The sequence below is a fragment of the Odocoileus virginianus genome, chromosome 5, assembly GCF_023699985.2.
Source record: "Odocoileus virginianus isolate 20LAN1187 ecotype Illinois chromosome 5, Ovbor_1.2, whole genome shotgun sequence".
Taxonomy (NCBI): domain Eukaryota; kingdom Metazoa; phylum Chordata; class Mammalia; order Artiodactyla; family Cervidae; genus Odocoileus; species Odocoileus virginianus.
The window spans coordinates 14,199,483-14,327,221 of record NC_069678.1 but is presented as its reverse complement, the minus strand read 5'-3'; the positions used below and the strand labels follow the sequence as shown (position 1 = coordinate 14,327,221).

Below are 127,739 nucleotides of genomic sequence, written 5' to 3'. Positions count from 1 at the left end.
AGTGACTGCAGCAGATGGTGACTGGACAGGAAAGGAGGGCCCTGGCGATGCACTCCTTACAGAGGTGCTCAGTAAACATTTGCTGACTTGAAATAGGTCATGGGTGCAGCTTAGCTGAAAGCTGTCTGTCTTGTTTAAGAAATGGGTGATATCCCAGCATTCATTCTCCCAGGAGAGATGGGACCAGGGTGAGTCAACAGGACACCTACTGGGGTAGGACGGGGCAGGGTCTCAGGGGACCATGTGAGGTGGGACATGTGGATTGACCCCTAAAATAGGGAGGTTTTTCCTAGTTACCTGCTCCTGCTGGGGCTGTCCCTCCCCTCGTGTGAACATATTTTCAGGGCTGTGAGTAGGGATCTGCCTCTTCCCTGTGGGGCAGTTGTCCTGAGCCCTTGGTGTGGGTAGAACCTTGTGCTGGATGTTGTGCTTGGTCCAAATCCTGCTGGGTGGAAGACAGATGCTGAGAACTTGTCCAGCCAAGAACAAGAAGGGAAACCTTGTGATATACGAAGCCCAGAAGAAAGAGGCCTAACTGATGTGGTTCAAGTTGAGAGTCACCTAAAAACTGAGATTGGGCTGGAGCCCTCCCAGGAGATGGGCATAAGATTGGGGTGGGAGCAGTCCCTCTACTGGGGGGATTCTCCAGGTTTAAAAGGTAATGTAGTTGTATGACTGATAGGATGGATGTTAAGACTAAGCTGGAAAGATCCTGAGAAAACTGGGCCATGAGACTCTCTAGGAGGACAGTTCACTGCCCCAGGGAGTGGGCAGGTCCACCAGCCTGCAGTTTACAGACAGTAAGTTTCCCTGGGCCCTGCTGGGAGACCAACAAGCTGAGGCTTCTCAGGCCAGCAGGCTTTGCACGTCTGGGTTGTGGTGGGAGATAAGGCCTATTTGTGACTCACTAAATGCAGGGGGAAGTGGTTGTGGTTGACCAAAGGTCATCTTGATCTCAGAGATGGTTGAGATGCAACCATGGACCTTACTCTATCTGCAGTGTGTGAGGACGGTGAGAGGCTGCTCTGGGACAGTCCTGGCTTCCCTCCCTCTCGTGTGGCTTCTCAAGGTTTGAAACCATCTTGAATGGGAGATTCACTGCACTAAGAGGAACTTGGATCTGGAAAGACCAGTGATCTGAAAGAGCAGGGACCTGGTTTTAGGCCAGACTCTGCCATGGACTGACTTTCCACACCTTAGGTTCACCAGTTAACCTCTCTGGAGCTTCGGTTTCCTCATCTGAAAAATGGGAAGGTAATCACAACAGTACTTATCTGCTTCTCACAGGTGAAAGTATTTTTGGACTGGAAAGTAACTAGACAGGTGGGAGGCATTGATGATGATTTAGCTCCCGGGTGCCCCTGATGGGCTGGACACCAGGGTAAATGTCTGTCATGTAGATTCAGCAGGAAGAGGTGAAGCAGTGTATCCAGGGGTCGGATTTCTCCCATCCTCAGTCCTTTAGAATTCAGTCCAGGGCTGGGCTCCCACCTCATGGTCATGGGCACAGGGGCCTGTCTCAATTACTTAAGCAGAGGACCTCCCATTGTCCACCTTTGGGGGCCCCTCACCCACCAGAGAGGTTTTCCTCTTATGTTTGAAATGGAGCTAGGCAGCTCTGTGGGCAACCAGGCTCCACCTTAGGGTGGGGGGCAGGGGACTGGTGTTTATGCTGGGAAAACCCTAAATGTCAGAATGAGAAGGATTTCCTGAGGTCCAGGACCCACGCAAGCTGCTGAATTCTCTCCAGGCTGTGCATTCAGGATTTTGAAGTTTTGTTTTTTGTTTTAGAAGAGCTTTCCTTTGTTTCTATAGGGAAAGAAATGCCTGGGGTCATGGTCATTGGATGGTCACTCCCGGGCTAGGGGAGGGTTCAAGTGTTGACTGTTTCATGCCCAGACCTCCCAGTAGGTTGGTTCCCTGTTTCAGCCCCATTCTCACCCCCACTCTGCTTCCTACCGGCCCTCTGAGCTTGAGTCCTCTTGGTTTCTCTGGGCAGACGACACCATCCTCTGATGTGTCCCTGCATGTGTGTTCTAGGTCAGTGGTTTTCAAACATGGCTGCACGCTGGGCTCATCTGAGTCATTAACAAAATCCCGCCCCCCCCTGGGCACAACCCCAGAGATTCTGATGTAATTGGCCCCAGGTGTGACTCTGCTTTACTAGGCAACCACTCTCCTTGTCTCTGAGATTCCAGGCATCTCTGGTCTGCTGAATGGTTTCCTCCCTATTTCTCTTTGATGTGACTGATACACTTAAGCAAAATACTTTTACCATAGTTTTATAGTTCCAGGGAAGAAGAGAACACACATGCATTTACCTGGTTCATGAACATCTTAAATAAGAAGTCCAAAACCTAACCAGTCTACATGTCCAACACCATCTTCAACCACAACTTTACAGTCTGTAATTTAGCAAATGTAAACTCCAAAACTATTTCCTTTCACCCATCTTCACACAGCTCTTTCCCCACATCTGTGGCATCACTCTTGCCACTCCCTTAAGAAGAGCTTGCCAAAGCCCAGAGAAGAGCTATGGCTCAGCCTCTGCATCTCCTGACCTTCCTTCTGCTCTGAAATGGCTCCAACAGTTTCAAGCTCTCCACTGTCACACAGCCACAGTCAGAGGCAAAGATCAGTGGGCAGCCTGGGGTAGGAGTTTCTCCTCTCCCCCCTTCCTCTAGTCAGGATGGTAGTCATTTTCAGAAGCTTCCAGAAAACTTTTCTTACCTATCACTGGCCACATAGGGTCACCTACCCACCATGAGGCTTCCCTGGTAGCTCAGGTGGTAAAGAATTTGCCTGCAAGGTAGGAGACCTGGGTTCAACCCCTGGGTCAGAAAGATCCCCTGGAGAAGGGAAAGGCTACTCACTCCAGTATCCTTGGACTGCATAGTCCATGGGGTTGCAAAGAGTCAGACATGACTGAGTGAATTTCACTTTCACCTGCCACAAGACCATGGGAATATCCCCACCTACACCCCATATATCAGATATCTCATCTTGCAGTAGGATCAGTCAGGGCTCTGTTAGTAAGAAAAGGGGAGACTCTGGGGGAGGAAATGGAAGTATTTTATTTCTCCATTCCTTCTGTGTCTTTGTTGGGGAACTAGTTATCTACATGTTTGATTCCCATGGTCAGTCCATTTTGCTCTAATTGCTCCCTTCTTGTTTTCTATATTATTTTCTCATTCTGTCTTTCACATCACTGATGGGATTTTCTGTAATGTTGATGCTATTCTTTGTATTTTTAAATTCTTCAAAAGAATTTTCTCCTCAATTGTTTTCTTAGCTGCCTCGCCTCAACTCCCATCATATTCTATTAGTTCATCTTTTACCTGTAGTTTCATCAATCTTTTTTGCAAACTCTTGCTTCTTTATTTTGGAGGACCAAATATTTGTGTAGGTCTCTTGTTAGGTTTTTTTTTTTTTTTGTTTCCTGCTTTTCATCTTTGATTGAAGTCTTTCTGTTTATTCTGCTGCTTGCCTTGGCAAACCTGTGCATCTGAATTCCTTTGACCCTGCCTTCTGTCAGGGCCCTGAAGTCTGAGCACATGAGTTAGAGATCTGTATGTGAGGGCTGGTGTTCTCTGTTTGGTCTACAGCTTCCTGGTGAACGTGGGAGGAGACCACGGGCTCTGGGCCATGGAGGGTGGAGGACCCTGCCTGCTCCCCTTGCTTCAGTTCTTTAAAACCACAGAGAAACAGTCTCCTCTAGGTGGGGTCTTCCTGTTTCAGGAGGAGTGCCTGTGTGATTCTGTTCCCTTTCCCCTCCCCACCATCAGACTGGGCCGGCTGGGTGATGTGGCATCCTTGTGGTTCACGGGCTTTCTGTCTCCTCACCCCTCCACCCCTGTGTCTGCTGCCTTTCCCATCTGGGTCTCTTCTCCTGGAATGGTGTTTCTCAAACTGGTGTGTTTTATAGTCTTGGGATCCTGCAAGTGCCCTCTTCAGTTCAGTTCAGTTCAATTGCTCAGTCAAGTCTGACTCCTTGCGACCCCATGAACCGCAGCACACCAGGCCTCCCTGTCCATCACCAACTCCCAGAATCCACCCAAACTCATGTCCATAGAGTCGGTGATGCCATCCAGCCGTCTCATCCTCTGTTGTCCCCTTCTTCCCCGGCCCCCAATCCCTCCCAGCATCAGGGTCTTTTCCAATGAGTCAACTGTTTGCATGAGGTGGCCAAAGTATTAGAGTTTCAGCTTCAACATCAGTCCTTCCAATGAACACCCAGGACTGATCTCCTTTAGGATAGACTGGTTGGATCTTCTTGTTAGAGTGTTTATATTTCTTGCTTTCATTTCAATAATAATCTGAGAGTTTAATAATCTGATAATTAGTATGTATATATTTGGATCTTGCAGGTGCCCACCTTATAACAAAGGCATTTTCAGGGCTGCATTTGCTTTTGTGTTAAAGAATCTTCATGGGTGTGGGAGAACCAGATAATGGCACAGACCCTCTGGTGCAGGGTTCACATGGAGGAAACAGGTGGGGGAACTGGCCCTGAGGTGGGGCAGAGTGACAATAACATCCTGTACTATTGATGCTGGCACCACTCCGAGTGATGTGAGTCTGTTAACTCAGTGACTGCCGACAGCTCTATGAGGGAAGGCTTGACAACTCCCCTCTCACAGCTGAGGGGATGGAGGCACTGGGGGGGTCAAAGTCTTGCTCAAGAATATGTCTGCAGCTGGTAAGCGGTGTGAGGATGTGACCCAGGCACCTGGGCCCCGAAGCCTAAGTTCTTATCCATTACGTTGTGAGGCTCATGTACATTTGCCCAAAGGTTAATTCAGCTAAAACCAGTTTGCTGAAAGATAGTTTATAGAAAAATCCATTTTCTAAGTGGGTAAATCACAGGATGAACAAGTTGATGAATTTTATAACTCTATAAAATATTTCCTTCTATTAATTGTTAATAAAAATTTGTTATTTGAATCCGATGGATTACCAGAGCCCGTGAAGACTTTGGGGAGAAAAGATCCCAGGGATCTGGCTTCAGATTGCCTCCCTGGCCTCAGTCCCCCAGTCCCTCTGCCTGTCAGTCTCATCTCTCTGCCCCCCAGTCTCTCCTCTCAGGCTGTCTTGTGAACTGATTTCTCTTTCTGTCTCCAGCAGGGAGCTTGTTAGAGAGACATGGAACATTGCTTTAAGTGCCCTTAGGAAGAAATAAGCTAAAATAACAGAAATCCTCAAAAGCTGTTAAACCATTTTTTATCCAATATGAATTGCTTTAAGTTTTACACATAGCTAAAAAAATAAGTTTCTGGTAAATGGATAGATTTGATCACTTTGTTGATCCCTTGTTGATGACTTGATCATTTACTAAATTGACATTTGACAAATTGGCTCCCTTCTTCCCCTCAGCACCTCTCCAACAGGCAGATCACATTCAAAAGTTCCTGGTAGGTAGCTGTCAGGGACATGTCTGACTTGTGAGAAGAGTTGTGGGGTTCATCTTTGTGGTACAAATTCATAGAAGTTCATTAGCAGTAATGTTGTAAATACCCATTATGGGGTACCCAATAAAGAACATTCTTATCCTGTGATTCCAGTGGCAAGTAAATAGATATGTGTTGAATGAAGACTTCAATAATGTCATGCTAATAATTTTTTTGCAGGTGAATAAAGCAATTTTGCATATCTATCATTTGTTACCAGGCAGAGTTTTGGTTAAGATGAGGTTCTGGTAAACAAAGGCTTTAATCAAGTGTTGGTATAACAAAGGTATGTGAACTAGCATTTTTTTGCATTAAAGTTAAAAAAATATTAAATATAGAACCTGATGTGAGCCTGCAGTTGTTTTTCCTCTTAATACCAACACCAATGGTTCAATTTCAGCAAAACCAAAACACCCATCATTTTACATTAAAGTTGCATGTTTCAGTCTGAATATGTTTGAATAATCATTGCCCTACTGTTTTGCTGCTTGGTTCTTATTTATTTTATATACATTGTTTTGGTTTATAATATAAAAAATATAAGCACAAGACATTAATATAAAGTTTCATATTTATACATCTTCATATAACATAATAAAAATTAAATTAACACTGAGTAAAGAGAACAATTCTCTTAAAAAAATCTTTTTTTAACTATAAAGCAAATTTTAAATTATTACACAAAATGAGGATAAAGGGATCTTTAATAAGCATGACACAAATAATAAACTGACCAAGTAAAGCATTAAAGTACAAGAGAAGTTCATTTATAAATAAGGATGCAAATCCTAAAGATATTGTCAAACACTATCACATTAAAAAATAATACACATTAACTGAGATTTATCCTAATAATGAAATAGTTCAATCCTAAGATATCTATTAATTTATTATTAATGGATAAAAAAGAAAACCATATGCTATCTTCACAAGTGATAAATGGGGAACAATAAAATTTAATACTTTATTTTTGGTAAAATTCTTGATAAAATATGTGAGATAAAATAAGAATAAATACATAATTCCTTAACATGATACAGCAGATAAGCCTTACCCAAAACACAACATCATGCTTAATGGAGAAACACTAGAAGGTATTATATTAGAGTTAGGAACAATATAAGGATATTCTTTATCATCATGATTATTTAACATGGTTTTGGAAGTATTAGCCAATTCAATTAGATAAGAAAAGGAAATGAAGCATAAACATTGGAAAGAAGGAAGCAAACATTATAATCACTTGTTAACATTTTTATTTATTCCTAAATTCAAAGGGATCAAATGAAAACCTGTTACAAACAGTAGAGAAATTGAGTAACATGGCTTAATATATGACTCATATGTATTATCTTAATAAAATTAGAATACACAGGGGGAACAAGACACTATTTTTAATAACAACAAAATGATGGAGAATTATTATTTCAATAAGATATGCCTTTTGACTTTTGTGCAAGTATGTATAATTTAATGAAAGTATAAAAGTGTGTGAATTACTTGAACTTTGAGAAACCAGATAGTACATTTCCTGTGTCTATAATTAATTCTAGTATATGACAGAGCCAAAAAAAAAAAAAAAGAAAAACAGTTTACTTCTCTTTCCACCACTCCCCTCTACTATACAGCTGACCTTGAATCTGGTATCTACAGGCCTCTTTTTTATAATAGTCAAAGGCCATTCTTTTCACTATTCATAGTGGTGACCTGTGAAACCTGAAGGTCCTCCCCTCAAGGCTCATCCTTCTTAGGGGCCCCAGGTTCCTCCCTGTTCAGAGAAATAATCTCTTTCCCCCCACTACCCCTGTGCAGGTCCTGCCTGACCATGAGTATACCCTAGTAGGGTTAAGAGGTTCACAGGTCCAAAGTGTGGCTGAAGGCTGAAGGCTTTCCCTCTCATATTTGGTTATTTAACTGGCAGAGTCATCACCTACCAACTGTGATGGAAGAAAATTTTGGTGGGAACTTTGGGGAGCAGCTCAGTGAGATTGGTCAGGAAGACCTAGGCTCTAGTCCCAGCTCCACCTTAATCCCACCTTAAGAAGGGATCTTTGGGGGCCTAAGGGTAAAGGGGTAAAGGGATGGGGCATATCTTGCCAAGGTCCCCTTCATGCTCTGGTTTTATCGTGGTCTAAGCATCACCCTGATTATTTAACTTATATGCAGAGTACATCATGAGAAACGCTGGGCTGGAAGAAGTACAAGCTGGAATCAAGATTGCCGGGAGAAATATCAATAACCTCAGATATGCAGATGACACCACCACCCTTATGGCAGAAAGTGAAGAGGAACTAAAAAGCCTCTTGATGAAAGTGAAAGAGGAGTGAAAAAGTTGGCTTAAAGCTCAACATTCAGAAAACTAAGATCATGGCATCTGGTCCCATCACTTCATGGGAAATAGATGAGGAAACAGTGGAAACAGTGTCAGACTTTATTCTTTGGGGCTCTAAAATCACTGCAGATGGTGATTGCAGCCATGAAATTAAAAGACGCTTACTACTTGGAAGGAAAGTTATGACCAACCTAGACAGCATGTTAAAAAGCAGAGACATTACTTTGCCAACAAAGGTCCATCTGGTCAAGGCTATGTTTTTTTCCAGAGTTGTGAGAGTTGGACTACAAAGAAAGCTGAGCACTGAAGAATTGATGCTTTTGAATTATGGTGTTGGAGAAGACTCTTGAGAGTCTTTTGGACTGCAAGGAGATCCAACCAGTCCATCCTAAAGGAGATCAGTCCTGGGTGTTCATTGGAAGGACTGATGCTGAAGCTGAAACTCCTATACTTTGGCCACCTCATGTGAAGAGTTGACTCATTGGAAAAGACCCTGATGCTGGGAGGGATTGGGTGCAGGAGGAGAAGGGGACGACAGAGGATGAGATGGCTGGATGGCATCACCGACTCGATGGACATGAGTTTGAGTAAACTCTGGGAGTTTGTGATGGACAGGGAGGCCTGGCGTGATGCAGTTCATGGGGTTGCAAAGAGTCGGACATGACTGAGCGACTGAACTGAACTGAAGCATCACCCTGGGGTTCTGGACTTGTTCGGATCTTCTCGTAGATAGTGTGGACAGCCAAAGTATTCCCAGGGTTGTGTGAGCGGCAGTTGCCCTTCTCCAAGTCTTCCTACAATTCAAGCAGAGTTTAGGAGTGGTCTTGATCAATTTCTAAGCATCAAGTATAAGGATCAGTCAAGCTACATCTCTTTATGAGCTTCTTGTCTTCACCCAGGTAGTTCCGGCTCTCAAGCCTGATAACTCCCCCAAATACAGCTTCAGCACAGACTCTCTATTGAACACTGTAGAATCTTTGCACTTGCTCTGTCTTCTACCCAAGATGCTATGTCTCTCTCCCTAATCCAAGACCTCCATTTTTCTCACCCCCTCATGTCTTTCAGGGTCTCTCTTTTTGGTGAGTTTTCCCCTGACAGGGTTAGTTAAAATTGCACACTACCTATCCCACCTATCTTTTCTGCTCTATTTTCTCCTAACACTTATCATCACCCAGAACTTGATGGTTTGCTTATTGATTTTTCACTCTCCATTCCCTCAACCTAGAATATTCTATGAGGCCAAGGACTTTTCTTGCTTTGTAGACTTTCATAGCTCAGATAAAAGCAACTCAGGGAACACAGTAGGTGCTCAACAGATATTTGATGAACTTTAATTTGCAAATCACTTTGCTCTCATTGCAAAAGTTGCTGTGAAAAGCTGAAAAGTGTCAGGTAAATGCAAGCTATTATACTGTAATCCTCATTTTATAGAAGAATAAACTGAGGCAGAGGGAGGGAAGTGATTTTCTGGAGTTGATCAAGAAGTCTGTGTCACAAACTCATTTTATGAAACAAAAACAGACTCACAGACATAGAAAATGAATGTATGGTTACTAAGGGGAGAGGGGGATGGTAAGAAGGGATAAATTAGTTTTGGATTAGTAGACAAAAAATACTATATATAGAAATGATAAACAACAAAGTTCTACTATACAATATAGGGAACTATATTCAGTACCCTGTAACAAACCATAATGGAAAAGAATATGAAAAAGTATATGTCTATCTATCTAAAACTGAATCACTTTGCTGTACACCAGAAACTAACCCAACAGTGTAAGTCAACTATACTTCATTAAAAAAAAAAAGAAAGAAAAGAAATCTGTATCAGAGCCTCATATCCATTTCCCCAGACTCTTCTTTATGCCACCGTCATCTTTTTTGCACTTAGCTTCCTGGCTCCTTGAAGGGAGTTTATTTTCTCCACTAGACTGGGAGCTCCCCAAGGGCAGAAACTGAGGTGTCAGAGGCTTCAGCATGGGGCTGCATGTCAGGGTCAGATGTTGCCTCATCAGTTTCTCTATCCCAAAATCACTCATTGTTCCCCTCCTGTGCTTCTCTGTAGGGGTATTAGGGTTTGGGTCACAATGAACAATTTCCTAAGTTCCCCGAGGCCCAGGCTAGGTAAGGACATAACCCAGAGGGGCTGCCATGCGAAGTCACAATGTGGAGGGCACTGAGGCAGTTGGGGACAGTGTATGGAAGACTAGGCTGGGAATGAAGATACCCCTATTCTGTCTCATTTGCATGGTTCTCTGATAAGTCAAAGTATTCCCTCTATGTCTCACTTTCCCCTACTATAACCTGCTGGGACTGGACCAGATCCTGATGCTTTGTGACACAATCATCTCGCATTGTCCCCTCTTTGGGGAAGTCAAAGGATGAGAGAGGAGAGGACTTGGCCATTGGCTACTCCTGGGCATCCCTGCTTCTCTTCTGCTCACCCTTTTCATACAGTGGTTCTCAACATGTGGGACCAGGGTCACTTGGGATCAGTATCACTTGGGAATTTGTTAGAAATACAAGTTCTCGGGGTTGCCTTAGACCTACTGAATCAAAAACTCTTGGAGTGGGCCCAGAAAACTTCATTTTTACCAAGCCCTTCAGGTGTTCCTGATGCAAGCTCTATTTGAGAATCATTGCTCTGAGAAGTCCTTTAGATGTCTTCTTTTCCTCCTGTAATCTCTGTCTTCAGTTCTTTGCCACTGGTGAAATCATTCCATCTATGACCATAGCACCAATTTCCAACCAAGGGTCAGTAGCCAAAATGAGATGCCCTCCTAGGAACACCTCATCAATGGGAGGGCATCAAAACATTTACCTAAAGATGTGGTATTAGTGGTAGGATCTCAGGTAGATAGGACAGAGAAAGACTTTGAGCTTTTCCTGATGCTCCTCAGCTTCTTAGGTCTGCTTTCAATCCTGGACCTGCTAGGGTGTCCTCCTTTTACTTCCTTGAGTCTTATATAGGTGATGGGGTCTACCAGACACCTGGTCATTTACACTTCTCTGCTCTGCCAACCCTCCTCCTTGGGTACTGGTGAGGATGTGATGAGGCTGTGGACATATGAATAGAGTATGTTCCCCATCGGTGGTTTCCTAACTTGGCACCTCAGCTCCCAGCATGCTGTGGGTAGCCAAGCACAGCACCCATATTGTCCAAAGCCAGGACTGGGCCCAGAATGTGATAGGGAATAGAATACTCTGGGTTTCCCCAGACTTATTACCTCTGAGCACATAGCAGAACTGGTATGATTTGATTCCCTTGGACCCACCTTATGGTGTCTCAGGTCGTTGATCTCTTCATAGGGAGGGTCTAGGCTGTTGGTCACAGCAGTCTGAAGGTTCATAGATTCCTCTGTCAGAAGGGCTTGGGGAGCCATTGGCAGGAGAGTGGACCCACCTATGTACAGCAGCAGATGCTCAGTGAGAATGAATGGAGTTGGAGGTGACCCCTCGTAAGCCCTTGAGTGAGAGCAGTCGTTGCTCTGCCAGTCATGGATCAGGTCCCAGACTCCTGTCTTGTCCCTGCCTTCCTCTGCTTTTCCTTTCTGGGCATGCACGTAGCTCCCGCCCCCAGCATTGCTCTACCCCAGGCTTCTATCAGGAATGATTCACAGAAGAGGTCAATGAGCCTCTACCTGCCCACTGCCCTGCCGCCCTCCCTGGGGTCTTGATCTACTCCCTTCCCCCAGAACCCCCTCATCCAAGCCCTCCCCTCAGGGTCTACCCAGCACCTGCCTCTCCTGGTCTGCATCTTCTTTCTCATCCAGATCCACACTCCAGCCCCTAGGCTCACCATCAGAACCATGAGTAGGATGCAAAGCCAAAGCCATTTGCTCTGAAGAGAACCTGGAGTCAAAGGCTGGTGTCAGATCTGCTTCAGTCAGGCCTGTTGGGTAGGCAATGGGGAGAAGGTGGGACCCCCCTGGCTCAGAGCCTGTGTCCTGAGTGTACATCCTTGATGCAGCTCTGACAAGTTTCTTCCTTTCCAGTATCTCTCCACACTAACCACTATTACTATAATGTTTCATCACCAGACTTTCTGTCCGATCTCTGAACAGGACCCTCAGGGGCTTCCATTAGTTGTGTGTGACATTGTTCATCCCCTCCACCTGCCTCTTTCCTCAGACTCCCAGAAGAAAAATACATTCTAAGAGGAAGAAGGGATAAAGGACTCTAGGGTAGACCTTAGGCTTGTTCTTTTCTCTGTTTGGGATGTCTTTTCTATAACCCCACAAGAAAACTCCTATTCACCCTTCAAAGCCCATCTCGTGTGTTCCCGTATCTGTGATGCCTTTCCCAAATCAGGAAGCAGTTGCTCAGCTTTTTCTTCCTTCCTGCTTCCCTCTTTCCATTTCTCCATCCCTCTTTCTTTTCCTTCCTTCTTTCTTTCCTCCCTCCTTCCCTCCCTCCCTCTCTTCCTTCCTTTCTTTCATACCCAAACCATATACTTTGTATTTTCTCCCACTTTATTGTTTAACATCTGTTTTTTTAATTAATTAATTTTTTAATTGAAGGATACTTGCTTTATAGAGTTTTGTTGTTTTCTGTTTTTATATTTAGAAATTTGCTCTTCCCCTTCTTTGAACTATCTTCTGATAATTACTGACATGCTGTGTGCCACACACATAGCAGATATCTGATATCTCTGCAGATTACTGCATACCTCTGATATGATATTACTGATATTTGATACTGCGCTAATATCTCTTGGCAGATTACTTCTTTTCATTCTCACAAGAACCTTGTGAAGTAGATACAATTATTATCCATATTATGGAAAAGCTATAAAAATTAAGTAACCTGTTCAAGTCTCACAGCCAGCATGTGGTGAAGCCCCCACTGCACTGTAAGTTCCTTGAGGACAAGGATTTATCTTATTTTTCACTGAGCCTTTCCCCCCTCACCAGTACCCAGTAGGCACTCAGTGTGAGGTTTGAAATCTAAGTGAGTGAGGAAACGAGATGAAAGAGACTTCAGACAAGAACCCCACATGAACAAGTAGGGGTCAGGAGGGCATTGGTGGGATGGGGCAGCTGAACTAGTAATTACACCTTCTTTTTAACATCAGTTGTTCCTGCTTTATATTCCTAGGGGAAGTAGGGGACTTCTTTCCCTAGGCATTTTACAATGCCACAGTCTGAGGCTCCTTTGTAAGGGTTCACACCCCATGACCCACCCCACTTAGTCCCATTATGTAACCAAGGTGTTGCTCTAGGCTGATGGGGAAAGTATAGTAATCGGTTGTAGTGACCACAGGTTCTCACACTGCTCAGAGGAGGGTTGAACTGTGGTTTATGTACTCAGAGGTGGTAACCATCCTTTGGAAGGGCAAGTCTGGAATGCAACAAAAAACTGGGCATCTATCAGCCTGAATGTGCCATGCGAGTCCTGCCCACCCAGGGTAAGGGCCAGAGTCTGGTGACAGGAGCATTCCACGGTTGGGGCAGGGTGCCCTGAGTTCCTCAGCCTTTACTCCTCAGATCTTTCTCTTCCTCTGCTCAGATCTGATGTTTAATTCAGCCTCCCAGGCTCATTGATGTTGGGAGAGGGGGTGCACACACTCCAGTCTCACATTTATGTTCTGGGTGAAGCATTAGTCTCCATAATTGGTTCAGTTTCTGGATTTGCAGGTTTCAAGACTGTAATGAGGCTGTGGCCATTCACTGAGGTGGGGAAGTTTTGGTTGCATCACATAAACTGCCTTAAAATGTTCCCCAGTCCGCCCCCCCCCCCCCCGATCTCCATTTTCTTTGAGACTTACCAGCTTTGCCCTCCTCTAGTCTCTGCTGGCTCATTTTGATCACCTTCCTAGCTGATCACACTCACCCCTCCAGGGACAGATGTCCTCCAGGTGTAGGGTTGCATTCTTCTCTTCTGCAGGGTTGCTGACCACACAGGTGAGGTGGCTCTTGATGTGGCTGATAGGCAGGCTCAGGCTTAGGTTCCTGGAGTTGGGGGGTATCCCTCTCTGCTCCAGGTGCCTGGGGAGGCCTTGGCTTAGCCAGATGACTGTCAGGTTCCCTGTGTTTCCTGGGATCTCACACTCTAGACTGATGTTGCACCAGCCTGATGTGTTAGATGATGAACGAATCTGGATCTGGGGGTGTGGGATGGGATCTAGGGTGAGAGGGGACAAGAGAGAAGCTGACCTTCAGGATTGGAGGCCAATCTGAATGTATCACCTCTCTCAGCATGTGATACATCTGTGTGAGATTTCTAACTGTAGGCCTGGGGAAGGAACCTACTCTCCCTGGCCTAAGAGGTTCTGATTCCCAGCCCACTGACAGCTTAATCTTCCATGCTCAGTTAAGTCTAGACACCTAAATTATCATGGAAGCCTGGAGTGCTGCAGTACATGGGGTCACAGAGTTGGCTATGACTTAGTGACTGAACAACAACAATAATCTGATAATTATGTAATTATAAGTAAATACATGATATATCAATATGTGGTAACCGTATATATTATTGTGTATACAATAAAGGAAAAATGGGAGACACTGAGAATACACTGTAAAGACATGTTTATATTCTTGTTTTGTTTAGAGAATTAAAAAAATATTGATTATCTTCAAATGTTAAAGTAAAAATGTAAGTTTAGTAACCAGTGAAATAAAAGTACAATGTTGTATAATTTCCAAACTGATAGAGAAGTTTAGATAGAAGAAAACTGTATTAATAAAACAAAAGGCAAGAAAAAACTGATAAGAAACATTAAATAAGATGTCTGGTGTAGGTCCATACATGTAAAAAATTAAAATACATTATAGCCCCCTATTAAAGAACCAAGACCCAAATTAGGTAAAACCAGCTGTATGTTATTTATATTGTTTAATGATACAGAAAGATCAAAAAGAGAGATGAAAAATAATAGATGAGGAAAATGTCAACCAAATGATTGTTGGTGTGGCAACAGTCACTATAGACTGCTTTCATCTGAGATGAAAAACATAAAGCAGGCCAGAGATATTTTAGATTACTATGTACCTAGCAACATGATTTGGAAATGCATAAATCAAATCCACTAATACTACAATAGATGGTTTTACTATGGCAGTTATAAACGGATTAGAGGACAGGATGTAACATAGGTAAACAAAAATGTTAATGGCCAGGTGGCCAATCTGGTAGGTAACTCACTGTATGCTCAGTCCCTCTTTCCTCACTGTCCTTGACTTTGTCTATTGAAGAATCTAGAAAGCAAAATTCTCCATTTCAGTCTTTCTTATACTTGCACTTGTTCTGAGCAGTGAAGTAGGGGAAATTTGCTGTGTGAAAGGAAAATTCTTCACTCTTGAAAAGAGAAAGCTTCAATACAAGAAAGACTATTCCCCCTGTTTTTCTTTTTTTGCTTTTTTTTTTTTTTCTAGAATGATACCTAGAGAAACAGCCATCCTGTTTCAAAGCCACAAGCTTGAGAACAAAACCCATGTGCCAATGATGGCAGAGCAGGAAGATAGAGTGAGCCTCCACCTCAGGGGTCAATGTTGAACAGACACATAGATGCCAAAGAAAGTTACCTCTTGACTTCTGGTTATTTGAGGAAAGTAAGCGCCCATTTCTTAAGCCTTTACAAGTCAAGCTTAATGTTAATTGAAGTCAAACATATTCCTAACTTACATGAATAGATAACAGTAACAAAGGTGATTTAAAAAAGAGATCAATCAAAAAATATTGCTAACTAAAAACTTAAACTTATAAGTAAATGTCACTTAGAATGAGAATTGGACATAACTACAGATAAGAGAGGAGAAGGAAATGGCAACCCACTCCAGTATTCTTGCCTGGAGAATCCCAGGGATGGAGGAGCCTGGTGGGTTGTCGTCTATGGAGTCACACAGAGTCGGACACGACTGAAGTGACTTAGCAGCAGCAGCACAGATAAGAGAAGGTCTTCCCTGGTGGCTCAAATGGTAAAGAATCTGGTTTCAGGAGTGAGTGTGACCAAATGACCAAAGAAAGAAAACTCTTGTGTTATATACTCTGTCTCAGAGCTTAAAAGGCAAAATATCTCCGAGTCATTCTGAAAGTACAGTTTACTTTAATATTCACATCAGACAAGAATACCAAAACCAAAACAAGACAAAACACACAAATCCATGGGTTAATGTCAGTTTCAAACAGAGAATTTAAAATTCCTAAATTAAATATTAGCAAATATAACCACACAATACACTATGATCAAGTTGGATTCATTATAGGAATGCAAAGAGAGTTAGGAAATTTACTAAAGCAGTTTATGCCATTAGCAGATGAAAAGAAAACACAACACCTAGCATTTATTGAGCAGGTATGTATTTCCAGACTTAATTACAAAGGCTTTACATGAGCTCATCTAATCCTCATAATAACCTTATAAAGTTACATGGATTAGCTGTATCAGTAGAGTCATCTAGGGCAGGGGTAAGCAAAGGGCAAAAGACTGGATAGTAAATATTTTAGGTTTCTTAGGCTGTATGGCCTTTTGAAACAACTACTCAACTTTGCCATTATAGGGAGAAACCAACCAAATACAACATTGAAACAAATGGGTGTGTGGCTGTGTTCCAATAAAACTTTATTTATGAAGTCAGACATTGGGCTAGATTTACCAATGGCTATAGTTTGACAACCCTTGATCTGGGGCAATTATTAAAAATACATATTTATGGGCTCTTCCCAAGACTCAGTGAACATGCATCTAGGGAAAATGATATTTTTATATCACTTTAAAAGACCTGATTTAATGAACAGATAATTTAAATGTAAAATCAAACGGAATGTCTATTAGAAAGTGTTTTGAAGCATAGATAGATGTTAAGGCAGAGTATGCTTTTAGGCATTTAAAGTGTTCACTCAGCATGTGGTTTTTTGAACTTTTATTAAGCTCTTTTCAATAGGTAAAGGAATATTAATCAAGATTGAATACTATAAAAATCCTAGAAAACTTAGGTGCATCTCTATCATTTTCTTTAAAAAATGCTTAAATCTATTCGTTTAAAGGAATACTTCTTGAATGCCTCCTGGGATCTGTATAAAACATCAGACAGAGGCAAGAAGAGTAGGGCATGGCCCCTGTTCCCAAGTGGACAGCGGGCCACAAACAAATAACTGTAGTGCAAGGCAGAGAGAAATATCATCCATAAAAGAATTAGGAAAAAGAACTTTCAGACTTTAACATGGACATACTCATTTAACAGGGGTGAGAAACGCCTTTATAGGACATGACAATTCTGAAAGCACATGAGGTGAGAGAGAGAGAGAGACAGACAGACAGACAGACAGAGAGACAGAGAGACAGAGGCTGTACTTGAAGAACAGTGTGTTTGGCTGGAAACAAGGCTAGAACACTGGCATTAACTAATGGCGGATCTCTCATGCTGTGATGAGTACTTACTTCCACAGCAATGGTAAGTAAGCAAGTATTATTATAAGGTTTAATAAAGGAACTGGTGAATTATCAGATAAGTTGGAAGTAAGACAAAGGGATTGGGGGCAAGAGGAAAAGGGGACGAGAGTGAACGAGATGGCTGGATGGCATCACCGACTCGATGGACATGAGTTTGGGTAAACTCCGGGAGTTGGTGATGGACAGGGAGGCCTGGCGTGCTGTGAGTCATGGGGTCGCAAAGAGTCGGACACGACTGAGTGACTGAACTGAACTGAACTGAAGACAAAAGGAAACCAGCTAGTAGCACTTCTTCTTTTTCAAGCAACTCTTCCTTTGCTCAACCATTGTGGTTTGCATACGACTTGTTAGTCAAAACACTCTTGACCCTGGTTACACGCGACAACACAAGTACCAGGTCTTGACAATCAGAATATGTTATTTCCCTGGTCAGTGACCCATCTAGGGATAATCTTGAGAACCTAGCCCAACTAGTAAGAGCTTCTTCCTAGAATTTCCCATGTGAAGTGAGTCAGGAAGCTCCCTTTGCTCTCTGGTTGAGTGTGATGCATAGCTGCACAAAGCCACACTCCCAACCACTTGGAGAGGCCCAGGAGAAGAAAGCTGATAGGAAAGGAGGAGAGAGAGAGAGACACTGAAAAAGAAGATGAGAGAGTACGTGGTCCCTAAATACAGAAGTGAGGCCCTGTCAGTTTTTCAGTTTCCGGGAGCATGAGGGCCAGAGGAACTCCTTTACTGATCTTGCTCCTAGAGATCTAAGCATTTTTATCACGAAAACACTCTTTATTGACTAATTTAAGTAGGCTTCCATTTCTTGATGCCAAAAGAGATAGGATGAAACTCTATTGGTATGATATCACTGAGAAAGCTATGCCAGGAATTTATCAGCCAAGGAGAAGAGAAAGACAAGTTCAGGAATCAAAAGTTGGAGGCCAGGGAGCAGCTAATATGCTGTCTGTCTCTTATCAACAGAAAAACCCAGCTTGGATAGTCAACCCAGACAACCTAGCCTCTTCTCATAAGATTTCCAATTCCCACACTCCTCCCTGGCTCCCACTAGGTGAGGTGTGCAGGGAATGTCTTTGAGATGGATAACCCCGGGAGAGCCACCAGTGTATGTCAAGAAGGAAAGGGCCAGGTGGCAAGGAGAAGGGTAGAAAATTTGGAGCATGGCACATGGAGGAAAGTTTTGGGAAGCAAGACTGAAGAGGCAGCCAGGGACCAGATCCTGTGCAGAGTTGGACTTCTTTTTCTGAGTACCATTTATTCTGTGCAGAACGGAAATGGGGACTGTTTGGTGTTAAACAGGTAAACAACAGGAAGAGCACTATATTTTAAAGAAAATCAAAATATCAGCTGCATGGAGGGTGATTTGGAAGGCAGAAGAGAAGCCAGTTAGGAGGATGATGTGATAATCCAAGAAGAGGTGGAGGAGGACTGAGGCAAAGACGGCCGGTGGGAGAGAGCACTGGCAGATTAGATACTCCTTCTCTGCACCTTCTTCTCACTTTTTCCTGTGTTTCTCCATTGTACTGTTTGCCCAGGAGGGCAGGTGTTGGACTCCTTACTGGCCTGGGAGCTCCAGGGAGCAGGCCTGGGGTCTTCTCCTGTATCTCTGACTTGCATCTAGGACAAAGCTTTGTCCCCAAATCTCTCTAACTGGACTTCAGATCAACTAGTTTAAAAGCATTTTATGTAATAACTCATTCGATCATTCAAAACTCCTACTTGGTGTTTTTTTCCACCCAGTTTTGTTGTTTCAGTTTTGCCAACATCTTTTTGTCACTCAAGAACTTTTAAATCAACTTTCCCCAAAGCATGGAATAATATTTTGTTTTCAGGAACAGGTTTTTTTTGTTTTTTGTTTTTTCTTTTTTTTTTGGCAGCTTGCAGGATATTTTTCCCCAACCAGGGATTGAACCTGTGTCCTTAGCACCTTTAACAATGAAAGCACAGAGTCCCAACCACTGAGAATTCCCAGGAACAGACAGAAGAAATCCAGCTCCACCCACCAGAACACTGACACAAGCTTCCCTAACTAGGAACCCTTGACGAGCCACTTATCCAACCCCACCCACAGGGAGGAACCTCCACAATAAAGAGGAACTACCAACTGCCAGAATACAGAAAGGTCACCCCAAACATAGCAATATAAACATGATGAAAAGGCAGAGAAATATCCAACAGGTAAAAGAACAGATAAAGCCCACCAAACCAAAAAAAAGAGGACGAGATAGGGAATCTACCTGATAAAGAATTCCAAATAATGATAGTTAAAATGATCCAAAATCTTGAAAACAAATTGGAGTTACAGATAAATAGCCTGGAGACAAGGATTGAGAAGATGCAAGAAAGATTTAACAAGAACCTAGAAGAAATAAAAAAGAGTCAATATATAATGAAAAATGCAATAAATGAAATAAAAAACACTCTGGAGGGAACCAACAGTAGAAAAACAGAGGCAGAAGATAGGATAAATGATGTAGAAGATAGGATGGTAGGAATAAATGAAGCAGAGAGGAAAAGAGAAAAGAGAATTAAAAGAAATGAGGACAACCTCAGAAACCTCTGGGACAAAGTTAAACACTCCAACATTTGAATCATAGGAGTCCCAGAAGAAGTAAAAAATAAAGACCATGAGAAAATACTTGAGGAGATAATAGTTGAAAACTTCCCTAAAATGGGGAAGGAAATAGTCACCCAAGTCCAAGAAACACAGAGAGTTCCAAACAGGATAAACCCAAGGCGAAACACTCCAAGACACATATTAATCAAATTGACAAAGATCAAACACAAAGAACAAATATTAAAAGAAGCAAGGAAAAAACAAAAAATGACACACAATGGGATTCCCATAAGGATAACAGCTGATCTTTCAATAGAAACTCTTTAGGCCAGAAGGGAATGGCAGGACATACTTAAAGTGATGAAAGAGAAAAACCTACAGCCCAGATTGCTGTACCCAGCAAGGATCTCATTCAAATATGAAGGAGAAAAAAAAAAAAACTTTACAGACAAGCAAAAGCTGAGAGAATTCAGCACCACCAAACCGGCTCTTCAACAAATGCTAAAGGATCTTCTCCAGAAGGAAACACAGGAAGGGTATATAAGCTCAAACCCCAAAGAAGAAAGTAAATGGCAATGGGATAATATGTATCAATAATTACTTTAAATGTAATTGAGTTGAATGTCCCAACCAAAAGACAAAGACTGGCTGAATGGATACAAAAACAAGACTCCTATATATGTTGTCTACAAGAGACCAACCTCAAAACAAGGGACACATACAGACTGAAAGTGAACGACTGGAAAAAGATATTCCACACAAATAGAGACCAAAAGAAAGCAGGAGTATTAATACTCATATCAGATAAAATAGACTTTAAAACAAAGGCTGTGAAAAGAGAAAAAGATGGGAACTACATAATGATCAAAGGGTCAATCCAAGAAGATATAACAATCAAAACTATATATGAACCCAACATAGGAGCACAACAATATGTAAGACAAATGCTAACGAGTATGAAAGGGGAAATTAACAACAACACAATAATAGTGGGAGACTTTAATACTCCACTCACACCTATGGATAGATCAACTAAATAGAAAATTAACAAGGAAACACAAACTTTAAATGATATAATAGACCAGTTAGACCTAATTTGTATCTATAGGACATTTCACCCCAAAACAATGAATTTCACCTTTTTCTCAAGTGCACATGGAACCTTCTCCAGGATAGATCACATTCTGGGCCATAAATCTAGCCTTGGTAAATTTAAAAAAAAAAATTGAAATCATTCCAAGCATCTTTTCTGACCACAATGCAGTAAGATTAGATGTCAATTACAGGAGAAAAACTATTAAAAATCCAACATATGTAGGCTGAACAACACGCTGCTGAATAATCAATAAATCACAGAAGAAATAAAAAAAGAAATCAAAATATGCATAGAAATGAATGAAAATGAAAACTCAATAATTCAAAAACTATGGGACACTGTAAAAGCAGTGCTAAGGGGAAGGTTCATAGCAATAAAGGCTTACCTCAAGAAACAAGAAAAAGGTCAAATAAATAACCTAATTCTACACCTAAAGCAACTAGAAAAGAAAGAAATTAAGAACCCCAGGGTTAGTAGAAGGAAAGAAATCTTAAAAATTAGGGCAGAAATAAATGCAAGAGAAACAAAAGAGACCATAGCAAAAATCAACAAAGCCAAAAGCACGTTCTTTGAGAAGATAAATAAAATTGGCAAACCATTAGCAAGACTCATCAAGAAACAAATGGAGAAGAATCAAATCAGCAAAATAAGAAACGAAAATGGAGAGATCACAACAGACAACACAGAAATACAAAGGATCATAAGAGACTACTATCAGCAACTATAGGCCAATAAACTGGACAACTGGAAAAAATTCTTAGAAAAATACAACTTTCCAACACTGAACCAGGAAGAAATATAAAATCTTAACAGACCCATTACAAGCATGGAAATTGAAACTGTAATCAGAAATCTTCCAGCAAATAAAAGCCCAGAACCAGACGGCTTCACAGCTGAATTCTACCAAAAATTTAGAGAAGTGTTGCCCATTCTCACCACTACTATTCAACATAGTTTTGGAAGTGTTGGCCACAGCAATCAGGGCAGAAGAAGAAGTAAAAGGAATTCAGATAGGAAAAGAAGAAGTGAAACTCTCGCTGTTTGCAGATGACATGATCCTCTACATAGAAAACCCTAAAGACTCTACCAGAAAATTACTAGAGCTAATCAACGAATACAGTAAAGTTGCAGGATATAAAATTAACACACATAAATCTCTTGCATTCCTATACACTAACAATGAGAAAACAGAAAGACACATTAAGGAAACAATACCATTCACCATTGCAACAAAAAGAATAAAATACTTAGGAGTATATCTACCTAAAGAAACAAAAGACCTATACATAGAAAACTATAAAACACTGATGAAAGAAATCAAAGAGGACACAAACAGATGGAGAAATATACCGTGTTCATGGATTGGAAGAATCAATAATGTCAAAATGGCTATACTGCCCAAAGCAATCTATAGATTCAATGCAATCCCTATCAAACTACCAACGGTATTTTTCACAGAACTAGAACAAATAATTTCAAAATTTGTTTGGAAATACAAAAAACCTCGAATAGCCAAAGTAATTCTGAGAAAGAAGAATGGAACTGGAGGAATCAATCTGCATGACTTCAGACTATACTACAAAGCCACAGTCATCAAGACAGTATGGTACTGGCACAAAGACAGAAATATAGATCAATGGAACAGAATAGAAAGCCCAGAGATAAATCCACGAACATATGGTCACCTTATCTTCAACAAAGGAGGCAAGGATATACAATGGAAAAAAGACAACCTCTTTAACAAGTGGTGCTGGGAAAACTGGTCAACCACCTGTAAAAGAATGAAACTAGAACACTTTCTAACACCATACACAAAAATAAACTCAAAATGGATTAAAGATCTAAATGTAAGACCAGAAACTATCAAACTCCTAGAGGAGAACATAGGCAAAACACTCTCTGACATAAATCACAGCAGGATCCTCTATGATCCACATCCCAAAATTTTAGAAATAAAAGCAAAAATAAACAAATGGGACCTAATGAAACTTAAAAGCTTTTGCACAACAAAGGAAACTATAAGCAAGGTGAAAAGACAGCCCTCAGATTGGGAGAAAATAATAGCAAACGAAACAACAGACAAAAGATTAATCTCAAAAATATACAAGCAACTCCTGCAGCTCAATCCCAGAAAAATAAATGACCCAATCCAAAAATGGGCCAAAGAACTAAACAGACATTTCTCCAAAGAAGACATACAGATGGCTAACAAACACATGAAAAGATGCTCAACATCACTCATTATCAGAGAAATGAAAATCAAAACCACAATGAGGTACAATTACACGCCTGTCAGGATGGCTGCTATCCAAAAGTCTACAAGCAATAAATGCTGGAGAGGGTGTGGAGAAAAGGGAACCCTCTAACACTGTTGGTGGGAATGCAAATTAGTACAGCCACTATGGAAAACAGTGTGGAGATTTCTTCAGAAGTTGGAAATAGAACTGCCATATGACCCAGCAATACCACTTCTGGGCATACACACCGAGAAAACCAGACCTGAAAGAGACGTGCACCCCAATGTTCATCACAGCACTGTTTATAATAGCCAGGACATGGAAGCAACCTAGATGCCCATCAGCAGACGAATGGATGAGGAAGTTGTGGTACATATACACCATGGAATATTACTCAGCCATTAAAAAGAATACATTTGAATCAGTTCTAATGAGATGGATGAAACTGCAGCCCATTATACAGAGCGAAGTAAGCCAGAAAGATAAAGACCATTACAGTATACTAACACATATATATGGAATTTAGAAAGATGGTAACGATAACCCTATATGCAAAACAGAAAAAGAGACTTAGATGTATAGAACCGATTTGTGGACTCTGGGAGAAGGTGAGGGTGGGATGTTTCAAGAGAACAGCATTGAAACATGTATATTATCTAGGGTGAAACAGATCACCAGCCCAGGTTGGGTGCATGAGACAAGTGCTCGGGCCTGGTGCACTGGGAAGACCCAGAAGGATCGGGTGGAGAGGGAGGTGGGAGGGGGGACCGGGATGGGGAATAGATGTAAATCTATGGCTAATTCATTTCAATGTATGACAAAAACCACTGCAATGATGTAAAGTAATTAACCTCCAACTAATAAAAATAAATGGAAAAATTTAAAAAAAGTAAAAAAAAAAAAAAAAAAACACTATCCTACTCAAACTCTTTCAGAAAATTGCAGAGGAAGGTAAACTTCCAAACTCATTCTATGAGGCTACCATCACCCTAATACCAAAACCTGACAAAGATGCCACAAAAAAAGAAAACTACAGGCAATATCACTAAAGAACATAGATACAAAAATCCTTAACAAAATTCTAGCAAACAGAATCCAACAGCATATTAAAAAGATCATACATCATGACCAAGTGGGCTTTATCCCAAGGATTCAAGGATTCTTCAGTATCCACAAATCAATCAACATAATACACCACATACAAAAATTGAAAGACAAAAACCATACGATTATCTCAATAGATGCAGAGAAAGCCTTTGACAAAATTCACCATTCATTTATGATAAAAACCCACCAGAAAGCAGGAATAGAAGTAACATACTCAACATAATAAAAACTACATATGACAAACTCACAGCAAACATTTTCCTCAATGGTGAAAAATTGAAAGCATTTCTCCAAAAATCAGGAACAAGACAAGGGTGCCCACACTCACCACTACTATTCACCATAGTGTTGGAAGTTTTGGCCACAGAAATCAGAGCCGATAAAGAAATAAAAGGAATCCAGATTGGAAATGAAGAAATAAAACTCTCACTGTTTGCAGATGACATGATCGTCTACAAAGAAAACCCTAAAGACTCCACCAGAATATTACTACAGCTAATCAATGAATATAGTAAAGTTGCAGGATATAAAGTTAACACACAGAAATCCCTTGCATTCCTATACACTAACAATGAGAAAACAGAGAGAAATTAAGGAAACAATACCATTCACCATTGCAACAAAAAGAATAAAACACTTAGGAATATATCTACCTAAAGAAATAAAAGACCTATATATAGAAAACTATAAAACACTAATGAAAGAAATCAAAGAAGACACAAATGGATGGAGAAATATACTATGTTCAAGAAATGGAAGAATTAATACAGTGAAAATCAGTATACTATCCAAAGCAATCTATAGATTCAATGCAATCCCTATCAAGTTACCAATGGTATTTTTCACAGAACTAGAACAAATAATGTCACAATTTGTATGGAAATACAAAAACCTCAAATAGCCAAAGCAATCTTGAGAAAGAAGAATGGAACTGGAGGAATCAACCTGTCTGACTTCAGGCTCTACTACAAAGCTACAGTCATCAAGAGAGTGTGGTACTGGCACAAAGATAGAAATATAGATCAATGGAACAGAATAGAAAGCCCAGCGATAAATACACACACCTATGGACACCTTATCTTTGACAAAGGAGGCAAGAATATACAATGGAGAAAAGACAATCTCTTTAACAAGTGGTGCTCGGAATACTGGTCAACCACTTGTAAAAGAATGAAACTAGAACACTTTCTAACACCATACACAAAAATAAACTCAAAATGCATTAAAGATCTAAACATAAGACCAGAAACTATAAAACTCCTAGAGGAAAACATAGGCAAAACACTCTCCAACATAAATCACAACAGGATCCTCTATGACCCTCCTCTCAGAGTATCAGAAATAAAAACAAAAATAAGCAAATAGGACCTAATTAAACTTAAAAGCTTTTGCACAACAAAGGAAACTATAAGCAAGGTGAAAAGACAGCCTTCAGGATGGGAGAAAATAATAGAAAATAAAGCAACTGACAAAGAATTAATCTCAAAAATACACAAGCAACTCCTACAGCTCAATTCCAGAAAAATAAATGACCCAAATCAAAAAGTGGGCCAAAAAACTAAACTGACATTTCTCCAGAGAAGACATACAGATGGCTAATAAACACATGAAAAGGTGCTCAACATCACTCATTATCAGAGAAATGCAAATCAAAACCACAGTGAGGTACCATTACACACCAGTCAGGATGGCTGCTATCCAAAAGTCTACAAGCAATAAATGCTGGAGAGGGTGTGGAGAAAAGGGAACCCTCTAACACTGTTGGTGGGAATGCAAACTAGTACAGCCACTATGGAGCACACTGTGGAGATTCCTTAAAATACTGGAATAGAACTGCCATGTGACCCAGCAATCCCACTGCTGGGCATACACACTGAGGAAACCAGAAATGAAAGAGACACATGTACCTCAATGTTCACCAGAGCACTGTTTATAATAGTCAGGACATGGAAGCAGCCTAGATGTCCATCATCAGATGAATGGATAAGAAAGCTGTGGTACATATACACAATGGAATATTACCCAGCCATTAAAAAGAATACATTTGAATCAGTTCTAATGAGGTGGATGAAACTGGAGCCTATTATACAGAGTGAAGTAAGCCATAAAAAAATAACAGTACAGTGTACTAATGCATGTTTATTGAATTTAGAAAGATGGTAATGATAACCCTATATGCAAGACAGCAAAAGAGACAAAGATGTATAGGGATGGGGAGGGAGGTGGGAGGGGGTTTCAGGATGGGGAACAGATGTACACCTGTGGTGTATTCATGTCAGTGTATGGCAAAGCCACTGCAATATTGTAAAGTAATTATCTTCCAATTAAAAAAGAAAGAAAGAAAAAGAACTTTTAAATCAGTTTTTGAACCAACCAATAAGGACATTTCTGATACAACTGTATATTTCTAATAATCAATTTTTGCAGTATTTTACAAATGAAAGTTTTTGTTTGTTTGTTTTTTGTACACTTTTGATTGAGCTTCTATGGCAAACCACTCTACTATTCCTGCCTGGTGAACTCCATGGAGAGAGCGGCCTGGAGGGCTACAGCCTATGGGGTCCCAAAGAATCACAACTGAGTGATTAACAGTTTTATTTTCACACTTTCACAATCCTGGGGAGCCTCTCAAGTGATCACTCTGCTTTAAAACTTTCATTGGTTGTTTCTCATGAGATATGTAGCATTGGAGTCCATCCTGTATCCTGTACCTTCCCTCCACCAGTTGTGTGTGGGTCCCTGGAGTGGGGAGTGGAGTTCGGATGAGGGTCAAGCTGGGGAGGGGAGGTCAGGTGGTCAAGTGGTCTTGGTTCTGATAGAGGTGGATTAATTGGAAGGTGACAAAGCTTAAGCCCTTCTTTGTTCTTGTTCTAAATAAATATTTTTAAACAAACACAAAGATATTTTAACTAGTTTTTCCTAAGATGTAATTTTTAAAATTTAGTTTTACCTTTAGGGCATTAGAAGAGTTGTAAAAAATTCTTAAAAAAAAAAAAAGACTTTAAAAAATGCCCTGAGTTTAGGCTAACTTACTTTAAATAAAGTGGTTGTTGGAATGCATGCTTGGGGCATGGTCCCACACCTTACCATATAAACAGAGTCTAAATTTTTCCTCCTTCGATTTTCCTGTGTTGAATTTGATTTTTGCTGTATATAGTCCACTCATTTCCATGGTGAGATTCCTGATGCTTAAGAAAGCCTTCTCTGTTAAGTTGAGTCTGTGCTTGTATATTTCTTCAAGATCATACCAGTCAGGAGTAGGGGTCTGAGGCTTCCAGGTCACTAGCTGTGTTTTCTCATCATTCTCAGGTTGCCAATTCCACTCAATCTCTCGGATGCTAGAATTCAAAGGGGAGGTCAGTGGCAGCTGTACAGATGCCCCCACAGTCCTTTTCAATGTGCAGGAAGAGCTGGGGTATTTGAGAGCTTGAGAATCTGGTGAAGCACTAGTTAAGCCTGGAGGAAGAGAGAAGCAGAGCAAGCATTATACTGTATCTGCTGTCATCACATCACACTGATTTTACACCTAAAAAAAGATTATCTCCATTTTTACAGACAAGGAAACAAAACTGCAGAGGTAAACTTGCTTAGGCATTGGTCTTGCCTAGAAGTTGATAGTTTTGATTCAAGCATATGTCTGTCACCCTTCCAGACTTATGCTCTTCCCTTTTCTTACAGCTTGCACCCAATATGGCCTTTGCTTTATTCTAGGAACTAGAAACTGAAAATATTGAACTTGATGAGTAATAATACAATTTCCCCATTGTTTCTATAGACTAGAGGAAAATCATTTCAGCTTTCTCCTATGCTATCGTTCCCCCCCCCACCAACCCATTGCTTTTTGGTTTCTGGCCACCACTCCTCTGAAATTGCTCTTGATTGAGATACTGATTACTACTTAAAATTAACAAATCCACATGTCATTAGTCAATCTGTCAATCCTAGCCTTATGGGACCATCTTGTGATATTTGACATATGACTACTTTTTCTTGAAACTCTACTTATTTGAAACAAATTTTTACTCATTGGGCCCTCAGTCCACTTTCTTTCAATAAATGTTTAATGAGCTAGGTATAACTGAGGTTGCCAGAGATACAGTGGTGAACAAGTGGGCCAGATTCCTGCTTTTATGGAACTACCATTGTAGTCAAGGAGACGGCTGAAAAAAGCAGGAGAAAGTACAAGATTTCAGATACTTGTAAGTGCTGTTAAAACAGGATGTGGCACAAATTTCAGTAACAGTTGCCTGGCATCTGAACTCCCTTCTCATATTTATGGAATTTTCTGTCTTATGAAATACAGCCCAACGTGAAAATGCCTGATACTTTCCCAGCCACCTTTATAGCAGAGACAGCACATAACCTGGGCTCCTCCAGTCAGATGCACCTATTCAGACTCCCAAGCAGAAGCTACTGCATGGTGAGAGGAGGACCACAGTATATGCGCTATTGACAATGACAGTCGTGGAAGCAGCCGCCTGATTGCCTGAAGCAATATTGACAGCAGTTCTGAGGCAAGTCAAGTATCCAGTCAGTGAGATGTAAGCTGTGGTGTCTGTGTCAGAAGTAACAGAACAGTTTCTACTGGACCAGTTCTGTTGTGGCTCCTGGATGAGTCATCTCAGAGCCTGGTCACCCAGATTCCTCAAAGGCCTGTGGACCACCTGCTCTCCTTTAATATGAATATTTAACTATCTATTGATTTTTTGGACTTATATAGTCAAGAAATACAAGAGAAGAAGAAGATCTACAAAAATCAACCCCAAACAATTAAGAAAATGGCAATAGGAACATACATATCAATAATTACTTTAAATGTAACTGGATTAAATACTTTAAAAATTTATTTTTAATTGGAGGATAATGCTTTACAATGTTGTGCTGATTTCTGTCGTACAACAGCATGAATCAGCCATAGGTATACACATATTCCCTTCCTCTTGAGCCTCCCTCCCACCCCACCCCCCACCCCAGCCCTCTAGGTCATCAGAAAGCACTGAGCTGAGTTCCCTGTGCTATACAGCTGCTTCCCACTTGCTATTTTACATAGGGTAGTGTATATATGTCATTGCTACTCTCTCAATTTGTCCCACCCTCTTACTCCCTGACTGTGTCCATAAGTCTGTTCTCTACGTCTGTATCTCTACCTACCCTGCAAATAAGTTCATCAGCACCAATTTTCTTAGATTCCATATATATGCATATATATTTCCATATATCAACATTTGCTTTGCTCTTTCTGGTTTACTTCGCCGTTTAACAGGCTCTATGTTCATCCACAATCAGTTGATATCTGTTGTTTGTGACCAGGAATGCTGAGTAACAATTAGAGATAATGTGATAAGATACTGGTGGTTTAGTGGACGTGTGAGGTGTGGATGGTTTATTAAGAAAGTCTCTGAGGAGCCAAGATGGCGGAGGAATAGGACGGAGAGACCACTTTCTCTCCTACAAATTCATCGAAAGAACATTTGAACGATGAGCAAATTTCACAAAACAACTTCTGATCGCTAGCAGAGGACATCAGGCACCAAGAAAAGCAGCCCATTGTCTTCGAAGGGAGGTAGGACAATATATAAAAGATAAAAAGGGAGTCAAAAGAGCTACGGACGGAGACCCGTCCTGGGAAGGGAGTCTTAATAGAGGAAGATTCCAATCACCAGGAAACCCTCTCACTGGTGGGACTGGGGGAAGTTTTCGGCATTCTAACTGGGAGGAAAAATTAAACAAGGCCCACAGATTACATGCCTAAAAGCAACTCCCAGCAGAAAGGTACCCCAGACGCCCGCCCCTGCCAGCAACAAGCGGGGCGGAACGGAGAGGAGCGGGCAGCATTGCTTAGGGTAAGGACCGGCCCGAAGACCCTGAGAGCAATCGGTGGCAGCTTTTTTAAACTGTGGGATAGCAAGGGTCAAAATTAACCGGCCCAAACACACTGCCGGCGGTTCGCAAAACAAAGGGACTGAGAATCTCCAAGAAGAGCCGGCCCATCCCCGCTGGAGGTAGGAGGCAGGGGGGAGGGGAAAAGGGCAAACTTAGCCCCTGAGAAGCCACCCCCTCCCACACTGCAAACAGACCTCCGGGTTCTAGCTAAAGACTTCCTGAGACCCGACTGGCGGTGCGTGCTGGGGCCGCAGAAGGAAAAAGCGCGCCGTACCGGGGGAGATTGCACCCAAGCCTCTGGCTGCCTGGGCCGCTCGACGCAGAGGGAAAAGGCGTGCTGCACCCGGGAGAGTACGCCCAAGCCTCTGGCTGCCTGAACCGCTCAGGCCGGGGAAGGCACAAAACGCAGGAGCAACCGAATCTGCGCTTTTGTGGAGCACCCGAAAACTGGAACCGCACTCAACGGAGGGCCCGCTCCATATAGAGCAGCCGGGAGCCTGAGCAGTGTAGACGGGGAAAGCACTGACACCCGTGAGCGGGGCAAACCCAGTGTGGCCGGAACACGGTGAGTGCTATCCACACAGAGCGGTATCTGTCTGCAGCGTCCCGCCCTCCCCGTAGCAGGACTGAACTGAACTAGAGAACCTAAATAAGAGATCACCTCCGCCCGCCTGTGTCAGGGCGGAAATTAGACACCAAAGAGACGGCAAACAGAAGCCAAATAAACAAAGGGAACTGCTTCAGAAAGGACCGGTGCAACAGATTAAAATCCCTGAAGGTAACACCGACTACACGGGAAGGGGCCTACAGATATCGAGAAGTATAAGCTGGAAAGAGGAGCTATCTGAAATTGAACTGAATCTACGCTGACCGCAACAACTCCAGAGAAATTCCTAGATATATATATGTACATATATATTTTTTTAATTTAAAAAAAATTTTTTTTTCTTTCCTTTTTTTAAATTTTTTCTCTTTTATTTTCTTTTAAAATTCCCTATTACTCCCCCATTACTCCTCAACTTTTATTTTCATATATTTTTACGATTTTTTTAATTAGGGAAAAAGTTTTTTTTTTCTTTTTCTTGTTTTTCTCTCCTATTTCCTTTTAAAATCCTCTAATACTCCTCTATTATTCCTTAATTTTCATTTTCATTTCACTATAACCTTGCCAAAAAAAAAAGAGAGAGAGAGAGAAACCCTATTTTTAAACCAAACTTCATATACAGCTCTAAATTTTTTTGTGTGTTTTTGTTTTTGTTTTTAAATATTGTATTTCAAAGAGTCTAACCTCTACACTAGATTTTCAATCTTTGTTTTTCAGTAGTATGTGATATAAATTTTGATCATTTAAGAATCCAATATTCAGTTCCCATTTCCATTCAGGAGTGTGGTGATACTCTCCCACTTTTGACTCTCTGTTTCCTACCTCAGAACACCTCTATTTCCTCCATTCCCCTTCTCTTCCCAATCCAATTCTGTGAATCTTTGTGGGTGTCTGGGCTACGGAGAACACTTTGGGAACAGATAACTGCGTAGATCTGTCTCTCTCCTCTTGAGTCCCCCTTTTCTCCTCCTGCTCACCTCTATCTCCTTCCTCCCTCTCCTATTCTTCATGTAACTCTGGGAACCTCTCTGGTTGTCTCTCACTGTGGAGAATCTTTTTACCATTAACCTAGAAGTTTTATTATCAGTGCTGTATAGTTGGAGAAGTCTTGAGACTATTGCAAGAATAAAACTGAAATCCAGAGGCAGGAGACTTAAGCCCAAATCCTGAGAAAACCAGAAAACTCCTGACTACACGGAACATTAAGGAATAAGAGACCATCCAAAAGCTTCCATACCTACACCAAAATCAACCACCACCCAAGAGCCAATAAGCTCCAGTACAAGACATACCATGCAAATACTTTAGCAATGCAGGAACATAGACCTGAGTGTCAACATACAGGCTCTCCAAAGTCACACCTAACACAGAGACCCATCGCAAAACTCATTACTGGACACTCCATTGCACTCCAGAGAGAAGAAATCCAATTCCACACACCAGAACGCTGACACAAGCTTCCCTAACCAGGAAACCTTGACAAACCAATCGTCCAACCCCACCCACTGGGTGAAACCTCCACAATAAAAAGGAACCTCAGACCACAAGAATACAGAAAGTCCACTCCAGACACAGCAATCTAAACAAGATGAAAAGGCAGAGAAATACCCAACAGCTAAAGGAACATGGAAAAAGCCCACCAAGTCAAACAAAAGAGGAGGAAATAGGGAATCTACCTGAAAAAGAATTTAGAATAATGATAATAAAAATGATCTAAAATCTTCAAAACAAAATGGAGTTACAAATAAATAGCCTGGAGACAAAGATTGAGAAGATGCAAGAAATGTTCAACAAGGACCTAGAAGAAATTTTAAAAAGTCAATTAAAAATTAATAATGAAATAAATGAGATCAAAAACACTCTGGAGGGAACCATGAGTAGAATAACAGAGACAGAAGATAGGATAAGTGAGTTAGAAGATAAAATGGTGGAAATAAATGAAGCAGAGAGGAAAAAAGAAAAAGGAATCAAAAGAAATGAGGACAACCTCAGGGACCTCTGGGACAATGTGAAATGCCCCAACATTCGAATCATAGGAGTCCCAGAAGAAGAAGACAAAAAGAAAGGCCATGAGAAGATACTTGAGGAGATAATAGCTGAAAACTTCCGTAAAATGGGGAAGGAAATAGCCAACCAAGTCCAAGAAACCCAGAGAGTCCCAAACAGGATAAACCCAAGGTGAAACACCCCAAGACACATATTAATCAAATTAACAAAGATCAAACACAAAGAACAAATATTAAAAGCAGCAAGGGAGAAACAACAAATAACACACAAAGGGATTCCCATAAGGATAACAGCTGATCTATCAATAGAAACCCTTCAGGACAGAAGGGAATGGCAGGACATACTTAAAGTAATGAAAGAGAATAACCTACAACCTAGATTACTCTACCCAGCAAGGATCTCATTCAGATATGAAGGAGAACTCAAAAGCTTTACAGACAAGCAAAAGCTGAGAGAATTCAGCACCACCAAACCAGCTCTCCAACAAATACTAAAGGATCTTCTCTAGACAGGAAACACAGAAAGGTGGTATAAACGTGAACCCCAAATAACAAAATAAATGGCAACGGGACCATACCTATCAATAATTACCTTAAATGTAAATGGGTTGAATGCCCCAACCAAAAGACAAAGGCTGGCTGAATGGATAGAAAAGCAAGACCCCTATATATACTGTCTACAAGAGACCCACCTCAAAACAAGGGACACATACAGACTAAAAGTGAAGGGCTGGAAAAAAATATTCCACGCAAATGGAGATCAAAAGAAAGCAGGAGTCGCAATACTCATGTCAGATAAAATAGACTTTCAAATTAAGTCTGTGAAAAGAGACAAAGGTGGACACTACATAATGATCAAAGGATCAATCCAAGAAGAAAATATAACAATTATAAATATATATGCACCCAACATAGGAGCACGGCAATATGTAAGGCAAACGCTAACGAGTATGAAAGAGGAAATTAATAGTAACACAATAATAGTAGGAGACTTTAATACCCCACTCACAACTATGGATAGATCAACTAAACAGAAAATGAACAAGGAAACACAAACTTTAAAGGACACAATGGACCAGCCAGACCTAATTGACATCTATAGGACGTTTCACCCCAAAACAATCAACTTCACCTTTTTCTCAAGTGCACACGGAACCTTCTCCAGAATAGATCACATCCTGGGCCATAAATCTAGTCTTGGTAAATTCAAAAAGATTGAAATCATTCCAGTCATCTTTTCTGACCACAGTGCAGTAAGATTAGATCTCAATTACAGGAAAAAAATTATTAAAAATTCAAACATATGGAGGCTAAACAACACGCTTCTGAATAACCAACAAATCATAGAAGAAATCAAAAAAGAAATCAAAATATGCATAGAAATGAATGAAAATGAAAACACAATAACCCAAAACCTATGGGACACTGTAAAAGCAGTGCTAAGGGGAAGATTCATAGCATTACAGGCCTACCTCAAGAAACAAGAAAAAAGTCAAATAAATAACCTAACTCTACACCTAAAGCAACTAGAGGAGGAAGAAATGAAGAACCCCAGGGTTAGTAGAAGGAAAGAAATCTTAAAAATTAGGGCAGAAATAAATGCAAAAGAAACTAAAGAGATCATAGCAAAAATTAACAAAGCTAAAAGCTGGTTTTTTGAAAAAATAAATAAAATTGACAAACCATTAGCAAGACTCATTAAGAAACAAAGGGAGAAGAACCAAATTAACAAAATTAGAAATGAAAATGGAGAGATCACAACAGACAACACTGAAATACAAAGGATCATAAGAGACTCCTACCAGCAGCTCTATGCCAATAAAATGGACAACTTGGAAGAAATGGACAAGTTCTTAGAGAAGTATAACTTTCCAAAACTGAACCAGGAAGAAATAGAAGATCTTAACAAAACGATCACAAGCAAGGAAATCGAAACTGTAATCAGAAATCTTCCAGCAAACAAAAGCCCAGGACCAGATGGCTTCACAGCTGAATTCTACCAAAAATTTAGAGAAGAGCTAACACCTATCTTATTCAAACTCTTCCAGAAAATTGCAGAAGAAGGGAAAATTCCAAACTCATTCTATGAGGCCACCATCACCCTAATTCCAAAACCAGACAAAGATGCCACAAAAAAAGAAAACTACAGGCCAATATCACTGATGAACATAGATTCAAAAATCCTTAACAAAATTCTAGCAAACAGAATCCAACAACATATTAAAAAAATCATTCATCATGACCAAGTGGGCTTTATCTCAGGAATGCAAGGATTCTTTAATATCCACAAGTTAATCAATGTAATATACCACATTAACAAATTGAAAGATAAAAACCATATGATTATCTCAATAGATGCAGAAAAAGCCTTTGACAAAATTCAACATCCACTTATGATTCAAACTCTCCAGAAAGCAGGAATAGAAGGAACATACCTCAACATAATAAAAGCTATATATGACAAACCCACAGCAAGCATTTCCCTCAATGGTGAAAAATTGAAAGCATTTCCCCTGAAATCAGGAACAAGACAAGGCTGCCCACTCTCACCACTACTATTCAACATAGATTTGGAAGTGTTGGCCACAGCAATCAGGGCAGAAAAAGAAGTAAAAGGAATCCAGATAGGAAAAGAAAAGTGAAACTCTCTCTGTTTGCAGATGACATGATCCTCTACATAGAAAACCCTAAAGACTCTACCAGAAAATTACTAGAGCTAATCAATGAATACAGTAAAGTTGCAGGATATAAAATTAACACACATAAATCTCTTGCATTCCTATACACTAACAATGAGAAAACAGAAAGAGAAATTAAGGAAACAATACCATTCACCATTGCAACAAAAAGAATAAAATACTTAGGAGTATATCTACCTAGAGAAACAAAAGACCTATACATCGAAAACTATAAAACACTGATGAAAGAAATCAAAGAGGACACAAACAGATGGAGAAATATACCGTGTTCATGGATTGGAAGAATTAATATAGTCAAAATGGCTATACTACCCAAAGCAATCTATAGATTCAATGCAATCCTTATCAAACTACCAACGGTGTTTTTCACAGAACTAGAACAAATAATTTCACAATTTGTTTGGAAATACAAAAAACCTCGAATAGCCAAAGTAATCCTGAGAAAGAAGAATGGAACTGGAGGAATCAATCTGCCTGACTTCAGACTCTACTACAAAGCCACAGTCATCAAGACAGTATGGTACTGGCACAAAGACAGAAATAATCAATGGAACAGAATAGAAAGCCCAGAGATAAATCCACGAACCTATGGTCACCTTATCTTCGACAAAGGAGGCAAGGATATACAATGGAAAAAAGATAACCTCTTTAGCAAGTGGTGCTGGGAAAACTGATCAACCACCTGTAAAAGAATGAAACTAGAACACTTTCTAACACTATACACAAAAATAAACCCAAAATGGATTAAAGATCTAAATGTAAGACCAGAAACTATCAAACTCCTAGAGGAGAACATAGGCAAAACACTCTCTGACATAAATCACAGCAGGATCCTCTATGACCCACCTCCCAGAATTTTAGAAACAAAAGCAAAAATAAACAAATGGGACCTAATGAAACTTAAAAGCTTTTGCACAACAAATGAAACTATAAGCAAGGTGAAAAGACAGCCCTCAGATTGGGAGAAAATAATAGCAAACGAAGCAACAGACAAGGGATTAATCTCTAAAATATACAAGCAACTCCTCCAGCTCAACTCCAGAAAAACAAATGACCCAATCAAAAAATGGGCCAAAGAACTCAACAGACATTTCTCCAAGGAAGACATACAGATGGCTAACAAACACATGAAAAGATGCTCAACATCACTCATTATCAGAGAAATGCAAATCAAAACCACAATGAGGTACCATTACACGCCAGTCACGATGGCTGCTATCCAAAAGTCTACAAGCAATAAATGCTGGAGAGGGTGTGGAGAAAAGGGAACCCTCTTACACTGTTGGTGGGAATGCAAATTAGTACAGCCACTATGGAAAACAGTGTGGAGATTTCTTAAAAAGCTGGAAATAGAACTGCCATATGACCCAGCAATCCCACTTCTGGGCATACACACTGAGGAAACCAGATCTGAAAGAGACACGTGCACCCCAATGTTCATTGCAGCACTGTTTATAATAGCCAGGACATGGAAGCAACCTAGATGCCCATCAGCAGACGAATGGATGAGGAAGCTGTGGTACATATACACCATGGAATATTACTCAGCCATTAAAAAGAATTCATTTGAATCAGTTCTAATGAGATGGATGAAACTGGAGCCCATTATACAGAGCAAAGTAAGCCAGAAAGATAAAGACCATTACAGTATACTAACACATATATATGGAATTTAGAAAGATGGTAATGATAACCCTATATGCAAAACAGAAAAAGAGACTCAGATGTATAGAACTGACTTGTGGACTCTGGGAGAAGGCGAGGGTGGGATGTTTCAAGAGAATAGCATTGAAACATGTATATTATCTAGGGTGAAACAGATCACCAGCCCAGGTTGGGTGCATGACACAAGTGCTCGGGCCTGGTGCACTGGGAAGACCCAGAGGGATGGAGTGGAGAGGGAGGTGGGAGGGGGGACCGGGATGGGGAGTACATGTAAATCCATGGCTAATTCATTTCAATGTACGACAAAAACTACTGTAATGATGTAAAGTAATTAGCCTCCAACTAATAAAAATAAATGGAAAAAAAAAGTCTCGTAAAAAGGTGTGACAGCTAAAGTGAGTTCTGAATGATTACAGGACAGAATGAATTCTTCCAGGCACAGAAAGTGCATGTACAAAGTTTCCAGTGTACAAAAGATTGTGGTCTCCATGTGGGATGAATGGAGGACTGTGCCTTGAGTGGACTGAGTGAAGAAGAGATCTGAAGATAGACTGAGGCAGGAAAGGCGTTGTAGGGTTTGTAGGTCGTTTGGATGAATTCTAATTGCCACGGGAAGCTGCCAAAGGGTTTTTAGCAGGGTAATATGTGGTTTACATTTTTATGGATCACTTTAGAATACATACTGTGTGCATAATGGTTTATAGAAAGACAAGAAGAGGAAAAGGGATTCCACTTCAGAGATTTTTGCAATAGGTTAAGTGAGAGAAGGATGGTGGTAGGGGATGAGGAGAAATGGGGAGATTCAGGAAATTTTGGAGGTAGAGTTATAGAGAGTGCTGATGGACTGGCTATCAGAGAGAAGGAAAAGAAGAATCAAAGATGATTTCTAGGTTTTTGGCTTAAACAACTGAGTAGATGGAATGTCATTTATTGAGATGTAAATATCATTAAATTCTGGGGAGGAGCAGGTTTGGGGTAAAGGTAAGCATAACATAAGAATTCAGCTTTAGACTGTTAACTTTGGCTTCCAAGAACAGATGTTAAATGGGCCACATAGATGGGTTAAGCCTGGGAGATGTCCAGGCTGAAAATGTGGCCCTCAGTGCAGTCATGCTACTTACAACTTTCGGATTAGCTAAAATCACCTAGGGATTAGGTGACTATAGCTAGGGAAGGAGGGGCATAGCACTGACCACCAGAGGATTCAGGTTCATTGGGAGAGGTGGAGAAGGAACAGCCAGTGCGGAAGACCAGGTAAGTGCAGGGTCAGAAAAGCCAAAGAAGGAAAATGTTTCAAGAAGGAGGGGTGTAAAACTAGGGCAGCACTACTGAGAGCTGAGGTCAGATTTCCTTTTATTCTTTTGTCTATTCCTTAGTACTTCCAAAATGCCTTTGTACTTCTCATTGCATTAGTACTTATCCCCTTAATATGTATACTTCTTCACTATTATATCAAAATAGTCAAATAATACCCATCCTGCTCTTTATTTACCATTGCTCACCACCATCAAAACTAGAATGAAAATGCAGAACATTCACTAGCCCACATTCCCAGCTCAGCCTTGTACTATTCTTACACCTCCCCTTGCAACATTCTTCCAATTTGAAGATTTCACTGACTTAGTCAAGTGTTCTGTTTCTAGACATTTATTAGATTTTCTCTGAAAATATGACATCTTTATTTCCAGAATCTTTGCTGTTGTTGTTGTTCAGTAGTCAAGTCGTTTCTGACTTTTTGAGACCCCATGGTCTGCAGCGTACCAAGATTCCCTGTCCCTCACCGTCTCCCAGAGTTTGCCCAAGTTCATGTCCATTGAATCAGTGATGCCGCTCAACAATCTCATCCTCTGTCGTCCCCCTCTTCTCCTGCCTTCAATCTTTCCCAGCATCAAAGTCTTTTCCAATGAGTCGGCTCTTCACATCAGGTGGCCAAAGTATTAGAGCTTCAGCATCAGTCCTTCCAGTGAGTATTCAGTGTTGATTGTCTTTAAGATTGACTGCTTTGATCTCCTTGCTGTCCAAGGGACTCTCAAAAGTCTTCTTCAGCACCACAGTTTGAAAGCATCAATTCTTTGGTGCTCTGCCTTCTTTACAGTTCAACTCTCTCATCCGTACATGACTATTGGAAAGACCATAGCCTTGACTGTATGGACATTTGTTGGCAAAGTGATGTCTTTACTTTTTAACACACTGCCTAGAGTTTTCATAGCTTTTCTGCCAATAAGCAATTGTCTTCTAATTACATGGCTGTAGTCACCATCTGCAGTGATTTTAGAGCCCAAGAATAGGAAATCTGTCACTGCTTCCTCCTTTTCTCCTTCTATTTGCCATGAAGTGATGGGACCGGATGCCATGATCTTAGTTTTTTTAATACTGAATTTTAAGTTGGCTTTTTCACTCTTCTCCTTCACCCTCATCAAGAGGCTCTTTAGTTCCTCTTCACTTTCTGCCATTAGAGTGATATCTGCATACCTGAGATTGTTGTTTTTTCCCGGCAATATTGATTCCAGCTTGTAACTCATCCAGCCTGGCATTTCGGATAACATGCTATGCATATAAGTTCAATAAACAAGGTGACAATAAACAGCCTTGTCATAGTCCTTTCTCAATCCTGAACCAGTCAGTTGTTCCATACAAGGTTCTAACTGTTGCTTCTTGAAATGCATACAGGTTTCACAGGAGACAGATAAGGTCTGGTATTCCCATCTCTTTAAGAGTTTTCCACAATTTCTTATGATCCACATAGTCAAAGACTTTAGCGTAGTCAATGAAACAGAGGTAGATGCTTTTCTGAAATTCTCTTGCTTTCTTTATGAAAGCAAGAAAGTGAATGTTGGCAATTTGATCTCTGATTCCTCTGCCTTTTCTAAACCCAGCTTGAACATCTGAAATTTGTTGGTTGGCATAGTGCTGAAGCCTAGCTTGGAGGATTTTGGGCATAACCTTACTAGCGTGGAAGATGAGTGCAATTGTTCAGTGCTTTGAACATTCTTTAGTATTGCCCTTCTTGGGAACTGGGATGAGGATTGGTCTTTTCCAGTCCTGTGGCCACTGCTGGGTTTTCCAAATTTGTTGACATATTGAGTGAAGTACTTTGATAGCATCAACTTCTAGGATTTTAAATAGCTCTGCTGGAATTCCATCAACTCCACTAGCTTTATTAAGAGCAGTGCTTCCCAATGCCCACTTGATTTCACACACCAGAATGTCTGGCTCTGGGTAAGTGACCACACCATCATGGGTATTTGGGTTATTAAGATCTTTAATGTACATTTCTTCTTTGTATTCTTTCTATCTCTTCTTGATCTTCCATTATCATCATCCATGCAGTTTAATTACAATTGTTGTGTGTTTTTTTTTTGCTTACCACTGTTTATTCTTTATCTTTCACTACTGTTCCATCTGGGTTCTGAGTCGCTTCAGTTGTGTCCGACTCTTTGAGACCCTATGGACTGTAGCCCGCTGGACTCCTCTGTCCATGGGTTTGTCCAGGCAAGAATATTTGGAGTGGGTTGCCATTATTCTTCTTCCTCCAAGGAATCTTCCCAACCCAGGGATTGAACTCATGTCTTTTATGTCTCCTGCATTGGCAGGTGGGTTCTTTACCACTAGCACTACCTGAGAAGTCCACCTACTATTAAGATTAGCTTCTTATTTGATAGACAACTTTTTTGAGAATTTTACTCAAATAGGCTCTGTGAGTGATATACTCTCTGAATCCTTACTTAAGTGCTAATGTCTTCTCTTGTTTAGTCACTAAGTCATATCCAACTCTTTTGTGGCACTATAGACTGTAGCCCAACAGCCTCCTCTCTCCATGGGATTTCTCAAGCAAGAATTCTTGAGTGGGTTGTCATTTCCTTCTCCAAGGGAATCGTCTCAACCCAGGGATTGAATCTGAATCTCCTGCATTGCAGGCAAATTCTTTACTGCTGGGCCAGCCAGGATGGCATTCAGGCTGAATGGCAAAAATTGCTCTCCCATCCTCTGAGTAGCACACAGATGCCTTTTCACTGTCATCAAGCTTCCAGTTTGCAGATGAAAAGTCTGAATTTTTTTTTCTCTGTAAAATATTTTCCCTTTGGAAACTTTTTGCTCTTTGTGTTATATTTCAAGAATTGTACCAGCATACACTTAGGTTCAGGTTTCCCAGGTGGTGCTGGCAGTAAAGAACCTGCCTGCAAATGCAGGAAATGCAGGAGACATGGATTCGGTCCCTGGGTCTGGAAGATCCCCTGGAGGAGAGCATGGCAACCACTCCAGTATGCCTGGTGTGCTATGGTCCATAGGGTGACAAAGAGTCAGACATTACTGAAGCAACTTAGTACACATGCACTCACTCTTAGGTACTTGTCTTTTTTTGAGGTGAAATTCTCATGCAATTAACACTATAAAGTGTATGATTCAGTGGCATTTTTTGTATTACCAATGTTGTGCAACTATTACCTCTCAATTTTGTTGATCTTTTCAAAAAACTAACTTGTGGTTTCATTGATTTCACTAATTTGATTACTTTTCTACATTCTATTTCATTTATTTCTGCGCTAATCTTTATTATTATTTCCTTTTATTTTGCTGGTTTCGGGTTTAGTTTGCTCTTCTTTTGATAGTTCCATAAGATATATATTTACATTGTTGATTTGCAATCTTTTTAAAATTTTTTAATATAGGGATTTACAACCATAATGTAATGTAATGAGCAGTACTTTTAATACATTTATAAATTTTTGTATGTTTTGCTTCATTTTCATTCATCACAAAGTATTTTTTCATTTCTCCTTTAGCCTATTATTTGAAAAAGAGTATGTTGTTAAATTTTCATGTAATTATAAATTGTCCAGCCTTCTTTTGGTTATCAATTTCTACCTTTGGTTATCGATATCTACCTTGGACACATTATGGTCCAAGAAGATAGTTTCTATAATTTTGACCTTTTAAAATTTGTGAATTTTTATTTCATGGTCTAACATGATTTACCTTAGAGAATGTTCATGTGCAATTAAGAAAAATGTGCATTCTTATGTTGTTGGGTAGAGTGTTCTATACATGTATTTTATAAATTTAGTTGGTTTACAATATTGCCCAAGCTCTCCGTGATTTACTGATCATTTTCTAGATGTTTTGCCTGTAAATAAGGCATCGAAGTTTCCAATTATTTTTGTAAAATTATCTTTCCTTTTAGTTCTGTCAATATTTGTTTCATAATTTGCAGACTTGTTGGAAGAGGGTGTTTGCTATGACCAGTGCATTCTCCTGGCAAAACTCTATTAGCCTTTCTCTGCTTCATTCAGTACTCCAAGGCCAAATTTGCCTGTTACTCCAGGTGTTTCTTGACTTCCTACTTTTGCATTCCAGTCCCCTATAATGAAAAGGACATCTTTTTGGGGTGTTAGTCCTAAAAGGTCTTGTATGTCTTCATAAAAGTCAGGTGGGCCTTAGAAAGCATCACCACGAACAAAGCTAGTGGAGGTGATGGAATTCCAGTTGAGCTATTTCAAATCCTGAAAGATGATGCTGTGAAAGTGCTACACTCAATATGCCAGCATATTTGGAAAACTCAGCAGTGGCCACAGGACTGGAAAAGGTCAATTTTCATTCCAATCCCTAAGAAAGGCAATCCCAAAGAATGCTCAAACTAGCGCACAATTGCACTCATCTCACACGCTAGTAAAGTAATGCTCAAAATTCTCCAAGCCAGGCTTCAGCAATACGTGAACAGAGAACTTCCAGATATTCAAGCTGGTTTTACTAAAGGCAGAGGAGCAAGAGATCAAATTGCCAATATCCGCTGGATCATCGAAAAAGCAAGAGAGTTCCAGAAAAACATCATTTCTGCTTTATTGACTACGCCAAAACCTTTCACTGTGTGGATCACAATAAACTGTGGAAAATTCTGAAAGAAATGGGAATACCAGACCCCCTGACCTGCCTCTTGAGAAACCTGTATGCAGGTCAGGAAGCAACAGTTAGAACTGTACATGGAACCACAGACTGTTTCCAAATAGGAAAAGGAGTACATCAAGGCTGTATATTGTCACCCCGCTTATTTAACTTCTATGCAGTGTACATCATGAGAAGCACTGGGCTGGAAGAAGCACAAGCTGGAATCAAGATTGCTGGGAGAAATATCAATAACCTCAGATATGCAGATGACACCATCCTTATGACAGAAAGTGAAGAGGAACTAAAAGGCCTCTTGATGAAAGTGAAAAAGAAGAGTGAAAAAGTTGGCTTAAAACTTAACATTCAAAAAACTAAGATCATGGCATCTGGTCCCATCACCTCATGGGAAATAGATGGGGAGACAGTGGAAACAGTGTCAGACTTTATTTTGGGGGGGCTCTAAAATCACTGCAGATGTGACTGCAGCCAAGAAATTAAAAGACACTTACTCCTTGGAAGGAAAGTTATGACCAACCTAGATAGAATATTAAAAAACAGAGACATTACTTTCAGAACAAAGGTCTGTCTAGTCAAGGCTATGGTTTTTCCAGTGGTCATGTATGGATGTGAGAGTTGGACTATAAAGAAAGCTGAGCGCCAAAAAATTGATGCTTTTGAACTGTGGTGTTGGAGAAGACTCTTGAGAGTCCCTTGGACTGTAAGGAGATCCAACCAGTCCATCCTGAAGGAGATAAGTCCTGGGTGTTCATTGGAAGGACTGATGCTGAATCTGAAATTCCAATACTTTGGTCACCTCCCGCAAAGAGTTGACTCATTGGAAAAGACCCTGATGCTGGGAGGGACTGAGGGCAGGAGGAGAAGGGGACGACAGAGGATGAGATGGCTGGATGGCATCACCGAGTCGATGGGTATGAGTTTGAGTAAACTCCGGGAGTTGGTGATGGACAGGGAGGCCTGGCGTGCTGAGATTCACGGGGTTGCAAAGATTCGGACATGACTGAGTGACTGAACTAAACTGAAGTGAATTTGCAGATTGTTTTTTGGCATGCATATTGCATACTTGTTATATTTTCTTGATGAAGTGACCCAATATAGGTATAAAATGTCCCTTTTTGTTTTATAACTTTTTTTTAACTTAAAATTTATTTTTCTGATATCAGAATAGTTACCCTAGCTCTCTTTTCACTAAGACTTACATAGATTATCCCCCCATTCTTTCCCTTTAATCCTATTTATGTCTTTACATCTATAGTGAGTCAGGGCAGTTTAATGTTTTCAACTTTATTAAGCTTTTGAATAGCCAATAAAGTCACATGGCTAAAAACTTAAAAGGTATAGAATGATAAATCATGAAAAGACTCTCATGCCTTTCTCCTTTTCCCTAGAACTTTTCAAAGATAGTCTATCTCTATGTATAGAAAACACATACATAATTCCCCTTCTTTTTTACACGAATAACAAATTATGTAATCTGCCCTGAATAGTGCTTTTTTTCCCCTTGATGATGTAGGTTAGTAATTATTTTATAACAGCACATAAATAACTGAGTTAATCTTTTGCATAGTCATATAGCATTCTCCTGAATTGTTATTGATCCCCTTTTTTTCCAAAGGAAGAACATTTAAATATTTCCCCCCCTTTTTTACTTTTAATATATGAGTTATACTATTTTCTCTAATTTGTGACACTTTTTCTAACCATGTGGGCTTCCCAGGTGGCTCAGTGGATAAAGAATCTGCCTGCAATTCAGGAGAAGCAACAGACACAGTTTCGATCCCTGGGTTGGGAAGATTCCCTGGAGGAGGGCATGGCAACCCACTTCATTATTCTTGCCTGGAGAATCCCATGGGCAGAGAAGCCTGGAGGGCTACAGTTTATAGGGTCACAAAAAGTCAGACATGACTGAAGCAACTGAGCATGGAGTCAAATCTATCAACCTTTTCTGTTTTTCAGAAGTTTTTGATTGTGCCCTTGTCTTTGTCATACTCAAGCCTTACTCTTGACCATTAAATAAATCATCCCATGATTGTTTCATTTTTCTTGGAATGGTAAAAATTTAGTTTTGAACAAAAATATCCTTAAAGTATTCTCTATTAACATTACTGAGGTAGTGGTGGGACAACTAAACATATTTTTTCCTTGCCTCATAAATAGAGATTTTAGCTTTAGAGAGAGAGGATTTTTAATAAACATTAGTCCTACACAAGAATCTGTTTCTATTTCCAGCCAATTACCAATAATAATAGCAATTGATTTTAATGGGTTATTATTAATTCTGCTAATTGTCTATCATTAGAAAGTATTTTGTAAATACTTAGAAAAAATGGAGAGACACAAAACTTCCATGTCTTTGGGAAATTTTTCTAACACACTGAGTCAATCATCTAGATCTAGATATAGCTTCTCAGAAGAAAGAATTTGACTGGTGTAAATGGAGAAATTATTTAAATGAAGAGTGGAAGTTAATTAGGCTATCACTGGCTAGGTGAGAGTTCAGAATGAGAAGGAGGACAGAATATTTACAATAAGGAAATAAATAGCATAAGTGGAGGCCTTGAGTGCAGAATCAAGCAAGATAACTGTAATTAGTCTCACTCAAATGATGGCTCAGGTGGTAAAGAATCATCCTGCAATGCAGGAGATCTGTGTTTAGTCCCTGGGTTGGGAAGATCCTCTGGAGAAGGGAATGGTTACCCACTCCAGTATTCTGGCCTGGAGAATTCCATGGACTGTGTATTTCATGGGGTCGCAAATAGTCGGCCATGACTCAGTGACTTTCACTTTCAAAGTGTAAGTAAATGTCATGTACTAGCATATTGTGGGAAATTAATTTGGCTTTATTGAAAAGTATTAAGTACAAACACTGTCAAAAATCAAAGGAGTTTTGGAAAAAATAAGTAATGGAAGCAATTGAGATTTCTCAAGAAGGTAACCTCTAAAATTTGTCTAATCCTAGTGCTGAGCATCAATTTGACTGGAGAGAATTCTGGAGGCAGACAAGTGAAGAAACTCTTTAGGTCTGAGTACAATTATACAGATTTAAGGTATTATGTTGCTATTCTATATCTTCCTATTAGCAATTATAATAATGACTTCAATGAGATTATTTTTTCCTACATATCATATTCATGTTCCAAAGAATGCAAGACAAGGTTACTTCACCTAAATGTGACCTTTATTTCTAGGAAGATTTATCCCCTAAGTTATTGCATCCTTTTTAAACTTGTCAACCCTGATGAGCAACATAGGAAAAAATACTAAAAATTCTTAAAAATCTTTCTATTAAAACAATAGAAATTCTCAGTCTGCCTAATGTATGCTCAGTCACTCTGTTGTGTCCAACTCTCTGTGGCCCCATGGACCATATGTAGCCTGCCAAGCTCCTCTGTCTATGGAATTTTCCAGGCAAGAATACTGGACTAGGTTGCCATTTCCTACTCTACTGAATCTTCCCAACTCAGAGAATGAATCATCACCTCTTGCATGTCCTGAGCTGGCAGGCAGATTCTTTTTTAAAATTCATTTGTGTTTTCTCTCTCTCTCTAAGCATAGTGGACTTATAACATTTCAGGTGCACAGCAAGATGATTCAGTTATATATATACACATATATGTTAGCTTCCCTGGTGGCTCAGTTGGTAAAGGGTCTGCGTGCAATGCAGGAGATCTGAGTTTGAACCCTGGGTTGGGAAGATCCCCTGGAGAAGTGGAATGGCAACCCATTCCAATATTCCAGTATTCTTGTCTGGAATCCCATGGAGGAGCGTGACAGGCTACAGTCCATGGGGTCACAAGGAGTCAGTCAGTCAGACTGAGTGACTTTCACTATACACACATATTATTTATCAGATTACTTTCCATTATAGATTATTACAAGATATTGACTAGAGTTCCCTGTGCTATACAGTAAACCTTTGTTGCTTTTTGCATATCTAGTTTTCTAGTAGTCTATTCATACTAAGTCAAACAAGTGGAATCAAAATGTCAAATTTTATAGTTATGAAAATTCATAAATTTTCTAAAATATATATTATATATACTATTTATATACATGCATACAAAAGCTTTTCTACTATGCTTGATAAAGACTTGAGACAGAACATAAAAAAAAGAAGAGCCGGAAAAATTGGAAAACATAACCTAAATGAAATGGGGACACTGAATATGAAATAGAAAAATTGAAACAAACTAGATAAAAGTAAAAGATCCTCATATAGTCCAGTTGTTTTAAAAATGGCTGCTCATTAGAAATATATCTGGAGCTTTGGAGAAAAAAAGAAATACTTTGGAATTTGTATTTTTCAAAAACTTCAAAGATAATTCTGATATGCATCTGGATTTTAAAAAGTGATTACAGGTTTTTCTATTAAATGGTAGTTTTGGTGATATGGAATTCTCTTATTTTTCTGTTGACTAATCATGATACAATGGTATTAAGTGAATAATAGTTACATTTTTAAGTTTAAATCTCTGATGTGTTTTCTATTGTGATAAAAATATACTTAACATAGAGAACAAGATGGCAGAGAGTATGTGGACGTGGAGTACATCTCTCTCCACAGATACAGTAGGAATACACCTTCAGGCACAGAAGTGCTTGCAGAATACCAGCTGAGAGCAGATAGGAGTACCTGACCAGTGGAAAACAATATATAGAACCACACAAAGCTAGGCAGGATGAAGGAACTAGGGGATAAAGCAGGAGTGTTAGTAGGACTGGACCTGCCCTTGGCGGGCGGGGGAACTGAGACAGGGATCCAATTCTCACATCGGAGAAACTGTCTGAGTCAGAGGAGAAAAATTTAAGGCTGAGAGGGAAACAGCTAATCTGTGGCAGCCTAAATGGAATGAGAATCAGACAGTTCTTGCTGCAGCCATACATATCCCGGACAGGGATGCAGGTGCCCTGGAAGGTGCAGCGGCTGGAAGCTGAAGTTTGGGGAATGTGGATCAATTCCAGGGCGGGGGCTGCTGATGAGTGAGGAGAGACAGATGGAGGGGTTGTGAGGGAGGAGAATGTGGTGGGAAATGCCTGTGGAGGAAAGCTGGGTAGCCATGGAAGCAAGGCGATACTGCTGAGTCATGTGTAGGGGGTGAAGCCACTACCATAGCCTCTCACCCCACACACCGGCTTCCGCAGCTGAACAATAGAGAGGCTGGACCATCAAATGTTTGACGCACTGAAGTAGAGTAGGACCCACCCAAGGTGCTCCTATAAGAGACTGATGCACTGAACTGCAGAGTAGGACCCAAGCCAGGGGGCCCCCGCTCTATGTGTCTGACACTCAAAACAACAGAGAAGGGCCCCAGGCAAGGGAGCCCTCGAAGTGCTTGAACGGGCAGAGCTATGGAGAAAGACTGGCCAAAGAGCTCTTCTGATTGCCAGCTACAGGAGTTTCGAAAAAAGACTCCAATAAGGCCATAACTCCTGCGGTGGAGGCAGTCAGTGTCCCTGCACACTTGGCGCCGCCAGAGTCTCTACAAGCCAAGTAGATGCACCACCTTCATGCTCAACTCTCATGGGGCAGAGCTGCCACAGGCAAAAAAGTTTTGTGTCTACCCATGCAGGGTCACTTCGGTCGTGTCCAACTCTTTGCGACCCTGTAGACTGTGACCTGCCAGGCTTCTCTGCTGGGGGGCTCTCCAAGCAAGAATACTGGAGCATATTGGCCAATACTGGTTGCCCTACCCTTCTAGAGCACTATATTTCCTGCTGCCATAGCCACAAACTCCCCTGAATACCTGGTGCTGCCAAAACCCCTGAGACCCAAACAGCTGCACCACCTCCACAGCTGGCCCTTACTGGGGCAGAGCCAAGTCCTCCAGGGCAGCTCAGGAGCAAACCCCAGTGGATGACCCATATGCAGAGGTGGAAATAAAACCACAACTGAAACCCAGGGGCAGTGTGAATAAGAAAGAAGACCCCAAACCATCCCACCACCTGTATAAGCTGCAGATTAAATCCATATGATCAGCTAGGCAGACTCTATGTCTATGGAATACATAAAAGGACATTGAGAGCTCCCACAAAAGAAAATGCACTAGTTCTGATAGCTGTGGATGTTGGAGGCAAGAACCCACAGGACAAAGACCAGATTAGAATCTGAGCTGTGCCCACAACAGATTCAGAGGTCAACACAGGTGAGGTGGACTGTGACTCCCAGCGAGGGAAAAGACTCTGACACCAGTGACTCAGAAAAACATTTATTATTCTTATATTTTGACTTGTTCTGTAGACTCTTTTGGATTTTTTTCCCCCTTTTCCCCCTCTGTTGTAGTTGTCGATTTTGTTGGCACTATGAAATCTAATTAAGCTTTTGAGCTTTTTTTTTTCCCTCAGTAACATTTTTTTATTGTTGTTATAAACCTCTGCCTCTACATTTGGGGTTTTGCAGTTCTGTGGAGTTTTTCTTTTCTTTTTTCTCCTTTTTGAATTTCTATTTTTAATTTTTTAAAACTGCTATTATTTTTCTACATTTATTCATTTGTTTGCTTTTCCTACTGTCCTTTCCCCCTTGCAGTTAAACTTTAATGTATATAAATCTTCTTTATCTATGCCCATTTAACTTGGCAAATCTATTCTTTCCTTCTTTTCTTTCTTTCCTTTACTCTCAATGTATTTGTTAGCTTTAGTTTCATTGCTTTATTCCCCAATTGACACTTTGCTTTAGTTTGTTTTCCAGTTTGTGCTTTAGTTAGTTTTGTTCTTAAATGGTAGATATAATTTTTGGTTTCCTTTGTTCACCAGATCAGTCTATTGTACATTATTTTTGTTGGACTGTTTTGATTTTGCTTGTGGGTGTATATGTATATGTGTACATTCAGTCACACTTTTTATTGTTGTTATAAATCTCTGCTTCTATGTTGGACTTTTGCAGTTCTATGGAATTTTCCTCTTTTTTTCTCTTTTTTCTTTTTTTAATTTTAATGTTTAATTTTTAAACCTATTATTATTATTTCTACATTTGTACTTTGTTTGCCTTCCCTACTGTTCTAATTTCCTTGCAGTTAACCTCTAATGTATATAAATCTTCTTTATCTACCTCTATTTAACTTTGCATATATATTCTTTCTTTCTTTCCTTTCTTTCTTTTCCTCTCTTTCCTCTTTCCTTTGGTTTCCTCACAGAAACCAAGAGGAAGAAAGAATTCAACACTGAAGCCTGGGAAAAGGAGACCTCAAACTCAATAAGTTAAAAAAGAAAATGAAAAGGCAGAAAAATACTACACAAATGAAGGAATAAATTAGAAACACAAAAGTCCAAATAAATGAAGAGGAATTAGGCAAACTACCTAAAAAAATAACTCAGAATAATGATAGTAAAGGTGATAAAAAATCTTGAAAACAAAATGGAGAAAATGCAAGAATCAAGTAACAAAGACCTAGAAGAATTGAAGAATAAGCGTACAGAAACAAACAACACAATTACTAAAATTAAAAATACTCTGGAAGGAATCAATAGGAGAATATCTGAAATAGAAGAATGAATCAGTGAGCTGTAAGATGGAAATAACTTCTGAAGAGCAGAATAGTAAAAAGAGTGAAAAGAACTGAGGATAGTCTCAGAGACCTCTGGGACAATATCAAACACACCAATATTCAAATTATAGGGGTCCCAGAAGAAAAAGAGAAAAAGAAAGGGTATGAGAATATTTTTGAAGAGATTATATTTGAAAATTCCCCCAACATGGAAAAGGAAATAATCAAGTCCAAGAGGCACAAAAAGTCCCATACAGAGTAAACTCAAGGAGAAACATGACAAGATATATACTAATCAAACTAACAAAGACTAAACACAAAGAAAGAATATTAAAAGCAGCAAGGAAAAAGAAACAAGTAACATACAAGGGAAACCCCATATGCTTAACAGCTGATCTTTCAGGAGAAACGCTGCAGGCCAAACGGGAATGGCAGGGTATATTTAAAGTACTGAAGGGGAAAAATCTACAACCAAGATTACTGTACCTGGAAAGGATCTCACTCAAAATTGATGGAGAAATAAAAAGCTTTTCATAGAAGCAAAAGTGAAGAGAATTCAGTACCACCAAACCAACTTTAGGACAAATGTTAAAGGGACTTATATAGTCAAGAAATACAACAGAAGAAAAAAGACCTACAAAATCAACCCCAAGCAATTAAGAAAATGACAATAGGAATATATATATATATATATATATATATATATATATATATATATATATATAAATTACTTTAAATGTAAATGGATTAAATGTTCCAACCAAAAGACACAGACTGTCTGAATAGATACAAAAACAAGACCCATATATATTCTGTCTACAAGAAACCCACTTCAGACCTCAAGACACATATAGACTGAAAGTGAGAGGATGGGAAAATATATTCCATGCAGATGGGAAACAAAAGAAAGCTGGAGTAGCAACCCTCATATCAGACAAGAGACCTTAAGATAAAGAAGATTACAAGAGATAAGGAAGGACACTACATAATGATCAAGGAATCAATCCAAGAGGAAGACATAACAATTGTACATATCTATGCACCAAATATAGGAGAACCTCAATACATAAGACAAACACTGACAGACACAAAAGGAGAAACTGACAGTAACACAATAGTAGGAGTCTTTAACACACCACTCACACCAATGGACAGATCATCAAAGCAGAACATTAATAAGGAAACACAAGTCTTAAATGATACATTAGATGAGATGGGTCTCATTGATATCTTCAGGACATTCGATGCAGATACAGAAAAATACACCTTCGTCTCAAGTGCACATGGAACATTCTCCAGGATAGACCACACCTTGGGTCATAAGTCAAACCTCAGTAAATTTAAGAAAATTGAAATCATGTCAAGCATCTTCTCCAACCACAATGCCCTGAGACTAGATATCAATTAGAAGAAAAAACTGTGAGAAACACAAACATATGGAGATTAAACAACACATTTTAAAAATAACCAACAGGTTACTGAAGAAATCAAAAGGGGAATCAAAAAATTTCTAGAAAAAAATTACAATGAAAACAGAGCAACTCAAAACCTCTGGGATGCAGCAAAAGCAGTTCTAAGATGGAAATTTGTAGCAATACAATCCTACCTCAATAAACAAGAAAAAAACATCGAACAAAGAACCTAACTTTACACCTAAAACAACTGAAAAAAATCCAAAAAACAAAAAGACCCCAAAATTCGTAGAAGTAATCATAAAGATTAGAGCAGAAATAAATGAAAAAGAAATGAAAGAAACAATAGTAAAGATTAATAAAACTAAAAGCTGCTTCTTTGAGAAGATAAACAAAATTGACAAATCTTTAGCCAGACTCATCAAGAAAAAAGAGAGAAAAATCAAATCAACAAAATTAAAAATGAAAAAGGAAAGGTTATAACAGACAATGCAGACATGCAAAGGATTATAAGAGACTATTATGAAAAAAAACTATATGGCAATAAAATGGATAACCTGGAAGAAATGGATGGATTCTTAGAAAAGTTCAATCTGCCAAGACTGAAGAAGGAAAAAATAGAAATTATGAACAATTCAATTACAAGCACTAAAATTGAAGATGTGATAAAAAAAATTTCCCAAACGAAAGCCCAGGACAAGATGGCTTCACAGGAGAATTCTATCAAACATTTAGAGAAGAGCTAATGCCTATCCTTCTAAAACTCTTTCAAAAAATTGTGGAGGTAGGAACACTTCCATACTTATTCTACAAAGCCACCATCACCCTGATACCAAAACCAGACAAAACAACACACAAAAAAGAAAACTACAGGCCAATATCACTGATGAATATAGATGGAAAAATCCTCAACAGAATTTTAGCAAACAGAATGCTGCAACACATCAAAAAGCTCATACACCATGATCAAGTTGGGTTTATTCCAGGGGTGCAAGGATTCTTCAATATATGGAAATCAATCAATGTGATACATCATATTAACAAATTGAAAGATTAAAATCCATATGATAATCTCAATAAATGCAGAAAAAGCCTTTGACAAGATTTACCATCTATTTATGATTAAAACTCTTCAAAAAATGGGTATAGAAGAAACCTACCTCAGTAAAGGCCATATATGATAAGCCTACAGCAAACATTATTCTCAATGGTGAAAAACCAAAAGTATTCCCCCTAGGATCAGGAGCAAGACAAGGGTGTTCACTTTCACCACTATTATTCAATAGTGAAATAATATTATTCCACTTAATTATATAATTAATATCATTCTACTTAATTATATTAATTATGTAATTAATAATAATATCTGGAAGTCCTAGCTAGAGCAGTCAGAGAAGAAAAAGAAACAAAAGGAATCCAGATCAGAAAAGAAAAAGTAAAGCTCTCACTGTTTGCAGATGACATGATATTGTACATAGAAAAACCCAAAAGATAGTATCAGAAAATTACCAGAGCTAAAGAGTGAACTTAGCAGGATACAAAATCAATACATAGAAATCACTTGCATTTCTATATACTAACAATGAAAAATCAAAAACAGAAAGTAAGGAATCAATCCCATTCACCATTGGAACAAAAAGAATTAAATATCTAGGAGTAAACTTACCTAAGGAGACAAAACAACTGTACACAGAAAGTTATAGGACACTAAAAAAAGAAATCAAAGATTATGTGAACATATGGAGAGATATTCCATGTTCCTGGGTAGGAAGAATCAATATTATGAAAATGACTATACTACCAAACACAATCTACAGATTCAATGTGTTCTCTATCAAATTACCAAAGGCATTTTCCACAGACTAAAACTAGAACAAAAAATTTCACAATTCATATAGAAACACAAATACCCCAAATATCCAAAGCAGTCTTGAGAAAGAAGAATGGAGCTAGAGGAATCAATCTTCCTGACTTCAGATTGTACTACAAAGCTACTGTTCAAGACAGTATGGTACTGGCACAAAAACAGAAATATAGACCAATGGAACAATATAGAAAGCCCAGAAATAAACCCATGCATCTTATGGGTACCTTATTTTTAACAAAGGAGGCAAGAATATGCAATGGGACAAAGACAGCCTCTTCAATAAATGGTGCCGGGAAAATTGGACAGCTACATGTAAATGAATGAAATTAGAACACTTCCTAACACCATTGACAAAGATAAACTCAAAATGGATTAAAGACCTAAATGTAAAGCCAGAAACTATAAAACTCTTAGAGGAAAACATAGGCAGAACACTTGACATAAATCAAAGCAATATCCTCTATGACCCACCTCTTAGACTAATGGAAATAAAAGCAAAAGTAAACAAGTGGGACCTGATTAAACTTAAAAGTTTTGCACAGCAAAGGAAACTGCAGGCAAGGTGAAAAGATAACCCTCAGAGTGGGAGAAAATAATAGCAATTGAAACAGCTGACAAAGGACTAATTTCCAAAATATATAAGCAGCTCCTTCAACTCAATACCAGAAAACAACCAACCCAATCAAAAAGTGGGAAAAAGACCCAAATAGACATTTCTTCAAAGAAGACATACAGATGGCTAATAAACACATGAAAAGATGTTTAACATCGCTCATTATTAGAGAAATGCAAATCAAAACTACAATGAGACATCACCACACACCCATCAGAATGACCGTCATCCAAAAGTCTTCAAACAATAAATGCTGGAGAGGGTGTGGAGAAAACGGAATGCTCTTGCACTGTTGGTGGGAATGTAAATTGATGCAGCCACTATGGAAGATGGTATGGAGATTCCTTAAAAAACTTGGAATAAACACACCATATGACCCAGCAATCCCACTCTTATGCATATACCCTGAGGAAACCAAAATTGAAAGACACATGTATCCCATTGTTCATTGCAGCACTATTTACAATAGCTAGAACATGGAAGCAACCTAGGTGTCCATTGACAGATGAATTGTTGTGGTGCGTATACACAAAAAATATTATTCAGCCATAAAAAGGAACACCTTTGAGTCGGTTCTAATGAGGACTAGAACCTATTATACGGAGTGAAGTAAGTCAGAAAGATAAAGATAAAGATATTCTAACACATATATATAGAATCTAGAAAAATAGCTGAAGAATTTATTTACAGGGCTGCAATGGAGAGAGAAACAGACATAGAGAATAGACTTATGGTCATGGGGAGAAGGGAGGAGAGGGTGAGATGTATGGAAAGAGTAGTATGAAAACTTATATTACCATATGTAAAATAGATAGCCAAGGGGAATTTGCTGTATGGCTCCGGAAACTCAAACAGGGGCTCTGCACCAACCTAGCGGAGTAGGATGGGGAGGGAAGTGGGAGGGAGGTTCAAGAGGAAGGGGATATATGTATACCTATGGCTGATTCATTTTGAAGTTTGACAGAAAACAACAAGATTCTGTAAAGCAATTATTCTTCAATTTAAAATTTTTAAAACTACACATAATATAAAATTTGCCATTTTAAACATTTGAAGTGTACACATCAGTGTCTTAAGTATATTTACAATATTGTGCAACTATCGCTATTATCCATTTCCAGAGGAAATTTCCAGATATATTTAAATGTTTGGTCCTTGTAGAATTTATTTTGATACGAGATATGTGGTATGAGTATAATGTTTGTTCCCTTATGGCTAGCCAATTGTCTCAAAATAATGTATTGTGTCTTTTCTGAACTTACCATGTCTATTCATGTGCTGACATTCTGCTGCTTTAACCTCTATAGTTTTATGATATGTTATAATGTCTGGTAGACCTATTCCCTCTATTATGCTTATTTTTCAGAATGTTTCTGAGTGCTCTTGCCTCATAATTTCCCATATAAACAATCTGGATTTAAAAAGAAAAACTTCATTGGTAATTTTTTCACTAGGATCACATTTAATCTATAGATTAATGTCAGGATAACCAATTTCTTTACAATTTAATCTTCCTATTGGGTAATATGATATGTTTTTCTATTTATTCAGGCTTCCCTGGTGGCTCAGAGGGTAAAGAATCTGCCTGCCTGGGTTTGATCCCTGGGTTGGGAAGATCCCCTGCAAAAGGGAATGGCTACCTGCTCCAGTATTCTTGCCTGGAGAATTCCATAGACAGAGGAGCCTGGCAAGCTACACAGTCCACAGGGTCACAAAAAAGTGGGAGATGACTGAGTGACTAACACTTACACTTTCATTTTTTTCTATTTGTTCAGTAATTATTCTGTGTGCTTCTATAGCGTTTTATATTTTTGTCATGTATTTTTGACAAATTTCTTGTTATGTTTACACATTAGGCATTTTGTTTTCCTGATGTCATGCCTTTCTGGTTGTTAGTATCGTGTAATGTGTTCATTGATTTCTTTTTTTAAAATTTTGTATACAACTCTTTTCCTGAATTCTATTATTTGTAGTAATTTTTATGGATTCTTTTGGATTTTTCAAGTAAAAAATTAAATCATCTTTATATTATGATAGAAGAATGCTCTTCTTTGAAATTTCATATCTCATTTCTTTCTCTGGCCTGTTGAAATAAATTTCTAGGCCCACAATTGAGCCACTCCTATCTGGGATGTCATGTCAGCAAACCCAAACTTAAGTAACTTTCATATTCTTATAAATGTTCCTCTTGACAAGAAAATGAAATATCCGGTCAGCCAATCCCTAAACACCAGACCAACTGTGGGCTCTGCACTTATTATCTTGTTCCTTGTTTATTTTCTATTTTTCTCTTCCATATTCATTATTCTTTATGCTATAAAATCTTTCTGCCACTCATTCTATTTTCAGTTTTCTGGACCCTTGGAAATGGAGAATGGCCATTTCATGATGTATTAAATAAAGTTGATCACCTAACTTGCCTTTGTTAATCATATTTAACACAGATCTAACTGTATTAACTAGTATGTTATAATACTATTAAATTATAGTGGTGAAGGTAGAATGTTCTGTAAACTTGGGTTATAATTAATCTATGAAACTACTGTGCCTGTTACCTTTTAAAGAGTAGGTCTTAGACAATTTAGTCTATTTTTAAAATAAGTTAATGCATTTTTATGATTTATATGGAAAACATATGTATTTGGCTCTTTGTCTATTACTCCTGGGACATAGCTCCTAAAGTCTGTGCAGCTTCCTACATAAGCATTCCAGGGGTAAGTTATGACCAACCTAGATAGCATATTAAAAAGCAGAGACATTATTTTGCCAACATATGTCCGTCTAGTCAAAGCTATGGTTTTTCCAGTAGTCATGTATGGATGTGAGAGTTGGACTATAAAGAAAGCTGAGCGCCAAAGAATTGATGCTTTCGAACTGTGGTGTTGGAGAAGACTCTTGAGAGTCCCTTGGACTGCAAAGAGATCCAACCAGTTCATCCTAAAGAAAATCAGTCCTGAATATTCATTGGAAGGACTGATGCTGAAGCTGAAGCTCCAATACTTTGGACACCTGATGTGAAGAACTGACTCATTTGAAAAGACCCTGATGCTGGGAAAGATTGAAGGCAGGAGGAGAAGGGGATGACAGAGGCTGAGGTGGTTAGATGGCATCACCAATTCGGAGGACATGAGTTTGTGTAAGCTCTGGGAGTTGGTGATGGACAGGGAAGTCTGATGTGCTGCTGTCCATGGGGTTGCAAAGAGTCAAATGAGACTGAGTGACTGAACTGAGTATTGTTCCCAGTTCCTGAATTAGCTCCAGAGCAACAAAGGTGAAATGGGTATCTTTCATTGTCCCTAACAAACCCCTTTTATACCACAACTGAAATTTATGTTCATTAGGTGACTTTGGAAAGCTCCTTGGGATGGGAGCTGGTTGTCAGGGGAACCAAACCTGTTAGCAAGTTGAAACTTTCAGTCCCATGCTCTGTTATCCTGACAGGGAAAGCTCCTTGGGATGGGAGCTGGTTGTCAGGGGGACCAAACCTGTTAGCAAGTTGAAACTTTCAGTCCCATGCTCTGTTATCCTGACAGAGAAAGCTCCTTGGGATGGGAGCTGGTTGTCAGGGGGACCAAACCTGTTAGCTAGTTGAAACTTTCAGTTCCACACTCTGTTATCCTGACAGGGGAGAAGGGCTAGCAACTGAGTTTAATCATCAGTGGCCAGTGATTCAATCAATTCTGCCTGTGTAATGAAGTCCCCATAAAAACCCAAAAGGATGGGGCTAGGAGAGCTTCTGGGTGGGTGGACACAAGTAGGTGGTGGGAGGGTGGCATACCAGGAGAGGGCATGCAAGCTCAGCACCTCTTCCCACATACTTGACCTGATCCATCTTGCTCATCTGGCTGTTCAGAAGTTACGGTTTTAGATAATAAACCAGTGATCTAGTAAGTAAACTGATCTCCTATTGTTCGGTGAACTGCTCTAGCAAATTAACCAAACCTAACAAGAAGATCATGGGAACCTCTAATTTATAGCCTGTCTGTCAGAAGCACAGCTAACCTGGACTTGTTACAAGTGTCTGAAGTTGGGAGAGAATAAGGGATTGAACCTTTAATCTGTGGGATCTGACAAGCTGATCTGACAGGCAGATAGTGTTATAACTGAGTCAAATTGTAGGAAGCCCAGGTGGTAACTGGTAAATGACAAAATTGCTTGGTGTGAGGAAAATAATTCTTACATCCGGCATCAGAAGTAGTGGGCTAGCAGCATGAGAATAGAGGAGAAACACAGGAGTGTGTTTCCAAAGCAGCTCACTTAACTGCTTAGATTTTTTCTCTCTTCTGGATTCAGTATTGGTAAATTATATTTTTCTAGAGCCACTGCATCTCAGTTTTCAATATATTTGCATAAAGTTAAGCAGAATAGAGTTTTGTTTAACTTTCTTTGTATACATGGTTATTTCCTGCTTTTAATTTCTTCTTTTGGGTATTTAGGTTTTCAAGGAAGGGTTTTGAAAGACTGGAAACACAAGATCATGCTGGTGGGCTGGTAGCAGTGATTCATTGGTTTCTTTTTCTTTCAGACAAAACACTGCAAAGTAATGTTTGGTGTTTTTGAAGAGGGAACTAAATCACTAAAGAGAAAGCAAATAGTCAGGGTTTAGGAAAAGATAGGAATGAGGGAATTTCCAGAGACTAGCAATCTGATGAAGAGAGTTTGCAAGAGCTCCATAAAGCTGTAAAGCTTAGATCTGTATATTTGTGTGGTTGCAAGCTGCCTGACTCTTGGGTTTTGGGTTTTGGGTTTTTGTTTTTTTTGTTTTTGTTTTTGTTTTTTTTTTTTTTTTTTTTGCTTTTGGCTTTTGGTTTGTTCTCTCTCTTATATTTAAAGAAATTTATTAAATTATTTCTCTCAGGCTACAGAAAATATTCTTTACATGATAATGGGAGATAAAGTTACAATTTACAAGAAAACTCAGAAAAATGACTAGAGAAAAGTTGATGCCACTATCCTTAGATCCCAATTCCTGATTTCCAACTCTTTTTCTAGTGCAGCTTCTGGAATCCATTAGAACATGCAGAAAAAGACCAAATCCAACAATGACTGAAAGGCTGGTAAGAACAGTGTAAATAAGGTCATTTCCATCTCTCATGTATACCAAAACATCCTGTGTGCCCTGCCTTAAGAACACATGAAAAAATACACCCATAAAACTTTCTTTTGCAAATTTTTAAGGAACTGAAATTAAATATGATGATATGATGCCATATCCTTTAAATGCCTTGAAATTATAATTTTAAATAAAGGGCAAGCACTTACTAGCTCAATCAACATCAATTCTTCAAAGTATGAAACCAGTACTGCCTGAATCATCTTTAATCTAGGATGCATTCACAGGAAAGAGTTCTTGTTTTGTCACTGTTTAAGGAATGTGAAGGACACTGTGGCTAGAGCCACTGGGACCCACCCAGCTACCTGCCCTCCCTTCTCAAGTGGAATTTACATACTCACAGCCTTGTTATTGTTGCTCTCAATATGCTTATAATTCGGCTGATGCCTGTTTGCATGAGGCAGAAACAGCTGCACTTTCATTGGGGGAACTTCCAGACCTCAGTGGTTGTTTGGAAACTAAAAGTACACAGACAGAGCAGATGGGCAGATAGCTTCCTATGTAGCCCTTGCGCTCCCATCTACACAGCTCTCTGAGAACGTTGAGAGGTGCTATAATGGCGGAACAGTGAAAGAGCACAGAGGGGCCAGCCTAGATGTAACTACATCTCAAAAAAAAAAAAAAAAATCAGGACAACCTAAATGGCTCACTGGTCGCACAAACTCCATGACCCCAATGAGGAAATTTAGCATTTGTTGACTAGAAAAAGGAAAAAGAATTCGGATGGTGGAAGCCACTAAGGGACCAGCTGTTTCCTTGCTGAGAAATGTAAATGGGATCATTTTCCTAGAGGTTGGGGAGAGAAAAAAGGGTCAGAAACAGGGAGAGAAGAGTAATTTCTTTCAAAAAGCAGAGGTTCCCCTATCCTTGAATTAAGAGGTCAGAGTTCTCTGTGGGGAGTGGGGGGTGGGGAGGGTTAGGACAGTGAGGGCCATGGATTATGATAAAACTATCAATTATGAAACTGTAAAACAATACTTTTAATCTTTTAAATGTCTCTTTGCAAATCTTTCATCAAGATAGAAAAGTATAACACGATGTACATGAGTATTCTGTGTCCCTACATCAGACACTGGTCAGAATGTGCTCTGTTTCATTTAATTTCCCAAATGACACATGAAGTTCGGTGTTATTCTATCCATTTTACAAGTGAGGAAGCTGAAGCTCAGACAGGTAAAGCCCACTTGTCCCAAGGTATATACGTTGGCTGAAGATTTTATGGCCAATATGGGGCAGGACCAGAATTTGTGACCCAATGGGTCTGACTGCAGAGTTTAGCCTTACTTTGCACCATAAACAGGTTGGCATACAAAGTCAGGGGGCCAATTCACAATCCACACACAAGACAGCATCTGCACCCTTATCCCAGCCTCCGCAGAGTTGAAAACAGCTGTAACCGCACATAAAGGTCATCAGCTGTAACCACACATAAAGGTCATTATATGAGAGGTCAGAAGCCCACTTCCCTCACCTCCCCCCAACCCCACTATTCCCCACCTCTGCAGATGTCCCCACAGCTCAGATGCACCTGAATATGGGGCAATGGGAGCTAGTCCTGATCCCCCACTCACCCCATATGTCCCCCTCAGGCTGTAAAGAGAAGAAGGAAGAAGTCTGGGGGGATGGGGGTGGGTAGGGGATGGAGAGAAGGGCCTGAGATTGTGGAGACAGTTTTGCAAACCAGAATCTGAAAAATGAGACACTGCTCTAATCATTTCAGCAACAGCAGCCCCACAAAGCAGGGCTAATAACCACTTTTGAAGTAAGGGTTTGATGGTGATTTTCCCATCCTGAGGAACTTGCAGACATTCCAGAAAGACCCTCATCCCTCTTTCCTCCCGTTCAACCCTCAAAGAAACTTGAGAAACAGGATGTTGATACCAGGCAAGCCCCAGCTGCCCACCAGTCTTCCTCACACTTGACTCAGCCTCTCACCACCCTGTCCCAGGAGCAGCCCCACCTGTCCTGTCACTCACCAAAAATGAGGCTGATTTGGAGAATCAGTGCCTGGGTGGGGAGCCAGCTGCTGCATAGGGAGTCCATGACTGCCTGTGGACTGTGTTAGACCTTTGGCTCCTCCTCTGGTCTCTCCCCGCCCCTCTCTTCTCTGATCCTCTCGGCACTAGAGTCTCTCCTTGCCTGATGAGTCAAAGCAGAAAGTAAAAAATTAGAGGGTTTTTTCCTGATAAAAATTATCCATGTTGATTATTTAAAATTTGGAAAATATAGAAAACTGTACAGAAGAATAAAGAATCACTTGTTATCACACCTCATAAATCTAAACATTATAAATATTCTATTTTTCCAGGCTATCATGACATTATTGACATACAGTACGTATAAGTTTAAAAGTACACAACATGATCATGAGATACATGTATGACTGCAAAATAATTACCACAATGAGGGTAGTTAACATCTCTCACCCCTCACATAATGACTGTGTGTGTGTGATGATAACACTTAGGATTGATTTATTCTTTTGACAAGTTTCAAGTATATAATGCAGTATTGTTAATTACAGTCACCTTGCCATGCAGTAGATCCCCAGAGTTTATTCATATTAGTTATCTAAAGTTTGTACTTTTTGACCAACGTCTCCCCATCTGTCAGCCCAGACAATGACCGTTCTGCTCTTTATTTCTATGAGTTCAGCTTTTTTAGATCCTACATATAAGTGAGATCATACAGTACCTTTCTCTGTCTGATTTATTTCCCCTATCACATGGCCCTCAAGGTCCACCAAGTTCTCACAAAAGGCAAAACTTCCTTCTTTTTATGGCAGAATATTTTCTTTATCTGTTCATCCACCAATGGGCATTTAGGTGTTTCCATGTCTTGACTGAAATGAACATGGAGTTGGGGGATGGGGCAAATATGTCTTTGAGATCCTGATTTCATTTCCTTCAGATATATACACAGAAGTGGAATTGCTGGATCATATAGCAGTTCTATTTTAAATTTTTTGAGGAAGTTTGATACTGTTTTACATAAAGGCTATGCCAATTTACATCCCCACTAACAGTGACCATGAGTTTGAGCAAACTCCAGGAGTTTGTGATGGACAGGGAGGCCTGGCGTGCTGCAATTCATGGGGTCGCAGAGTCAGACACGACTGAGCGACTGAACTGAACTGAACTGAACAGTGACTAGAACTTCCCTGGTGGCTCAGTGGTAAAAAAAAAAATCCACCTGCAATGCAGAAGACTCAGATTTAATCCTTGGGTCAGAAAGACCCCCTAGAGAAGGAGATGGCAACCCACTCCAGTATTCTTGCCTGAGGAATCCCATCGACAGAGGAGCCTGGCAGTCTACGTATGGGGTTGCAAAAGAGTCAGACACAATTTAGCAACTAAATAACAACAACAGTGGACAAGGATTTCCTTTTCTCCAGAGCCTCACCATATTTATTGTCTCTTGTCTTTTTGACAATAGGCATTCTAACAGATGTGAGATGGTTTCTTATTGTATTTTTGATGGCATTACCCTGATGATTAGGGATGTTGAGTGTCTTTCATGAACCTGTTGGCCATTTGTATGTCTTCCATTTTTTGTTTTTCATTTATTTTTATTAGTTGGAGGCTAATTACTTTACAATGTTGTAGTGGTTTTTGCCATACATTGACATGAATCAGCCATGGATTTACATGTATTCCCCATCCCGATCCCCCCTCCCACCTCCCTCTCCACCCGATCCCTCTGGGTCTTCCTAGTGCTCCAGCCCTGAGCACTTGTCTCATGCATCCAACCTGGGCTGGTGATCTGTTTCACCCTTGATAATATACATGTTTCGATGCTGTTCTCTCAAAACAACCCACCCTCGCCTTCTCCCACAGAGTCCAAAAGTCTGTTCTGTACACCTGTGTTTCTTTTTCTGTTTTGCATATAGGGTTATCATTACCATCTTTCTAAATTCCATATATATGAGTTAGTATACTGTAATGGTCTTTATCTTTCTGGCTTACTTCACTCTGCATAATGGGCTCCAGTTTCATACATCTCATTAGAACTGATTCAAATGAATTCTTTTTAATGGCTGAGTAATATTCTATGGTGTATATGTACCACAGCTTCTTTATTCATTCGTCTGCTGATGGGCATCTAGGTTGTTTCCATGTCCTGGCTATTATAAACAGTGCTGCGATGAACATTGGGGTGCATGTGTCTCTTTCAGATCTGGTTTCCTCGGTGTGTATGCCCAGAAGTGGGATTGCTGGGTCATATGGCAGCTCTATTTCCAGTTTTTAAAGGAATCTCCACACTGTTCTCCATAGCAGCTGTACTAGTTTGCATTCTCACCAACAGTGTTAGTGGGTTCCCTTTTCTCCACACCCTCTCCAGCATTTATTGCTTGTAGACTTTTGGATAGCAGCCATCACTGGAGTGTAATGGTACCTCATTGTGGTTTTGATTTGCATTTCTCTGATAATGAGTGATGCTGAACATCTTTTTATATGTTTCTTAGCCATCTGTATGTCTTCTCTGGAGAAATGTCTGTTTATTTCTTTGGTCCATTTTCTGATTGGGTCATTTATTTTTCTGGAATTGAGCTGCAGGAGTTGCTTGTATATTTTTGAGATTAATCCTTTGCCCGTTTCTTCATTTGCTATTATTTTTTCCCATTCTGAGGGCTGTCTTTTCACCTTGCTTATAGTTTCTTCTATTGTGCAAAAGTTTTTAAGTTTCATTAGGTCCCATTTGTTTATTTTTGCTTTTATTTCCAATATTCTGGGAGGTGGGTCATAGAGGATCCTGGTGTGATTTATGTCAGAGAGTGTTTTGCCTATGTTCTCCTCTAGGAGTTTTATAGTTTCTGTCTTACGTTTAGATCTTTAATCCATTTTGAGTTTATTTTTGTGTATGGTGTTAGAAAGTGTTCTAGTTTCATTCTTTACAAATGGTTGACCAGTTTTCTCAGCACCACTTGTTAAAGAGGTTGTCTTTTTTTCCACTGTATATTCTTGCTTCCTTTGTCGAAGATAAGGGGTCCATAGGTGTGTGGATTTATCTCTGGGCTTTCTATTCTGTTCCATTGATCTATATTTCTGTCTTTGTGCCAGTACCATACTGTCTTGATGACTGTGGCTTTGTAGTATAGTCTGAAGTCAGGTTGATTCCTCCAGTTTCATTCTTCTTTCTCAGGATTGCTTTGGCTATTCGAGGTTTTTTGTATTTCCATACAAATTGTGAAATTATTTGTTCTAGTTCTGTGAAAAATACGGTTGGTAGCTTGATAGGGATTGCATTGAATCTATAGATTGCTTTGGGTAGTATAGTCATTTTGACAATATTGATTCTTCCAATCCATGAACACGGTATATTTCTCCATCTGTTTGTGTCCTCTTTGATTTCTTTCATCAGTGTTTTATAGTTTTCTGTGCATAGTCTTTCGTTTCTTTAGGTAGATATACTCCTAAGTATTTTATTCTTTTTGTTGCAACGGTGAATGGTATTGTTTCCTTAATTTCTCTTTCTGTTTTCTCATTGTTAGTGCATAGGAATGCAAGGGATTTCTCTGTGTTAATTTTATACCCTGCAACTTGACTATATTCGTTGATTAGCTCTAGTAATTTTCTGGTAGAGTCTTTAGGGTTTTCTATGTAGAGCATCATGTCATCTGCAAACAGTGAGAGTTTCACTTCTTCTTTTCCTATCTGGATTTCTTTTACTTCTTTTTCTGTCCTGATTGCTGTGGCCAAAACTTCCAAAACTATGTTGAATAGTAGTGATGAGAGTGGGCACCCTTGTCTTGTTTCTGAGTTTAGGGGAAATGCTTTCAATTTTTCACCATTGAGGGTCATGCTTGCTGTGGGCTTGTCATATATAGCTTTTATTATGTTGAGGTATGTTCCTTCTATGCCTGCTTTCAGGGGAGAGTTTTCATCATAAATGGATGTTGAATTTTGTCAAAGGCTTTTTCTGCATCTATTGAGATAATCATATGGTTTTTATCTTTCAATTTGTTAATGTGGTGTATTACATTGATTGATTTGTGGATATTAAAAAGTCCTTGCATTCCTGGGATAAAGCCCACTTGGTCATGATGTATGATTTTTTTAATATGTTGTTGGATTCTGTTTGCTATAATTTTGTTAAGGATTTTTGCACCTATGTTCATCAGTGATATTGGCCTGTAGTTTTCTTTTCTTGTGGCTTCTTTGTCTTGTTTTGGAATTAGGGTGATGGTGGCCTCATAGAATGAGTTTGGAAGTTTACCTTCTTCTGCAATTTTCTCGAAGAGTTTGAGTAAGATGGGTGCTAACTCTTCTGTAAATTTTTGGTAGAATTCAGCTGTGAAGCCATCTGGTCCTGGCTTTTGTTTGCTGGAAGATTTCTGATTACAGTTTCGATTTCCTGATTACAGTTTCGATTTCCTTGCTTGTGATGAGTCTGTTAAGGTCTTCTATTTCTTTCTGGTTCAGTTTTGGAAAGTCATACTTTTCTAAGAATTTGTCGATTTCTTCCAAGTTGTCCATTTTATCGGCATAGAACTGTTGATAGTAGTCTCTTATGATCCTTTGTATTTCAGTGTTGTCTGTTGTGATCTCTCCATTTTCATTTCTAATTTTGTTAATTTGGTTCTTCTCTCTTTGTTTCTTAATGAGTCTTGCTAACAGTTTGTCAATTTTGTTTATTTTTTCAGAAAACCAGCTTTTAGCTCTGTTGATTTTTGCTATGGTCTCTTTAGTTCTTTTGCATTATTTCTGCCCTAATTTTTAAGATTTCTTTCCTACTACTAACCCTGGGGTTCTTCATTTCTTCCTTCTCTAGTTGCTTTAGGTGTAGAGTTAGGTTATTTATTTGACTTTTTTCTTGTTTCTTGAGGTAAGCCTGTAATGCCATGAACCTTCCCATTAGCACTGCTTTTACAGTGTCCCATAGTTTTGGGGTTGTTGTGTTTTCATTTTCATTCGTTTCTGTGCATGTTTTGATTTCTTTGATTTCTTCTGTGATTTGTTGGTTATTCAGAAGTGTGTTATTTAGCCTCCACATGTTGGAATTTTTAATAATTTTTTTCCTGTAATTGAGATCTAATCTTACTGCACTGTGGTCAGAAAAGATGACTGGAATGATTCCAATTTTTTTGAATTTCTCAAGGCTAGATTTATGGTCGAGGATGTGATCTATTCTGGAGAAGGTTCCGTGTGCACTTGAGAAAAAGGTGAAATTGATTGTTTTGGGGTGAAATGTCCTATAGATATCAACTAGGTCTAGCTGGTCCATTGTGTCATTTAAAGTTTGTGTTTCCTTGTTAATTTTCTGTTTAGTTGATCCATCCATAGTTGTGAGTGGGGTATTAAAGTCTCCCACTATTATTGTGTTACTATTAATTTCCTCTTTCGTACTCATTAGAATTCGCCTTACATATTGAGGTGCTCCTATGTTGGGTGCATATATATTTATAATTGTTATATCTTCTTGGATTGACCCTTTGATCACAATGTAGTGTCCTTCTTTGTCTCTTTTCACTGCCTTTATTTAAAAATCTATTTTATCTGATATGAGTATTGCAACTTCTGCTTTCTTTTGGTCTCCATTTGTGTGAAATATTTTTTTCCAGCCCTTCACTTTTAGTCTGTATGTGTCCCTTGTTTTGAGATGGGTCTTTTGTAGATAGCATATATAGGGGTCTTGTTTTTGTATCCATTCAGCCAGTCTTTGTCTTTTGGTTGGGGCATTCAACCCAATTACATTTAAGGTAATTATTGATAAATATGGTCCCATTGTCATTTACTTTGTTGTTTGGGGTTCACGTTTACACAACCTTTCTGTGTTTCCTTTCTAGAGAAGATCCTTTAGCATTTGTTGAAGAGCTGGTTTGGTGGTGCTGAATTCTCTCAGCTTTTCTTGTCTGTAAAGCTTTTGAATTCTCCTTCATATCTTAATGAGATCTTTGCTGGGTACAGTAATCTAGGTTGTCAATTATTCTCTTTCATTACTTGAAGTATGTCCTGCCATTCCCTTCTGGCCTGGAGGGTTTCTATTGAAAGATCAGCTGTTATCCTTATGGGAATCCCTTTGTGTGTTATTTGTTTTTTCTCCCTTTACTGCTTTTAATATTTGTTCTTTGTGTTTGATCTCTGTTAATTTGATTAATATGTATCTTGGGGTGTTTTGCCTTGGGTTTATCCTGTTTGTGACTCTCTGGGTTTCTTGGACCTGTGTGGCTATTTCCTTCCCCATTTTAGGGAACTTTTCAGTTATTATTTCCTCAAGTATTTTCTCATAGCCTTTCTTTTTGTCTTCTTCCTCTGGGACACCTATGATTCGAATGTTGGGGTGTTTCACATTGTCCCAGAGGTCCCTGAGGTTGTCCTCATTTCTTTTGATTCTTTTTTATTTTTTCCTCTCTGCTTCATTTATTTCCACCATTTTATCTTCTACCTCACTTATCCTATCTTCTGTCTCCATTATTCTAATGTTGGTTCCCCCCAGAGTGTTTTTGATCTCATTTATTGCATTTTTCATTTTTAATTGACTCTTTTTTATTTCTTCTAGGTTCTTATTAAACATTTCTTGCATCTTCTCAATCTTTGTCTCCAGGCTATTTATCTGTAACTCCATTTTTTTTCAAGATTTTGGATCATTTTTATTATCATTATTCTAAATTCTTTATCAGGTAGATTCCCTATCTCGTCCTCTTTTGTTTGACTTGGTGGGCATTTTTCATGTTCCTTACCTCTTGGGTATTTCTCTGCCTTTTCATCTTGTTTAGATTGCTGGGTCTGGAGTGGGCTTTCTGTATTCTGGTGGTCTGTGGTTCCTTTTTATTGTGGAGGTTTTACCCAGTGGGTGGGGTTGGGTGATTGGCTTCTCAAGGTTTCCTGGTTAGGGAAGCTTGCATTGGTGTTCTGGTGCATGGAACTGGATTTCTTCTCTCTGGAGTGCAATGGCGTGCCCAGTAATGAGTTTTGAGATGGGTCTATGTGTTAGGTGTGACTTTGGGCAGCCTGTATGTTGACGCTCAGGGCTATGTTCCTGCGTTGCTGGAGAATTTGCGTGGTATGTCTTGCTCTGGAACTTATTGGCTCTTGGGTTGTGGTTGGTTTCAGTGTAGGTATGGAGGCTTTTGGATGGTCTCTTATTACTTAATGTTCTGTGTAGTCAGGAGTTTTCTGGTGTTCTCAGGTTTGGGGCTTAAGTCTCCTGCCTCTGGATTTCAGTCTTATACTTCCAGTAGACTCAAGACTTCTCCAACTATACAGCACTGATAATAAAACTTCTAGGTTAATGGTGAAAAGATTCTCTACCATGAGGGACACCCAGAGAGGTTCACAGAGTTACATGAAGAAGAGGAGAGGGAGGAGGGAGATAGAGATGAGCAGGAGGAGAAAAAGAGGGACTCAAGAGGAGAGAGACAGATCTACACAGTTCTCTGTTCCCAAAGTGTTCTCAATAGCCCAGACACCCACAGAGATTCACATAATTGGATTGGGAAGAGAAGGGGGAGGGAGGAAATAGAGATGATCTGAGGGGGGAAATGGAGAGTCAAAAGTGGGAGAGAGTAATCAACACACTCCTGAGTAAAAGTGGTACTGAATATTGGATTCTTAAATGTCCAAAATTGATATCAAATACTGAAAAAAAAGATTAAAAATCTAGAGTAGAGGTTAGACTCTTAAAAATACAACATTAAAAGCAAAAACAAAAACACAAAAAATTTTAGAAATATATATGAAGTTTGGTTTAAAAATAGGGGTCTTTTTTTTTTGCAAGGTTATAGTGAAATGAAAATGAAAATTAAGGAGTTGAAGAGGAGTAATAGAGGACTTTAAAATAAAATAAGAGAAAAAATAAAAAAGAAAAAAATTTATAATTAAAAAGTAGTAAAAATATATGAAAATGAAAGTTAAGGAGTAATGGAGGAGTAATAGGGAATTTAAAAGAAAATAAGTGAAAAAATTTTAAAAAAGAAAAGAAAAAAAGTTTTTTTAATTAAAAAAAAAGTAAAATATATCTAGGAATTTCTCTGGAGCTGTTGCGGTCAGTATGGGTTTGGTTAAGTTTCAGAGAGCTCCTCGTTCCAGCTTACACTTCTCGATAGCTATAGGCCCCTTCCAGTGTAGTTGGTGTTACCTACAGGGTTTTAATCTGTTGCACCGGTCACTTCTGAAGCAGTTCCCTTTGTTTATTTGACTTCTGTTTGCCAGTCTCTTCAGTGTCTAATTTCCACCCTGATACAGGTGGGCACAGGTGGTCTCTTGTTCAGGTTCGCTTGTTCAGTCGTGCTGTGGGGAGGGAGGGGCGCTGCAGGCAGATATCGCTGTGTGTGGGGAGCACTCGCAGTGTTCTGGCCACACTGGGTTTGCTCCCACTTACGGGTGTATGCTTTCCCTGTCTACACTGCTCAGGCTCCCGGCTGCTCTATATGGAGTGGGCCCTGCATTGCGAGCGGTTCCAGTTTTCGGGTATTCCACAAAAGCACAGACTCATTTGGGCCTGCGTTTTGTGCCTTCCCCGGCTGGAGCAGCTCAGGCAGCCAGGAGCTTGACGGGCACACTCTCCCCGGGTGCGTTGCACCCCATCCCCTCCGCGGTCCCAGCCTCAGTTTCCGCGCTCACGCCTTGTGTCTTCTCGGGAGCTGGCCTCTAGCTGCGGCCCACTGGTAGATGTCAACCATCCAGAATCTCAGGAAGTCTTTGGTTAGAAACTGGAAGCCTGTTTGAAGTTTGGTAGGGGATGCCGTCTCTGGGGCCGAGATTGCCCCTTTCCCCTCCCCCTTTCCTCCAGCGGTGGATGGGCCGGTCTGCCGCTGGCTAGCTCTTCTTTGGAATTGCTCAGTCCCTTTGTTCTGTGAATGGCCGGCAGTGTGTTCGGCCGGTTAATTTTCTCTCTCTCTCTCTTGCTATCCCACAGTTTATGTTACTATCTCATGTTAGCTCCCTCCGATTGCCCTCATGGCATTCGGGCCCGGTCCTTACCGTAAGCAATGCTGCCCGCTCCCCTCCATTCCGCCCCCACTTGCTGGTGGCAGATGCAGGCGTCTGGGGTACTTTTCTTCTGGGAGTTGCTTTTAGGCATGTAATCTGTGGGTTTTATTTATTTTTCCTCCCAGTTAGGTTGCCCTCCGAGATTTGAAAACTTCCCCCAGACCCGCCAGTGCGAGGGTTTCCTGGTGTTTGGAAACTTCCTCTATTAAGATTCCCTTCCTGGAATGGGTCTCCATCCCTATCTCTTTGTCTCTCTTTTTATCTTTTATATTTTGCGCTACCTCCTTTCGAAGACGATGGGCTGCTTTTCTGGGCGCCTGATGTCTTCTAGCAGTCAGAAGTTGTTTTGTGAAGTTTGCTCAGCGTTCAAATGTTCCTTCAATGAATTTGTGGGGGAGAAAGTGGTCTCCCTGTCCTATTCCTCTGCCATCTTAGCTCCTCCCCTATACGTCTTCTTTGTAAAATGTCTATTCAGTTCCTCTGTCCGTTTTTTCAATTGATCATAATCACTCTCCTATAGTTTCCCTTGGGTATGTTTGTGCATTTTAAAATATAATGAAAAAAAAAAGATTAACTTTTTAGATAGATAAATAGTAGTCTCCAAAGTGTGTTACCTGAGATGATCCACTGAAAAAGAAGAATAAAATAGAAAAATTTTCTATCCCTATTTTTATTTACAATAGGAAAGAAGAACCCACCCATAGCACATAATAGAATTTCCCTGACACCCCAACTTGGTCTATTTGTCAGTTACAGGCGAGTGAACTACCTCAGAAGAAATGCCAAGGTTGAGAGTGGCACTCTCATTTGCTGGGTCAGTTTCAGATGATAGCTCTTGAAGGCATGAACATCATTGAATTAACTAGAATAGAGTGGTTAAAGCAAGAAGCTCTCCTGACAAATGTGAACTAGAGAAAACACATGTAAGGGAAAGAATAAGAAGAAGACAGCTGACCCTCTCCTACACCTGATTAAGTTGTCAGCACATTATGAGGCAAAATTGGTGACTGAATTAAGCTGGACAAGAAACTTACCAAAAACTTAAATACAAATAACATGTTTGGAAATTTCCAAGTATAAGTCTAGAAAGGAATCTTGGAGGAGGAAATTTACATCTTAGCATCAAATTAGAAATAATGTATATATTGGTAAAATTTGACATTTGGAGATGGATGGAAAATATTGGGGAAAAAAATTCAAAGTTTTTGGTTCATGATGAGATCTCTCTTACTAGTTGCCAAGTATATTTCTAACAGACACAGATGCTTTCGTAGTGTTGCTTTAAAAATAGAAGAATAATGTAAATAGTCTAAATGTCCTTGCTTTAATTTTTGAAGTAAAAAATTCAAACTCACAAAAATTCAAGAATTTCCTATGAAATATGGATTTGTCTCCACTACCATTAATAATAAACCTTACTGTAAATGCATATTGAGTCTTGAAGTATAAGCTAAGGTTGTATGAGCCATCATGAACTGCAACTATTAAAATACTGTTTATTTCATGGATATGGATATCTCATGTTTTTCGAGATTTTTAAATATATTTTAACTTCTAGTGTATGATTTTTAAAATGTGATTCACAATTAATAAGTATACATATGGTGGGATTGCCTGCTTAAAATCTTTTGTCTTTCACAACCCTGCTATAAAAAGTTTGTAGACTACTCATATAGACTCTATTTCTTTACCTTCTCTACCTTTTAATGGTTTTGACGATAACCATCCTATTTTCAATTTTGTTGTAGCTTTCTATAAATAAATAAAAATGAGTTTGAACATGTTTTTCCTCTTGTCATCAACACTATACATAGAATGCTATTTCCTTTCCCATGTTCAATGAGAACTGAGTATGTTTCCTCTCTTTCTCCCAATTCTCAGTTTTAGTTGATATAATTTGAGGTTTTATATACAGTTTATATGGGTTTCCCACATGGTGCTAGTAGTAAAGAACCTGCCTACCAATGCAGGAGACATAAGAGACATGGATTTGATCCCTGGGTTGGGAAGATTCCCTGGAGGAGGGTGTGGCAACCCACTCCAGTATTCTTGCCTGGAGAATCCCATGGACAGAGAAGCCTGGCAGGCTACAGTCCATTGGGTTTCAAAGAGTCAGACATGATTAAAATGACTTAGTAAGTACAGCACACATACAGTTTATATAGTTACTGAACCTTGTTTACTTTATGTCTTCTTTTTTTCCAAAAATTTAAAAATATTTACACTACAAGTTTGCTTCTCTCGCAGTTTGGGAGTAATGTGCTGAAGTGGGGCCAAGATCAAGTTATTTTAAGAAAAAAAGGGGGTTCAATGTCAAGATTTTCATGAACTAACACTGGAATTCAATCTAGAAAATCTCAGGAAAGTGGGAGCCAGAGGCATTTCTACTGCTTACATTATTCCCTCTATTTTATTTTTTTTTTCCATTTATTTTTATTAGTTGGAGGCTAATTACTTTACATCATTACAGTAGTTTTTGTCATAAATTGAAATGAATTAGCCATGGATTTACATGTATTCCCCATCCCGGTCCCCCCTCCCACCTCCCTCTCCACCCGATCCCTATTCCCTCTATTTTAAAGCAGTGTTAGAGCAAACTTCTGTCTGTCAGAAATACATTCAGCTGCTAGTGAGAGAGATCTAATCATGATGGCCTAAATAAATTGCAATCTTGTTTTCAGATAAACTCTGTAAGAATCAATGCAGAGCAGCCATGGTAAGACTCCTTATATATTTTTCTGTCCCTTGATGTGTGGTTTCCATTCTTGAGGTCACAGGATGGCTGCTGGGGCCCTAACAATCATATACAAGTTCTGGACATTGCAAGAAGAGAAGAAGGGAAAGGTAAGAGGCTTTTTCTCAAGTTCCACCCAGTGACTTCTGCTTGTATCTCATTGCCTTGCCCTGTATTATTAAGGGGTCTGAGAAATGTTAATTTTTAGTTAAGCTCGTCACTACCACCAAATATATAGTTAGAAACAGAAAGGATAGAGAGTAGGTAGGCAACTAGCAGTTTCAGCCATAACACCCTTAAACTTGGTTCTTTGAGCATTTATATGGCTTTGCTCCTGTTAAGATAGTTCCCTAGGAGTGGAATTTCAAAATCAAAATGCAATGTGTATTTACCACACTGATATATTCTCAAATTGCTTCCCCAAAATGCTGTGCATGTTTACATTCCCACAAACTGTGTGAGAGTTCCTATTTTTCCATAGCCTTGTCAATACTGGCCATTATTAGCTTGATTATCAACTTGATATATGAAAATTGCTATCTTTTTCACTTTTTATTTCCCTGATAACTGGTGAATTTAAGCATCTTTTTATAAGTTAACTTATTGACTTTTACAAATTGGGGTTTGTCTAGGTAAAATACTCTTCCAACTAAGTCACCCTTCACCGCCTCATCCAAACTACCCAAATCAAGACTAGGTTTGTGAAGAGTATTCAGAGCTACAGATGTGTAGAAAGTTGATTGAGCCAATAAAGATAAGTTCTATGACATAGCATCTGAAAGGGAAATTGAGTTTTATTCTGGACCGAGTGAAATTCTAATGAGGAAGAAAAGGTCAAGGGAGATGCTTGTTAATCAGAGTCATAAGGTTTGGGTGAAGAGAGAGACATAGGAATGATTGTTTAGGATGTTCTGGGAAGTTGTTGATTCAGTTCCCATACTTGACTCACAATGAGGGTCTCTATCTGGGGTTAGTCCTGATAGCAGTAGAAATGTCTAAGAGGAAGAAATTAGTTCACTTCCTGCCAAAGGCTTGGTTGACTTATGGTGTTACAAACTCATCCAGCCTGAATAGGGAAATACTTTTTTTTTTTGGATTTTCTATCCAACATAATAACCCCACATGCACTACCAGTTAATGACACCCTGTCACTTGTCACTGAAATAACCCAAAGATACAAAGTTTGTCTGTTCTGGTGCCTCTTGGAATGCACGCTTGCATAACTCAGTTGTCAACTTATTAAACATGCTCTGAAACTCACTTTTATATCCTAGAATGGTCAAAAGCCCTCCTTGGTCTTCAGTAATATTTGACCTCTACATCCTCATAGTATCTTCCTGGGGCTTTATCCATTGCTAAATCCCTCCAGATATTTCAGATCTTCCCTATTTGCATTCCAATGAAATGATCCAGTTGAACTAACCATCTTATTGGCCTAATAACTTCACTGAACTTCTGGAGGTTGTCATACAAGGAATTACACTGCATAGCCTCTACCATCTTGTTCGCTCTCCCTTCACTGTCTATCTCCTTTCAAAGCCAAGTTCTCCTGACAAGTGACTCTACCCTTAAAGTGAGGTGACCAGCCTTTTCACTCCAATTGCCTGTCTCATGTCCTCAAGATGCCTTTCTCAATCCTTGGAATTTTGGTGAATAAGATTTTCTCCATCTCATTACAACTTCTTAGAAAAACATTTGTAGCCCCTTGCAAATTTTCTCCTATAAGTTGAGAAAGAGAAAACAAATCACGGTATTTACTTGTGGAACTGGGCTCCTCTGTCCTGTGTAATATCACACTCCCTGCTTTTTATAATGGTTAGAGAAGAACTCTTCTGTGGGAACACTTTCAATAATTCTGTAACTTTTTGGTCTTTTATGTCTCTGGCCCTTTTCTTGGGTGCATGGATTAATCAAATATGTCTTTCTCTATTCAACCCAAGTACAAGTCCCATGGCATCGGTAGAATGTTTGATTCAAACTGGGAAATATGCAACTGTTGTTTGATGGAATCTGGAAGCATTCAGGTTTAGAGAATATCTTATTCCGCTTGTCTTACCTGTTCAGAGTCAGGAACCAGCCTGATATCATGTTCCTGCTCACTGGAAGAGAGTGGTTCTTTGGTGGGTGTGCTTTCTCTTAAAAGAAGAGCAGGGTAGTTTGTCTACAAGGTGTTTTAACTGTAGATCTAAAACTACTCATCACTCTGACTCCCCTCATTTCTTGATCTTAATCTCTGGACTTCCAAGGTGGGGTTTGCTTCTGGTGCAGTCTGAAACACAATACCCTCTCCTGATTTAGGTGAAACAAGTCGGTAGGATTTTTTTGCCTCCCAGGATCCAGGCAGTACTTTGATTACACAAATCTACACCATATATACTAGGGCTTCTAGGCACTAAGGACAGGTGCCATTCCTATGATAACTTTAACTTCTTGCCTTCATCCCACAAACACAGAAATTAATTAGTGGATACTGTATATGTCAATGCTTCTTACAAATTTGGTCTGAGGCCTCTTCTGTGGTTAGAGGTGGGAGCTCTTTTTTCCCCTACATGGAGTTGCTTTGTAAAAATCTAGCTGTAGAGGTTCAACATACTTCCATTGGTCTCCAGCTGAATTGATGTTGTCCGCCTCCCATCCAACCCAATATTTTATAATATTGCTACCATCTCTTCTTCCTTCTCAAATTGCTCCATCAAGAACAATAATCTGGAGGTCCATCTGGTGAAATCCAGGCCTTGTCTGGATTATTATTTCATTATAATGAAAGATTTCATTATAAATTCTCCTGCAATGCCATGGTCTAGCGAGCAATGCCCTCATCACTTTCATCATCTTACTAAGTATATCTCTCTAATCTCAACACATGTGTAGAGCCCTCTTCTTCCTCTTGAGTGATATGTGGTCAGAAACCTAATATGCAAGCCTTTCTGACTGTAAACATTACCCCAAATCTGTGAAAATCCTTTCAGACATTGACTTCACAGAGAAAGAGGCATTTGCGGCTTTAAACCCAGGTATGATCTATAATGGTAGGTACTATAGACTTCCTTTGATCTCTGTCAATTCTATGTCTCCAAGCCATACTGTGGAATGCCTTCAGTCACAGGCACTACATTTCTTGCTAATGTTTCTTATTTCTGTTAACAGCCTACCTGATAGTTGTTCCCTTAGTTGCAAGAATCAGGTTCAGGAAACTTTTTCACTAGATGAAACAGGTAGGAAGCCCATGTCAGCCCAGTGTTGGTCACAGGTCTCCTTTCCCTTCCAGGAAAGTTTCCAGTTTCTTAGAAATTGTGGTTCTATTGGATGAACACTAACTTCCAGATTACAGATTCAGGAGTAATTTGTTAGAATTTATTCACTCAATTATGCTCACAGGATAATATTTCAATGTGGGAGAATCAAATGTATCTTATTTAACATTTAATCATGCAGGGATATATGCTGTATGCATCTTCATTTGTCCTCTTGTCCTAAGTTCAACAAATTTTAGAACATATTATACCCAGTTATGAAGCATTTACCTACAAATACAAAAAGACTTAGAAATTGTGGTGTTTCTTTCCTCATGTCAGGGCATTAAGGTAAGACAAAATTGCTTTTAACTTTGAGGGGATATGTGGATATTCCCTGAATGATTAGACTCCTGGAAACTTTGTCAGAATCATCAATTTTTATGAGATTTATAATCTATTTTGCTTTTGCTTTCTGTTGTATGAGGGCATCTATGGTAACTTCTACTTCCTGCTCATTACATCAGCAGGATGAAATCCCTATGGTAGGTGAGCATATGGCAGATAAAATGAGATATGATCAGCAGAACGGCTTAGGTGCAAAATAGGTTAATTCCTGTGGCTGGATGCAAACTGAGCAGGTCCATTCATAGGACACCCAGGAAGCTTCTCTTCAACAGAACTCAGCAGGCAGTTCTGAGTAGATTATATGCAGGGACAATAACATTCAACTTTAAGTGATCTGTGTGCTTGGGCAGGCTCCAAAAGCAGCCCAGAGATCAGGGAAGGAGCAAATTATTTTGAGCAAATGTTTTATATCTTCCAACAGTAATTAATGAAGAGCTACGAGGAAACAACTCTTGACCAAGTTGTACAGGTGATGGAGCAGAGAGCAAACACCTCTGTCCTCAAATTGCCTATAGTCTAGTGAGGGAGAAATAATGCTAAAATTAAGGATGCTGGTAGGCACAACTAGCATTTATGGACAGGATCAAGGATCAAGTATGAAAGGGAAGTTAAAAGGAGAGAGAAGGTCCTTCATACAAGCTTCATCTGTTCTCTTTTTGGAAAAGAAATAAGGAAAGCAGGTGTTTTACAGTCTCTGGTCTATAACACAAAAGACAGTGAGTGTGGAAGCTGGAAGGGAACATTGTGATAGGCAGAGGGAGTTGAGGTGTCAGAGGCACCTGGGTCTCCCCATGTCACCCTGGATGGGTATGTGGTAGATGAAAATGCCATCAATAGAGAGATTTATGGAACTCACCAGGTCTCATCCACCCAGATCAGATCTTCTCTTCTCTATCATAGAGCCTTCAGTTTCCCTTTCAGACCACATGTTCAATGCCTTTTCAGAGAGTGTGCACCTCTAGTGCTTGTAAGCCTTCCCCATCTGCTTTTGGCTGTGTGGCAAATGAACAGTCTTTCTATTTATGGACCATGACTTTTGGGTAGATACTTGTCCATATTTGTCGATCTTTTTCTGCTTTCACCACTACCCCTACTCATCTTACTTTTTAAAATAGCATTTTAAAAACATTATAAAAGGAAAGTCCGCCCTGATGAGCAGCATTAATATTTCTGTTACCATCATGGTTGTCCCAAGAACCTCAGTAGGGGCTGGAGGGATAAGGCAATCTGTCCAATCATCTCTCCATGGTTCCTTCCCCACATCTCTCCACCCTGTTGGGTCTAGTTCTGGAACTTTTATTTTCATACACTGGCCAGAGTTCCACTGGAGCAGAATAACTAAAGTGGGTGGATCCCTGTGACAGCAAGAAAAACATAATATTCACTGAGAGAGTGAGAATGAGAGAAAAGCTAGAAAGAAAAGATAGTTGTAAGAGAGGATCTCAGGAAAACTGTCAGTCAGGAAAACTGAAGCCCTGATAAGGAAAATAGGGTGATTAAAAATTGCATGAAGCTTTTCAACACAGACACAGGGTAGAGGAGGAACAGGAAGAGGGAAGAGCATGGTCAAAGGACATCTCAGCTAAAGGAACAGGCAACTGGACGCAGGACTGAAGTGCTCTGGTCACTCTGTAATCACAGTTCTCTGCCTGGCTTGATGTAGATAAGGGAAAAGTAGAAAGACAGAAAAAGATGCCATGTATATTAGTCAGGATTCTCCAGAGAAATAGAATCAAAAGACTGTATATAGAGAGATTTATTTTAAGGAATTGGCTCACATTATTATAAAGACTGGCTAGTCTAAACTTCAGGGTAAATGATCCAGGCTGGAGAACCAGAGAAGATCTGTTGCTGTGGTTCGAATTCAAAGGCCATCAGCGGGAGAGACACAAGGAGGATCCAATGCTACATTACCCTGTAGGGAAAGGAGCTTGGCTCAGATCAGTAACTGCACAGTTCAGAGAGACAACCCTGCTCTTCTACTCATCTGGAAGAAAATATTCTCAGATCCTTAGAATCCTCCTTTAAATTACAATCTGCATGTTTTTGGAGTAGACTTAGTTATGATTCACACAATGGCATGGCTGTACACGTGTGTGTGTGTGTGTGTATGTGTGTGTGTGTGTGTGTGCATACATGTGTGTATGTTTCCTTTCAGAGGCTAGGGTTTTAGTAAAGTTAGTTTCCTCTAATCTCTGGAAGTCTAACTGCTACAGGTTGAATCTTCTGGCCAAGCTGGGGAAATTTAAAGTGAGTGAGATCTGAGATACACTTTTGTCCTGTTTGAATTAGTAATTTAGGCAAATAGGAGGCTGCTTTGTTTATATGGGGATAATGATGGTAATAGAAAAAAGGAGAGAGAAAATATCGTACAATAAAAGATAACCTTACAATATTTTCCATGGGCCCAGATAAACTAGATAAAATTACTCCACCCTTTCCCATGAAACAAACCACATTTATTGCCACATTACAGAGTAAGTAATAGCTTTTGCTTTCATTTCCTATGGGAAAAAATAATTCATCCCTTTCCCATCAAGCTCTATGTTGTAAAAAAGAAACTCGATGTGTTGCAATTTATTAATGCAGAGGCAAGAGAGCTCTAGAGGACATAAAAAGAGTATGTCTTCTGTTCTGCACCCAGAGAGAGGTATGAGGATGGGGGCACTGTTCCAGACATTCAAATTAAGGAGGGTGGGGTAAGAAGCTGAGAAAAAGTATGATGACTTGGAGAACTCTTCCGTTTCCTTAACAATAAGGATTAGAAACAGAGAATATTTAATTATTGTTTTCTTACCTCTGAAGGTTATGACAATAAAATAAAATTACTGCATGTGAGGTGCTTAGCATAGGAATTGACATCTTAAAAATACTTAGTCAACTACCCTAGGGAGTAGGAGAGGAAAAAGTCAAGGCAAGGGCCCAGGTTTCTGGAATAGGTCATTGACTGAGAGTAGGAACCTAACAATAGTTTGGAGATTGAAGACAATGAACAGGGCATTGGCCATGTTGTACATGACCCCTAGTGGAGATGCCTAGTAGAGAGTTGGATGCAGGGTCTGATGCTAAGCAGAGGGTGTGGGGTGGAGTTGTAGACTTGGACAGTAGCAGCATGTGAATGATATTTGGAGCCCACAGAGTAGCTATCCTAGAGAGATAATGAAAATGCATTAAAGGGAGTCTGTGACAAAAACACTGGGAGCATTGATACTGTAGAAAGCATTGAGATAGAGGAAGAGCAGCCAATAAAGGATCCTGAGGGAGATGGCAGAGGGGAATGCGGAGGCCTAGGGTGTATGACATCAAGGAAACCAAAGGAAAAGAGACTTTAGGAAAGAGGAGTCAACAGTGTCAAATGTTGGAGCAGCTGTTGGTCACCTCGTGATGCCCAAAGGGGTCAGGGTGAAGGGATGCTGAGGAGTGAGTCCCTTGGAGCAACTGTAGACGTGGCTGTGATGTGGGAGAGGGAGAAATAGGACAACAGTTGGAGGTGCAAATTTAAGGGAGTGTTCAGAAGTGGACTGAGAATGTTTAAGGACTACTGGAAAGGAGTTAGAAGCATCAGTGAAACTTGCCGTAGAAAAAGGAAGTACTCTAGACAGTAAAGTTCCTGGAAAGGGGCAAGAAGGAGGGGCTTAAAGCATTGGTGAAAGTGTTAACTTTAGATTCTAGGAGCTCAGTGTCCTTTGTGGGGGCAGCAGAGAAAGCTGGAACAGATGTAAATAAATGCGGGTCAGTTAAAATTTAAGTGGTGTTAATTTGAAAGCATCACTTTTTCTTTTTCCCAAAGAAAGTATTTTACTGTGTTTAAAATTTTTGAGGAAAGTTATTTACAAGAGTATAAAATGTGGTAACCGAAACTTCTGAGTTGAAGTTTTGAGAAGTAGCACCTCATCTGGTCCTTCTATCGCTCACCAGAGAGAACAAGCATATCTCTTTCACATCCTAAGCCAACAAAACAAAGTGTCATCCTTTGTTGTTTCAAACATATGGTTGCAGAAGGCATCACTTTTTAAAAATGCATTTGTTCATTTTTTTTTCTTCACTGTCTTTATTGCTCCAAACGGGCTTTCTCTAGTTGGGGTGAGCAGGGGCTACTCTTTAATTGCTGTGAGGGGGCTTCTCATTGTGGTAGTGCCTCTTATTGCAGAGCATGGGCTCTGGGGCACATGGGCTTCAGTAGCTGCAGCTTGTGGGCTTTAGAGTGTGGGCTCAGTAGTCGTGGCACGTAGGATTAGTTACCCCAAGGCATATGGGATCTTCCCTGACCAGAAGTTGAACCCATGTCCCCTGCATTGGTAGGTGGATTCTTAACCACTGGACAACCTCAGAAGTCCAAGGCATCACTTTCTGACTTCTATTTGTGTTTCCTGATAAATAGGAGGCTCTTTCATTACCCAAGAGTGGCAAGGTAGAATGGAGGATTGCAAGGATATGAAAAAAAGTTAGTAGTATGATTAAAAAAAAAAAAAAAAAAAAAGATGGGCTGTGGAATTCAGTTACCTGGATTTGAATCTTGGTTCTGATACTTCCCAGCTGTGTGGACTTGATCATATGATTTAGTCTTTCCATGTCTCCTTTTACTAATCTGTGAAATGAGGATAATGATAGCTATCTCACAGTGTGTTTTTGAGGATTCAATGAATTTAAAGCATGTAGACTAATTAGGGCAATACATGGCACATGGCAACCACTCAATAAATGTTAGTTGTTACTAATTCATATTATCTTTAAATAGCTACTAAGCTCATAGCTGATTTCTGAGTGGTGTTAAAGATTGGTTGAGGCTAGGAGAATCCCAGGGACAGAGGAGTCCAGTGGGCTGCCGTCTATGGGGTCTCACAGAGTTGGACATGACTGAACTGATTTAGCAGCAGCAGCAGCAGATAGTGTTAATTCATAATGACTTTGTCAAGGAAGGTTGATGATTCTTCCAGGCAACTTGAGTGTGGTACAGATGTGGAGGTCAGTTGGATCAATCTAGGATTGCCAACAAGGAAAGAACACATTTTTATTCCAATATATTTACTCATTGCCCCCTTGATCCACCACTATGTCCTATGATAAATTTGTGCAGAATGTTTTAGCATGGAAACTAGCTGATAGTTAGACAAATACAATTCTTCCTCATGACTTTCCATCTGAATTATCTTGAGAAAGCTTTAACTCAAATTGTCAATATATTTCACCATCAATATCAATATTATAATCGTACAATGCCAGTTGTTCTGAACTGAACTGTCTTCCCAAAATTCATATGTTGAAGCCACCCCAGTGTGATGATATTTGGAGACACAGCCTTTAGGAGGTAATTTAAGGTTAAATGAGGTGATAAAGCTGGGACCCTAATCCATTATGATTGGCATCCTTATAAGATCAAGCAGGGATACTAATGATGTATGCATGTTCAGGAGAAAGACCATGTGAGGACACAGAAAGAAGGTGGCCTTCTGAAAACTAAGAATAGAGGTCTCAGGAAAAACCAAACCTGCCAACACTTTGACCTTGGACTTTCAGCTTCCAATACTGTGACAAAATTCCTATTGTTTAAATGACATTCTGTGGTATCTTGTTATGGTAGACTTAGCAGACTAATACACCAGTGTTACAGCATATCTCTATATAGTGGTAGGCATAAACTGAAAAACAAGAGCCTACTCCCTAAGGAATATCCTTCTTATTTGTAGATGGAAAAGTTCTTGTTGGCATTTTGTACCTTGGCAGGTATGAGAGAATATGCCTAGTTTCAGGTCATTTCTGCTTGCTTCAGTATCCCCATATTCACTAATTTCATGGATCCAGGTGGCTACCTCAAGTGAGTAAACCAAGATATATACTTGTCAGTTTCAGTTACCTTTACTGGAAAGGGGTTCTTTTGATGTACATCCAAATTTTTTCCTTGTATTCCCATAGTTATTTCTGTGGGGCCACATTCCATATAGATATCATATTAGATCAGTTTTCCATTATACTTCTACTTGATTAATGGCTAGACCACTAGCCACTTCCCTTGAATCAATAAAAAGTCAAACTTGAGCCATTTTAGTTTTATTTCCTTCATTTATACTGTTGTCTTTCCAACCAAGATATCATCTATTCATCATGGAACTGCCATTCATAAAGCCAGCAGATTTTTATTGGTCAGTAGTTGCTCATAAGTCACTCGTCAAGTGGGTCAAGTTGCCTAGTAGGCCATAGGATTTAGCAATTCCCAGGTGTTTCCAAAGTTAGGCCATGGGGGAAAGACTACACCTACTTATGAATTCTCCATTCTCTCCCCTAGTAGCATATTCATCTATAAATCGTTTCCATTTTATTTTAGAACTTTTCTTGGCATTGTCCTCTCCATTAGAACATTTCTCTGATATTGCTCAAGACATTTTGAGTATTTCAGTATAATTTTACAATTTTTAGTCATAAGAGCAATTTTAACTAGCATCCAGTAGCAAGCTTGTTGTCTCCCAAATAGTTGCCTCTCAAATTTCTGGTCCAAAATCCTACCAGCCAGCAGTCACTTCTATGTATTATTCACTGACTTTTTTCTTAAGCCTCTAGTCTTTCCTCAATATAGGACTACTTTACAGAAAATCTGTCTGTGTTGTCACTACAGTGTCAGCTACAAATTGGCACTTGCCATCTACCGCTACAAGAATTAAATCATGTGCTGCTGTAGCTGAGGACTTTCAACAACTACTGAAGGTATTTCAGAGTGGAGAGCAGAAATGAAGCACTCTGTGCTCTGAGAAAAACTGGCAGAACAAATCTTCAGATAGTTAGATATTTTCAGGAGCTGATTTTATGAGCCCAATTCTTGTATTTCCGCATATCTAGTAAAGCACTAAATTCCTTCATGGTGATGATTGCTCCTAATGATAGCAGAAACCTTTTGCAAAAAATATGTGCTTGATTGCATGTACTCCCCCTTCACCAAAATCACATATATACTGATTTCTCCCTTCCCCACCCATCCCCCCACCCCGATCTTTGGAGCAGTTTCTCAGACCTATGTGAGATACTATCTCCCTGGCTATAGTCCTCATTTGGCCCCAAATAAAACCTAACTCACAACTTTCACTTTCACATTGTGCATTTTTTTTAAGGTGTCACCAGCTAGATACCAGTTGAGTATTAAAGTGCTAATCTCTTTTAGCCCACCAGATAGTCTATGCCATTTCAAATGAATGATTTGTGGACCCAGGCAATCTTATTGTTTCTCACTTAGCATGTTCTCTCAATATTGACTGGATGGTATATGTACATATCTCTTCTATTTTACAGTATTCATAGGGGAATCATTTCCAACTCAGACATGATATTCATTCCCATAATATATCCAAGAAAGGAGTCAAAACATTTTTTTATTGTATCTATTCAAGCATTCTAATTTTCATCCAAACTGTCGCCATAATCTCATTACCTGTTACATTACTGTATTCCCCAATTGAACTGTAGCCCCTACTAGGATTTTGTCAATTGGCTTTGGAACGACAGTTCATGCAAATCCCAGTCAGAGTTTCAGAAATAGCATTTCTCTACTCCCTGACCATGTTACCAGCACATGTACATATGCCTTTGGTCTCCTTTCGTCAGTTCTTCTCTTGAATAGACAGTAGGATGATTGACCCAGGTGCTTTGGAATCAGATTTCTCATTCTCAACTTTGCTCTCTAGATTTTTTGATTTCTCCAAACTAGAGTGAATAAAGCAGATTTTTGCAGGTCCTTAACTGTTGTGGGACCTGCAGGGGTTCCCATGGGTCCATCTAACTTCCAAGAGAGCTGCATTGACATTTTTTACACTATTAAAATCTACTTTACTCATCTCACTTCTTAAAAACAATTTAAAGATTCCCACCCTCCTAGAATGACTCTCTTGACTCTTCTCATTCACTTTCTCATTCTCTTGTAAATTACTCAAATTCTGTTCATTATCTGTTGTTTCAGCATAACTTCTCTTTTGGATCGCAATCCGAAAGAGGATAGCAGTTGTGGCTTGAAGTGTTTGGAATTCAACGTTGGCCCAGCACCAGGATCCACCCTAGCATTCTCTATAATTTTTATTTTAGCTATTAGCACAGATAACAATTACCAATGGATTGAGTATATAGCTTTTTTTCTTGCTACTTTGAATTTTCTCATGCATTCATTAAGCCAGCTCTTCAGAAATTGGATCCATCATTTCTAAATTTAATTGACAACTTTGACCTCTAATAACTGGATTGCAGCATAGCTGTAATTCCATACTACTGGTGACATTGAGGTCATATAGGAATCAAAGATTTCTCATCCTTGGCCTCTCATTCTTAGTTTTCTCAAACCAAATGTTTCAGTGAGCAAAGGCTGTTGCATGGAGTCCCTCTTCTGGCACCAACTGTGAGAGCCAGGCTCACTGCAAAGTGAGGAGGTGCTGTCCACACAAGAACCTCACACATCTGACACTAACTGCAAGTCCAGCCACCCTCAAGTGTTGATAGCCTTGTTAGAATGACTCAGGAACTCCTTTATTTCCTTTTTAAAAAGCTTTTTTTTTTTAGTTGTGGTGGTCACAGAACTCCTTTGTTACAAGGACTGTGAAAATTTCATATTTTATGGCAAGACAAAAAATTTAAACATAAAAAATGTTCTCTACACTTTGGCCTTCTCTCCTCTTCTGTGCATTGTGTACCTGCATTGTGCATTGACCAAAGCTTCCCATGGGCAGAAATACATTTTCAATCATAAAGAACAACATTCTCTTACTGCCAACAAAAAGATTCCTTAAAAGAAACATTACTTCTTGATCTTATAAATGGTCACAATGACCCATCACTTTGTACTTAAAGATCTGGATTTTGCAAACTATTGAGATCATTTAATGCACAGCCCTCTGTCTCAGAAGCCCATGTAACTGTGTTTTGATGTCTAATGGGCAGTACAGTTCTTGGAGCTTTATGAGAAGCTATTCCCAGGTTATAACTCTCAATTTGGCTTGAATAAAATTTTATACACAGGAATCGGTATTCAATATCCTGTGATAAACCATAATGGAAAGAATATGAAAAAGAATATATACATTTCTGTACAGGAGAAATTGGCATAACATTGTGAATCAACTATACTTCTATGAAATAAAACAAATTCTATTTCTTTCTTAGATTGATTTTTTTTTTTCATCAGCAGGACTCACAGACTCACTGAAGTCTTCTATATTCAAGTGTTGTGTTAGTTGCTCAGTTGTGTTCTGCTCTTTGCAATCCCATAGACTATAGGCCACCAGCCTCCTCTGTCCATGGAATTCTCTAGGGAAGAATACTGAAGTGAGTAGCCATTCCCTTCTCCAGGGGATCTTCTCAACCCAGGGATTGAACCCAGGTCTCCTGCATTGCAGGCAGATTCTTTATCACCTGAGCCACCAGCGAAGCCCCAAGATTATAGTTTATTACAAGAAAAAATACAGATTAAAATTAAGGGAAAATACAGAGGGCAAAGTTCAGAAAAATTAGCATCTCACCATGGAGTCAGGATAGCATTACTGTTTCCAGCATCAATGTGCAACAATACACACAGCATGTCAACCAGGAAAGTGTGTTTGTGCAGATTCTCAACATCAGAAAGAAATGAGAGTTTAGGCCTATACATGCAAGGGCCTTCTTTTAATGGATTCCAGGGAGTATGTCAGAGCTCTCAAAAGTCCTGTGGACATCTAATTCTCCATTTTTTCCCTTTTAAACATTTTGGTGAGCTTATTGTTTGCATCGACTATTACCCACCACTGCACATTGCCACAAAGTTAGAACACTTGCCTGTAGTTGTTTATGATGCCTAAAACTCAGCCTTTCTGTACACTGGTGCTGAATCAAATCTCAGAGAGAGTTTTGGGTGAAGTAGAAGAGGATAGCTTTATTTCTCTGCCAAGAAATGGGGTATATAGCATCCTCCTGCCTGTAAAAACTATGTGTCCCAACTTGGAGAGGACAGTGAGAAATTTTATAGTAATGGTTCAAAGAGCATGTGCTCAGCTCTTGGACTTTCTTCAGATGAATCGGTGAGGTAAGTAGGAGTCTCCATTATCAACCTTCAGGTTCCAACTGGGGTCTACGTGCTTGTGGGCAGCATAACATCATGAATCATTAAATTCTCCCATCCATAGGGGGTTTCAGTATCTGCAAAATGGCTGAAAAATATTATGTAAAGTAGATAGTGGGAATTTGCTGTATAACACAGGGAGCTCAGTTGGGTGCTCTGTGACCACCTAGAGGAGTAGGATGCAGTAGAAGTGGGAGGGAGGTCTAGGAGGGTGGGGACATATGTATACTTATGACTGATTCACATTGTTGTATGGCAAAAACCAATACAACAATGTAAAGCAATTATCCTGCAACTAAAAATATATTTGTAAAATGTCAAACAATATTTTTGTGTGTGTCTGTAGATGGGGAACTAGGACCTTGTCCCAAGGTTACACTATTGTTTCTCTTACTGTTTTGTTTCCTCCTTTTCTTTCCCTAATTAACAACTGCTGGAATCTCAGGGAAGGTCATGGAAGCTGCATGAAGGCCGTTTCCTGTAATCAAAGAAAAGGAAACACAGAAGGGTTTTGTGCCCAGAAGCTGCATGGGGCCCTGCTCGGTATCACTTTCAACAAATACCCTTCTCCAAGTAAAAGGAAAGCACTGAATTAGGTAAAATATGGACATCATTGGAAATAGGGTCTTCCAGGAAGTCACCAAAGAGGCGAATAATGACAGTTCTTTGCATAAGAACCTTTAAAAAGAGCCCCAACCCTGTTCTGCTCTTTCAAGTGGCTGCTAGACTGCTAGTTTCACCATGAATTCAGGCTGTTATTTTTCAAAACTACAGTGGAGGTACAGAGTAAAGGGTGGGACTTAGGCAAGTTAAAACACCGCAAAGCTCTCTGTTCTTACTGAGACTAAGCTGTTTTTCTTGAGTATATTTCCCCTTGGGTTGCTGCAAGCCATTGGTTAATTTTCAGAGTTCTGAAAAAGTCCTCTAATGCTAACAGGTTTTCCTTAGTTGAAACCAAGATTTTTTTCCAAGTTAGATTTTTTTCCAATTAAACTTACAAAATGTATTGCTAATTTTTCTTCCCTAGTGATATTTCCATAGATTCAAAAACCACTTTTGTCTTTTCAAAATTCATCCTCATGGTAAACTGAAAGGAAGCTATTAACTGTCTTCCCTATCTCCACCCCTAGAACTGCAATTTGTGTTTTTAATACAATAATTTGGCTGTATCAAGAGGCTACATTTCTTATCAGCTATAATTATATCTCTTTGATGAGATGCTTTGTTTTTTTCTTATCTGATTGTAACCCCAGAGGTTCCTTACCCTTACATACTAAAAAATATAAATACCAACAAATAAAAATAACAGGTTTTCTCAGTGCTTTTATGGAAAAGAGAATTTTTAAGGCTTTTGCCCCACCATTTTCTATACTTTACACTTTAACATGTGTGTTGAATTATATTCTTTTCTCTTCTTAAAGCTAAAGTTTTTCAGTGTTTATATATTCTCCCTTTAATGACCCACTGAAACCACCCATTATCCTGTTATTATTTTATGAAATTTTGTTCTTTTTAATTAAACACATTTTTAACAGTAAATAGGTCTAGAGGATGAGGGAAAGAGAAACAGATATTCAGAGATCAGCCTCCTGTGAGCCTGCTCATATATCTGCTTGTTCCTCCCTATAACCTAGCCCAGTGCGGTTATCTTGGGCGCAGTGGTCATGAAAAAGACAGTAGCTCAAAGCATCTACTCCAAGTCTTCCCCTTATCCTATCCCTTATCCTTCGGGGTTGCAGTATCCTCCCCACATCAGGAAACAGCCATCCTCTTTCTCCTCAAGCTTCTCACAGTTCTGACTTGAGTTTCTCAGAATCAACACTCTCCTCCCCCTCCTGGGTATGTCCATGTTTAGGCTGGTGCTGACAGCTTGTGAACACCTTGCCAGGGCTTCCAGGGAACACTAATGGTAAAGGACCCACCTGCCAATGCAGGAGATGAAAGATATGCAAGTCCAGCCCCTGGGTTGGGAAGATCCCCCTAGAGACGGGCATGGCAACCCCTCCAGTATTCCTGCCTGGAGAATCCCATGGACAGAGGAGCCTGGTGGGCTACAGTCCATGGGGTTGCAAAGAGTTGGACAGGACTGAAGTGACTTAGCAGCATGCACACATAAGGTAGACAAGTTATTTAATCCTCTGGACATCCAGGCTGCTTATTAATAAACTATGTGTAACTCTTAGATAATATGGTTATTCTGAGGGTTCAATCCAATGTATTGTGGATTAATTGAAATGATACATGTAAAGCCACATAATATTAATAAATATTGCCAAACCTGGAGGCTATAGGGTCATAATACTGATTCCCAGCAAAAGTTAAATGCCAAATTATTTGCACTGGGGATGTGGAGAGTTCACACTTTGAATAGGAAATTGCTTTGTTCATACCATCTTATGTAGGCAATCAACAAGTTGAAGTGTATGGAAGGTCAGAAAGGAAATTGGCTCATTAATTGTGGCTGGGACAGAATCCAAGCCTAGTTCAGCCTTTCTGTAAAGCCTGACTTCTGTGCCTGAACACAGTTTGGCACTGGTGGTCAGGTCTGCCTAAGGCAGAGCTGTTAACACAAGGAAACAGCTAACCATGGTGAGTAGGTGGATCTGAGGGTAGGATGTGTGAAAACACCAAGGTAGTCATAACTGCAGGGAATAAGGCCTGCCTAATATAATACCAGACAAATCATAGACCATGGTTATTTCCACATTTATTCTTTAATTATTTACTGAGTTCACACTGTAGGTACTGGAGATGAGATGAAAGGCTTTTCTCTTTAGTGGTGAGGCTGTCTCCTTGGAATAAACTTGTTGACCAGAGGACAAATAAGAACTGGTTTGCTAGCTCCACCCTGGAAGAATCATGTAAAAGGCCCCTAGAGCTCGAGCTTTTACTTTTCTCTTGCCTCTGTCCGTTCTGATGATTTCTCTGTAGCTATACAGGTGGCAGGCAGCCTGCAGTGAGGCCCTGCTCAGACGACCCCCACCTCTACTGGGCCTCCTTGACCCTGGGATATACAGCCTCCTCCTTAGTGAGTGGCCTGGGCTCCTGGGAAGGGAGGGAATTGTGTGGAGCCAGGGAGGGGAGTGGCTGACTTCTAAGAGGGCTCCTTGGATTCTGATGTCCTTTGTGTACAAAAGGAGAAAAACACTGTCTTGTAATTTGTGAATGTGCATTTTGTTTAGAGCTCTGGGATGAACAGAAAAAGCAAAATGGCCTTATGGTGGTGACAAGGCTGCAATGAGGATACCATTTACCAGGTAGCTGAAGCTATTTTGTTGTGTTAGCAGAGAGGTTACTAGAATCTGGAGCGTCTCTGTGTCTGTTGGCAAGGAGGGAGGTAAGAAAGCTGTTTGCCGTCATGGGCTCCACACACAAAGAAATGGAGGCTGGATTTGATGCATGAGTTCAGAGGTTCCTGTGGGTTGCACAATGTGGTATTAGGGTAAGAACAGTCAATAAAATTTTGTGTTAACAGGTATGAACTTTTCCAATTTTATGTTATTTAAATACATGTTAAACTCAATCTTGTTTACTACCACGCCTTCCTCTGGTACTTTTTTTTTTTTTTTCCCTCTTTAAAGATTAGCATCTTTGTAGATCTGAGCGCTTTTCCTTCCTTCTCTAAGTCTCCTTTAAACTTCACCACAGCTGGTGCTCACTGTCAGCACCTGGGTGGGTCTCCCTGAAACCTGAGGCCCGAGCCTCCTCTCTCCCCGGTTCCCTCCTTTTCAGCTAGTGGGGAGTCTGGCTGGACTGCTGTTTAACCCTCAGCTGGCCAGAAGCCCCTGTTCTGCTAAACCCCTCTAAGTTCTTGCTTCCCCTTTCCCAGGATAGGCAAGTTGGAGGACGAGCCTTCAGGAGCTGCTCAGATCCTGGTGATGAGACAGCGGTGCTGGGAGGGGAGCCCGTGGGGAGGTCAGGGACAGGGTGGGGAGCTGGTGGGAGCTCCTGCAGGGGAGAAGCACTGGGCTGGGAGCGGGGAGCTCTGATGCCAGGAGCGGCTCTGCCCTGTGTGACCCAGGACAGCTTCACCCCCTGGGGGGGGGCTTCCTCTGTGACAGGAGGGTCCTGGGAATGTCCCCTCTAAGACCCCTCAGAGTTGTCATATTCTGGATTTGGCGCCTCTCCCCAACTGGCCTCTCCTGTGGGGACTTCAAGGCCTCTGCTCTGTCCCTTCACCCTGTCCTGTTCTATTCTTGTGTCCTGACAGGGACTGACCACTGGTGAACCTGCTTAGGGCACCCTCAAAGAGAAGATTCCTGACCATCCTATGGTCACTTCTCAGCTTTCAAGGAGAGAGGGGTGCTCCTCTTTAAGCATCCTCTTGGGAATCCAGCCTGGCCCTCTGTTTTCTCTGCCTCTGCTCCTGAGAGGAGTCTCGGGACCCAGTGTCCTCAGACCACCTGCTGCAGGCCATCACCTCCACCCCACAGTGTGTAAAAACTTGGTCTACAAACCACCCTCAGGAAAATATGCTACAGGCTGGGCCACTTAGAAGCAGCTAATTAATAATTCTCCCCAAGGTTTCTCAGTTCCTGTTTGTTTAGCAGAAAATTTAGCTACTTACTTGCAGATCACAAGTGGTGAGCTCTCTTGCTAATGCTTGTAGGGAGTGACACAAACATTGCTTTGGCCAGAATTACCTGTGAAAATCTCTTAGGAAGGTAACACATCGGAGACTGAAATATTGTTCCTCAGTCAGACCAACTGCTCCGTCTCCCCTTTTGGAAAAAAGGGTGTTTCTGGAGCCCAGATTAAATGGGGGCACTTATGGCTACTGCCCGCTGTTATACTAAGAATTTTTTATTTAAACATTAGAATAATTTTAACATTTGATTTTCTTCAGTTATTTATAACCTTTTAAATAAGTTATTAGGTTCAGTTTGCTGATATTTTACTGATCATTTTTATGTCTCCATTCGTAAGACATATTGGTCTATAATTTTCTTGTGGTTTCCTTATCTGGTTTTGGTATCAGTGTAATATTATGCTCATAGAACAAGTTAGGAAGTATTCTCTTATCTGCTTTTAATTCTAATTTTAGAAGAATTCGTGCTAATTCTTCTTTAACTGTTTGAGTAAAAATCATCAGTGAAATGACCCAGTCCTGGACTTCTCTTTGTTGCAATATTCTTTTGGCTACTACCTCAATCCTTTTATTTGCTATAGGTTTGTTGTGATTTTCTATTTCTTCTTGAGTCAGTTTTGCTTATTTGTATTTCTAAAAATTTGTCCATTTCATCTACATTATACAGCTTGCTGGTGTTTGAATGTTCAGTTTCATTTCTATGATTAGTGATTTTTGTCTTCTATTTAATTTTCCTTTGTCAGTCTCACTAATAGTCTGCCAATTTTGTTGAGTTTTTTTTAAAAAAAACAATTTTGGCTATGTTGATCCTTTTCATTGTTTTTCTATTATCTATTGAATATTTCATTTATCTCAGCTCTAATCTGTATTGTTTCCTTCTATCTGTTAATTTTGGGTTTTGTTACACTTCTTTTCAGTTTTTCTTTTTATTATTTATATTTGTCTGTGCTGGGTTTTTGATGCAGCACGTGGGCTCTTTGTTGCTGTTCTCGGGCTTTCTCTAGCTATGGTGAATGGGGGCTACTCTCTAGTTGCAGCATGCAGGCTTCTCCTTGCAGTGGCTTCTCCAGTTGTGGAGCACAGGCTTTCGGGTACACAGGTTTCAGTATTTGTTGCACATGGACTCACTGATTGCAGCTTATGGGCTCAGTTGCCAGGGATCAAACTTGTATCCCCTACATTGGCAGGTGTGTTCTCAACTCCTGGACAACCAAGAAAGTCCCTTCATTTACATCTTTAAGGTGTAAAGTTAGATCATTAACCTGAGATCTTTCTTCCTTTTAAATATATGCATTTACTGTCATAAATTACCCTCTGGCTACTGCCTCGCTGCATCCCATGTTTTAGCAGTTTTTCTTCCATTTTCTTACATGTCAGTGTTTTCTTTTCTCTTTTTAATTTAAGTATAATTGACTTACAATATCATATTTGTTGCAGGTGTACAACATAGTGATTCAATACATTACATTATAGTAAATTTTACATGTTTGATCACCACAATAACTCTAGGTACCATCTGTCACCATACAATGTTATTGCAATATTATTCACTATATTCCCTATGGTGTATACTTACATCCCCATGACTTAATTAATTATAACTACTACTTTGTATCTTTTAATTCCCTTTGCCTCTTTCATCCATTGCCTCACCAGTCCTGCCTCTGGCAACCACCAGCTTGTTCTATCTATGAGTCTGTATCTGTTTTGTTATGTATTTTCATTTGTTTTGTTTTTTAGATGTTACATATAAGGGAAATCAGGACATATTTGTCTTTATTTGTTTGATTTATTTAGCTTGAAATAATATCTTCTAGGCCCATTCACCTCATTGCAAATGCCAAGATTTTATTTATTTTTCTATGCCAAGTAATATTCCATTGTATACATAAGCTACATTTTATTTATCCATTTATCTATCAGTGGACATTTAGGTTGCTTTGTTATCTTGGCTGTTGTAAATAATGCTGCAAAATAGTGCATGTATCTTTTCAAATTAATGTTTTCATATTCTTCAGATAAATGCAGAGAAACGGAATTGCTGGATCCTATGGTAGTTCTACTGTTAAGTTTTTGATGAAACTCCATTCTGTTCTGCATAGTGGCTGTGCCAATTTACATTTCCACCAACAGTACCAAAGTGTTCTCTTTTTCCTCATACTTGCCAACACTTGCTATTTCTTGTCTTCTGATAATTGTCTTTCTGACAGGTGTGGGGCAAAATCTCATTTTGGTTTTGATTTGGACTTCCCTAATGATTAGTGGGAGCTTCCCTGGTTGCTCAGTGGTAAAGAATCTGCCTGTCAACGCCTGCCAATGCAGGAGACAAAGGTTCCATCCCTGGGTCAGAAAGATCCCCTGGAGAAGCAAATGGCAACCCACTTCAGTATTCTTGCCTGGAGAATCCCATGGACAGAGGAGCCTTGAGAGCTGCAGTCCATGGGGTCTCAAAGAGTCAGACATGACTTAGCAACTAAATGATAGCAAAGATTAGTGATTTGAACATTTGCCATGTGTCTATTGGCCATCTATGTGTCTTCTTCAGAAAAATTTCAAGTCCTGCCCATTTTTAAATTGCATTTTCATTTGATATTGACATATATGAGTTCTTTCAAAAATTTTGAAAGATATTAATCTCTATCAAATGCATCATTTGCAAATATCTTTTCTCATTCAGGAGGTTGCCTTTTCATTTTGTTGGCAGTTTTCTTCACTGTGCAGAAGCTGTTTAGTTTAACATATTAATAGATCCATTTGTTTTTGCTGTTACTGTTACCATCACCTGAGGAGACAGATACAAAAAAATATTGCTAAGAATGATGATAAAGAGCATATTACCTATGTTTTCTTCTAGGACTTTTATGGTTTCAGGTCTTAGATTTAGTGTTTAGTTCATATTGAGTTTATTTTTGTATATAGTAAAAGTAAATGGTCTAGTTTCATTCTTTGCATGCAGCTGTCAAGTTATTTTCGGAATCGTTTATTGAAGAGACTGTCCTTCCCCATTGTATTTTCTTGCCTCTTATTTTGTAGACTAGTTGATCTTATGACTATGAGTTTATTTCTGGGCTCTTTATTATGTTCTATTGATCTATATGTCTATTTTTATGCCAGTACCATATTGTTTTCATTATTTTAGCATTTTAGTATAGTTTGAAATCAGGGTGTGTGAGTGTTCTAATTTTGTTCTTCTTTCTCAAAACTGCTTTGCATATTTTTTTTTTCTTTTTTGAGTCCATACAAATTTTAAGTTATTTCTTTGAAAATTACCATTGGAATTTCAGTTGAATTGCAATAGATCTATAGATTGTTTTGAGTAGTATGGACATGTAAACAATATTGTTTCTTCAAATCCATGAAAACAAAATTTTCTTTCCACTTATTTGCTCATCATCAATTTATTTCATCAGTATCCTATAGTTTTCAGTGTATAGTTCTTTTCCTTCCTTGGTTAAATTTATTCTCAGGTTATTTTATTCTTTTTGATGCATTTTTAAATAAAATTGCTTTCTATTTTCTCTCTGATAGTTTGTTAGTAGTGTGTAGAAATGCAATAGATGTGTTGTATATAAATTTTTTTATCCTGGAACTTTACTGAACTCATTTATTAGTTTTAATATTTTTTGGTGGAGTCTTTAAGGTTTCCTATATACAGTATCATGTCATCTACAAGTAATGACATTTTATTTATTTCCTTCCAGCTTCAATTTTTTTTTAATTTCCTTGTCCAATGGCTGTGGCTAGTACTCCAAATACTATGTTGAATGAAAGTGGCCAGATGAAGTATCCTTGTCTTGCTTCTAATCTCAGAGAAATGTTCTCCTTTGTCTTTTATTATGTTCTTTTTTAAAAAGTCTATTTTGTCTGCTACAAAATACAAAATTGCTAACCCAGCTTTCTTTTCATTTTCATTTGTCTCTTGTAGGTAGCATATAGATGGATCTTTTTTTTTTAATTCATTCAACCACCCTATGTCTTTTGATTGGTATATTTAGTCTATTTACATTCAAAATGATTATTGATAAATATGTAATTATTGCCATTTTGTTGTCTTCTGGTTTTTATTTGGTTTTCTCTGTTCCTTTCTTCTTCTCTTGGCTTTTCCCTTCTAGTTTGATGATTTGTGTGTGTGTGTGTGTGTGTGTGTGTGTGTGTGTTATGTTTGGATTCCTTTCTCTTATTTTTTTTATATCTACTGTACACATTGTTTGTTGTTACAATAATATACATAATTGTTTATTTTAAGCTGATAGTCACTTACAGTTCAGGCACATTCTAAAAGTACTACGTATTTTCTTCTTCCAAATTTAATGTCTTTGATGGCATACTTTACATCTTTTAATTTTGAGTGTATTTATTAAATATTTATTGAAGTTACAGTTGATTTTACTACTTTTGTCTTTTAACTTTCATACTAGCTTTCAAGTGGCTGATCCATTGCCTTTACTACATATTTGCCTTTACTGGTGAGATTCTTTTTTCTCATTTCTAGTTATGGCCTTTTCTTTTCTGCTTAAAGAAGACCCTTTAGCATTTCTTTAAAGCCAATTTATTGAGCCAAGCTTGTTTAGTTTTGCTTGTCTAAAAAACTCCTTATCTCTCCTTCAATCCTTTTTAAAATAATTTTTATTTATTTATGTATTGTTTGGCTGTTCTGGGTCTTCGCTGCAGTGCACAGGCTTTGTCTAGGTGTGGTGAGTGGGGGCCCCTCTTGGTTGCAGTGTGTGGGCTTCTCATTGTGGAGGCATCTCTGACAGTGGAGCACAGGCTCTAGGTGCGTGGGCTTCAGTAGCCGCAGCATGTGGACTCAGCAGTTGTGGCTTGCAGGCTCTAGAAAGTGGGCTCAATAGTTGTGGTACATGGGCTTTGTTGTTCTGTGGTATGTGGAAATGCCCCAGTCCAGGGATCGAACCCATGTCCCCTGCATTCGCAGGTGGATTCTTATCCACTGAGCCACCAGGGAAGTTCTCTCCTTCAATCCTGGTTGATAACCTTGTCAAGTAAAGTATTCTAGTTGTAAGTCATCTTTTTTTTTTTTTAATCGAGCACTTTAAATACATCATTCCACTCCCCTCTGGCCTACCAAATGTTTGCTGAAAATCATCTGAAAGTCTTATGGGTGTCCTCTTGTATGTAACTAGTCATTTTTCTCTAGCAGCCTTTAAAATTCTCCCTTTATCTTTCATATTTGTCACTTTAATTATGATCATGTCTTGTTATGAACCTCTTTCAGTTCATCTTGTTTGAAACTCTGTCATTCCTAGACCTGGATATATGTCTCCTTCCCCATGTTAGAGAAGTTTTTAGTCATTATTTCTTTAAATAATTTTCTTTTACCCCTTTCTCTCTCTTTTCTCCTTCTGAAACACCCTGTAACACAAATGTTGGTACACTTGATATTTTCCCAGATGCCAAACTATCTTCATTTTTCAATTTTTTTTTTTGTTTTTGCTGCTTGATTATCTTCTAGGTCACTCATCCATTTCTGTATCATTTAATCTACAGTTGATTCCCTCTAGTGTATTTTTAATTTCAGTTGTTGCATTCTTTAGCTCTGATGAGTTCTTTCTTACTTTTCCTAAATCTTTGTGAAATTCTTACTGTGTTCCTACATTCTTCTACCAAGTTCAGTTAGTCTCCTTATGACCATTATTTTGAAGTCTTCATCAGGTAAATCACTTATCTCCATTTTATTAGGGATTTTATAGCTGGAATTTTATCTTGTTCTTTTATTTGAAACATATATTTCTGTCTCTTCATTTAGTTTGACTTTCTGTGTTTATGTCTATGAATTAGGCCAAACCACTACCTCTCCTGGTCTTGGAGGTATGTCCCATTCGTAGACTGTGCTAAGGGGCTTTGGCAGGTTATCTGGAGCTGAAGTAGATGCCAGCATGGAATATCCTGGGTTGCGCCATACTGGGGCTGTCTTCCCAAGATGGCTGGAGCTGGAGGGGGCACAGGATAGGTGGTTCCTGTAGAGTTCCATGACGGTATTACTCTCCAGGATGGCTGGAGTTCAAGCAGACATTCACTGGGGGTGGGGTCCCAGAGTATACCAGAGCAGGAGGGCTGTAACAGGAGTGAGCATAGGCCAGGGTTCCCAGCGTGCACTGACCTGGGGCCATTCCAGTGGAGCTGCTACATGCATGCATGCTGAGTTGCCTCATTCATGTCCAACTCTTTGAGACCCCATGAACTGTAGCCTACCAGGCCCCTCTGTCTATAGGATGCTCCAAGCAAGAATACTGGAGTGGGTTGCCATTCCCTTTTCCAGGAGATCTTCCCGACCCAGGGTTCAAACCTGCATCTCTTACATCACCTGCTTTGGCAACTGAGTTCTTACCACTAGCACCACCAGAGCTGGAGTAAGTGCAGGGCTGAGGGGAAGGGTGGTCCTGGGACATACCTCTTTGGGGCCACTTTGGAAAAATGGCTGATGCTGGGGCAGGCACAGGTTGGGAAAACCAAGGTGTGTGGTTCTGGGCCAACTCAGAGAAAGCTGTAGTTGGTTGGGGTCAAGTGCCTGGGATGTGTGGGGTGACCTTGGCAGGTCAGCTAGAGTGTCTGGACATATTCTCCCCATGCTATCAAGGGGAAGGAGAGCAAAAAGAGTAGTCTTTCATGCCTCTAACCCTAGAGAAAATTCCATCTTCCCATTTGGCAGATGTTCAACAGTTAGTAAATGGATTTCCTTTATGTATAGCCCAGGTGATTTTTTAAACCACTGTTTTATTATTGTGCCCCCCAGGATGGGCTAATCTGTGCATGGGCCCCTCAGTGCTAGTTCTTCCTACTGCATTTTTCCACATCAGAAATGGGTTTCCTGTTCATACCACGTCTTCATTTTTCCTACCCACCTTCTAGGTGGTCACTCTATCATTTGTTGTGCAGAAGCTGTTCAGTCAGTCTTTAGTTCTTCTTTAGGAGGAATTGCTCTATACATATGTGTAGATTCAGTATCCGTATGAGAGGAGGTGACTCCAGGGTCTTCCTGCAGAAAGTCTTAGACTGAAAGCTTCCCACTGTTTCTTTTTTTTTTTTTTTAATTTCCCTTGTGTGTTTGCCTTTGATCCACAGGTTGTTTTATTGTGTGTTATTTAAATTCCATGTATTGGTGATGTTTCTAGTCTTCCTTCTCTGACTGAGTTCTAGCTTCATTCAAGGGTGGTCAGAGAAGATACTTTGTATGATTTGATTCTACTTAAATTTACTGAGATTTATTCTGTGGCCTTATATAAGGTTCTGAAGAATGGTTCATGCACATCTGAGAACAAATACATTCTATTGTTGTTGGGTGAAGTAGTCTATGTGTTTCTGTTAGAGTGAGTTTGTTTTAGAGTATATTGCTCACATCTTCTATTTCCACACTCATATGTATATGCGTGCTCAGTCATGTCCAACTCCTTGCGACCTCATGGACTGTAGCCTGCCAGGCTCCTCTGTCCATGAGATTTCCCAGGCAAGAATATTAGAGTGGGTTGCCATTTTTTTATATGTCAAATTGGCTGGGCCATGGCACCCACTTATTTGGTCAAAAATTATTCTTGATATCTTCATGAAGATGTTTTTAGGATGAGATTAACATTTAAATCTATAAAGTTTGAGTAAAGCTTATTACCCTTCATGGGCTTCCTTTTAGTGTGGGTGGGCCTCTTCTAATCAGTTGAAAGCCTTAATACAACAAGGACTGATCTCCTCTGAGCACAAAGAAATTCTTCCAGCAGACTGCTTTTGGACTTAAGCTGCAAATCTTTTCTGAGGCTTCAGCCTTCTGGCCTACCCCATGAGCTTTTGGAAGCACCAAACTTCCACAGTCACTTGAGCCAATTCCTTAAAGTAATATATATTTCTTATATATATTCTTAAATATATATATATATACATATATATATATTCTTATATATATTTCTTATATATATTCCTTAAAGTATATATATATTTCTTTAAGTCAGTAAATAAATATACAAACTTATAATTGGAGTGTATGTTTGGAATAGATATACTCAGTAACTGGCAGAATCCTCACACTGGTTCCCTGACTTGTGAAGTGAGAGCTATTCTGGTATGAAAGGTAAAGTGAAAGCCACTAGAACCAACTCTACCTAAAAAAAGTAAACCATGGGTAACTCTGTGTTTGCAGAGGAACCTCACAGATTAGTGCCAAGAGATTAAAAGATTCAGGGGTATTGATTCCCATTCCCAACCAACTTGCCTATTTTAACTGTGCAGAAGACAGATGGGTCTTGGAGAATGACAGTGGATTCTAAGAGTTAGGCTTGCTTACAGAGGACTGAGGTGGTGACTTGAACTATAGCTGCTGTACCAGATGTGGTTTCATTGCTTGACCAGATTAACTCATCCCCTGGTACCTGGTATATAGCTAATGGTCTGACAAATCCTTGTTTCTCCATCCCTGTTCAAAAAAATCACTGGAAGCAGTTTTCTTTCTGCTGGCAAGAGCAATAATTAAGCTTTCATTGTTCTATTTGAAGGTTATATCAACTCTCACCTGTATTGTTGCTGTTCAGTCGCTAAGTCATGCCCAGTGCTTTGTGACTCCATGAACTGCAGCATGCCATGCTTCTAGGTCCATTGTTAGCTCCCAGAGCTTGCTCAAACTCGTGACCATTGAGTCAATGATGCCATCCAACCATTTCATCCTCTGTCATCCCCTTCTTCTCCTGCTCTCAATCTTTCCCAGCATCAGGGTCTTTTCCAATGCAACATAACTTGCAGGGATCTTGGCCACCTCTCCTTTCCACAATATATCACATTGGCTCATTACATTGATGTTTTGCTGATTGGACCTAATGAGTGAGTAGTTGCAACTACTCTAGACTTATTGGTTAAAACATATGTATATTGCTCCTAAGTCACTTCAGTCATGTCTGACTCTGTGCGACCCCCTAGACGGCAGCCCACCAGGCTCTGCTGTCCCTGGGATTGCCCAGGCAAGAACACTGGAGTGGGTTGTAATTTCCTTCTCCTATGCACGAAAGTGAAAAATGAAAGTGAAGTCGTTCAGTCGTGTCTGACTCTTCGCGACCCCATGGACTGCAGCCTACCAGGCTCCTCCACCCATGGGATTTTCCAAGCAAGAGTACTGGAGTGGGTTGCCATATATGTATATTAGAGGGTGGGAAATAAACTTAATAAAAACTCAGGGACTTTCTACTTTAGTGAAACCTCTAGGGGTTTGATGGTACAGAGCAAGTTGAAATATCCTTTCTAAGGTAGAAGATACATTCTTGTACATCTGGTCCCTCCTACAACCAAAAAAACCAAACCAAAACAAAAAACAACCTAGGTACAATGCCTGGAAGTCTCTCTGGATTTTGGAAATAACTTGCTCCTCATGTGTATGTGCTACTCCAGCCCATTACCAGATGACCTGAAAAGCTGAGTTTTGAGTAGGGCCCAGAACAAGAGAAGGCTGTGCAATAGGTCCAGGCTGCTGAGCTAGCTTCTTTGTGCTCAAGTCATGTGATCCAACAGATCCAATGGTGCTTGAAGGGGCTGCTGATTGGAGACTTAGCAGCTCCCTATAAGTGAATCATGGTGAAGGCCCTCAGGATTTTGAAGCACAGCTCTGTAATTGTGGATAATTATTCTCCTTCTAAGAAACAGCATTTGGCCTACTACTGGGCCTTAGTAAAGATTGACGCTTAACCACAGACCACCAAACTATCATGCTGAAAGCAAAGGAAATACAAAATGGGTTATGTAGCTCTAAATACCAGCTACCATATTCGAGTTACAGAAATCAGAAGCAAGGACTATAATTGTCATTTTTTTTTCTCATTTTGTTACGAGGACATTTGTGTGTGCAGTGTATAGATTTATGTTATAACATCTTAAATATATTTTTTCTTCCATCTCTTATCCCCTTATTGTATAATATATACTAACTATGACATTAAACTAAAAAACTTCTGCACAGCAAAAGAAATGATCAACAAAATGAATAGGCAACATAGGGAATGGGAAAAAATATTTGCAAATCATATATCAGATAAAGGGTTAATATTTAAAATACAAACAAGGAACTCATACAACCCAGTAGCAAAAATACACAAATGATATAGTTTTCAAAAGTACAAAGGAACTTAATAGACATTTTTCCAAAGAAGATATTCAAATGACTGTTGGTATTTGAAAAGTAGCTCAATTCCTAATTATCAGGGAAATTCAAATCAAAACCAGAGTGAGAAATCAGCTCACATCTGTTAAAATGAGTATTATCAAAAAGACAAGTGATAGCAAGTGCTGCTGAGGAGGTGGAGGAAAGAGAACATTTGTGCACTGTTGAAACTGTAAATTGGTGCAGTCACAATGGAAAAGAGCACAGATGTTTCCCAAAAAATTAAAAAGAAAACTACCATATAGTCATCAATTGCACTTCAGGGTATCCTAAGGAAATGAAATTGTCATTTCAAAAAGATGTCTGCACCCTCATTTCTATTGTAGCATTATGCTGGGAAAGATTGAGGGCAGGAAGAGAAGGGGACGACAGAGGATAAGATGGTTGGATGGTATCACTGACTCAATGGACATGGGTTTGGGTGGACTCCGGGAGTTGGTGATGGACAGGGAGGCCTGGCATGCTGTGGTTCATGGGGTCACAAAGAGTCAGACAAGACTGAGCTACTGAACTGAGCTGAACTGATTTATAGTAGCCAAGACATGAAAACAACCTATATCTATTGACAGATGAGTGGATAAAGAAGATATTATGTATATTTATATTGTGATGAAATATATGCAGCCATATAAAAGGAGGAAATCCTGTCATTTGAAACAACATGGATGAAAGTTGAGGGCTTATGTTAAGTGAAATAAGTCAGAGGAAGAAAGACAAACACTGTATTATTTTACTCATATGTGAAACCTTAAAAAAAAAAAAACACTTCATAGAAGCAGAGAAAAAGATTGGTGGTGGCCAGAGTTGGGGGTGGGGGAGATAGGAAAAGTCCTATAGATGTCCAGAGACTGCCCTATAATTTCTGCGGGGCTTGCATCTCAGATCTTTTGTTCTTCCTGGATTCCCCATCTCACTAGACTCCATATTTCTCTCCCATATGGCACCTGCCCCCACTCCCACCATCCCCCACACACATGCATGATCTGCTGCTGCAGATCAAAGTCCACTTTCCTTTTGTTTCACAAACATTGCCAGCACAAGATCACTGCGTATAGTAAACTCTTAACTTACCAAATGCTTTGTGCTTGCTATGCGTGTGCTTGTTTATGCTCGACACAGGATGGATGGAACATTAAGATTAGACTCCCTTAAAAAGTCCTTGGCATTTTATCAGCCTGGAGTGTGTTTTGGCTGACTCCTTTCCAATGTTACTGGCCTCCAGCCACATGACTTGTTCCTGTCTCCAGACCCGTCTTCTCCACCCTCTTCCACAGAAATAATTTTATAAGCAAACAGTTACCAAAAAAGGAGCCCTTTCAGGAGAGAAATAGAGGACATAAGAGGGAGTGGTGGCAGATGAGACTGGCTCTGCATTATTATTCAGGTGACCAGGCGGTGAACTGTTTCTATTTTGACTCCAAAATAAGAAGCTTCTGACCACAGGCTGCACAAATAGCCTTTGTAAGATATTTTCACATTACTATGCAGAGTAGAGGGGAAATAAAGCCTGTGCTGAATAGTCTTTTGTCTGGGATGCTTCAGAGCAGTTTGTGGGAGGCAAGAGGCTAGACTGTAGGTGACTTGCTTGAGGCCACACAGTGGGATGGGAGAGGGGCTGTGATGTTGTGGGGGTAATTCCTGAATTTATTTCATAAGTCCCTATCTCAATCTGTTGATTAGCTGTGTGACCTTTTATGGGTCACATAACCCTTCTAGGACTCATGTTTCACATCTGTAATACGGTTTTATATGCAGTGACCTAACTTTCTTGAGTGTGTGGGAGTGAAATCAAACCTACAGGCTATAAAGCCTCGAATACTGGTTACCGGGACAAGGTAAATACCAATATTTGCATTGGGGATGTGGGGAGTTGACACTTTCCATTCAGAGCTTTGTAGCTGGGCAACTGACAGTTGACATTTATTGAAAATGAGAAAGGAAATTTGACTCACACCAAAGAGGGTAGGAACAGAAGACAACCACCATATCCAGGAAAGCCTAGCCCAATCATGCTATAAAAGCATGACTTCTGTGCCTCACCATAGGTTGGCATTGATGATCAAGGCTGCTGGGGTAGAGCTATTGACCCAGGAAAGCAGCAAAGTGTGGGTGGATGATGCATGTGGGAACTCCCCACCACGATTCCAGGCAGGTCATAAAGTGATGCTGTTTGTCCATGTAGTCTCATATCATTTGTTGACTGCCTGCTGAGTTGCTGGGGTTTCAGTGCTTATTATAATTCAGCGAAGAAGATATTGGGAGTGCAGAGATGATCAAGTTCAATCCCAGCCTTCAAGGGGCTGACAGTCCAGGGAGAAACTCGGACAACCATAATAGAAAAAGAAAATCACTATACTGTTGTCATACCCACAACACAGTTGTGAGTGTAGATACACCCTCCACTGGCCTGAATGGTCCATGATGTTCTCAGAGGTAAAGAAGGTGAAGGCAGTTGGCAGGTCACTGCAAGTTTGCCAATCGAGGACTGGTTTGAAGGATGTGTGCTTGGGAAGAGAATAGCACATGGTGACACAGAAGGGTAAAGAGCTCAGAATGTTTAAGATGGCAGAGGAATTCTGTGTTACTAGAAGCTAACATCCTTTGGAAAGAGTTTTGGCTTCATTTTAGCCTATCAGCCTGGTTTTCTCTCGGGGTCATCTTCCAAGAACTAATTTCTCAGCCAGTGGTAAGCAAATATAGTCACAGTTTCTGTACCTCTAGGCTTGGCTGAGCAGGTAGCCTGACATGGGTCCCTGCTGGGCCTCCCAGCTTCTGGGCTGCATTTGCCTCCTGCAGGGTTAGGATTATGGTTCAAGTTTCCTGGGACTTGCGTGGCAACAGAGTGATGCCAGGATATAGATGGATCCTGACCATCTGGAGGGCTGTTTAAACTGCCAGGGCGTGAGAAGCTGAACCACTGGGGGTAGCTGAGACAATATGAGCCACTCGAATCCTCACTATTGCACCCACTGAGCTTCAGCTCAGTTACTCTGATTGTCATCCTGTGCTCCAAAAGACTCATTCACTTCCCAGCATCATTCTTGGAAAGCTGACAAATGAAAGGAGTGTCCCTTTTTTCCCTGCCCTTGGGGAATAGCTATTGCTCTGTAAACAAAGCTCTGAATCCACTCTGTTATTCAGCCTTACTGAAAAAACTCCCCCAAAACCTATGGTGGGGTCCTGGTCCTGCTTCAGATCTAAAATTTAAGGGAGAAATGAGCTTCCACCTTAGAAAAGAATCTGCTATCAGGCTGCCACAAAATTGTAGAAATGCTTATATATCTCATAAAGCATGTCTATTGCACCCACATTTTTGTTTTAGAAAATAGTTTTTCATAAAAAATGTTTACTTAAACACATAGTGGATTCATAACAGAATACCACAAACTCTGTGACTTAAAGTAGCACCCATTTAATATCTCTCAGTTCTGTAGGTGAGAAGTTTGACACATCTGGGTGAGTTCTCCGATATGGGTGTCACAAAGCTGAAATCTGTATTTCAGTGGATAGCATTCTCTTCTGGAGCTTGAGGTCCTTCTCTCAGCTCATTCTTATTGTTGGAAGAATTCAGTTTCTTGTGGTTACAGGTCTTGCTACATGTTAACTGGAGACAACATCCAACTCCTGGAGGCCATACCCAGGTACTTCCCCCAGGGCCCCATCCCTCACAGCAGTGTAGAAGCTCTCACGCTTTAATCTCTGTTCCTCTTTTTCCACCATCTGGAGAAAACTGTTTTTGAGAAACTCTTGTGACTGTATTAGGCCTTTTCAATTATCTCCCTTCCTTAAAACTATATAATCTAATCAAGAAGTATAATCGATCATGTTCACAGCTATGGGAATTAGAGTGAGAAATCATGGGAACCGATTAAGAGATAGAAAGATATGTATATATATGATTTATATTTCTATTTGTATTTTAGGTTATGTTAGATATTCAACTTTTTTCTACAGAGAACTACAAAATATATAGACTATCCTTCCAGTCTTCCCTCTACCACTCTCCTCCCAGTTGCACAGATGTGCTCAGGTACTTGGTACCTAACAGTGACTGAGGAATCCAGCTGCTCTCAACATGATGCAATGAATGTCTTCTTAAAGTCAGTACTGTATTGGACATAAAGGTTCTGATGGGACTACAACTTCTTCCTGTGCAACGGAATATGCAGATGCATGACTCTCTGGATTTGCACCTTATATCTGATGTTGTCCCGTGGTCTCTGGGGAGAAGTCCCTGATAGGGGTGCTTGGTGGAGAAAAGGGCACTGCCTGGGGAATACTGGTTATGTCTATGGTCTTTCTCAAGTAATAATAACAGTAATAGCTTTATTGAGTATTGTTTGGACCAGATTTTGTGTTCAAAGCTTTATAAAGGCTTTTATTTTAGAAAGGAGGCTTCAGCGGCCATGCCAAACTTGCAGGTGCTGTTTGCATGGCATAAGGAATGATGAACCACTAGGTGTGAAGGAGAGGCCTAGAGCCTGTGAGAGTCTGTTTTCTCAGAAAGGCCTGGGATACAAGCAGCAATTACCATACGTTGCTCTAATGGCATATAGCATGAGGTCAGCAGAGGACAATTTGCATCAATAATCCAGGAGCAACTTTTGGCCATGGGGGTCCAGAGACTCTTAGAGACCTGTAGGAAGTTTACTGAAGTCTCTACAGTGAAGGAGAGTCTGGGGACACTAATAGGAGTGCCTGTTGTATTGTGATTTGGACAGTCTCTAGAGCCATTTTTTGTAAGGGGCCACATACAGAGTGGGCTGTTTTGTGAGTAAGAGCAGAAATCGGCTTCAGTAACATTTTTAAAGACATTATACATTGCTTTCAGAACCAAAAATGCCTAAAAGATGGGCTTTTGTTAATGTCATGAGTGCTGAAAGGGTCAATTGTTCCTTGATTGTGTCAGAGGTGGAGCAACTCTTGACTTCCTAAATAATTTTGAGAAACTTAACCAAAGTGGAATCGTCTTACAATGTATGTGGAACAATGGTCCAACTCTTTGTGAGCTCCTTTGTGAGGATCTGTAGGTCCTGAGTGAGTGTGTCAAATAAGTTAGTATTCTCCCTTCTGGGCATATATCTAAAAGCATTGGAATCAGGATCTTGAAGAGATATCTGAACTCTCATAATTGTTGCAGCATTATTCACAATAACCAAAATATGGAGACAACTCAAATATCCATCAACATGTAAATAAATAAAAGAAATGTGAATACTTATTTTTAAGGCTGGAGTATTATTAAGCCTTAAAAAAGGATGAAATCTTACTATTTGGAATAACATGGATGCACCTATAAGGCATTATGCTCAATGAAATAAGCCAGGCACAGAATGACAAATACTGCATGTTCTGGGCTTCGCTGGTGGCTTCAGACAGTAAAGAATCCACCTGCAATACAGGAGACTCAGGTTCAGTCTCTGGGTTGGGAAGATCCCCTGGAAAAGGGAATGGCTCAGTTCAGTTCAGTTCAGTTCAGTTCAGTAGATCAGTTGTGTCCAACTCTTTGCAACTCCATGAATTGCAGCATTCCAGACCTCCCTGTCCATCACCAGCTCCCAGAGTTTACTCAAACTCATGTCCATCAAGTCGGTGATGCCATCCAGCCAGCTCATCCTTTGTCATCCCCTTCTCCTCCTGTCCCCAATCCCTCCCAGCATCAGGGTCTTTTCCAATGAGTCAACTCTTGGCATAAGGTGGCCAAAGTATTGGAGTTTCAACTTCAGCATCAGGCCTTCCAATGAACACCCCCACTCCAATATTCTTGCCTGAAGAATTCCATGGACAAAGGAGCCTAGTGGGCTACAGTCCACAAAGAGTCAGACACAACTGAGCAAGTACCACTTTTACTTTCACATAGTTAAAGCTGTTACAAGATGAATATGTTCCAGAGACCTGTTGTAAAATGGAGTGCCTATAATTAACAATAAAGTAGATTTTGTTAAGAGGGTAAATATCTCATGTTAAACATTATTATGCACATACATACATATATGCACAACCTAAAAGGACACAAGAAAACTTGGGTAAGTGATGAAAATGTTTATTACCTGGACTCTGGTGAAGATAATAAAAGTGTATACATGTGTTCAAACTCACCTATTTGCATTTATTAATTACATATAGTTTCTCATATAAATTATACCTCAGTAAAGCTGGAGTGAGGAGTCAATCAAAAATGGAATCATACTCTTTATCACATGGAAGCTTAAAACCCCCTGTCCTTTCTTAACCCAAAGAAGGCTCTGGCTGCTCCTCAGTGTGGGCTCTGACAGAAAATTTCCAGCTAGAAGGCCTGTAAGTACCCTTCCTCAGTCATGTAAATGCAGCATCAACAGGGTCCTTCAGGACTTGGATTAATCAGAAGGGTGCTTTTCCCCTGCTTGAAAAAAGACAAAAGTCAGTTGCTGAGAGGTGGGACAAAACCAGGGTCTACAGTGGCAGACGCACGAGTGGGCCTGCTTAGCCTCCTGGTTGTGCCACACCCTGGAAAGTGACCATGTATGGACTTCTCAGACGTCTGGGAATGGCTATAGCAATGACTTCTCAGGGATTTGCCTGTGAGTGTGTCCAGGGGATTGGTTTTTTCCCCACTGTAGATAAATGCTCTGGAGCGGCTGCCCAGGATCCTCTGCTTCCACCCCTATGCCTCATCCTTGGCATTTAGGGACAGCTTTGTCACCCTCTCCTCCCCCACAGACTGTGAGAAAATCATGAGCATGTTCAGACCACCTTTGCCCCTTCACCTTCCTACTCCTGTCCTCGACAGTGAGACCTAGGCTTCTAACCCACATGACGCTGTAGCCACTGACTGGGGTTGCTGTGACACTGCCTACCACAGCCGGAAGCTCCTCCGCTGCAAGCCTGTTGCTTTCTCACATCTGCCATGTTGGGACGAGGGCTGGGGAGCAGTGGGGGCAGGAAGAGCTTTCACTTGTAGGGCCCTGGTCCGATTTGTACGAGGAGGAGGGCACACAAGTGCCTTGAGAAGGGCAGCCACTTCTCATGACTCAGTCACTCATGGCTGCAACCACTTCTCATGACTCAGAGTCGCTCATGGCTGCAACAGAACTTGCACCTTCCTCTGGGTTCTGCACACTAGGACGAGTCCCTCAGCAGACAGAATGCCTCACCTGGAATGCCAACACATGGAACTGTGACAGGCTGACTTGGATTTCTTTTCCTCAAGACATTAGAGATCCTAATATACTCAGAATCTCGTGGATACATAATAGAGGGAGTTGAAGCTCAGAGAGGCTTAGTGTGGACTTCTGTTCCCTCCTTTTACTGATATGTGAGCACTGTGTCCCGAGACCAGTTGGTCCAGTCGTGTCATGACTAGTTTGGAAGGGCCCTCCCCATGCAGCAAATTTCATCCATCTCTTCTCAGTCTGTCCCTCAAGGACCTATGTCAGGCTGTTCACCTCGTATTGAGGGCATGCTCTGTGGGGAGTATGATGAAAGCACAGATAAAACTGCCTCCTGGGCTAGACAAGCAGCAGGAAGATGTGGGATGTGGACAAGAACAGACATTAAGGAAGAGCCTTGAATTTGGGATGAGGCTGACCTGGATAGTCCAGGTAGAAAAGGGCGCTATGCTGACCCCACTGATTTAGGTCTTGAAGGTGACCGCTTCGGGTCATATCAAGAGGATCTGAAGGAACTAAAATTCTTCAACCTGAAGAAGCAGGCCACAAGACCCCTACCTCATGAAGTCTTTGCTGATTGCACAGCCAGAAGTGACCTCTCCCTCTTCTGAACTTCTTTGTATCTTTTTCCTACATAAAAGTTTCAGGTATTTCAGCTTTATAATGACATAGCTCCATACGAGATCTCTACCAATCTGTGAATGTGATTGTCTAGGGCATGGTTCCCCAATGGTTTTTGAGCCTTAGGTTTAGAGACCTTTCAGATCTAAATTTTTAAGCCCAACTGTACTGACAGCTCCCTTTGTGTGTCTCAAAGTCATCTCACACTCAGTCAGTTCAAAATTGGGATGGAGCGGGAGGTGGGAGGGGGGATCGGGATGGGGAACACATGTAAATCCATGGCTGATTCATGTCAATGTATGGCAAAAACCACTAAAATATTGTAAAATAATTAGCCTCCAACTAATAAAAATAAATTAAAGAAAAACAATAAAAAAATTGAGCACCTAAGTTTGATCTTCCTTGAGTGTCTCCTACCCTAGCAAATGATGCATCCTTACTATCACCCTTGACATCTTTTTCTACCTCAGCTCCATAGCCAACAGATCAGTGAGTCTTCTCAATTTTACTTTCTAATTATCTGTTAAATACATTAATTTTACAAATGTCTTTTTCTGTTTTTTGCACAATATTTCCACTTCTTCTTCCTCCTTTATGTCTGTTAATTCTTCAAAATGTTTATTTTGTACTACAGGCTTGATTCCTTTCTTAGTCTCTTTAAATAGGTAGTCCACACATATACCCTGATGAGAAAGTCTCCCCAAAAATCAATTTAGTATTTTCCATGGCTTGAGTTTTTATAAATTTTGCCTATTTTTTACATTAGTTTCTTGTCTCTGGTTGTAAGAATTCACATCAATCCCCATGCATAGAACAGGCCTGAATTCAAAATTCTCACATTACTCTCATGGAACAGGGCAAGTTTCAGCCTGCATACTGGTCTCCCAGAACAAAAGACAGACACTCTCACAGTAATTCTCCCAACCTCTCATCTAACTTTTCACAGCATCCCTATAAGTTCATGGCCACACTAATATTTCATCCCCACTTACGTATGTATAACATTGGCCTCTAAGGTATATTTCTGGTTCTAATAACCCCTTGGGACACAAGAATTTCAAACTTCACTCCGCTCTTCAACACTGAATTGCCTTTTGTTTCCAAACTTAAGTAGTATAATTTAAACATTTTTTTCCATTTATTTTTATTACTTGGAGGCTAATTACTTTACAATATTGTAGTGGTTTTTGCCATACATTGACATGAATCAGCCATGGATTTACATGTGTTCCCCATCCCGATCCCCCCTCCCACCTCCCTCTCTACCCAATCCCTCTGAGTCTTCCCAGTGCTCCAGCCCTGAGCACTTGTCTCATGCACCCAACCTGGGCTGGTGATCTGTTTCACCCTTGATAATATACATGTTTCGATGCTGTTCTCTCAAAACATCCCACCCTCACCTTCTCCCTCAGAGTCCAAAATTCTGTTCTGTACATCTGTGTCTCTCTTTCTGTTTTGCATGTAGGGTTATCATTACCATCTTTCTAAATTCCATATATATATATATGTTAGTATACTTTATTGGTCTTTATCTTTCTGGCTTACTTCACTCTGTATAATGGGCTCCAGTTTCATCCATCTCATTAGAACTGATTCAAATGAATTCTTTTTAATGGCCGAGTAATATTCCATGGTGTATATGTACCACAGCTTCCTTATCCATCCATCTGCTGTTGGACATCTAGGTTGCTTCCATGTCCTGGCTATTATAAACAGCGCTGCAATGAACATTGGGGTGCACGTGTCTCTTTCAGATCTGGTTTCCTCGGTGTATATGCCCAGGGGTGGGATTGCTGGGTCACATGGCAGTTCTATTTCCAGTTTTTTAAGAAATCTCAACTCCATAGCGGCTGTACTAGCTTGCATTTCCACCAACAGTGTTAGAGGGTTCCCTTTTATCCACACCCTCTCCAGCATTTATTGCTTGTAGACTTTTGGATAGCAGCCATCCTGACTGGCATGTAATGGGTACCTCATTGTGGTTTTGATTTGCATTTCTCTAATACTGAGTGATGTTGAACATCTTTTCATATGTTTGTTAGTGATCTGTATGTCTTCTTTGGAGAAATGCCTCTTTAGTTCTTTGGCCCATTTTTTGATTGGGTCATTTATTTTTCTGGAATTGAGCTACAGGAGTTGCTTGTATATTTTTGAGATTAATCCTTTGTCTATTGCTTCATTTGCTATTATTTTCTCCCATTCTGAAGGCTGTCTTTTCATCTTGCTTATAGTTTTCTTTGTTGTGCAAAAGCTTTTAATTTTAATTATGTCCCATTTGTTTATTTTTGCTTTTATTTCCAATATTCTGAGAGGTGGGTCATAGAGGATCCTGCTGTGATTTATGTCAGAGAGTGTTTTGCCTATGTTCTCCTCTAGGAGTTTTATAGTTTCTGGTCTTACACTTAGATCTTTAACGCATTTTGAGTTTATTTTTGTGTATGGTGTTAGAAAGTGTTCTAGTTTCATTCTTTTACAAGTGGTTGACCAGTTTTCCCAGCACCACTTGTTAAAGAGGTTGTCTTTTTTCCATTATATTCTTGTCTCCTTTGTTGAAGATAAGGTGTCCATAGGTATGTGGATTTATCTCTGGGCTTTCTATTTTGTTCCATTGATCTATATTTCTGTCTTTATGCCAGTACCATATTGTCTTGATGACTGTGCCTTTGTAGTATAGTCTGAAGTCAGGCAGGTTGATTCCTCCAGTTCCATTCTTCTTTCTCAAGATTACTTTGGCTATTCGAGGTTTTTGTATTTCCATACAAATTGTGAAAGTATTTGTTCTAGTTCTGTGAAAAATACCATTGGTAGCTTGATAGGGATTGCATTGAATCTATAGATTGCTTTGGGTAATATAGTCATTTTTGACAATATTGATTCTTCTAATCCGTGAACACAGTATATTTCTCCATCCGTTTGTGTCCTCTTTGATTTCTTTCATTAGTGTTTTATAGTTTTCTATGCATAGGTCTTTTGTTTATTTAAGTAGATATACTCCTAAGTATTTTATTCTTTTTGTTGCAATGGTGAATGATATTGTTTCCTTAATTTCTCTTTCTGTTTTCTCATTGTTAGTGTATAGGAATGCAAGGGGTTTATGTGTGTTAATTTTATATCCTGCAACTTGACTATATTTGTTGATTAGCTCTAGTAATTTTCTGGTAGAGTCTTTAGGGTTTTCTATGTAGAGGATCATGTCATCTGCAAACAGCGAGAGTTTCACTTCTTCTTTTCCTATCTGGATTTCTTTTATTTCTTTTTCTGCTCTGATTGCTATGGCCAAAACTTCCAAAACTATGTTGAATAGTAGTGGTGAGAGTGGGCACCCTTGTCTTGTTCCTGATTTTAGGGGAAATGCTTTCAATTTTTCACCATTGAGGGTAATGTTTGCTGTGGGCTTGTCATATATAGCTTTTATTATATTGAGGTATGTTCCTTCTATTCCTGCTTTCTGGAGAGTTTTTATCATAAATGGATGTTGAATTTTGTCAAAGGCTTTTTCTGCATCTATTGAGATAATCATATGGTTTTTATCTTTCAATTTGTTAATGTGGTGTATTACATTGATTGATTTGCAGATATTGAAGAATCTTTGCATTCCTGGGGTAAAGCCCACTTGGTCATGATGCATTTTTCTTTTTAATATGCTGTTGGATTCTGTTTGCTATAATTTTGTTAAGGATTTTTGCATCTACGTTCATCAGTGATATTGGTCTGTAGTTTTCTTTTTTGTGTGTGGCTTCTTTGTCTTGTTTTGGAATTAGGGTGATGGTGGCCTCATAGAATGAGTTTGGAAGTTTACCTTCTTCTGCAATTTTCTGAAAGAGTTTGAGTAAGATAGGTGTTAGCTCCTCTGTAAATTTTTGGTAGAATTCAGCTGTGAAGCCATCTGTTCCTGGGCTTTTGTTTGCTGGAAGATTTCTGATTACAGTTTCGATTTCCTTGCTTGTGATGGGTCTGCTAAGATCTTCTATTTCTTTCTGGCTCAGTTTTGGAAAGTTATACTTTTCTAAGAATTTGTCCATTTCTTCCAAGTTGTCCATTTTATTGGCATAGAGCTGCTGGTAGTAGTCTCTTATGATCCTTTGTATTTCAGTGTTGTCTGTTGTGATCTCTCCATTTTCATTTCAAATTTTGTTAATTTGGTTCTTCTCCCTTTGTTTCTTAGTGAGTCTTGCTAATGGTTTGTCAATTTTGTTTATTTTTTCAAAAAAACAGCTTTTAGCTTTGTTGATTTTTGCTATGGTCTCTTTAGCCTAATTTTTAAGATTTCTTTCCTTCTACTAACCCTGGGGTTCTTCATTTCTTCCTTCTCTAGTTGCTTTCAGTGTAGAGTTAGGTTTTCTATTTGACTTTATTTGACTTTTATTTGACTTTATCTATTTGACTTTTTTCTTGTTTCTTGAGGTCAGCCTGTAATGCTATGAACCTTCCCCTTAGCACTGCTTTTACAGTGTCCCATAGGTTTTGGGTTGTTGTGTTTTCATTTTCATTCGTTTCTATGCACATTTTGATTTCTTTTTTGATTTCTTCTGTGATTTGTTGATTATTCAGAAGCGTGTTATTTAGCCTCCATATGTTTGAATTTTAATACTTTTTTTCCTGTAATTGAGATCTAATCTTACTGCACTGTGGTCAGGTTCGCTTGTTCAGTCATGCTGCAGGGAGGGAGGGGTGCTGCAGAAAAATGTCACTGGCCTGTGTGGGGAGCTCTCGCAGTGTTCCGGCCACACTCAGTTTGCACCCACTCATGGGTGTGTGCTTTCACGCTACACCACTCAGGCTCCTGCCTGCCCTATATGGAGCGTGCCCTGTGTTACTGCGGTTCCAGTTTTCGGGTATTCCACAAAGACGCAGACTCAGTTGGGCCTGTGTTTTATGCCTTCCCCGCCCGAGCAGCTCAGGCAGCCAGGAGCTTGACGGGCACACTCTCCCTGGGTGCAGTGCGCCTTGTCCTCTCCATGGTCCCAGCCTCAGTTTCCGCATGCGCCAGTCAGGTGTGTGAGCCTTGTGTCTGTTCTCAGGAACTGGCCTCTAGCCACGACCCTCCTAGTGGATGTTGACCATCCAGAATCTCAGGAAGTCTTTGGTTACAGACTGGGAGCCTGTTTGCCATTTGGTAGGGGATGCCGTCTCTGGGGCCGAGTTTGCCCCTTTCCCCTCCCCACTGCCTCCTGCCTCTGGTGGGGGATGGGCCAGTCCGCAGCTGGCTAGCTCTTCTCTGGAATTGCTCAGTCCTTCCTTTGTTCTGTGAATGGGCCCGCAGTGTGTTCAGGCCAGTTAATTTTCTCTCTCTCTCTTGCTATCCCACAGTTTAAGTTGCTATCTCACATTAGCTCCCTCTGATTGCTCTCATGGCATTCGGGCCTGGTCCTTACCCTAAGCAATGCCGCCCACTCCTCTCCGTTCTGCACCCACTTGCTGGTGGTGGATGCGGGTGTCTGGGGTACTTTTCTGCTGGGAGTTGCCTTTAGGCATGTAATCTGTGGGTTTTATTTATCTTTCCTCCCGGTTAGGTTGCCCCTGGAGATTCAAAAACTTCCCCCAGACCCATCAGTGAGAGGGTTTCCTGGTGTTTGGAAACTTCCTCTATTATGACTCCCTTCTCAGGACGAGTCTCAGTCCCTATCTCTTTTGTCTCTCTTTTTATCTTTTATATTTTGTCCTACCTCCTTTTGAAGATGATGGGCTGCTTTTCTGGGCACCTGATGTCTTCTTCTAGCAGTCAGAAGTTGTTTTGTGAAGTTTGCTCAGCGTTCAAATATTCTTTCGATGAATTTGTAGGGGAGAAAGTGGTCTCCCCGTCCTATTCCTCCGTCATTTAGCTCCTCCTCAATTTAAACAATTTAATTACATTTAATCAAGTCTGGGGCTTCCCTTGTGGTTTAGCTGGTAAAGAATCCATCTGCAATGCAGGAGGCCTGGGTTCAATCCCTGGGTTGGGAAGATCCCCTGGAGAAGGGAAAGGCTACCCTCTCCAGTTTTCTGCCCTAGAGAATTCTATGGACTATATAGTTCATGGGGTCACAAAATGTCGGCCACAACTGAGCTACTTTCACTTTTCAATCAAGTTTGGCTGTGTAGTTAGATTTTAAGAAGAAGCTCTTGAGTTGATGTATGTTATTCTCTGGAGAATTCAAAGTTTAATCATTGTTCCTCACACCCTCCAACGGGGGCTGAGACAGCCATTGCTTCAGGCAGAAGCCAACACCCCACTGAGGATGCAAATCTGTGTTCATCCTTTGACTTCCAAAATAGGCAAGAGCCATATTTTATTGATAGAACAAAAGAGACTTGTGTGCCCCAAAATCAGACTGTAGACTAAGAAAAGAGAGTTCATTTGGCAAGTCACAAACTTAAAAGATGCCAGGTAAGACATCAGAGTGGCTTTATACATATATCTCATTAAGGATGAGACTGTAATTAAAAATTAAAAGGAATGTGGTATGCCATTCCCTAGGGGCTCAACAGAAAAGGTCTCTGTGGCAGGGGTGAGGAGTAAGCTAAGGTGATAAAAATTCCAGATATGATGAGCAAGAATGGAAATCAGAAGCAGCATGGGTCCCACTTCTCTTGTAGGATAGTACCTACTCTTAGGGAGTCATGTTTAGGAAATTGAGCCACATGTGTTTGGACAATAAAGGGCTTCTCTAGAAGCACTACAAGTTCCCTTTTGCTTGTGTTCCATGTTGGGGAGGTTCAGATGTTCTCATGGGTTCCTATAAGGGAGATGAGGTGCTGAGAGGGGCCATAGGCCAGAGAATGCCTGAGTTCAGAATAAGAAAGGTCAGAGTACAGGGACCTCACTCCAGAGGAGACTGTGACAGGGACCAAAGTCATCACCAGTGTTACCCACGCTTGCCCCAGACAAGCAGGAATAGCCCCATCCACAGAAGATGCAGCAGAGGTAGACTGAGACCCAGACCAGGGCAAAGTTCCCTGGCAAAAGCCCACAAGGATCAGAGAGAACAGCCAAATAAACTGAGCTCTCTCCCCAACTCCACAGGCATAGGCAAGGAGTGAGGAACAGTAAGGAGGATGGTGGTTGACTCTTGCTATTGTGGTGGACAAGCACTTGGGCTCTCTGGGTGTGACAGCATTTAGGCTGCTGGTTGTTCCTCTTACAGGGCATTTTCCTAAGTTCCTTGGATGCCTCTCCTCTTCCATGCTGGGGATCTCACCTACCCTGTCATAGGTGACACTCTCAGGACAGCCACCTATATCTTTCTCTTTGGTTCTTGTGTTGGCTGGTCTGTTTCCATAGGCTCTCTTTGTTGGCAACCTATTGCCTATCCAGATGCCCTTCTTGTCAAAGTTCTTTTAGGACCCTACTTCTAGTCGATTAAAAGCATGTTCATTTAGCTCATCATTGCGTTTGCAGTTTCTTCCCAATTAGAAGCCAACACCTGAATCCTGCAGGCTGCTTCTACAGCATCTCATCCTTTCATTTTTTCATATGTAAACCAGACACTTGTCAGTACATCCCCAAGCTGCAGGGAACACACATCCAGCTCTCAGAATGGTCTCACTGAAGCCTCTGTCACCATGTTGAGGTGAGAGGCAGGCACCTCTCAGATTGGAAGGGCCTTATGCAGCACAGCTCTCTCCAAAGCCATTCCCTTCCCCCTTATCTCCAAATCCTAACCTTAAGTCTTCAGTTTGGGTGACAGAGGGTTAATAATCTCAAATGAGTTTTCAGAACCTTCTTTAAAAATTCTACGAATGAAAAAAGTATATGCCTAAGAAATTTCATTACACTGTCCAAGTGCTAGAGAGATTGTGAAGGTTCTTTTATTTGTTAATACAAATGTATTTTCTCCATTTGTTGGATGGCATCACTGATTCAATGGACATGAACTTGGGTGAACTCCAGGAGATGGTGGGGGACAGGGAAACCTGGCATGCTGCAGTCTGTCCATGGTGTCATGAAGAGTCAGACATGACTTGGTGACTGAACAACAACAAATTTCCCCATATGTTATTTTATTAGTTTTTTTTTTCTTTTTTACTATTTACTTATTTGGCTATGCTAGTTCCTGGTTATAGCATGAGGGCTCTTTAGTTGTGGCATGCAAACTCTTTAGTTGCGGCATGTAGGATCTAGTTCCCTGAACAGGATCAAACCTGGACCCCTTGCATTGGGAGTACAGAGTCTAAGCAACTAGACCACCAGGGAAGTCCCATGAAGTTTCTGAAAATGCATGTGGAGGGCAAACAGATGTGATTTCAGCTGTGTGTGGTGATAGTTGGGGGGTACAACAGATGAATAAGAGTTGACAGACTGGCTGTCCGCCCTTCTCTAAACTGAGATTTGGTACTGCTTTCTCATTATATAATTTTGAAAACTATTTCACATCTCTAGGCCTGTTTCTTTAGCTGTGAAATGTCCTATCTTCCCAGTTGACTGCTCAGAATGGCATGATATTGGGTGAGTAACAGTCTCTCCAAATACAATAATAAACTTTTGTTCCCTCTTGCCCCTTTCCCAGATCCTGGCTGAGTAACAATCCATCACCCCAGGCTGGTGCAATGGTCACCCTGGGCCACAGGGCCACAAAACACCTGAAGGTGACTTGGATAATCAAGGGCCCCACAGGGAGCTGGAGCAGAAGAACCCTGGGACCACACTCTGAGTCTGCCCCTGAGCCAGCCAAAATCCAGTCTCACCTGTGTGGTCAATGACCATGTGGATCAGAAAACTGTCACCATAGACCTTGGGGAGCTCTGTTTGGGATCAAAAGCATGCCCAATGAAGTGAGTGTGCCCACACATAGGTTAATTTTATCAATTCATATTTTTCTAGAAATTATCCATTTAATGAAGATTTAAATTTGAATAGACATTAATTAAGAACTACATTCTCTTAAGAGTTTCTCTAGTTATTTTTGTTGCTTTGCTGTTTTAAATGTGAGAAGATCTTGCTGAAAGGGTAAGTGATAGATTAGGTGACACTTCCAGCCCTGAGAGCCACAGGATCCCATTAACCAGTTTGTAGCTATTCTCTTTGGGTGAAAAGCAAAAGCAATTTGGTGGCTCAGCTGGTGACAAATGGTGTATTGAGGGAGTATCTTCACTCTCTGCATCCTCAACTACAATTCGGAAATGAGATAAATAGGATGGATATTTTAGAGGGATTATTTTTCAATTTTAGAGATTAAATAAAACACTATATATCTGGATCACAGGACAGATATAGCAATTCCCATTGATATCAAAAAGTAAAGTCGCTCAGTCATGTCCGACTCTTTGTGACCCCATGGACTGTAGCCTACCAGGCTCCTCTGTCCATGGGATTTTCCAGGCAAAAGTACTGGGTTGGGTTGCCATTTCCTTCTCCAGGGGATCTTCCTGACCCAGGGATTGAACCCGGGTCTCCAGCATTGCAGACAGACACTTTACCATCTGAGCCACCAGGAAGCCTCATTGATATCAAGGATAGTCTTATTCTTACATATGCCCATAACCAAAAGGATGTCAATAAGGATGGTTAATAAGAAATGGGGCATAAAGAGAGATGAATGACACAGGCAAACAAAATGCTTCATCAGGCTGGCAGGAGAATTCCATGCCCTGGGTGGTTAAGTCCTACCATGAAGATGAAGAGCTCAGATGAGAAGGCCTTTGGAATCCATACCAGCAGCATCTGCTCACCTGCCCCAACTCAGTGCTCCCCAAGTAGTCTAGTGGTACCTCAGCTTCCAGTGTGGCCTATCTTTGGGAAGAGGATGACTTGGTCAGGCTAACAGGAATATCCATCCAAGTTAGCAGGTATACTTCCCACTATAAATTAATAAACATTCTTGTTTTGTTTACCAGGGTCATTTCACATCTATTATCAAGATTTTGCACCCCCAAGGCAAAAGGGTGAAATGGAGATTCTGGGTTTTGGCTCAGGACCTACATGTCAGACTCTGAACCTTGGTGAACACGTTGAAGTACAATTGATCCTCGAATCGTATGGGTTTGAACTGCTTTGTCCATGTGTACATGGTGATTTCCTTCAGTAAATGTGTACAACAGTACACATGATCTGTGGTTGTTTGAACCAGTGGATGTGGAACTGTGAATAAAGAGGGGTGACTATAAAGCTATATGGTGAATTTTTGACTGTTCAGGGAGTGGGAGCCCCCTATGTTGCTCAAGAGTCAACTGTAATGACACATTGTAGGGTTTTGTCATTCATTCATTCCTTAACTCAATCTATTAGAAACAAAAGACACATTGAGAAACAACTTGGAAAACACATTCACAGACTTTCTTTGCCATGTACATTCCCATTTGAATTTCCTGAAGACTTCATGTAGGCGCAGGGTTTCAGTTCTCAAGCCTGATAAAACATCTAATGAGTATTTTAAAATATAAGTGGTGCCCAGTTTCAGGATATAGTCCAAGCATCTGTTCATAAAAGTTCTCTAGTTGATCTAATGAACATTCTGGGTTGTGAGCAATACATGGGGAGTGTCCATTTGGATAAAAAAATCAGACCAAAATTTTTGCTTTGCCTGAACTATATAGACTTATGTAGACCCATTAGGGGTTATTTCAATAAAGATCCTAAGCCTTAAATCAACAAAATAGAAAGTGGAAATAAGCATAAGTTCGTTAGCTGGTTTAGATGATAAAGTTCTTGTTGGCATATATGTGGCTTTATCTATCTGAAGCACAGTTCTTATCATGTCACTTCACTGTTCAAAAATTTTAATAGATAACTTTTTTAGTGTTGTAAAAAAACTAATGATACAGAAAAGGAGACAGACCACAGAAGTTAGCTACTGTTAAATTCTTAACCTACTAACTGTTGGAATATTTCATGCCCACATAAACATATTTATATATATTTACAATATAGGTTAATACCATGCATATTTCATAACTAATTTAATATTTCATGGGAAACTTTCCATTCAAATACATAAGGATATAATTAACTCTTCTTAGTACACAAATAGTATTCCATCATATGGAGAAAATACTTTATTTTACCAGTATATAGTGGTCAAGAGTTTCAGAATCCAGCTCCAAGATTCCAATTCCAGCTCTGCCATCTATTAGTTATGTGACTTGAATAAATTCATTGATTTACCAGTGTAGCCACTTCCTGGGAATAATAATGGTATTTGCATTAAAGGATGACAATTTATATTTTGAGGCCTCAATACATACTGTCTACAGCCCAGAATAACTAACTTTACCCTGTCACACTAGCTATGGAGAAAAGTAGCACATGGAGGAGGGAGGAGGCCACTGGAAAGAGTTTGCAGTTTTATATAGGGAGGTCAGTGTAGGTCTTACTGAGAAGTTCACTTCTATAAGAAGACTTGTAGGAGGTCAGGGAATGAGACATGGATACCTAGAAGGAGAGAATTCTAGAGAGGAAGGAGCATGCATGGAGTACTGAAGGACTGGCAGGAAGCCCAGTGTCCTATAGTGGATTAAGGAAGGAGGGGTATATGGGAGAGGAGGCCTGCTGATACAAAATCTTCCAGATGAAGTGGAAATTTTGAGTTAACAAGTAATGTGACAGGGTAGTTTTGAGCAACAAGGAATGTGGTGCAACTTAAGTTTTGAAAAGATTCATCTGGATGATATTATGAAAATAGGCATTAAAGGATTATGGGTAAAAGTGGTAGACTCTGAGTCAACTGTAATAATCCAACTGAGAAATGATGATGAAATTGGACCAGGGAGGTGGTAAGAGGCATTTTGTTATAAACATATTTTTTTATATAGATATACAAAAATAAGTATTCAACTTTACATAGAATGTTGAACTATCAGTATTCTCTAATAGAGAGTGAAAAAGAAATGAAAATTAAAAAAAGAAAGAAGTCAAGGATGACATCCAAGTGTTATGGTCAGAAAAAAAGGGAAGGATTGAGGTGACCTTTGGAGGGATAGGAAACTGTATAGGAAGCATGTTTGGGGAGTCTGAGTTTAAACATGTCAAGATGGAGATGCCTGTTATACATGCCAGTGAAAATGTCAAGTAAACAGTTGGATATTCACACTGTGGAGTTCAGGGGACAGGTCACATCTCTTAAGTTCTTTTTACCACATAAAGTCATATAGTCACAAGATTACTGCATGGCCAGAGCATCAAACAGAAATGAGTGTAGAGAGTGAAGCGAGGTGGTCTGGGTATGAACCTTCATTATTCCAAAATTTAGAGGTTGGAAAGATACTGATAAAGGAAACTACAGAGCAACCACCCAGTAGGTAGGAAAGAGCAAAGTGAAGATAATGTTTCCAGGAAATATATATCCACTGTGGCTGAGAACTTCTGGGAAATGAGGATTGAGAATTGACTACTAAATTTAGCAGTGTGGAGTTCCCTGGTGACTGGGAAAAAAGCAGACTTGGTGGAGACGTAGGGACAATGCATAACAAGAAAGAATTCAAGAAAGAAAGAAATTTCTTCAAGTAAGGTTAATATGCTCATGAAAACATGTTCACATGAATCATTTGAGAAATGCAATTCAGAACCACAATGAGATACCACTTCATCAGCACTAGGATGGATACAATCTAAAAATAACAAGAGTTGGCGATAACGTGGAGAAATTCTCACACATTGCTGGTGGAACTGCAAAAATGGTGGTGGAAGATGAGAATGAAAGAAGTGGAGGAGAATGGAGTACAGGAAGATTTATGAAGGATAGCACAGTGGAAGCTGGTAACTGATTGGGTGTCCAGAATGACAGAGAAAGGAATCAAAATGAGTGGAATTATTATCTCCTGTGATCATGCCTATATAACTTACACTCATGAGAACTTCTGTAGAATACTGAATATCTCTGGATTTTAATTTTTCATTTGTACATTGAGGATTTCAGCATAATTCTTGAATGAAATTATGAATAATAATGTAAAGGGAAGCTGACTTGAGAATAGGGATGCTGATATCCACAACACACCTTGTATAAGAGGAAGGAACTCCCATAAGACCCAAGACGAAGCATCTCTGCTTCAAATACCTCCTCTGAACCAGAGCACAGGACCTGTCATTGCATGTCTCCTACCCACATCTCCCACTCCACTGTGCCCTTAAGGAATAATTCCCCTTTCACCCACCAACTGCTCCATTCATCATCAGAATGAACTCATTCAAGCTGAGGCACTTGAGTCAGAACCAGGAACCTTGGAAGAGGAACAAATGGAACATACTCTTTTCTGAATACTTTAGGATTTCAAGAACTTCATTGACCATGTGGCAAAGGAAAAGATATGAATGCTGGAGTTACCTAGCCTTGAATTTAACAATTTGCTCTGCCACCAACTATTTTGGGATATTAGTTGCTTGTCCTACAAAATAGGAATAGTAATTGCAACCCCATGGACTGTAGCCTACCAGGCTCCTCCGTCCATGGGATTTTCCAGGCAAGAATACTGGAGTGGGTTGCCATTTCCTTCTCCAGGGGATCTTCCTGACCCAGGGATTGAACCCGGATCTCCCGCATTATAGGCAGACGCTTTACCATCTGAGCCACCAGGGAAGTCCAGGAATAGTAATATCTACTCTAAAAGAGTCATGTCAGTTCAGTTCAGTTCAGTTCAGTTGTTCAGTCATGTCCGACTCTTTGCGACCCCATGAATCGCAGCACACCAGGCCTCCTTCTCCATAAACAACTCCCGGAGTCCACCCAAGTCCATGTCCATCGAGTCAGTGATGCCATCCAGCCATCTCATCCTCTGTTGTCCCCTTCTCCTCCTACCCCCAATCCTTCCTAGCATTAGGGTCTTTTCCAATGAGTCATGTCAATGTATGGCAAAACCAATAAAATATTATAAAGTAAGTAGCCTCAAAAAAAATAAATAAATAAATAAAAAATAAAAGAGTTCTTATAAGAATAAGAAGAAATAATACTTATAAAATTCATGGAACAAAAGCTGGTTCAATATAGGCTTGGAATGTTGAGTTCCCTTCTTTTTTTTCTTTTTTTGTCTTATGCTTTGGGAATCAAGGTGGGTGGGAGGGGGTCAGTGGGTGGTCACATCTCACACTGCCTCTGGACTGATGGCACTGATATCAGCCATGACAGGTCACCTAGGATTCCAGTGAGAGAGGTCATCTTCTTTCCTCTCAGCCTTCTCTGTTCAGCCTGACAATAAACCAGCTAGAAATGGCTTTATTAAGGAAACTCTGCTTCTCCCTTATCCAGCAGGATCTTAGCATTGCTTCTTATTGCTCAAGATTTTAGTTCAGAACTTTTCTTTCTGAGGTCAGAACTGAAAAAGCTGAGATTGCTGAACTGGGTGAGAAACCAAGAGATTCAAGAATGCAAGCCAACAGACAAAAGGACACAGATCATAGTACTAGAGTGAGTTCATCTTCAACTCAAGAGCTGGGACTGAAGGCTGGAGATAGAGGCTGAGGAGAGGAAGACCCCCAGGAAGAGGAGAAGATCCCACACAATACAGTGCAGGTGACATCAGGTCCTCAAGCAATGTGAGGGTGGAGGTACGATGGGGAATCAGGCAGGATTATTGGGGCTCATCACGTCCATCTTTGCTTCCTTGTGGACTTACTACCAGAAACACCTTCAGTAGATGCTGTGCTCTGAGATCAATCTGCTAAGTTCCTGTTGGAATTGAGAGGAAGAATAGCTCAGACAATTTACAAAGAGAGGTGCTTGTCTCTTTGGCACTGGCCTCCTAAAGCCATGACACCCTCCCAAGGGAGCTCCAGGTGATGCAGGCAGGGAAAAAACTGATGACCAACCCAATCAAACTATGGCAGCCAAATTGGTTATGTCACTTGTGTCCAAAAAAGTTAGATGTGGGAGAGGACTATTTCCAAATCTTTGGGTACATGTAGACCATGTGACCTGGAAAGGGGTCTAGGATTGGGTGGAATGCTAGGATTCCAACAGGCAGGGACAAGAGTAAGGGGCAGGGAGGGAGCAATCATTTCAGGCAGAAGCATGTGAGTGAGCAAAGAGTAGGCTGACTAGGATCTGAGGCCAGCAGGTTGTGGGGGATGAGGGTCAGTAGAAGAGGCAGGAGAGGGCTGGTTCACACCTTCCCACAAGCTTTACTTCTCACAGCAGCTTCGTTAGAGTGTGTGTGTGTTGGGGGGCTAGTACACTGCACTTCCATTCTAATGACCCCCACCCCAGACAGGAATGCCCTGAAGCTGCTTTTCTAAGAATACAAATCTCAACATGGGTCCTTCTGAGACACAGAAGGTTTTGAAGGGCCAGAAACAGTACAAATTCCTCTACCCACTCCACAGGAGGTGGATTTGAGGTCCACAAGCTGAAGCTGAGGTTAGTTAGTACTAGTGATCAGGAACGAGGGCTGGACCACTGTATAATTTGCACAGGCTATCCCCCCAGCACACATAGCGACAAATAGACATACACACACAAACACACTGCCTGATATACAACTTTTGCCCGACATAAGGGGCAAAGGAAACCTCAGGCCAGTTCTTTATGAGCTCCCACCTACCCATGCTGCCTCCACAGATGCCCAACTCAGCACCCAGCACCAAAGCCTAACCTTGTCCTCTGTAGTCTGGTCAACACCTTTACACTGTCTCCACACCTGGGCTTGAATGCTCAGAAAGATACACACCAGTCACACAGCAGAGGCTGTGGGGATTATCATGTGCAGGAAGGTCCTCTTTGGGAAGTTTCAGGAAAAGAGGGGCTAGTTGCTGGGTCAATGATGGAAGAGCTCTCGTCCTGCAGGGTGAGGATCTTGAGTGGGAAGACAGCTGGGGAAGTTGACAGAGGTTGTGAGAAGGCCACATGTGTGCAGGCACTTGAGGGTGGGCGGGTCACAGAGGCAGCTGGAGCTGGACCAGATCTGAGAGAGGCAGGTGTCTGCAGGAATCAAGCTCCGAGTGGAGGTGTCCTAGTAGTTCTGATTCTTCTGCTTTCTCCAATTAAGTTATCTTCATGGCCTCCCTTTCTGGCTTATAGACCTCACTGTAGACAGTACTAGACTCCTTTTCTTCTAAATGTTGTTTACCAGCACCCTAGGAATTGAAGTCAGAGAGTTTCTTTTTCTTTTCTTTTTTTTTTTTTGAAGTCAGAGAGTTTCTAAAAAAGCTGAGAGAGGCCCTAGAGTGACCCAGAAGGAAGCAATGCTGCTGACAACAAATGCATGTGAGTTTCCCCAAAGTGACCAGCACTACACTGGCCCCAAGTTTTAAATTTTCTTAGTAAATACCACTGACCACCTGGAGAGAGTCAAAGAGACAGCAGGGCCAGGAACAGCAGGTGACTGGGTTGACAGACCCAGGAGATAGACCCATGAGATCCCAGACTGGGCTCAGCTCCCATTCTCACCTTGTGTGTGACCTCTCCAGACCCCTGCTGGCTCAGCTCCGCATACTGGATGCCACCATCATTGTCCCCGGGGTCACCCTGAAATTCTACACCTGTGTCATACACAGAATGGAGCTTGAACCTCGCCTTGAAAACATATACCTTCCCCCATGGCAATGAACTCAAGGCCAAGCCCACACCTGCCTTCCCCTTCTGCATTGATATTCCCTGAGCAGCAAAATGCAGGAGGAAGGCAACCAAGGGCTCAGTGGGGGAGGGGTGGGACCTGGGGCAAGAAGCAGAAATGCACCCTACCTCTTCCAGTCTTCATCTTCCTCTTCTTCTTATAGGTCTTCCAAAGGAACAGTCCAATTACGAGGATCAACAGCATAATCACAACAGCCCCTATGATGCCTGGCAGGGTCTTAGCACTGCTGTTTCTAGGTGAATCTGTTTTCCTCACACAGAAAGAATAAAGAAAATTATGGCAAACAGAACTTGAGACATCCATTGTCGAGGAAACATACAGAAGAGCAAGTGGAGAGGTCTGAAGCTAAAGAGGAGGTGGCAAGGCAGTATCATTCACTCAAGGTCCTGAGCTTCTGCTTGATACCAGGGACACTGAGATAAACAATACAGGTCACCCTGGGGAAGACAGAGAAAATACCAAAGTCTTCCAGCCAGAGAGACGGCAGTGAAGTAGAAGTTAACACTTTGTACACTGGTCTTCATGGAGGGCCTCCCAGAGGAGGTGATGCATAAACTTCACCTCTGAGGGAGGAGTAGGAGTTTACCAGATATTCAGACCACGCACAGCTTTCCAGGAAGGAGGAGACACTGCTATGTCAAATCTGCATCCCTGGGGGTTGCAATCATTCCCGATCAGCAGGCAGGAGAGGGAAAGGGCAGGAACAAGCAGGATGAGGATGATCAGAGAGAAGAGAGGCTCTTTCCAGAGGGTCTTGAGGGTCATGCTGAGTGTTGAACTTTATCTGAGACTCTAGAATGGGACCAAGGGAAAGGTATCATGAGATTTTAAGTGATGCTGACATATCAGCTCCCACCAGCAGCTCATGGGGAATGGGTTAGAGGGGCTAGATTGCACACAGGATACCAGTTCATTTATTCACTCAGTGAAATACTGAGTGTGAATAGTGCCAGAAACTTTGTTTGGTATAAGAATTCAAAGAACAAGACATGTCCTCTGCCCTCAAGGTGTTCCAGGCTATGGAGAAGACAAACCCATCAATTGCACTGCTACTCAGTGTGGGGTGGCCATGGACTGCTCCTTAAAGGGGATGATGCCTGAGGCAGGGCAGTTACAGCAGCTGCAGTGCTTGTGCAACAGGAGATTGAGCCACCCTTTGTTCAACTTGACTCATAACAGAACTATAACCAAGTGCAGGACATGGGTTACATGCCCATGACCTCAGGGAAATCCTTCAATAGGAATAAGCAAGGAACTCTTGATTTGGGAGGTTTGGTGGTAGAGGAAACAGCATTTCCAGAGGCTAAGAAGCTTGCAACTTCAGGACACATTCAGGGAAGCCAAGCAAACAATTCAGTGTGAAGTGCGTGAGGTAAGTAACATGGGAAGAGGAGCTTCAGAGCCCTGAATCCTGCAGGGAATCCCTGGGTCAGACTCCTACAGATGATACAGACCAATCACAAAACCCAATTGTTTTTCAAAAGACTACAGTGGATGACACACTATGGATAATGGATGAGGTAGGAGAAGTGCTAGAAAGCTATTGCTCTGGACCAGATCTGACACTGCCCTGTAACAGCTGGGAGGGAAGGAGCTCCCCAGAGGGCAACAGGTAGGCAGGTACAGGCAGCAGGGAGCATGGGTCAGGGGAGGGGTGAGCCCTCGGGAAATACATTTCTAGGAAATGCTTTTGCTGCTGCAGCCCCAGTTCTCTTCTCCTCCCCCACACCACACCTGCTCTGCCTCCAGGGCCAGCTGGGACTGAGATTTGCTCACCTGGAGGGTGAACCGACTTGATTTGCATCAAAAGCAAATTCCTTTTTTCTTGGGAAAAAAAAAGGGGGTGGAGAGGCAGGCATGGACTTGAGAGAGAGTTAATGCAGACATAAACTGACTATACCTCCCAGGCTCCTGAAAGGGGTGACCTGGTAGGAAGGAGGTGCTCATCACATGATGGGGAGAAAAGC

The 127,739-nt window shown here is 40.3% G+C and overlaps 2 protein-coding genes across 13 annotated transcripts in view; both read right to left on the bottom strand.

Moving 5' to 3' along the window:
• Positions 1 to 6,686: 6,686 nt before the first annotated feature.
• On the bottom strand, positions 6,687 to 61,507 carry LOC139035155 (CD48 antigen-like). Of its 7 annotated transcripts, none has more exons than XR_011487713.1 (6): positions 61,400 to 61,507; positions 27,267 to 27,635; positions 13,612 to 13,902; positions 11,517 to 11,671; positions 11,055 to 11,182; positions 6,687 to 8,573 (listed from the first exon to the last, which is right to left on the bottom strand). XR_011487713.1 is itself a non-coding variant. In XM_070467552.1 (6 exons), the coding sequence occupies exons 1-5, from the start codon at positions 61,464 to 61,466 to the stop codon at positions 11,083 to 11,085; spliced, it is 978 nt and encodes a 325-aa protein (XP_070323653.1). In that variant the 5' UTR covers positions 61,467 to 61,507; the 3' UTR covers positions 6,687 to 8,573; positions 11,055 to 11,082. The 7 variants fall into 7 exon arrangements, 6 of the variants coding, with proteins under 6 accessions (XP_070323653.1, XP_070323655.1, XP_070323650.1 ...); XM_070467552.1 differs by having other exon boundaries at positions 11,521 to 11,671; XM_070467554.1 differs by having other exon boundaries at positions 11,517 to 11,631.
• A 58,016-nt stretch (positions 61,508 to 119,523) lies between these two features.
• LOC110145394 (SLAM family member 9-like) overlaps positions 119,524 to 127,739 on the bottom strand; it is a 17,497-nt gene continuing 9,281 nt past the window's right edge. For 4 of the 6 annotated variants that reach the window (XM_020905650.2, XM_070467548.1, XM_020905651.2 and 1 more), the window contains 3 exons: positions 125,880 to 126,014; positions 125,586 to 125,677; positions 119,524 to 125,272 (listed from right to left, as the gene is read on the bottom strand). In XM_020905650.2, coding sequence (XP_020761309.2) covers positions 125,180 to 125,272; positions 125,586 to 125,677; positions 125,880 to 126,014 — 320 coding nt within the window. In that variant the 3' untranslated portion in view covers positions 119,524 to 125,179. Of the gene's footprint in view, positions 125,273 to 125,585; positions 125,678 to 125,879; positions 126,565 to 127,739 lie in introns of those variants that run through there. The other 2 variants (XM_020905655.2, XM_020905656.2) reach the window with 2 other exon arrangements.

Coding starts and splice junctions, on each gene's coding strand:
- LOC139035155 (XM_070467549.1), bottom strand. CDS start 61,466: ATGGACTCCCTATGCAGCAGCTGGCTCCCCACCCAGGCACTGATTCTC. Junction 27,636..61,399: donor CCAAATCAGCCTCATTTTTG/GTGAGTGACAGG, acceptor CTCTTCCTCCAG/GCTTAACTAGTGCTTCACCA. Junction 8,574..11,054: donor ACGACCTGAGACACCATAAG/GTGGGTCCAAGG, acceptor CTTGAATTGTAG/GAAGACTTGGAGAAGGGCAA.